Below are 144,179 nucleotides of genomic sequence, written 5' to 3'. Positions count from 1 at the left end.
TGGTAAAGAATCCACCTGCAATGCAGGAGATGTGGTTTTGATCCTTGGCTTGGAAAGATTCCCTGGAGGAAGAAATGGCAACCCACTCCAGTATTCTTTCCTCAGAAATCCCATGAACAGAGGATCCTGGTGGGCTTGCAAACAGTCCATGGGGTTGCAAAGAGTCAGACATGACTTAGCAACTAAAACACCACCAAATTTTCAGTTAAATAACCTTCAGTGCTCACCAGCATTCTATCCTTGCGAGATCTTTTCCCCAATTTCAAATGTGGTAAATGACCATAAATCTTTCAATCATCATAGTCTCAGTGTATAATCAATTTCAGCTTTATTTATTTTTAGTAAGGAAGTCTAAGACAAAGAGGGAATTATTATTGTTTTTTATTTGGCTAAGTTCATATCACAATAAAAGACTCTTCATACATTAAAGAGCCCTGGGCTATTTTCTGAAAATCCTTGGGCCGATCCCTGCAGCCAGCAGGCAGCCAGCCCATGTGTTTATCTCTCCATGGCATTAGTAACCCTGTAAAAGTTAAATTTGTTTTATTTATAGGTTGGAAGAGCCTTCACCCATGAGGAGTACTAAATAAATAGACTTTCACCATCATTCTCCAAAGAGGTTGGGAAGGAACCACTCATGAGGAAAGCCTGGAGGGGACAAATTGTCAGAATGAAGTATGGTCCTTTGTTCAGAATCAGAAGAGTTACCCACTCAAATCATAAAATACCAGATGAAGCTCGCTTGACTAAACAGGGGTGAGCAAATGGAAAGAAGGAAGACATGGTGACACCGAAAAGGCCCAAGATGTGATCTTTCCAGGTTAAATGAAGGCAAGTTCATTTGGGATCTCAGAGGTCATACTTTTGCTAAAGCTTGCTTTGTGTTAGCACAGAAAAGAGTTAAAGCCTCTTTCTTTTTATTTTTTTTTCCTCTCTCTCTCTCCCCCTCTCACCCTTTCTTTTTTTCTCTCTCTCTCCTTCCTTCCTTCAATAGAATGAGATCGTTGAGCAATGCAGAATAAACTGCCTGTGTTTATGTCTAGTTATTTGGACCTGAGTGTAAGAAGAACAAATCAAAGTAATTTAATTAAGGGAGTGCAAAGACCAACCCAATATCATTAGATATATTATGAATTGCATAAATATGAATTGATAATCGTGGTATATCTTAAGTCTGCTCTCTCTTTGGAGAGGAATGAAATAGTTATGATCTTTGATAAGCCCCCAAAGGCTGTGCTGTCCTTATAAAAGGAGCCTGCCGCTGATTCACCATGAGCTTTGAGATCTTTTCCAAGAGAAAGAATGAGTTTTTGTTGCACAGTCCACATGAACTTGCCTGGTGCCCCTGCTGATTAATGGCATTTATTCCCCCAGAGAGCTGCCTGAGGCTGAAAGCAGAGATACGACATTGAGACAGCACTAACCTAACTGGCTCTCATGGGGATTGATCGCATGCCTGATCTTTCACTACAGTGTTCTAAGCATTTGCGTTAACTGGGTGTGCCTTCCTTACAAATAAGTCTCAGCCATTCCATAAGGGGGAAGGAAGATGACAGTCTCAGATATCAGGTTTCGGGGACTGTACCTTTAAGATGAGTTGAGATTTCCTTTCAAAGCTGGGTGTGAGACCTTCTAAAAGAGAAGCCCTGCATGGTCATAAACTATTCATGTAAGTTATCATGTTCCTAGCACCAGCGACTTTCTAGTTCCCTCCCCTTGTCTCATCACCACCTGTCTCTTCTTGACAACTCTGATCTCAGATCTACCTTCAGTTTATTTTTATTACATTCACTGTCTCATCCTGGATATATTGATCTGATACCAGACCTTGATTTATCCTGACTCCACGTTCCCTACTTGTACCAGAGGTGGCTGTTGGCAGCAGACACATTTGTCAGTATCTCTTCTTGATTCCATCCCTCAACCCATTTTTGGCTTTGCTCTTTTTGTGAAAATATTAGTAACTCCCAGAGGTCTCACTCATGGGTGCAAAGCCAAAGGCAGGACGGGGGACTGAAAAGGCTCCCACAGGTGAAGTCTGAGGTGTTCTAAGCCTGAGGGAATATATTCCATCATCCTGGGCACCCAAGCCACAGAGGAGTAGTGCAGTCTCCTGTGTCCCAGAGAACTCTTAGCTGAAGAGGTGGTTGCACCCATTTCAGGCTGTACCTCAACTGTGTCTGTCTTGACAGAAACCAGCTGTGTTACCCAATGTGATACGATAAAGTATCAAGTGTTTTGGAGTCAGGCAGACTTGGATTTGACTCTTGATTCTATCCCTTGCTAACTGTGTCATCTCAATTAAGCATCTTAACTTATCTAAGCCTTGGTTTTTTCATCTATAAAATGGGAATACCTACTTCATACCATCATTGTAAGAAATAGAAGAGGTAATATACATAAAATACAGAACATTGCCTATGGTGTTTTAATAAGTAAGGTTTAATATTTCTTACTATTATTATTGCCATGATAAAATCTTAAGGCTTAAATTCTGGCCAGAATGGAGTAACTTTCAAATTTTCAGGCAGCTCATTTCTTGAGAGATGGGCTACAGGTTTCTTCCTGTACTAGGCTGGTTGATCAGTGTTGTAAGTCACCACTTGGCTTCCTGCCTGAACTTTTAATCTTGTCCCCATCTCAGTTTAAAGAGGGTGAGAAAGCAGAGACATCAATCGTTTCCTTGTCAAGGACAACAGCCCCTTCCTTCTTCCTTAGTTCTCTCCTGGGGCCCCATCCTCCCGGTGCCAAGGGAGGGGGCTGAGGCTGAATACAAATCACCACGTGGTGGGGAGGCTTTGTGCTTCCATGGGAGCCTGGAGCAGTTTCACTGTCTGTGTGTAAAGCTGTGATGAGTCCAGTCCAGTCCTCCCACTCCTCCCAGGGTTCAGCACTCCACCGTGTTCCACAGTCTCCCTGGGTGGTGATGTAACCATGAGCATGGCAGTTACCCAAGGTACTGGGACACAGACTTTATTGATTTGTTCTTCTAATGCATTAGGAGGAAACAGGAAACCTCAGGAAGGTCACAAACGACAATTGTGCATTGACTGGCACAGACATTGACTTCATTCAGGAAAGCACAACTCAAGTGGCCTATCAGAGAGGAAAGGAGACCATAGATGCACGACGCAGAAATGAAGACGATATGCATGGGCTCGATCCAAAGGAATCAGAAAGCACTGGGCACCAAATACTCAAGCTCAAACTTGAGGGAGAGTCTTTTGTTCAGTTATTGGCAAGGCCGAATGCTCAGTCAGTGTTGCTAAACAATGGGATGAAGAAATAAAACCAGGCAAGAGTGAGCCTCTTAGATCTGTGCTCTGTTGAGTCTCAAAGCAGCTCTCTAGCAGTCTCCTACTTGATCCTTTGGTTCCACGTCCTTCCATCCTACCTTCATGACCTTTAAAGCTGAGCACTTCTGACATCTTCCCATGAACCCTCACTCTTCTCCATAGCTTTATCCCCTTCACGATCTACCTTGGAATTGTTGATCATTACAAACTCACAACGTGCTTGAATTTGCCCTAGGCTTCCCATAGCCTCTTTCTTTCCAGACCTATGTTCTGAGTATTTGAGGTCTGCCTTGTCTTCCCTGACAAGAAATGACAGAGGATGTCATTTCAGAGGATGTCATTTCGACAGAGGATGAGATGGTTGGATGGCATCACCAACTTGACGGACATGAGTTTGAGTAAGATCCAGGAGTTGGTGATGGACAGAGAAGCCTGGTGTGCTGCAGTCCATGGGGTCGCAAAGAGTCGGACACGACTGAGTGACTGAACTAAACAGAACTGTCTTCTCTGATGGGTTGTTGTTGTTCAGTCGCCAAGTTGTGTCTGACTCTTTGCAACTCCATGGACTGCAGTACTCCAGCTTCCCTGTCCTTCACTATGTCCTGGAGGTTTCTCAAACCACATCCATTGAATCAGTGATGCCATCCAAACATCTCAACCTCTATTGCCCGCTTCTTCTCCTACCATCAATCTTTGCCAGCATCAGGGTCTTTTCCAATAAGTCGGCTCTTTGCATCAGGAGGACAAAGTATTGAAGTTTCAGCTTCAGCATCAGTTCTTCCAAAGACTATACAGGATTGATTTTCTTTAGGATTGACTGGTTTGATGTCCTTGCTGTCCAAGGGACCCTCAAGAGTCTTCTCCAGCACCTCAATTCAAAAGTATCAATTCTTTGGTGCTCAGCCTTCCTTATGGTCCAGTTCTCACACCCATACATGACTACTGGAAAAACCATAGCTTTGACTACATGGACTTTTGTCAGCAAAGCAATGTCTCTGCTTTTTAGTACACTGTCTATGTTTGTCATAGCTTTTCTTCCAAGGAGAAAGTGTCTTTTAATTTCATGGTTACAGTCATCATGTGAAGTGATTTTGGAGACCAAGAAAATCAAGTCTGTCATTGATGTCTAACCCTGATGTTATAAGAGATGAAATCATCCTTTGAGAGTTCTGATAATCCCAACCTTATCAACCAATTCTTGTTTTCTGGTGAGAAGTTTTTCCACAGCATCATCTCCTTGTGTTAGTCCATTATCTTCAAAGAGATAAAATCTTCTATAAAATCAAGCCTTCCCAAGTATTTGACCTTTAATCATTTCAGAAGATTCTGGATAGAATGCTAAGGTCCTGTATAACCCCATAAGTCTATTTAATTAAAGCTAAATCTTTAGGACTCAATGGAATATTTACTACTTTTCTAGAAACATTTCCATATTGATTATTTGAAACTGAAAAATTACAGAGTACCAAAGTGAGATGGGCCTTCATAATGTACTTTTGTTTAGGCTTTTGTGGGCTATACAAGCACATTTGGAGAAGGGATGGCAACCTACTCCAGTATTCTTGCCTGGAGAATCCCATGGACAGAAGAGCGTGGCAGGCTACAGTCTGTAGGGTCACACAGAGTCAAACATGACTGAAGCAACTGAGCATGGCATATATGCACATTTAGTCTCTAATCCTGGTTTGAGCAGTCATTTGCATACCACCTTGGCAGTGGGAGGAGCAACAGAGGAGTGGTATTTGTTACAGAAGCCCTCATGCTGGAGTTTGCTCCTAATCAGTATAGAGACAGCAAGGCCAGCCCATTGCCTCTGTGGAGCTCAGATTCTAGCAAAGGGACATTGGTTGTCCCAGCACTCTCTCTGTAGTTTAGGCACAAGACGTAAATTCCATGGGCCTCAGGAGAGTCGTGTTTCAAAGGGATTACTAATAAACTAATTTGGAGTTGCTCTGAAGATTAAATGAGACTATGGGTTTTAAATAGCTTAGCACATAGTAAATGCTCAACGAACATGTGTTTTCTCCCTAAGGGTCCATAAGATGTCTAGTCACTGGAATGCAGTTTGACCCTGAGGATAAAAGAGCTAACATTTATCAAGCACTAACCATGGGTAATGTGACAAGCCACTTAAAAGTAATATTTTATTTATCTAGATACAAATTTTATATTTATTTTTAGCGAAGGACAGTCAGGCTCATAGGGATTAAGTAACTTTCCTTACATTATACAACTAATCACTAACAAAACCAAGATTCCTATCTTGGACTTTCTCACTCACTTTGTTGTAAGGGCGTTTTAGAATGAGAAATCAGTGGTATGACTTTAATAAGCTAAAAGAGAAAAAAAATCCAGTGAACTATAGAGTCCCTGTGGGCGGGGGGTGGGGGATAGGAACTGGAGAAGAGAGGTGGAAATGCACTAAAATAATAGATTCCAATATTGATCTAGTGAGCCAGGCTGAGGAGAAGATTAGTAGGATTTGTAAAGTTGTTATTAGTATTTGCCAAAGATGTTTGCCATCTCCCATGTTCTTCTTGGGAATGTTGCCTTCTGAATATATTTCTGGAAAACAAGATCACAAAAGAAACCCATCCTTCTTTCCTTCTTATTAAATATTTTCAGCATCAGGTACCACCTTGTTGTTGCTTTCAGTTGCTAAGTGGTGTCCGACTCTCTGTGACTCTGGGACTAGAGTGCACCAGACTTCCCTGCCCTTCACCATCTCCTAGAGTTTGCTCAAACTCATGTCCACTGTGTTGATGATGCCATCCAACCATCTCATCCTCTGTTTCCCCCTTCTCTTCTTGTCCTCAGTCTTTCCCAGCATCAGGATCTTTTCCAATAAGTCAATTTTTCGCATCAGGTGGCCAAAGTATTAGAGCTTCAGCTTCAGTATCATCCTTCCAATTCAGGATTAATTTCCTTCAGGATTGACTGATTTGATCTCCTTGCTCCAAGAGACTCCAGGACCACAATTCAAAAGCATTAATTCTTTGGTGCTCAGCCTTCTTTATGGTCCAGTTCTCACATCTATACATGACTACTGGGTGTCATCTTAGGTACAGAGAATACAGAAATATGGAAAATGGGGCAAGATTTTCTATTTGGTATGTTTGAATTATAGGTGCAATTGGATATGGCAAGACAATCGGGGGCAAGATTTGAATGGGGAGTTTTGACTTGGGCAACATCCTCACATGTGGAGTTATTTAGGAGGGAAATGCTGTATGTGTTGCAATTTCTAAAACTCAGTTTGGGCCAGTGATGATGCTAAAGTTTGTCACTTGGTGACACCAAGAGGTTCATAGATGTGATGAGATGAGTACCCTAGACTTTAAACTGAAAGTTGTGTCTTATGTCCATAAGAATTTGTTTTCTAAAGAGAGTGTCCATAGCTTTATTCTCAAAGGGTCAGTGACACAAAATGATTAAGACCAAATACCATTTTAGTTGTCTCAGAAGGAAGAGAAATTGGAGGAAAATACATGAAAGTCGATGTATAAGACAGTCAAGAGATGAGGAGGAGCTGAAGTAGTGGCCATGGGGATGGAGTGGGCAGGAATAATGGCTGTTTAGGAGCTAGAAATGGTAACTGGAATTGACAATCAATCAGGTGGAAGATGAGAGAGAGGAAAGATGAAACTTCAATGTCTCTTGATTTTCTAGCCTAGGAGCTGAGTTGAGTGAGGCTATAAGCTTCCAGGGAGGGGTGGGATTTGGGGAGTAATACATTTAGTATCGACAGAGGATGAGATGGTTGGATGGCATCACCGACTCAATGCACTTGAGTTTAAGTAAATTCCGGGAGTTGGTGACGGACAGGGAAGCCTGGCGTGCTGCAGTCCATGGGGTTGCAAAGAGTCCAACATGACTAAGCTAGTGAACTGAACTGAACTAAACTGACATTTAGTATCAGCACTGGTACTGATTACTCTTTGATTTGCATTATCGTGTTGCCATTTCTCTACGAAGCTTAGAACTTGTATCAGGAAGTGTAGTTTAACTCATTGACATCCCAGGCAACTCAGGGAGAGCATGCTGATTTGAGATTTATATTTCAAACACAAAAAGGATTGTTTTCCATAAAGCTTGGATATATATCTAAAATTGAGGGGCATGACTTCATCACCTATTTCCAGCCCTTCCACCCCTCCACAGTCTCAGAGACAAAGACAGGAATGCATAACGATCTAGGGTATGTTTACACAATTCTAGATGTTTTGATAAACTTGTAAGTATTGGTGTAACCCAGATCTCTTCTGAAATGAGTATGGGAACCCTCTAGTTATAGCCTGAATTTCCCCTTTTCATAGAGATATTTGGCATTGTATAGGTACAGTTAAAGTAATAGAAGTGAATATATATCACCAATAAAACTTGGCTATAGAAAGGGTGAAACCTTAGAAAATTTTGAGCAAATGATCATGTACCAGAGCTATATCTCATTGAAAATATGAACCATGTAACAGCATATCTGTATGGCATCAACCCTATGAGATATTACCTAATTTGTTTCACAAATGAAGAAAATGACAGTGAGAAACTAAGAAACTTTGCCACATTTGTCAAAGCGGGAAGTGGTGGAACCCTCCTAACCCCCACTCCAAACGTTATCTGATCACATGTGAACCCTGTGCCCCCATTCTCTCCCAGCGTCCCCATCTCCTGGGCGCTTTCCTTTGATTCTGCACTCAGCTTAGATTCCAGAGTCTGCAGCTCTAACCATTTTCTTGCAAACTGAAGCTTCCTAGACCCTCATGCCTTCCATAATCCCCAACCAGCACAACACAGCCCTCAAGTCCCACCCTGCCCACTTTGTTCTTATACCGGAGTCACTGACGGTGGGCTGGAGAAAAATTCTCGCCTGTGCTGACTGCTCTTACCTCCAGTGTCACTTTGCCTGGCAGTCTCGCCAGGTTTAGTCCATCACTTTTTCATTTATTCAAGACAACTCTGGTCTCAAGTCTCCTCATTCCTCAAATCTCCTACTCTTGCCTCCTTTTCTGTACTTTCCGCTGAAGGCTTTGCTTCTAATTTCACTGAAGAAGCAGTCACAGTCTGAAGGTGAATACACCCGTTCTTGTGACCAAGTTTACCAATCTATTTGCATCTTAACATATAGACTCTGCTTTCCTCCTGTTTATGTATTTACTTATAAGAATTGTTCACACTCCTACCAAGAGCAACACTTCCACTCGCACTGGCCTCCATCCCTTTCCTTTTCTAGGACCTTGTTCTCTCAGTGGTCTTCCCTTTGTCCTCATGACAGTTTTCCCCTCTCACTACTGATCATTGCCATCAGCAGGCAAACATGCTCCACTATCACCCATCTTAGGAAAACAAAACTCGCTCTCAACCAACATTCCCTCCCAGCTCTCACCACGTGATTTCCACTCTCTCCTAAAGCGAAACTCCTGAGAAGAACTGTCTGTCCACACTTGCTCTCTCTACTTCCTCACCTCTCATTCTCTTTTTAACCTGTGCTAATCAGCCTTTGGTCCCCAGTCCTTCAAAAGCTATTTTGAAAAACCACATGTCAATGTCACCAAAGAGCGACATGTTGTCAAATTCAATGATGGATTCTCAGCACTACTTTTAAATGCATAGTAGCTCTGACAAAGCCGTTTGCTTCTTCCTTCTTCAAACGCTCTGCTCTCTTGGTTTCTGGGGTAGCGTCTTCTGGATTGTCTTTTCCTTCACTGGTCACCCCTTAGTACTTTTTGTTGGCCTTTGCTGTAATTTCTAACCCAAAAGTTTTGTCTGCTGCTCTGTTTCCTCTTCTCCACCTGAATTTACTTCAGAAAAATCTCTTGCAATCTTATAAATCCAAAATTTCGATCTCTTGTCTTAACCTTTCTGTGAGGTCTGAGATATCAAATTATCCACTGAATAGAGTGTCTAAGACAATCTTGTCCTGCATACCCTGCCAAAACAAAACTCTTGATTCTTTCTTTCCCCCTTGAAATACTCTGATCCTTCTGTTATTTATCAAAACTTAGAAATCATCCTTGATTTCTCTTTTCTTCTCATATCCTACATCCAAAACATTAGCAGATTTTGCTGACTTTACCTTAATATTATCACTTCCCTTCAATGCCGCCTACATGTCTAGCCTAAGCTACTATTACCTCTTGCTTGGACTTCAAAAGCCTACAAATTGATCTCATTGAGTCTCCTCTTCTCTCCACCCAGGTCTGTTCTCTCCCCAGCAGTCAATGTTCTTGTATAAAATCAATTGTGTTCTGTCCTCCTAAAACTACTTCAATTACTTTTCATTTTACTGAGAATAAATTCAGACTACTTAATGACCTTCTCATCATTACTTGATCTAGCCACTGCTTACCTTTCTGAACTTATTTTTCACCACTGTTTCCATTGATCAATAGTCCTGTATCTACACTGGCTTTCTTTTACACAATAAACTCATTACTGCCCCAGGTCCTTTGCACTTCTTTATCCCTGAAATCAGAATGCTCTTAGTCCAGATATTTGTAGAATTCCTGCCATTGAGAAGTATACAGTATCTTAAAACCACAGAACATCAAAGTTAGGAGAGTCTTGGGGATCTTCAGAACCCATCACTGCATTTTATAGCTGAAAAAAATGAAGCCTAGAAAGACTGAAAGCTGTTCAAATCCATAGAGGAAGTGACCAAGCTGAGACTGACTCCTTTGACCAATTCTTTTCTTCACGTTTTGTTAGATGAGCTAATTACTCTGTGTATGGCATTCTCATTTTTTTGGGCTCCAAATCAGTTGTGATTAGTTTTAAACCACAACGCAGTTTGTCCATCTGAGTTACATGCTTCTGAATTCTTTTGACGTATTCTTTCTCAGGGCAGTTGGCTCCAGTGGGTGAGCTGGGGGAGAGAGAAGAGAATGGGACTGCAGGGGTGATGATACTTTAATTAGTAGAAGTGTTTGGCCTTTCTCTTGTGAGATCAAAGTGCCTCACCCAGGTGTTAATTCAATTCTGCCAGTCTTCTGAAGTAACTGACGGAAACCAGTACACAGATGAGAAAACTGCGTGTGTTTCTCCTGTGTATGTTATTCACACCAGAGTGACTTTTCTAAAATGTAAAACTGCCTGTTTCATCCATCTGCTTAAAATCCTTGCAGGGCCCCCTTTGCCCTCAGGGTAAATTCCAGTCTCTGTAACCTGCTCCCCAACCCTTCACAGCCCATGCTTTCATCATTCACCTCCTCCCCTTCCACTGCCTTTCATAGACCCACTGCTGTCTCCCGTGGCTTTGCATGCTTCAGCCACATAAGTCGTATTCACTCTGTTTCACCTCTCTGGGCCTTGGCTCACGCCATTTCTGCACTGAGCATCCTTACATATCTGCTCTTTGTAAAAGGTAGCAGGAGTTGCCTCTTCTGAATATCCTGTGAGGCCTTTCTTAGTCATTTCCTTCTTCAGGTTCTTGAGCATCATATGCTTGACCCTACCATTTATCAGCATGGAGAGAGGTTTCGTTTGTGTTTTGCTTGTCTCACTAACCTGCTAGACTGTGAACTCTTAACAGGGAAGAACTCCGTCTATTCTTTTTGGTCTTCACAGAATCTAGCTCAGGAGTGGACAAGGATAGTAACTGAGAATGTGTTGGATGAATGAGTGAACGAGTCAAAGTGACTAGCAAGCTGGCAGCGAGTGAGAACAGCCTCCCCAAAGAATATTTTAATGGATTCTCATCTGCCGCCTCCTTGACCACGCCTCTTTCAATCCCACTTATATTTCACAGACTTTACAATAATCTCTCCCTAGGGTTTGAGAGACCAATTACTCTTTCAAGGCTCCTCCTGGCAGGCATTGCCCCTGGCTCTCAAAAGGGCCTCTTGAGCTGTCTATGAGGTCCCAAACGAGACACATGCTATGGGGTTTCACATTCATTTGTAGATTGCAGGGCACTCACCACTACTGGTGTGCAAGATGATTTCTAGGTGGTCTGTGAATGCTGTGAATTTATTTATATATGACTTAGGAGGAACTCCTTTTACATTTCTGATAGCAAATTACACTTTCTATTTAAAAAATTATTTAAGTTTAAAAAGTGAATCAATTTAATGAGAACTATTGAATGTATATAACACAGATATATGGAAAAAATAATGAAATGGTGCCTGAATGACTATTCATTTCAGCCTTCTTCCAGGCATTCAGACCTCGGATGTTAATGGCACATCATACGCCAGGCCCTGTCCTATGTGAGGGGGTGTATAGATAGTAAGCAGTTTCAGTCTTGCTCCTTGTGTGCTTTAAATGTTAGACACTTCCTGGGGCCTCTGTCCATTCCCCGCTGGGATGCTGAGAACAATTTGTTAACATTCACATTGATGTGGGGTGACTGGGTTGGGCGGAAATGGGAAGAGGAAAAGAAAAGCACATATACCTATAAATATACACAAATGTGTGTGAGTGTGGGCTAGACTTATTGTTTTGTTTCTAATCAGTAGGATATGACTGGGGTCTATGAAAACACTCTCACTATATACAACCCCTCCAATACTAAAACTGGAAAGCTATACTGCATGGGAAAATAACTTGCCAGAGTGGAGTTGAAGAGTGGAGCGTGAGCGATGGGAAGAGAATAGACATTGGCATCAGATCATAATTAAAACTTCACCTCTCTGAGCTTCGGTTTTCCCTTTGTAAAATGAGAGGATTGGACTGGATCGGTAACAGAAAGTACATTTTCCTGACAGAGCATATGTTACTGAAGGGCGGTAGTGAGAAGGCTTCTGAGGGCAGATCCTGCTTGAGTGGGAGTGTGTGCTTGAGCAATGAGTGATGTCTACCATGGAAATGTGGCAGGAGGAGGATGACTAGTTATGGTGACATGGGTGTGAGAGGGCAGAATGGAGACAGCAGACCACACAGCCCTGAATTTTTGAACTGGAATACTTTGAAGAGAACTTCAAGGTCTGACTTTTTAAGGTTCTGCAAAGTAGGTAGCCATTCCATTCTCCAGGGGATCTTCCCCATCCAAGGACTGAACCTGGGATCCTGTATTGCAGGTGGATTCTTTACCATCTGTGCCACCAAAGTTCTGCAAAAGCCAACTCCATATTTTTCCTAAGAGTAAGTGTGCATTTTTCCTAACAGTGAGTGAGTGTGCATGGCAAAAATGATGGTGATGGTGATGCTGGTAACAGTGTGGTACCACTTCAATTTGTCTCTGTGGTAGGCAGCCTCCAAGAGGGCACCCAGCCTCCAAGATGGCATCCAGTGATCCCCACTTCTGGTGGATCATTCCCTCTCCTTGGTTGTGGATTAGACTTGTTTTACTTCCAACAAATAGAGTAGAAGTAGTATGATGCCTTTTCTGGGATTAAATTATAAGAAGACTGTTCTCTGTTGGGTCATTCTCTCTTGTCAGAAACCAGCTGCTATGTTGTGAGCCACTCAAAAGAGAAGACCAAGGGGCAGGCAACTAATGTCTCCAGCGAATAGCCAGTTCAGTTCAGTTCAGTTCAGTAGCTCAGTCGTGTCTGACTCTTTGCAACCCCATGAATCGCAGCCTGCCAGGCCTCTTTGCCCATCACCAACTCCCAGAGTTCACTCAAACTCATGTCCATTGAGTTGGTGATGCCATCCAGCCATCTCATCCTCTGTCGTCCTCTTCTCCACTTGCCCTCAATCCCTCCGAGCATCAGAGTCTTTTCCAATGAGTCAACTCTTTGCATAAGGTGGCCAAAGTATTGGAGTTTCAGCTTTAGCATCAGTCCTTCCAATGAACACCCAAGACTGATCTCCTTTGGACTGGCTGGATCTCCTTGCAGTCCCAGGGACTCTCAAGAGTCTTCTCCAACACCACAGTTCAAAAGCATCAATTCTTTGGCACTCAACTTTCTTCACAGTCCAACTCTCTCATCTATACATGACCACTGGAAAAACCATAGCCTTGACTAGATGGACCTTTGTTGGCAAAGCAATGTCTCGGCTTTTGAATATGCTATCTAGGTTGGTCATAACTTTCCTTCTAAGGAGTAAGTGTCTTTTAATTTCATGGCTGCAGTCACCATCTGCAGTGATTTTGGAGCCCTAAAAAATAAAGTCTGACACTGTTTCCACTGTTTCCCCATCTATTTCCCATGAAGTGATGGGACCAGATGCCATGATCATAGTTTTCTGAATGTTGAGCTTTAAGCCAACTTTTTCACTCTCCTCTTAGTTCCTCTTCACTTTCTGCCATAAGGGTGGTGTCATCTTCATATCTGAGGTTATTGATAGTTTTCCCGGCAATCTTGATTCCAGGCTTGTGCTTCTTCCAGCCCAGCATTTCTCATGATGTACTCTGCATAGAAGTTAAATAAGCAGGGTGACAATATACAGCCTCGACAAACTCCTTTTCCTATTTGGAACGAGTCTGTTGTTCCATGTCCAGTTCTAACTGTTGCTTCCTGACCTGCATATAGGTTTCTCAAGAGGCAGGTCAGGTGGTCTGGTATTTCCATCTCTTTCAGAATTTTCCACAGTTTATTGTGATCTACACAGTCAAAGGCTTTGGCATAGTCAATCAAGCAGAAATAGATGTTTTTCTGGAACTCTCTTGCTTTTTCCATGATCCAGTGGATGTTGGCAATTTGATCTCTCGTTCCTCTGCCTTTTCTAAAACCACCTTGAACATCTGGAAGTTCATGGTTCACGTATTGCTAAAGCCTGGCTTGGAGAATTTTGAGCATTACTAGCATGTGAGATGAGTGCAATTGTGCAGTAGTTTGAGCATTCTTTGGCATTGTCTTTCTTTGGGATTGGAATGAAAACTGACCTTTTCCAGTCCTGCGGCCACTGCTGAGTTTTCCAAATTTGCTGGCATATTGAGTGCAGTACTTGCACAGCGTCATCTTTCAGGATTTGAAATAGCTCAACTGGAATTCCATCACCTCCACTAGCTTTGTTTGTAGTGATGCTTTCTAAGGTCCACTTGACTTCACATTCCAGGATGTCTGGCTCTAGGTGAGTGATCACACCATCATGATTATCTGGGTCATGAAGATCTTTTTTGTACAGTTCTTCTGTGTATTCTTGCCATCTCTTCTTCATATCTTCTGCTTCTGTTATGTCCCTACCATTTCTGTCCTTTATCGAGCCCATCTTTGCATGAAATGTTCCCTTGGTATCTCTAATTTTCTTGAAGAGATCTCTAGCCTTTCCCATTCTGTTGTTTTCCTCTTTTTCTTTGCATTGATCGCTGAGGAAGGCTTTCTTAGCTCTCCTTGCTATTCTTTGGAACTCTACATTCAGATGCTTGTATCTTTCCTTATCTCCTTTGCTTTTCACTTCTCTTCTTTTCACAGCTATTTGTAAGGCCTCCGGAGACAGCCATTTTGCTTTTTTGCATCTCTTTCCCATGGGAAAGAGATGCAAAAAAAAGCAAACAGCCAAGGGGGACCTAAATCTGCCAACTTCAATACAAGTGAGTTTGGAAATGGATCCTTCCTGAGATGAGTCATGAGATGATGGCAGCTTCAGCAGATACCCTGATTGTAACATTTTGGGAGCTTGTGAGGCAAAGACACCTGGATAAGCTGAACCTGGATTCCTCGCCCACAGAAACTTGTGCGATAATAACTGTTGCTTTACCCTGCAAAGTTTTGGGGCAATATATTATGTCACAATAGATAACTAATGTGCTAAGTCACTTCAGTTGTGTCTGACTCTTTGCCACCCATGGACAGTAGCCCGCCAGGCTCCTCTCTCCATGGGATTCGCTAGGCAAGAATACTAGAGTGGGTTGCCATTTCCTTTTCTGGGAGATAACTAATATAGAAGTCCACCACTGGCAATCACAAAGGTCTGCCTTGACAAGTTGTATGGAGGCCCAAGTTCCTTATTCTATACACTAAGACCCACCCTAGACTCAGATTTCAATATGGCCACAAAAACATCCTCCATGCATACAGTATAGGCCGTTGGGGAACAGGATCAGGTGTTATCCTAGCTCCAAACCTGTATTCTAGCTTTCTGCTGGATATTGTACCACTGGCACCTCTCACATAACATCTCTGAAGTTCTCCTCTACTGTTCTCTATTTGATGTTCAAGCCCTAAATTTTCACGTCACCAGTGACAACCCCTTTGCCCTGACTCTCTGTGTCTTATCTCTAGATTTCCCCAGCTGCACGGTCAAAGTTCACCACTAGGATCTCACATCTGATGGGCAAAAGCCTATTATTAACACCTACAGATATTCCTTGCCTTACAAAAGTTTACACCACTTCACTTTTACTGATGACTTACATTAGTACCTGTTTTCATTAACCAAAGGAAATCCAAAGATTTTTGCTTTCATGAAAACAGGACAAGGTGGGAAGTTGCAGTGTTTGCTTTGCAGTGCGCCTCTACAGAGGCTCATGGCCGAGCAGCAAGGGTGGTGCTGCCAAGTGCTTTTCCTGGGAGCTACACTCAACATCTCAGCATCCATCCGTCGCAGCTGTGAACTGTGTCAACATCTGTGCTTCATCGGGATTTATTTAGTGCATCTGTGAGCAAGATACGTCCCAAGGTAATTGTTTCTTTGCTTTACACCATTTCAGCTTACGAATGGCTTCATAGGAACACCTTAATTTCAGATAGCGGGGAAAGGCTGTATCTTCTGCCTGTATCAGACTTCCTTTTGTGCTGCTACCATTATAAAGCCTTGTCTTTTTATCCTTGAATGATTAATATTTAGTGTAGAAAGGAGCATGTGAAAATAAAACTATCCCTTATCCCCTCATAAAACCTGACAATTTTTGTATGCATGCCTAACCTCTGTCCATATGCAAGAATGCATTTCACTTGAGGGTAATGATAATTTATATATTATTTTTGTGTTTGATTTTCAGCACTTCATTAAATGGTAAGTATTTTCCTAATTTACTACATTATCTTTGACATTATCTCTTCTATTGGTGCATATTATTCCATGGAGGAGATATAACTTAAGATACTTAACTATTTCTCTCATGGATATTAGAGTTGTTTCTAATATTTGTCATTATACATAACACTGGATTAATCTTTCTTGGTAAAATTGTTTGCTTTTCTTCAATTAATTCACTGTAGGGAATTTTTAGGAAGAGAATTCCTTGGTCAACTATTCTGAAGAATTTTTTTTTTACAAGATAAATGTCCCTGATGTCTTTCTAGAAGGTTGAATCTAGGTGACAAGAGGGTAAAATGACATCATTTTAGTTAAAAAATTATTTTTAATGTACTAACACAAATTTTTAAAAGTCCATGTGGTAGGTAACTCATCTGAGAACACCAGAACTTTTACCTTCCCTCTATTTATTGACTTCTAGGAAGAATTGATGCTTTTGAACTGTGGTGTTGGAGAAGACTCTTGAGAGTCCCTTGGACTGCAAGGAGATCCAACCAGTCCATTCTGAAGGAGATCAGCCCTGGGATTTCTTTGGAAGGAATGATGCTAAAGCTGAAACTCCAGTACTTTGTCCACCTCATGCGAAGAGTTGACTCATTGGAAAAGACTCTGATGCTGGGAGGGATTGGGGGCAGGAGGAGAAGGGGACGACAGAGGATGAGATGGCTGGATGGCATCACTGACTCGATGGACGTGAGTCTGTGTGAAGTCCGGGAGTTGGTGATGGACAGGAGGGCCTGGCATGCTGTGATTCATGGGGTTGCAAAGAGTCAGACACGACTGAGCGACTGAACTGAACTGAACTGAGCAATATAAGAGCCTACTAATTTTTAAAATACATAAATTTTTGGCTGTGCTGAATCTTTGTTGCTATGCTCAGGCTTTCTCTAGTTGCAGCAGGCAGGGGCTACTCTTTGTTGTGTTGCCTGGGCTCTAGGCACGTGGGTTTCAGTAGCTGCAGCATGTGGCTCAGTAGTTGTGGCTCTCAGGCTTAGCTGCTCTGTGGCATGTGGAATCTTCCTGGATTAGGGATTGAGCCTGTGTTCCTTGCAATGTCAGGTGGATCCTTGCCCACTCAACACCAGGAAAGTCCCCCTATTAATTTCATACCAATTTTGTAAACTTGTGTTCCACTGTTTGTTACTTTTGTTTAGTTGCTCAGTCGTGCCTGACTCTTTGCGATCCCATGGACTGTAGCCCGCCAGGCTCCTCCATCTATGGGATTCTCCAGGCAAAAATACAGGAGTGGATTGCCATTTCTTTCTCCCAGGGATCTTTCCAACCCAGGGATTGAACCTGCCTCTCCTGCATTGCAGGCAGATTCTTTACTGCTAATTTGCCCCACAATAGTCCTGTGCTTTTCCCTAGAAGGTAGCTCAGCAGTTAAAGCATCTGCCTGCAGTGCGGGAGGCCCGGGTTTGATCCCTGGGTTGGGAAGATCCCCTGGAGAAGGAAATGGCAACCCACTCCAGTATTCTTGCCTGGAGAATCCCATGGACGTAGGAGCCTGGTGGGCTACAGTCCACGGGGTTGCAAAGAGTTGGACATGACTGAGCGACTTCACCTTCAGTACCATGCTTTTCCCTAGAAGGTAAGGAATCTGCTGACCCTGGAGCCCACAGCCCTCCCCTGGATCATGCTTGAGGCATCTGGGCTGCCAGAATCCCTGCCAGAATGACCGTGGGCCTGATGTTCACTATCATAAAGGACAATGCATTTTTTTTTTTAAAGCATCTTCTGCCTTCTTTTTTTCCTTTTCCATGTATTGCTCTTCTTCCTCCTCTTTCTTTTATTAACAAGCTTTTTACACTGAGGAGGCATTAGTATAGAAGTCAGGAGGAGGGTGTGTGTAATTACACTGCCTGGGCTTATAGTTCAGCTTTTACACAGTTGAAAGTAAAAATGTTAGTCGCTCAGTCCTGTCTGACTCTTTGAGACCCCATGGAGAGTAGCCTTCCAGGCTCCTCTGTCCATGGAATTCTCTAGGCAAGAATACTGGAGTGTGTAGCCAGTCCCTTCTCCAGGGCATCTTATTGGCCCAGTGATTGAACCCGGGTTTCCTACATTGCAGGCAGATTCTTTACCATCTGAGCTACCAGGGAAGCCCTTACACACTCGGCATGTACATGAACACAATTACCTATCTGTTCCTTGATTTCCTCATCTGCAAAATGAAGATATTATTAATCTGTCCTCATGGAGTTCTGGTGGTGGTTAAATAACTCAATATACAGGCAACAATTAGAACAGTGTTGGCACATAGTGAATACTGGATAAACCACCAGCCTCCATGACCAAATTCTTCCAGATTATTTCCTTAGGATAAACTGTCAGAAATAGAATTCCAGAGACACAGGAAAGAACACTCCTTATTCTCTTTCTACATATAACAGCCCGCAAATAGTTGCACTGATTTCCACTGGATGGAGGTGATAATTCCGAGGCCTCTGCCTCACTGAGAGCTGATGATGAAGGCATGGAGGATAAATGATTCACTGTGGTCCTGATCCTGCCTCAGCCCTGGGCAGCCAGGCTTGCATCTGAGGAAAACGCAGCCAGCCTCACCAGCGTTATGAAATTGGCTACGCAGGGGTGTCGGACAACAAGCTGATACTGGAAAGGAGTCAAGGAGAAATATGATTGCCTCAGGACAGGGACTGCTCTTGTCAGGAAAATTCCTAGGAACATGAAGAGAGATGTGCTTAAACGCCTCTGTGAGTCATATCCAGGAATTTGTAGAACAAAAGGGCGATCACGCCATGGCCCAGCAGAGCTCCTGACAGAGCGCTTTTATGGAAGAACCAAGGAGGGCCTGAGAACACAGAACAGACCAAGTCATTACCACCCTGGTGATTCCTGACCCACATTCACAGGAGCTGGTTCCCCTTTCTTCTTCTTCTTCTTCTAAGAGGGACATTAATAGTTCAGTTCTTTTCAGTAGACGGAGTGGTTCTGGGTATCTGAGGGGCTTGAGAATGACTGACAGAGAGGTCTACGAGAAGCTCGGCGCATGCTGACAAGACCTGACTTCCCAAAATAACTTACTCACCAAGTTCCTTGTTGCCAGTAATTGAGCAGCAGTTGGGGTGTTTTTATGGTTGCCTTGAAAGTCAGGGCCCTGGTGGATGCTATTGTTAGTGACAACGATGAAAAAAAGGTGAGGGTGTGATGATGACGGTCGTGATAATAATGAAAGAGGAACGAATATTGACTGCGTGCCCTGGTGCCGGCTGCTTTCACACGCTTTCGTTCATCTATTCTTATGACTCTCCCCCACCCCTAACCTCAAGCGCTTGCAATAATTATTCCCACTGCACAGGTGTGCTGCACAGGGGTTAAGTTCCTTGCCCATGGTCACAGCGCTGCTCAGCGGCCACCAGGGGGTTAAATTCCTGTCCTCACTTCAAGTCCTGGGCTCTTTCCTCTACATTTCATGGGTGCATGCATGCTAAGTTGCTTCAGTCATGTCCAACTCTGTGTGACTGAATGGACTGTAGCCTGCAAGGTTCCTCTGTCCATAGAGTTGTCCAGGCAAGAATATTGGGGTGGATTGTCATACCCTCCTCCAGGGGATCTTCCTGACCCAGGGATCAAACCTGCATTTCTTATGTCTCCTGCATTGGCAGGTAGGTCTTTACCACCAGTACCACCTGGGAAGCCGGTAGATGAAAATACCACCCACCCATACACACAACTTACCTTAGAAAAAGACCCCTATTAACCATTCCAAAAGGCACTGGAATTTTTGTAACTATAACACTTAACTTTGTTAACCATCCTGTACTGTGTCTTCTGTTATAACAAATACAATCAGACATGTTCTAATTGCCAGGGCTTTAGAATAGAAACTCAGTTCTAGGTTTGAGATTCAGGGACTAGAGCAGACTGATCACAGTGGGTTAGACCATAGGACCAGCCAGCAGCCTTCAGCCAGTGATCCTAGTGGCTTAGATCCCCAAGTGGGGCAGCTGCTGGATTTCTCAGCAGACCAGTTTTCCCAGCTGATTATCTTTTCTGAGCAGCCAGAGAGCCCTTTTGGTTTCACCCACTGGGAGCAAACCCGAGGCTGCCCAGCTTGTCAGAGTGCCCAGCAAGTTTATTGACCCGATTAACCTATGATAATTATCTTCTGAAGCTACACGGTGGGCAGAAGGGACTAGACAGACAGCCCTGTTGGCTCGGCTTTCACGGTTCATCTCCACAGGGCTTTCCATTTTGGGTCTCTGGACATGAACTAAGTTCATCTCCACATATTTCTTTCCTTTTTCATCTTGTCCTCGCCCCTGCCCTCTGTCACACATGTGCCAGGATCACCTATATTTCCTAGTATAAAAAGGTGCAGAGTGGGCAAGGGAAAGAAAGGTGGATTGCTCAACTCCAGAACCAACTAAGCAGTGTAATGTGTATTTCATATGAATGTCTCTTAAGCATCAAGGAGTTTTTCAGGGAAAATAGAGAAGGGAATTTCCCAAAATGCATGTTCAATGCCAGCTTTTCTCTGAACAGCCTGGAGGAGTGTTGGTGTGTGCTTGGTTTGTATAGTTTCTAACCGGGTTTGAATCTTGGTCTTGCACTTTCTTTGACCTCTGAACTTGAGCTGACTTATAAACTTTTCTGAGCTTCAGTTTCCTTATCTTTCAGGTGGGAATCATAATACCTAGTTCTAGGGTTGTTATAAGGGTGAAATGAGAAAATGTGGATAAGAATCTTAACGTGGTGTCTGTCACAGAGAAACACCCTGTAATTGGAAGCTAGGACCATGTTGTGTGCTGTTACCTGGGGTGTCAAAGCCAAGGGAAAGTTCAAGAGATATACAGGCATACAGGCCTGGTACCCTGAAATAAGAGGCAGGGGGAGCCCAGGAGGCAGGGCAGGAAGGGATTTCTGAGGGGAGCCTCTTAAGAAGTCTGGGTGATGCCTCTTCTGCCCCAAGGGAAATGGAGTGGGTCTTGCATTCAGGAGATGGTATACGGCAGGGTGGTTTGCAATAGTTCTAAGAGACTGGGAACCCTTTGGCCTCGTTCTTTTCTAACGGCTCAAAGAGTAGCTATCAAATGATACCCATCCGCTTGATGACCCTGATCTGCCACAGCATTGTTGCAGGCAGGGGAAGGTCACATAGCTTTCTAGACCAGTGTTATTGAGGTCTGCTTTTCTGCTTTTTCATAATGATTCTCTCTTTTGCTCCTGCAAGGTTACTTACTGCCATGTCCTGAAAATTACCTGTTACTTACATTTTTTAAAAGGGATAAATATAATGATACTAAATAAGATTTGGAAAAAGAAAACAAATCATGATCATTACAGAGTTTTAAAATGTTTGCTACTTCCACCTACAATTATATCATGTTTTTTTGGCATCTTCCTCCAACCTTCATGGCCATCACTGTAGACTGTTCCACAGTATTCCTGCCTCCTTCTTTTGAACAGTTAGGTTGTTTCACATTTTTTTCTCATTCAGGCCAATGCTGTGAAGAGTAGTATCCTCTATCCGTGCATTTTATTCTTTAAGTGATTTTGGGGGGATAACTTCCTACCTAGTTTAGAATGATTCATAATTCTTTTTTTTAATTAATTTTTAAATTGAGGTATAGTTGGTGTACAATATTATATGTTTCCACATATACAGCTTACTGATTCACAACTTTTAGGTTATTAATAAATTCTATGTATAGGTATTATAATGTGTTGGCTACATTCTCTATGTTGCACAATATAGCCTGTAGCTTGTTTATTTTATACATAGTAATTTATTCTTAATCCCTACTTGCCCCTCTTCCTTTCCCTCTCCCCACTGGAAACCGCTCGTTTGTTCTCTAGATCTGTGAATTTGTTTCTTTTTTTTTGGTTATATTTTCTAGTTTGTTTTATTTTTTTTAGATTGCTCATCTAAAAAACAAAAATCAGCATAATTCTTGATGTGTGCATGCTCAGTCACTCAGTTGTGTCCGACTCTGTGCAACCCCATGGACTGCAGTCTGCCAGGCTCCTCTGTCTATGGGGTTTTCCTGGAAAGAATTCTGGAGTGAGTTGCCATTTCCTCCTCCAATAATTCTTGATATATATTACCAAATTTCTCTCCAGAACATACAGTTACAGACTTGGTTGTGCTTGTTGTTCAGTCGTATCAGACTCTTTGTGACCCCATGAACTGTAGCCCACCAGGCTCCTCAGTCCATGGGATTTCTGAGGCAAGCATACTGGAGTGGGCTGCCAGTTCCTCCTCCAAGGGTTCTTCCCGACCCAGGGATTGAACCCACATCTCCTGCATTGGCAGTGGATTCTTTACCATTGAACCACAGTGTGATTTATTTATTTTTAATTTGCTAATTCTTTGCCTGATGACTTGTGCACGTAGCCATGGGGCCAAGGCTTCTTAACTCTTCACGCTTCCTCTCAAATGGCCTGTTTTTACAGTCAAACCGAAGTTTGGTGTCCTGAGTATATGACTGTGACAAGTCAGCACTGGATGCTCTGGGAAGTCTTATTTCTCATTCCTCCCTGGCCCTGGCAATCGGAGTGTCTTGTGCCGGTGTCCTGCTCTAGTCCACTTTCCAACCACTATGCTGGGCACTGAGAGAAGAAGGTGCAAGCAGGGTAGGTCGGTGGGAAAGATCCACACGGGACACAGGATGGGGCAGGGGAGTTCCTAGGACCCGGGTGAGGAACTCAGGGGTTGCTTCTCTGACATTGGAAGGATGAATAAGAGGGTATGAGGTCAACAGAAAGGAAAAAGTCACCCCCTCTACCATTATCACCATGGTCCCTCCGCCTCTGCACCTTCTCCCAATCCTTGAGTAACACTGAGCTGCTCACACTCTCATGCACAGACTGCTCCCTGACTTGGAAGCTCTTTGGCATCCTTACCTGTTTGCTCAGCTCGTACTTAGCCTTCAAAGCCCAGGTGGAATTCACTTCTCTCTGGCTTCCCTGTCCCAGTCTGGAGGGGGAGGTAACCCCAAAGGAGGCTTCCTCTCGCTCCGTGTAACCCCACAGCACTTAGCATACATGGCAGCCGCTGCTTTCATCACATTTTTTGCCTCCTCCACCGAACCGTGAACTTGGACTCTGTATGACTCCTCTCAGTGTCGGCTTGCTGAGCTCAGGGCCTGACTCAGTGGGTGCTGGGTAACCGCTGAGCCATGCTAAACTCATCGAAAGATCACCCCTTGAAATGCAATCCCTAAGCCCCATTGCTGGAACTCCGTAGCTTCTCAATAAATACACACTGAAGACATTGAAATAGTCCCATTTCGTTTCCACGAGGTTTCCCTTCAGGAAATCACTATTTTTTTTCCAGTAGTCTTTGCGGGGACACCCACCTCCTATTCCGTGTGGTTTTCTCTGCCTTCGGAGTAACCGGAGCCTTCCTGAAGATCATAGTCGACTTCACCAGCCCCACCCACCAGCGGGCAGGCCAAAGCCTGTCTCCTGAGTAACACAGAGCCCTTTTTTTCTCCTTGTGAGAAAACCAAACCTCCTCTGCTATCTGAGATGAATAACCCCTGCTAAAATAGAACCCACTGAGTCTTCCAGCCAAGGAGGAGGCTGGCTGGCAGAGTTGGGGAGGTGAGCACATTTTGAAGCATACAATTTCCCAGGATTAGAGCATTTCATTAGGAGACTTCTGGATGTGTTTTTCCCTCTAAAGCCTCCAATGAAAGTCCAGAGAATTTACCAACTACAGTGAGACATTCTTTACCACCAGGAGCTCTGTTGCCCATTAATTGTAAACAAGTTTGTGCGTTGATCTAACAAATGCCTATTTATTATTTTTTTCGGTTCACCCTCTTTCACTTTTAATTAAAATCGTTGCATTGATTTGTTTTTAAAGTAATAGTGAAGACTCTGACTTTGTAGGTTGAGAAATAAATTATCATTGGAAGGATTAGAGAGGTTCTTCTTTTGATTTTAATAAAGATTAGAAGGAGCAAAAGAAGCACAAAGGAATGAATGCAGCTCCCCCAATATAATGAGTTAGACAGCTCCCTCCCCCCACCTTGATCAAACAAAAGAACAAATGTATTAAACAAAGAGTATAGATTTGACAAACCATCTCTGCTCCCGCGAAGGATTTTCGAGGGGATTTGGAAAGTTGTAGCTTGCCCATGTTCTGTTATTTCTGAGTATATTAAAGCCAGAATGCTGTTAGCTTAGGTATTGTTTTTTGTGTGTGCTTTGCTTCCTGGCAATCGAGTCTTTCTTTAAGGAAAGCAATTGGGAGATACCCTGGTCCTGGTTAATCTGTTCCCCTTTTCACACATAAACCATTGTATGTGCTTCCCAAGAGGCACAGGCATTATGTCCCAGGCCCCCTCTCCCAAGTCGGCAGGCTGGACAAAGGGAACAGCACATCTTGGGAAGAGCCTGCTGGATTTCCATTCGACGCTGGAGCTGTTTTGCTTTGTGCAAACCTCAGTGCAAAATGTGCCGATTCCCAAGGAAAAACAAAAAAACAAAGGGAGGCAAATGTGGTGAGTTGTCAGTTTTCCACCCAGACCCTCTACCTCAAAGGGGAAGCGTTGGGGAAATTCCTGCTGTCTTCATGGGTAACTGCAGGGCTCCAAGGGCTCAATAGAAGATTCATTCCTGTGGGGGTGCTGAAGGTCTGGTTGCATCTTTAGAATAGGAACTTCTGGAACTGCCCCTTTGTCCCTGTATGACATTCCACCCAGATGCAGAGACAGGCCAGCTTATCTGTACTCTGATCAGTTAACTCTGAGGACACACCCCGGGAGTTTCAACCAGGCTTCCATGGTGGTTGCCCTTTTCCTATGGATATTTAATTACTACCTCTTCATTGTTTGTTTGAGGTTATAAACATGGCCTCAGTGCCACACACACACACACACACACACACACACAGTCCTCTGGATAACTCTGGATGTCCCTCTCCATCTCCTGCCCTCTCTTTCTCCTAAGTTTCTTAAGACTGCTCTCTCCATGCCCTCTCTCCACCCCACCTCTCACTTAACTCCTCAAGTCACACAGTGTGAGTGCTGCTTTTCACCCCTATCTGTGATACCATTCAAGCTGAGGTCATTAGCCCTGACCATGCTATTAAGGTCTTGTTAGTTTTTCTACTGTCTCTTCTTCCAAACCATGAGAACTTTCAGGATTGTGGGAGGGGGGTTAGACTTTATATCCCTCTTTGTGTTTGTAGCATCACGGTGCTCAGGACCTATTTGACTCAAGGGGCTTATTCCAGAACTATCACATTGTCAGAGCTTCTCTTCTCAAGCTGTGGAAAGAAGCAACATGTCCTGAGCTTTCTGTCTTGCTCTGGGCATGATGCTAGAAATGGCCACATACATCTTCTTAGTCATCTTTATTCCAAAAAGGCATTTTTGCAGCTGACACAATTCAGGCTCTCAGAAGCTAGATCACACAGCTAGTAATTAGGAGATGGCAGATCTAGGGGCTGTGTCTTAGAAGCATTTCTGTTCTATGGGCTGGTTCGGATAGAATGTTACAGGCATTTAGAGTGCTTCAGACAAACGGAAGACTCACCCAAGGTAAATGTGGGCTCCCCCCAAAACTTAGGAAGTGGGGAGCAATCTTCAAGCTGCTCTCCTGGCTGGAGAAATGGATGCTCTTCTTGGGAAGTTCATGAGTCTCATGATTGGAGAAGTAACAACAGCAAATAATAAATAGTGATATTTACACTCTGCTATGGTAATGACTTGTGTTAAATTTATTTTATCAACCCAATCTTCAAAACAGTCCAATGTGGATGATACTATTATATGTCTGATTTTATTGATGAGAACACTGAGACACAGAGAGGCTAGGTAATTTACTCAAGGCCATATAACTGGTTAGTAGTAGAATTAAAATTTAAATCCAGAAACAGGTATCGTCACAGTCTATTATTGTATCCCAGAGGTATTTCTCTTCTTTCTAAAATCCTGGAGTTTCCACATTTGCCTGTGGGTGAGAATATCTTGAATTCTTATCATAGATTCTCTAAATTAAACATGTTGAGGTTTTCATTATTTGACATGCTACCATCATTCTGACAGTTTACCATCTTATTTGCTCTTTAGAGAACATCCTCCACTTCATCCATCTTCCTCTTACAGCAGGAAACCCCAAACAGAGTAAGCTGTCCAAGGAGTTGTTTGATGCAGCATAAACCCCTAACAGTTCAGTTTTGTGACCATGTCACGTATATTAATTTATGCTATGTATGCTATTCTTTCTACTAAACACCTCCTGAATCTTCTTGTCAATGAACTGCTGGTACACTCTCCTTTACTTCTTTGATGGATAATTTGGCCATATGTTCAGCCAGTTCCTTACATTTATCCATGATCAATTTTACTGTATAAGATTAACTTAAACCATTTTCTGCAAGTGCTTTCTTCAAGTCAGCTACCACTTTGGCACCGAGATTTGGCAAGGGTGTAGGTTTTAGAATCAGAGAACCTTGAAGTCAGGGATTGGCCTGTCACTTATGAGTTATTTGACCTTGGCTAATTCCCATGAACTTCTCTTGCCTCAGTTTTCCTTTCTGTAAATTAGAGCTAATGGCATTAATTCTAGAGGATTGGTGAACTCGAGACAAGGACTTTTAAAGCCAGAGTCCTATTAGCATTATGATCGTAAATATTTCTGTTACTGACTGGGTCCTTGGACCCTTTAATCAATGGAAATTGACAAGAGGCCAGATGAGAAATTCAGGCAAGGCTTTATTGGGACTTGGCGCTGCAGCGCAAGGGAAGCAAGAACAAGAAACTGGTGCCCTTGCTTGCTCTCCAAGGAGGGTGGGGCTGGTTCCTTAAATAGGGTGAGGGTAAGGGCTGATTGGTGAGTGAGGCGGAGGGTGGCTTAGGTGGTCTGCCCATCCCCGTGGCGGTGCTGTGTGCAGGAATCCGGCAGCAGTGCCCTGCTTTTGCTCCTGTCCACTTTTATCCTGGAGACTCCCTTTGGGTCATCTTTTCAGGACCCCCGCAATGGTCCTCTGTTTTGTGTTTCCAACTCCAGGTGGCAGAAGGGCCATTTGAGAGAGGAGTTGGGCTGGACCAAGTGCCCTGGGAGACCACCGCACAGTAAGACCGTCTCTTTGTTTCTCATTTGTGACTTTAAGTTTCTGTAGTTGGTACATGTTGAGTCTCGGTCAGTGAATTTAAAAGGATTTATGTTTTATGTGATTTTTGTCTATCCAGTCCCTCCCGCGAGTCTCTACAGCAATTGTGGGCACAGGTTGAGCACTTATGCCTTGAAATGCAAACAGCCCACACTGCCTGAGACTCCAGCCTTGGGTTACTTAGTAGGACTTTAAAGAGCGAGAGAAAAAGAAGAGCTAGCATCTCTCTCCCCATGTCTTTAAAATGTAACTGTTCTGCCTGGGCTCTCGGGAACTTATCTGATCATCTGTAGTCCCTGCAGCTGAGGAATAAAAAAAAGAGGAGGCCTTTTAAAACTCTAGCAGGAAAACTATGAGATCTCTGGCTCAGTCTTTATGTAAAAAGTAATTTGTAAATGAACTCTGTTTTACTGACTTAAAGGCAATTAAGTGCTTATATGAATTCTCAGAAATATAGAAGAAATTGGCCAGAATAAATTTATTAATCTCTGTATTGAAGCCAGTTTAAACTTGTGGGCTTGATTACTATGATTACTATAGATATGTCTCTAGATTTGTCAGTATTAGATATCATTTATTGTATCTAGGGTTACTGAAAGCTAATAAGTGCATATTGTTTCTGTTATAACATTTATCAACAAGGAAAATAACTTGACATGATGAAATTTTAAAGCAAATGTAACTGAGATAAGGAGCTTTTAGGTAAACTCTAGGAGTAAATTATGCTTGGAGAATGTCGATCAAAGTCTCTCTGGATTTTGGTTGCTTGAAACTTTTAATTTTGCTAAATTAAATGAAATGAGAGGGATTTATTTAATATCTAGGTCATTTCAAAGAAGATAAAACACTGGAACATTAATTGCCAAACAGTTTTAAGTTGGTTTAAGTTCATCTACTTTTGTTGTCTTATGAGAAACTTAATGATGTTAGGGTTTATTAGACACACATCTTCCACACATTGAGGAAATTTAAACAACTTTCGGACGGGCATTTCAGGAGAAATTTCTAATCTCGGGTCATTCCTGTGCTGATGAATAATCGAGGTCTGGACCGCTTGCCATCCCCTCAACGTCTGCTAATGGCACTTGTGTTTCTGGGGGGCTTTTCCAGTGCTGGAACCTGAATTCCCCATAAACTGCACCCCAAGCCTGGGGTACGCTAAATTAAACTGCACAAACAGCACTTGCTTCACGTGCCCCGGGATCTCCCCCTCCCCCTCTCCGAGGTATAACTACCCCAGATACTCCACCTCTTAAATAGCAAAGTATGTTTCAACCCAGGTGCTTGGACCCTTTAATCAATAGAAATTGATGAGGCCAGACAAGAAATTCAGGCAAGGTTATTTTGGGACCCATGCTGCAATACCAGGGAGCAAGAGCAAGAAACAGGTACCCTTGCTTGCTCCTGGAGGAAGGGAGGGGCTGGTTCCTTAAATGGAAGGAGGGTAAGGGTGCATTGGGTGGGTTGGTGGGCCTAGCTGGAGGGAAGGTTTGGGTGGTCTGATTACCCCCTTGACTGTGCTACATGCAGGGATCATGAGCAGTCCTTACTCTTGCACCCAAAACCTCCAAAATGGCAGTTTGTAGCCCTTTTGTATCTTGTTCATAAATGCCCCAACTGCTCATTCCTGTAGTTATTTTTGGTGTCTCCTGGTTTCTTTGTGTCTGTTGCTCCAGGAGAGGTCTGTCCAGGTGCAAGCACTCCGTAGAGTCCCACGCCCCAGCCTATCTCATTTCAAGCCTTGCTAACGATCCAGGAGCCTATCTAAAAGTCGGAGAAAACAAATTATGAACAGCTACATTTTCTTGGCTTTGACTTTTGTTCATGTGTCTTACATTTATGTTACTAATGTGACCACTTTCTGCAAGATCTCTAGCAATTTGCTTTTATTTCTTAGAAATGTTTAGTAGTTATTTACACAGCTGAGAAACTAGCTGTGGAATCTAAAATACCTATTCCTAGAAATGCGTTGTGAGCTTTGGTATTTGCATAAAACTTCAGTAATAAGGTCACCTGTGCAGTGTTAATAAGGGGTCATCACCTTCTGGAGATAAAGCCTGGGCTGGGGCATACTGGGCAAGGTATCTGATTTTATAGGTCTCTGTTTCCTACATAGTCAGAGGCAAGGGTGGTTGCTACTTATCAGGCTTCCTCTGGAGACTCAGCTTCTAGCCCTCAGTTGGAAATGGGAGAGAATAAGACAACAGCAAAAAGATAACTTTTATTCCTGATCCAGGTCAGAATTGCACATTGATCATACGGATCTTGGTAATCATCTGAACTACCACATTTTGGAGCCTTTTGCTAGCCTTGACTTTCAGAGTCATCCCAGTCCTCTAGCATTTTACTGACTTCTCAGACCCGTCCCTGACAGATTCTGATCACTTTTTATCTGCCTGAGCCTTTCAGACTTGGAGGACTTCTGAACTTGCCCTTTGCCTGTGCTGACACCGGATGCCTGCCTCATCCTCAAGTCTTCCACAATCCCCCGGCCTGCAGTTTGAGCTGTAAATCAAATTCTGCAGCTATCAGTAAGGAGAGAGCTGTGAACTATGTTCTTGAAAGCCTCTATTAGGTCTTTAAGAGAAAGAAAGTTCATAATACAATATATTTTTTTTCCTATGCGTGGGCAATGGAAGCCTACACAGCTGATTCAAATTGAACTGGAAACTAATAGAGCAGGCAATAAAGCTTCCTTTTTAGGACAATGAACTTTGGAGTGAGAGGGACCTAGGTTTGAATCCCAGCTCTTTCAATTATTGGCAGCATGTGGGGGCAAGATGTTTTCTTCCTAAGTCTCCATTTTATCACCTGTAAAAATGGAGAGAATAATTCCTACCCCATGTTTAGTTCAGTTGCTCAGTCATGTCCGACTCTTTGTGACCCCATGGATTGCAGCACGCCAGGTTCCCTGTCCATCACCAACTCCCAGAGTTTACTCAAACTCATGTCCATTGAGTCGGTGATGTCATCCAACCATCTCATCCTCTGTTGCCCCCTTCTCCTCCCACCTTCAATCTTTGCCAGCATCAGGGTCTTTTCAAATGAGTTAGTTCTTCATATCAGGTGGCCAGAGTATTGGAGTTTCAGCTTCAACATCAGTCCTTCCAATGAATATTAAGGATTGGTTTCCTTTAGGATGGACTGGTTGGATCTCTTTGCAGTCCAAGGGACTCTTAGAGTCTTCTCCAACACCACAGTTCAAAAGCGTCAATTTTTCGGCGTTCAGCTTCCTTTATAGTCTAACTCTCACATCCATACATGACTACTGGAAAAACCATAGCTTTGACTAGACAGACCTTTGTTGGCAAAGTAATGTCTCTGCTTTTTAATATGCTGTCTAGGTTGGTCACAGCATTTCTTCCAAGGAGTAAGTGTCTTTCAATTTCATGGCTGCAGTCACCATCTGCAATGATTTTGGAGCCTCCCAAAATAAAGTCTGTCACTGTTTCCATTGTTTCCCTGTCTATTTGCCATGAAATGATGGGACCAGATGCCATGATATTAGTTTTCTGAATGTTGAGCTTTAAGCCAACTTTTTCACCCTCCACTTTCACTTTCATTAAGAGGCTCTTTAGTTCTTTTTCACTTTCTGCCATAAGGGTGGTGTCATCTGCATATCTGAGGTTATTGATATTTCTCCCAACAATCTTGATTCCAGCTTGTGCTTCCTCCAGCCCAGCGTTTCTCATGATGTATTCTGCATATGTTAAATAATCAGGGTGACAATATACAGCCTTGAAGTACTTGTTTTCCTATTTGGGACCAGTCTGTTATTCCATGTCCAGTTCAAGCTGTTGCTTCCTGACCTGCATACAGGTTTCTCAAGAGGCAGGTCAGGTGGTATGTTATTCCCTTCTCTTCCAGAATTTTCCACAGTTTCTTGTGATCCACACAGTCAAAGGCTTTGGCGTAGTCCTACCTCCTATGTATTTCATGAAATAACATATAATGTGTTTATCATATGCCTTGTACATAATCAGCACTTCATAAGTACTAGTTGCTATTTTTTAGGTTTATGTGTCTCCTTTTCTGCAAAATTCAGCCCAGCCTATCCGACCCCAATATCCATTCTCTTTCTGTTGTGTCAGGTCGCTTCAGTTTCTGACCTCAGATCTATCAGTTGGTTCACAAGATATCTCTTCATTTATAGACTGCTTCCTGTTTTTTCTATTTCAATGACTATATTTTTCATTTCTAGAAGTTTCACTGAATTCTTTTAAAAGTAGCTTTTTTTTTTTTTTGAGTGTCTAATTTTGGAGGGAGCTCTTTTGTATGCCCCTTAAGCTGTTTAACATACTTGTCTTAAGTGCGTGTGTGCATATGTGTCTGACTCTTTGTGACCCTTTGGACAGTAGCCCCCTAGGCACCCTTCTCTGTCCATAGGATAGTATCAATGAAATGGATTATCTGATTTCTTTAGGGCTTAATTCTACCCTTTGTGTTTCTGCTGACACAATAGATCAGTTTTTGGATATGTTTTTAGTCTTGGATGTACAGTTCATCTGGAGAGGGTCGTTATCTGTGGAAATCATGTTCATTTTTTATTGTGGATGTTTGCCTATAAGAATGGTGGTATTTTCTTCTTATAGGTGCTTCAGGAGTATCTGAAGTCTGGAACCTGTTTTGTGTAATATTCCAGCTTGGAGGTTTCAGGATTATATGAATGAAACCAATTAGAGCTTCAGATATACATGTGGTACAAGTTGGTGTTTACAAACTTTTCCTAACTGCAAACTGTTTGAGGAAGACAAGGTTGGCATCTGTCTTTGGAGATAGGTAGATTATTTCCAGCTTATCCTTTTATTGTATGGTTATTCTTCATAGATTCTGTTGTTTGCCAAGTGACTAAGTTCTGACTCTCCCCCTCTTGCATAAGCACAAGACCTCGTGTCTTATTACAGCATGGGCATTCAGACTAAAGCCCCAGGATTACTGAAAGTAACCATGTCTGCCCCTGGTCACTTCAGGGCAACTACAATATCAGCACACATGCCTACAACCTTGTTTTTGAGTTTTTTTATTCATTTCTGACCTCTGAGGATTTCTTTCTTATGATCTCAAGCCATGCATCTAAATGAAAGTTTGTTACATTTTATCTAGCATTTATAAACATTTGCAGAAGGAATTTTTTTTTTCCAGAATGTCTACTGTGCATAATGTTGGAACCACAAGTCTGCAATGGGAGAGTTCTCCCACTGCTCAAGACAGCCCATCCTTAAAGCTTTCTTTACCATGAATGTCTTCAAGGCTTTTGCTCATGGGAGCTGCCTGGCCCTGGGATTTTTTTTTTTTTTTAAACAACTTGAGGGGTTTCTTTTAAGCCTTTGTGGATTAACTGTTTCCTGCCCATTAGACACAGGTAATCTTTAAAGTGGTCTTTGTCATTTCGACTGAAACTATAAAGTATTAAGCAATATCCTAGATGATTTCCATTCCTCTCAATTTGTATGTTTCTGCTTCTGGCAGCAGTTTCCCCAAGAAAATAAGAGAAGTATCTGATTATATATGCATGAATTTCCTCTGAGACCTTAACAGTATTGAAGTCTGAAGAGCAGAGAGAGATGTGCATTTCCTGGGCCCCATGAACCATGGAAGGGAGACCCATTCTTACTGCTTTGGGTAGTGACAGTTAATTTTCCTTTAAGAAGTGATTGGTCATCTCCATCACCCAAGCCCACTGGGCCTTACCTCACTAAAAGCAAAAAGCTAAAATGATTTGTCAGAGTGGAAACGGAACACATATCAGTTAAAGTGTACACACCACTTTCCTCCACCACTTTTTATACCAAAATGAGCTTCAGATCTTCTCAATAAAAGTCATCAGGTCTGTGCAATCCAGACAGGCTCTCTTTGGCCTGGGAGAAGTGTCTGTTTTGTTTCATATCACCTCATTCTGCAGTAAATTGTGACTTCTGGGGCACAGGGGCAGTGCAATTACTGAGCTACTCTTTAAAGAGCTTAGGCTTCAAGAGTGAAGGAGCAAAATGTTTGCTGATTGGCAAGAAGCCATGGGATTATTTTATTTTAACTAAAGATATATGAGGCATGGAGGAAAGCACATCCACTTCGGAATCAGTTAGAAATGAATTCCAGTCCCAGTTCTGTAACTCATGAGCAGTGTGATACTTGGCAAGCTACTAAGCCTCAAATATATGAGTTAGAATCAATTTGCAAGGCATAGGTAGCTCATGTGGTGAAAGGCCTGACTTGGGGGCAGCATGGTACCATAGAGACGATCTTAGAACTATCTGGATGTAGCTTCGAATTTGGGTTCTTCCATTTTCTTTTGTCTAACATGGTGGCAGCGATACCTTCTACACAAAGTTGTTGTAAGGATTAAAGTCAATGAGGAAAATCTTGATTAGGCAGTTGGTCCACAATGTGAGGGACTTCCCAGTGGCTCAGATAGTAAAGAATCTGCCCGCCAAGTGGGAGACTTGGGTTTGATTCCTGGGTTGGGAAGATTCCCCTGGAGAAGGGCAAGGCTACCCCCTATTCTTGCCTGGGAAATCCCATGGACAGAGGAGTGGAGGGTTACAGTCAATAGGGTCAGAAAAAGTTGGACACCACTGAGAGACTTTCACTTTCTTCCATGATGTGAGCTCCTTCTCTCTCTCATTAGACAGGTGTTAGCTCAGTACACACCAGTTCTGGGCCCTTGCTCTTTGAGGCACTCAGCAATTCTACCCTTTGAGTGCCCCCTGTGCAGGAAAAGATATTTGCTCAGTTTTTCGCTCCAGTTAAGGTGCCCCTTTCATTCCCCTTCCTTCAATTTTTTTTCTCCCCCTGGACAGAGGGTTATTGGAAGCTGGGAATGACTCCAGGCCAGCAGGCCACTTCCTGCCGACCACCTGGCCCTCCCACGGAGCTTTCCGTCTTACAGCCTGTGGGGTCGTGACAGCAGGGCCCGGGCGAGAGGCCGCTGGCTGAGGCCTGGCCTTGGATTCCTGAGAGGCCTCTGGAATTTTCTGGAGACAGACTGGGCTGTGTGAGCAGCCTGCAGCCTGGAACAGAGTGAACAGGGGTGTATGGCAGGCTGTTCCTTTGAGCCCTCTCCCTTCCCGAGGCTTGTGGTTTTAAAGCTTTAATCGCTGAGATCAGAGCCACTCTGTTTGAATGCAGTGCCAGCAAGGGCCAGCCCAGCCCAGCGCAGGTGATGGCGGCTCCTTCCAGAGGCCCTCAGCCTGGCCTCGAGAAGAGGTGGCTTCAGGGCCCCGGACCTCCTGTGGGGCTTGTGTTTCCCTTCCTGTTAAATCCTCCCTGAGCTCAGAAGGCCGCTCCACTTTCCCATTTCTCCAGCTCTGCCTCTGGTGTCTTTAAAGGCTTCAGTGTTTCCTCAAATTAAGAGACCCAGCTGCTCGAGGCCCTTTGTTCAGTGTCTCTAGGATGACCTTTCAGATAATTCGTCCCCACTTGCAGGGGCTGAGCCTTGCTGGTATTTAGACTCCAAGCTTCCTTGGCGAATCGGAATTTATTATCCTCTTTGTGAGGGGACTATGAGGTGCTTTCTCTCCATGGAGGGCGGTCTTCTGGGTGAGTGACACATAGGCTGGCCTTGGCGCCCTAATCCTGGCAAGCCCTGTTTCCAGGTTGTGTCTCCATGGGCCCCAGACACTCTGTGTGTGTGCCTGTGTGTGTCAGCACGCGCAAGGGCACACTCACTTGGCCATGGAAAATAAAGACTTTTAGATCGCAGGATTGTTCTGGGATAAAGGAATCAGATTGGAGTTAAAGGAACATGGAGTCTTCTTGGCTTCACTTTAACAGCTTTGCTAGAGCTGTTTAAGGATTCTTGCAGATCTCATTGTCTTGTTGACTGGACTCTCATCGTAGTGAAACACACATAAAATACATCGTTTTAGTCATTTTAAGTGGACAGTTTGGTGTCTCTAAGTACCTTCACATAGTTGTGCAACTCGCACCACCATCCATCTCCAGAATTTTTTCATCTTCCCGAACTGAAACTCTGTGCCCATTAAATACTAACTCTCCATTCCCCACTCCTCCCAGCCCTAGAAAATCACCACCCTACTTTCTGTCCTATCCATTCATCTACTCAGGTTATCTCATGTATGTCAAACCACACAGTACTTGTTGAACAATATTACATTGTATAGATAGGAACATATTCTTTATCCATTCATCTTTTGATGGACTTTTGGGTTGTTTCCAACTTTTGGCTGTTGTGAATAATGTTGCTAAGAACATTTGTGTACAAATATCTGTTCAGGTCCACTACTTTCAGTTCTTTTGGGAATATACCTGGAAGTGGAGTTGCTAGAGCATGGAGTAATTTTATGTTTAATCTTTCGAGGCATTACCAGGTGGTGTTCCATGGCAGCTGCACCATTACTTCCTGTCTTGTTTTGTTTTTTCAAATAGCCATCCGAATGGCTGTGTGTGATTGAATTTTGAGGTTGATAAAAATGAGAACAACTGCTATGCTGATCATTTATTAAATTCATACTAAGTACTAAATATTTAACACAAATTATTTCATTGAATCTTCAAGATAATCCTACATGGTTTGTTGTTATTTCTAACTTACAGAAGGGCAAACTGAAACTTAGAAAAGTTACATAACTTGCTCAAAATCAAAGAACTGAAAATGAGCATAACAGAGTCCAGTGCAGGGCTCAGAGTCCCATGTCCATGCTCTTTCCACTAGACAGCTTGTCGTCTTCTTTTTTTTAAAGACATATTTTTTTAAACATTTACTTATTTTTGGCTGCACTGGCTCTTTGTTGCTATGTGAGGGTTTTCTCTAGTTGCGGCGAGTGGGGGCTACTCTTTGTCATGATGCACGGCTTCTCATTGCCATGGACCATGGGCTCTAGGGTGCATGGGGTTCAGTAGTTATGTCATGAAGGCTCAGTAGTTGTGCTGCATGGACTTAGTTGCTTCGCAGCAGGTGGGATCTTCCTGGACCAGGGATCAAACCTGTGTCCCCTGCATTGGCAGGTGGACTCCCAACCACTTTGACTACCAGGGAAGCCTGACAGCTTGTCTTCTAACCACATAGTTGTGCTTAGATGAAAACTTATTTCCCTCACCACCAGTGGACAGCAAATTACAAAAGGCTTCAAGATGTAAAGTCAAAGACTTTCCATACTTGTAGGGAGCTGGATGGTTGGGAAGTTTCCTGGGAAAATGTTTCTCCCTGACTTGCACTGAAAATATAGGCACCCAGGAAACATTCCAAGCCTTCCTTGAGCCCTTAATAGATGTGATATTGCTGTTCTAGATTCTAAGGCTCTTCCCTCAGGGATCACACCATCTAGTTGGGAGAACACCTCCTGGGGTGATCATGGTACATGGTGCTGTGGATGAGGGCAGAGGAAGTAACTATAGTACAGTATGCAGAATGCTATGACCAAGGAATAGAGAAAGGGTCTTAGGAGCACAGATGATGAGAATAATCAACTCCTTTCAGCATGGGGACCAGGAAAGAATTCACATCAGAATCATTGCCTAAATGTTGAAGGCTGAGCTACAACATGATGGTTGGAGGAATGGTGGGAGCAGAATGTTCCTATCTGTGCACAGGGACAAAGGCTCAGAGGATGGAGGGGACATGGTCTACGTGAAGGGGTGCAAGTATTTCAGTACATCTGTAGCATAAGGGGGCATGTTCAGGAGTGGCAGAAACAGGATAGGAAATATAAATACAGGCTATTTCATGAAGAGCCTTTTCTGTTCTGCAGAATGTTTCTATTGGTCTTGTAGTTGATGGAGAATCGTGGAAAACCTGTCTTAAGAACGACAGTGATTTGGTCAAATTGGTGTTTCAGAAAATCACTTTTATACAACCTATGGTGGATGGATTAATGCAGAGGTGAGCTGGAAGTTGACATCTGAGACTAGCAGTAGGGAGATTAAAGTATAATTATAGCTTACACAAATTAACTGCTTGCTATGTGGCTGGACTGTATCAAAATCATATACATTACTCATTCGATTTCCATAACAACTCTGAAAAGATGGAGAAACTGAGGTTAAGTAACTTCCATAAGGTCGCATTGCACTAGGGTGTGGCTAACATTCTAATCAGGGCTATCTTAGCTCACAGCCCAAGGAAGAAATGGCAGCTGAAATTAGCATAGCCATTTAGGAAGAAAAAGCTGATACACAGGGTATTTAGAAGGTGGAAATAACTGAAAATGATATGAAAGGAGGGAGAAAGAGGTATCAGTGAAGTCTGCTGGTGTCTGGTTTGGAGGACTATATGTTTTTTGTTTCTATTTCTTATCCCCTCCCTCCACCTCCCCCAGGACTGTGTTTGGTCATGACTTTTACTGAGAGGAGAGGCATAGGAGGGTGAAAGGAAAAGATGGTGGGCTCTGTTCAAGATAGGTTGTAAAGCCTCTAGAAACCAAGTGTTGATCAAAGACATGTTTTAAAATAAGAATTTATATCGACTATCTTCTCTTGGAAATGCCAGCCAGTGACAGTTGCACAATTATGTAATGTATAAATAAAGTAGTAATATATAGTCATTCACTTCAGTTCAGTCACTCAGTCGTGTCCGACTCTTTGCGACCCCATGAATTGCAGCATGCCAGGCCTCCCTGTCCATCACCAACTCCGAGAGTTCACTCAAACTCACGTCCATTGAGTCAGTGATGCCATCCAGCCATCTCATCCTCTGTCGTCCCCTTCTCCTCCTGCCCCAAATCCTTCCCAGCATCAGGGTCTTTTCCAATGAGTCAACTCTTCACATGAGGTGGCCAAAGTACTGGAGTTTCAGCTTCAGCATCAGTCCTTCCAGAGAACACGTGGACTGATCTCCTTTAGAATGGACTGGTTAGATCTCCTTGCAGTTCCAGGGACTCTCAAGAGTCTTCTCCAGCGCCACAGTTCAAAAGCATCAATTCTTCGGTGCTCAGCTTTCTTCACAGTCCAACTCTCACATCCATACATGACCACTGGGAAAACCATAGTCTTGACTAGATGGACCTTTGTTGGCAAAGTAATGTCTCTGTTTTGAATATGCTATCTAGGTTGGTCATAACTTTCCTTCCAAGGAGTAAGCGTCTTTTAATTTCATGGCTGCAATCACCATCTGCAGTGATTTTGGAGCCCAAAAAAATAAAGTCTGACATTGTTTCCACTGTTTCCCCATCTATTTGCCTTGAAGTGTTGAGACCAGATGCCATGATCTTAGTTTTCTGAATGTTGAGCTTTAAGCCAACTTTTTCACTCTCCTCTTTCACCTTTATCAAGAAGCTTTTGAGTTCCTCTTCACTTTCTGCCATAAGGGTGGTGTCATCTGCGTATCTGAGGTTATTGAGATTTCTCCCAGCAATCTTGATTCCAGCCTGTGCTTCTTCCAACCCAGTGTTTCTCATGATGTACTCTGCATATAAGTTAAATAAGCAGGGTGACAATATACAGCCTTAATGTACTCCTTTTCCTATTTGGAACCAGTCTGTTGTTCCATGTCCAGTTCTAACTGTTGCTTCCTGACCTGCATATAGGTTTCTGAAGAGGCGGGTCAGATGGTCTGGTATTCCCATCTCTTTCAGAATTTTCCACAATTTATTGTGATCCACACAGTCAAAGGCTTTGGCATAGTCAATCAAGCAGAAATAGATGTTTTTCTGGAACTCTCTTGCTTTTTCCATGATCCAGCGGATGTTGGCAATTTGATCTCTCGTTCCTCTGCCTTTTCTAAAACCACCTTGAATATCTAGAAGTTCATGGTTCACTTATTGCTGAAGCCTGGCTTGGAGAATTTTGAGCATTACTTTACTAGCGTGTGAGATGAGTGCAATTGTGCAGTAGTTTGAGCATTCTTTGGCGGTGCCTTTCTTCGGGATTGGAATGAAAACTGACCTTTTACAGTCCTGTGGCCACTGCTGAGTTTTCCAAATTTGCTGTCATATTGAGTGCAGCACTTTCATAGCATCATCTTTCAGGATTTGAAATACCTCCACTGGAATTCTTTTTTTTTTTTTTTTAATTTTATTTTATTTTTAAACTTTACATAACTGTATTAGTTTTGCCAAATATCAAAATGAATCCACCACAGGTATACATGTGTTCCCCATCCTGAACCCTCCTCCCTCCTCCCTCCCCATTCCTTCCCTCTGGGTCGTCCCAGTGTACCAGCCCCAAGCATCCAGTATCGTGCATCGAACCTGGACTGGCAACTCGTTTCATACATGATATTTTACATGTTTCAATGCCATTCTCCCAAATCTTCCCACCCTCTCCCTCTCCCACAGAGTCCATAAGACTGTTCTATACATCAGTGTCTCTTTTGCTGTCTCGTACACAGGGTTATTGTTACCATCTTTCTAAATTCCATATATATGCGTTAGTATACTGTATTGGTGTTTTTCTTTCTGGCTTACTTCACTCTGTATAATAGGCTCCAGTTTCATCCACCTCATTAGAACTGATTCAAATGTATTCTTTTTAATGGCTGAATAATACTCCATTGTGTATATGTACCACAGCTTTCTTATCCATTCATCTGCTGATGGACATCTAGGTTGCTTCCATGTCCTGGCTATTATAAACAGTGCTGCGATGAACATTGGGGTACACGTGTCTCTTTCCCTTCTGGTTTCCTCAGTGTGTATGCCCAGCAGTGGGATTGCTGGATCATAAGGCAGGTCTATTTCCAGTTTCTTAAGGAATCTCCACACTGTTCTCCATAGTGGCTGTACTAGTTTGCATTCCCACCAACAGTGTAAGAGGGTTCCCTTTTCTCCACACCCTCTCCAGCATTTATTACTTGTAGACTTTTGGATCGCAGCCATTCTGACTGGTGTGAAATGGTACCTCATAGTGGTTTTGATTTGCATTTCTCTGATAATGAGTGATGTTGAGCATCTTTTCATGTGTTTGTTAGCCATCTGTATGTCTTCTTTGGAGAAATGTCTATTTAGTTCTTTGGCCCATTTTTTGATTGGGTCATTTATTTTTCTGGAGTTGAGCTGTAGGAGTTGCTTGTATAGTCTCGAGATTAGTTGTTTGTCAGTTGCTTCATTTGCTATTATCTTCTCCCATTCTGAAGGCTGTGTTTTCACCTTGCTAATAGTTTCCTTTGATGTGCAGAAGCTTTTAAGGTTAATTAGGTCCCATTTGTTTATTTTTGCTTTTATTTCCAATATTCTGGGAGGTGGGTCATAGAGGATCCTGCTGTGATGTATGTCAGAGAGTGTTTTGCCTATGTTCTCCTCTAGGAGTTTTATAGTTTCTGGTCTTACATTGAGATCTTTAATCCATTTTGAGTTTATTTTTGTGTATGGTGTTAGAAAGTGTTCTAGTTTCATTCTTTTACAAGTGGTTGACCAGATTTCCCAGCACCACTTGTTAAAGAGATTGTCTTTAATCCATTGTATATTCTTGCCTCCTTTGTCAAAGATAAGGTGTCCATATGTGCGTGGATTTATCTCTGGGATTTCTATTTTGTTCCATTGATCTATATTTCTGTCTTTGTGCCAGTACCATACTGTCTTGATAACTGTGGCTTTGTAGTAGAGCCTGAAGTCAGGTATGTTGATTCCTCCAGTTCCATTCTTCTTTCTCAAGATCGCTTTGGCTATTCGAGGTTTTTTGTATTTCCATACAAATTGTGAGATTATTTGTTCTAGCTCTGTGAAGAATGCTGTTGGTAGCTTGATAGGGATTGCATTGAATCTATAAATTGCTTTGGGTAGTATACTCATTTTCACTATATTGATTCTTCCAATCCATGAACATGGTATATTTCTCCATCTGTTAGTGTCCTCTTTAATTTCTTTCACCAGTGTTTTATAGTTTTCTATATATAGGTCTTTAGTTTCTTTAGGTAGATATATTCCTAAGTATTTTATTCTTTCCATTGCAATGGTGAATGGAATTGTTTCCTTAATTTCTCTTTCTGTTTTCTCATTATTAGTGTATAGGAATGCAAGGGATTTCTGTGTGTTGATTTTATATCCTGCAACTTTACTATAGTCATTGATTAGTTCTAGTAATTTTCTGGTGGAGTCTTTAGGGTTTTCTATGTAGAGGATCATGTCATCTGCAAACAGAGAGAGCTTTACTTCTTCTTTTCCAATTTGGATTCCTTTTATTTCTTCCTCCACTGGAATTCTATCACCTCCACTAGCTTTGTTTGTAGTGATGCTTTCTAAGCCCCACTTGACTTCACATTCCAGGATGTCTGGCTCTAGATGAGTGATCACACCATCGTGATTATCTTGGTCATGAAGATCTTTTTGTACAGTTCTCTGTATTCTTGCCACCTCTTCTTCATATCTTCTGCTTCTGTTAGGTCCATACCATTTCTGTCCTTTATCGAGCCCATCTTTGCATGAAATGTTCCTTTAGTATATCTAATTTTCTTGAAGAGATCTCTAGTCTTTATCATTCTGTTGTTTGAAGGTACTCAATTTTCTTTTTTACTAATATAGATCAATGATCAAAAAAGTTTGGAAGTTGGGAATAAGGAATTAAGAGATGCACACTACCATATGGATAAACAAGGTTTTACTGTATAGCACAGGGAACTATATTCAGTATCTTCTAATAACTATGATGGAAAAGAATTAAAAAAAGATACATATATATATACACATGTGTAACCAAATCACTTTGCTGTATAAATGAAACTAATACAACATTGGAAATCAACTATACTTCAATTAAAAAAAGAAAAACCTAAAAAACTGTTTGGGAACTACTAATCTTATAATAGATTCATAGAAAGCAAGATTAAAAGTATATTCGGTGACAAAGCATTGCCTAAAACATAGAGACAACATTTCATGCTATATGGTCTTCTTGACCACTTGGTCCCATTTACACACAGTCTGTGTTCTGTTACTGGTTGGTATATTTATTAGTTACAAATACTCAGCACTGGTGAATCTATTCCATGCTCTTGATCATCACTCCTTATATGTTGTTTGAATCCCTGGTCACATTTGATTAATTTTAACCTACTTTCTTTTAGAATTAACCCTGCAAATCTATTCTCTATAGAGTCTCAGATCTATAAAGATTTTTTAAAAATAGAATTTGTCCATTTCATTTCATTGTTTTAAAATCTTTCAATGGCTCCATATTGCCCATATGGCACTCAAAAGCTTGGTCACCTGTGTCTTCCTTTTCTCTCACTGTCAGCTACAATGGGACATTCACAGCGATATAAGCACACACTGCCACTTTCCAGTACTGTTTTTCATGCCCAATGCCAACATTATTTCTTATTGATCTAGAAACCACTAATGTATCCATCCAAACCTTGATTTTTTTTTTCTTCTCTAAGAACTTCCCTCCAGCAGAGATGTTATTTTCCATGTCTCAGTTCAGTTCAGTTCAGTCGCTCAGTCGTGTCCAACTCTTTGCGACCCCATGAATTGCAGCACGCCAGGCCTCCCTGTCCATCACCAACTCCCGGAGTTCACCCAGACTCACGTCCATCGAGTCAGTGATGCCATCCAGCCATCTCATCCTCTGTCATCCCCTTCTCCTCCTGCCTCCAATCCTTCCCAGCATCAGAATCTTTTCCAATGAGTCAACTCTTCGCATGAGGTGGCCAAAGTACTGGAGTTTCAGCTTCAGCATCATTCCTTCCAAAGAAATCCCAGGGCTGATCTCCTTCAGAATGGACTGGTTGGATCTCCTTGCAGTCCAAGAGACTCTCAAGAGTCTTCTCCAACACCACAGTTCAAAAGCATCAATTCTTCGGCGCTCAGCTTTCTTCACAGTCCAACTCTCGCATCCATACATGACCACTGGAAAAACCATAGCCTTGACTAGACGGACCTTTGTTGGCAAAGTAATGTCTCTGCTTTTCAATAAAATATGTTAAATACATACCTGTTTAATACTGTACTAAAAATACATTTGATGTGCCTGTTTCATGCCATAGACTGTGAGCTCCTTAAGGGTTAAGGACTCTAGTCTCTCACAGTCCATTATATATCAAATACAAGAAAGGTTTTAACAGATGTTGGTGAGCTAAATGATTATTTATTATAAAATTGTATAAGTTAATATATGTAAAGCCCTTAATGACGGCCCAACCCCTAATAGGTTATAATAGCTGTTTGTAGTATTTACTGCTACTATTTTTCCCTGCATAATTTCTTTGAATTTGTCATCCAAGTAGATCAAAGGAAAGAATGATGTCATCACATTCATTCATAAAACCTATTCTAAGTGCTTAGTCAATTTCTTCCCATATTCACCAAGCATTTGTGATCTCCACAGTCCCAATTTGTACTGATTTTCTTCTAACCATGTGGAGTGGAGCCCTCTGAGTACATTCTGACACCCCTCTGTAGCATGAGTATGTTTCCTTCCTTTTCCTCACCAATCCTTAAGACTTCTCTGGCTTTTTCAATGGTGTCTTACATTTCTCTTGAGTCTCAGATATTCTTTGCAATATTAATCTTTACTGCAAAAGATTACCACCTGTTTTTGTTATGGATTTATCTTTGCAGATTTCACCCAAATAAAACTGAACACCATACTTCTGCAACTGAACATGGTAGTTTGTTTTTCTTCTGTGAGGTTGAACATTTATTGATGACTCCGTAATATACTGACAGCAACTTTTCAATAATTTCATGGCTTGCCTAGCACTTGGTAATAGTGCATGCACATGGGCAGGGAGAACTGTGCAAATATCAATAATAATTATGCTCGGTGTATGCAAATTCCACCAGGTATTTTCAGAAATTAATCTTCCAAATTACTTTTGCACAATTCAGGAAAATTGAAATGTGTGTTTAAATAATTGTAGAAAAATTTCAAGCCATCTCCTGTCATTTAAATCATCCAGTTAAGGTGCTATTACAAACAGAAGGATTGTAGATATGTCAGACCCAGCCCCCATACTGTCAAAACAGAATTATAGAGATCATGAGAGTTATGCTTTGTTTGTAGACAATTTACCAGGGATGACATTGTTTGGATTATTTTGTTTGGTTTAACAACTTATTACTAATATTCCTCAAAAGTCATTGCTAAAAAGAAGCATTACTGTTTCAGTTGTTCATGTACTCATTTATCTATTCTTCATGTGTGAAGATCTCCATTTATCAGCCCATCAACCCATCAAGTGCATGTTTATTAACACAGTATTGACCAGAGACATATTACCACCATAGGCATTAGTTTCTGCAAAAACCCCCCAATCATTAATGTGTTAAGCATGGCTGTGTGTTGGGATGCTGAGCTAGACTAAATTAGAGGAATAGAAAAACTTTTTGACTTGGGTCTCCAGCCTAATGTGGGCCACAAATTTATTGGTTTGAAGTCCTTAAATTTCCTTCTTGAGTTTAATATCAACTGTAACTTTTTAAGAAACCTAGGTTTTAAGAGTGGGGGTGGACAATAATTAGTGCATTGAAAATGTTAATCGCTCAGTTGTGTCTGACTCTTTGCAACCCCATGGACTGTAGCTTGCCAGGCTCCTCTACGAAATTCTCCAGACAAGAATACTACAGTTAGTAGCCATTCCCTTCACCAGAGGATCTTCTCAACCCAGGGATCAAACCACGGGTCTCCTGCATTGCAGGCAGATTCTTTACCATCTGAGCCACCAGGGAAACCCAATTAGTACATACAAAGATAAAATACTTTAGTGTCTTCTTTTGCTTTCCTGTAGTTTTAATTAATCAAATTATGACCAGGGATTTAAATGCTAAAGGTGACCCTAGATTTCTGTCTTCCTTGAATACTTGAAACAAGGTTCTCAGAGGAAATATCACTGGATTAGTGGGTAAAGCATAGAAAGATATGCTAGTCCTGCCACTTTGTCCCTCCTACACCTGAGGGACAAAGAATGATAAGCCTGTGGTCTTAACCCCTGTGGTCTCAGAGCACTGTAACCACAAACCAGGGACATTTTTGAAGAGAGAGACATCTACATTCAGGGATTATCAAGATGCTTCCAGGAGGTTCTGAAAATGGGTTGTGGAAATGGGTTTTACAAATAAGGTGGTGAAGACAGCTTTGAAAGAAGGATGTTCTAGAGCTTTTCACCAGGTCTTAACGATTCACCTCATCTGTAAGATGGGGTTGGGGACACCAACCTCAAAGATTTGGGGGAGGATTTAGCTGTGTTTGCCAGAGCTATATTAAGTTATATTATATTATATATATAATATAAATTATATATATAATATATATTATATATATATAAGTTATTATATATTAAGTTATGTTAAACAGGAATCCTAGTAGATGAGATGGTCTGGGGCAAAGAAGGCCCAGAAGGAGGAGGAAGAAAGACATATTTGAAGACTGGTGATGAGGCCAGCCTGCCTAAATCTTGGGGTTCTTCTATAGAAAATGAGAAGTGGTAACCACAAATTTGCTGTTTGTCTACTTGGTGACCTTGAATTTGTGACTTCGGTCAGTTGAGTTGAGTTGCTGAGTCAGGTCCGACTCTTTGAGACCCGTTGGACTGCAGCACGCCAGGCTTCCCTGTCCCTCACCAATCCCCAGAGCCTGCTCAAACTCATGTCCATCAAGTCAGTGATGCCATCCTACCATCTCATCCTCTGTTTGTGAATTTGTGACTTAGGCAATTACAATCCAAACAGCTATCTTTAACATGAGTCAAGAAAATATGCTGCCTCCTGAGGTGGGAGGGAAGATGCAGAAATGTCTGCCAGGAAGGCCTTCGTGGTACTTTGCTGACTGATGTTCTCTGTTCATTTGACTGTTTCTTACCAGTTTTCTTCCCAGGGATGACTTCCTGGTAGAGATACATATCTCTTTGGCTACATGTCCTAAGTCAGCTAAGTTATTCTTCATAATGAACACGCTTGTGATCTAGAACATGTGTTCAAAATATCCTCATTGTTTCTATTGTGATGTAATAAGCCAGTATAGCATTCTAGGTTTGTTTTTTTTTTTTTTGAAGAGAAACATTGAAACTATTCCTTCAAATAAATTGGCAATATTATCATTATTGACTCACTTGTTGCTGTTCAGTCCCTCAGTTGACTCTTTGCAACCCCATGGAGTGCAGCACGCTAGGCTTCCCTATCCTTCACTATCTCCCAGAGTTTGCTCAAACTTATGTCCATTAAGTTGATGATGCCATCCAGCCATCTCATCCTCTGTCGCCCTCTTCTCCTTCCGCCCTCAATCTGGATGGGTTGTCATTCCGTCCTCCAGGGGACCTTCCTGACTCGGGAATCAAACGTGTGTCTCTTATGTCTCCTGCATTGGCAGACAGGTTCTTAACCTCTAGCACCATTTTGGAAGCCCTGACCCACTTGGTGGAAATGATTCGTATCCTAGTCAGTAATAACTAGGTTCTCAGTCAATCTATTGCTGTGTTTTCCTCCATTTTCAAGCGCAGGTTGGCTTTTCTCCCTGGTCTTCCATGACTACATCCATGACCTTACAAATGGCAGACTGATGACAGCAGTCAAAGCCGGTGGAACCGTAGAGACGCCTTATAAAAGGCACAGGAAGGCAGGGCGGTGTCGTCTCATCTTTCAGTTCTTCACTCAACAATCATCTTTTTAAACTCATTCAACAACGACCAAGTACCTGCTTGGTGGCTGGCGCTGTGTAGAACCCAAAAGAAAGCTCAAAGAGATATCATCTGTACCTTCAAGGGACAGTTGTGGGGAGGCTGGTTAATAATACTCATAGCCAGTGTTTTAATGAAGATATTCAGGTGTCACAGAAGCTTTTGGGAGGGAATGACCAACTCAGCCTGGGAGAGCTGGGAAATCCTCATAGGAGGTGATGTTACGCTGACCTACAAAGAGGAGAAAGGAAAGAGATGAAGGGCATTCCAAGCAGAGGGAATTATTACTTCAGACAAAGATCAGGCCATAGAAAGGTATACAGCTCTAATGGGTTCAGAGAAGGGAAATATAACATTTTATAAAGGGGATAAAAGAGACTCTTCAAGGAGGAAGCAGTATTTAAAGTGAGCCATGGCATTTCAGAAGGCATGGAGGGTGCTACTGAGAGCATTTCAGATGGAGGGAATAGCGTGAACAATGGTATTGAGGTGGGAAATTTCAAGAGGGCATTTGGGAACATGGAGGGCTCAGGTATGCTTAGAACGTAGGCTTGTGTAGTTAAGACTGGAAAGGTCAGGTGCAATTGGATGGTGGAGGACACCCAATGTCAATGAGAAGGCTCGGGACCTAATTCTATTACATGGTAGGAGTCACCAACATTTTAATTTGGGGAAATGCAAGTCCACTCAATTTAATCCTACCAATATTTTCTAAGCCTTTGTTCTGACCCAGATACTGTGATAGTATCTAAGGATACAACATGAATCGGCATATTTCCTGACCTCTTGAATCTCGCATTAAACTGTATCTGTATATATCTACATCTACTCTTACATCTGTGACTATACCTCCATCCACGTCTCCATCCCTCTCAGTCTGCCTCTATAGCTATGGAGAGATTAACCCGGGTAGTGATGCGTGGGATTCTTTGAAGCAGAAGAGGTGAGATGGGGGTGGCAAGTAAGTATTAGACATTCAAGTGAGAAGGCCCTGCACCAATCCAGCTGGGAAGGTGTGAACAAGAGGATCTTGCAGTGTAGCAAGATCTCTGTCTTCAGAGCCCAAGGAATTTGGATTTGAATCCAGGCTCTGTGGTGAATTCTCACTCAGAATTTCTTCAAGTAACTTCCTCAGCCTTATTCCCCTCAACTGTAAAGCAGGATAATTATATTTCTCTTTGAGGATGGATGAGCAGATTAAAGATGATGCACGTGGCCCTGGCTGGCATCAGGGGTTTGCAATGTTGGAGCATCACTCTTGTTCAAAAAGAAGTGGATATGTTAGCCCAGGAAGATAGGTAGGTTTGGTGCTTCAGCAGGGAATAAGGATGTGGGTTTGATTCAGCCCACCCTTGGACCTTTCTGTTCACTTTCTCAGGTAAGAAGCACAGATATTCTTTGTTTGGCTGGCAGCGCCAGGCTCAGCTTGGGAGGCCCTTTCATGGGCCATTCTTCCCATGTCACCAGTGAACCTACTGCCTCGGAGCCTCTGCACGGCTCTGGCAGGGAATGGGGCTGCAGCCGCAACCGGGCCAGGCTGCTCCATCTCCAGCAAACATTTACAATGGCTCCGTGCCTGTTGCTCCTGCTCTGACACACAGGAAGCTGAGAGCCGGGCCAGAGAGTGGCAGCCAAGCAGATGCTGCCAACATGGCAGACAGCAGCCAGGGGAGGCCCTGAGCAGGAGTGAGGGTTGCTTCTGACTGTGGGGAATCTCCTCTGCAGTCAGCCTCACAGCTGTGGCTGCAGCCTCTCCCAGGACCTCAGCTGAAGTCTTGAAGCAGAAGGACTGTCTCTCGGGCCCTGGCTCTTCCTGGCTGATGTCAGGTGGCTTCCAGAGGTGACGGTGCCACCGTGAACCAGGGGAAGCTGGGGCGGAGAGTGGGAACATGGTGGAATGATTCCAAAGGCAGATTGTGCTGGGGGTTCTTGTGCGTCCAGTCTTGAGACTCACCTCTGTGATCATTAGCATTTGTTAGCAGTTGGGTGCTATGGAAGTTGAAGTGTCCAGCTTTTTAGAGGTGGAAAGGAGAGAGGAAGGAAGGAATGGGGTGGGGGGAGAAGGAGGGAGGGAGAGAGAGGAAGAAAGAAAAGGAAATACCTTTTCGACAGTATAAAACCTCCCATGACAGAAAATGCTAAGGTAACATCAGGATCTCACTGAATGTTAAGTTGAAAAAAGATGGGCGGTAGTTCATCATTATGCAGTTATTTTCACCATTGATATATGAGATACAAATAACCTCAAAAGCAGAGATAAATAGTAAAAGTAAAATAATCAGGAAGTAAGGAATTTTAAGTACTTACTATCTCTGTTCTTAATTTCAGTATAATTTTATATGATTTAATTTTTAAGAATGGCTCAGTTTAACAACGGGCTCTCAAAATTCCTGACTTTTCAGAGCTTCTCTGTTTTACCTCCTCTGGAGAATAAATCTCCAGTCTTTTGATTTCATTTAAGAAGGAAATTTGCCTGGCTGGTATATTGTAGAGGATCTGAGGATCTGATTTTTAATTAATGAGGTGAAATTCACATAACATAACATGAACCATTCTAATTCAGTGGTGTTTAGTACATTCACAAGCTTGTGCAACCACCACCTTCAACTGCTTCCAAAACATTTCAACCATGCCAAAATAAAACTTTCATATTTGTTTCCTAAGGCTGCCAAGTATTAAAAGTCTGGGTGGCTTAAACAACAGAAATTCACTTTCTCTTGGTTCTGGAGGTTAGAAGTCTGGGATCCAGGTGTCAGAAGGATTGGTTACTGCTGAAGGCTCTAAGGGAAGGGTCTGCTGCAGGCCTGGCTCCTTAATGTGTAGATGACCATCTTCTCCCTGTGTCTTCATGTGAACCTTCCATCCATATGTATCTGTGTTAAAATTTCCTCCTCCCATAAAAATACCAGGCATATTGGTTAGGGCCCACCTTAAAAGCCTTGCTTTAACTTGATAAACTCCTTATAGACCCGCTGTTAAATCCAGTTACATTCTGCAGTACAGGAGGTCTGGACCTCAATATATGAACTTGAGGGGGGCAGTCACGATTCAGCCCGATACAACTGTATGTCCTCTGTACTCCACCCCAGGCTCTGATAACCAATAATCTGTGTTCTGTCTCTACAAGCTTAACCTATTCTGAATATTTCATGTACATGAAATCATACAATACGTGACCTTTTGTGTCTGGCTTCTCTCACTCAGTGTAATGTTCTCATTTCTATGGGAGTGTGCAGCTCACAGGAATATCATTACTCATACATGTTGTGGTTGAAAAAAATGAGAACCAGTGGTCTAAAAAGCTACCAAGAACAACTGCTCCAGAGTTAAGGGATTCTCTTGGGGGCCACAAAACTGACCAATATTTGGCAGAAAATCTTGCCCCCTCTTGCCTGGAAAATCCCATGGATGGAGGAGCCTGGTGGGCTACAGTCCATGGGGTCACTAAGAGTCGGACATGACTGAGCGACTTCACTTTCACTTTTCACTTTGACGCATTGGAGAAAGAAATGGCAACCCACTCCAGTGTTCTTGCCCAGAGAATCCCAGGGACGGGGGAGCCTGGTGGGCTGCCGTCTGTGGGGTCTCACAGAGTTGGACATGACTGAAGCAACTTAGCAGCAGTAGCAACAGCAGCATTTACTAAACTAAAGGCAAGAAGACTAGTCAAGAGATGACTGAAATAGTTGAGGCAAGATGGTTTTAAGCCATGGACTGGTGCAAATGAAGAGGAGAAGATTTATCAAAGGATCAGAAAATGTAAATCACTCCCTGAAGCTTAAGTATTGCATATTTGAAAGCATATGGAAGTATAAAGACAATTAAATATCACTTGCTGGTTCCAAATAGGAAAAGGAGTTCGTCAAGGCTGTATATTGTCACCCTGTTTATTTAACTTATATGCAGAGTACATCACGAGAAACGCTGGACTGGAAGAAACACAAACTAAATCAAGATTGCCGGGAGAAATATCAATAACCTCAGATATGCAGATGACACCACCCTTATGGTAGAAAGTGAAGAGGAACTCAAAAGCCTCTTGATGAAAGTGAAAGTGGAGAGTGAAAAAGTTGGCTTAAAGTTCAACATTCAGAAAACGAAGATCATGGCATCCGGTCCCATCACTTCATGGGAAATAGATGGGGAAACAGTGGAAACAGTGTCAGACTTTATTTTTCTGGGCTCCAAAATCACTGCAGATGGTGACTGCAGCCATGAAATTAAAAGACGCTTGCTCCTTGGAAGGAAAGTTATGACCAACTTAGATAGCATATTCAAAAGCAGACATTACTTTGCCAACAAAGGTCCGTCTAGTCAAGGCTATGGTTTTTCCTGTGGTCATGTGTGGATGTGAGAGTTGGACTGTGAAGAAGGCTGAGCGCCGAAGAATTGATGCTTTTGAATTGTGGTGTTGGAGAAGACTCTTGAGAGTCCCTTGGACTGCAAGGAGATCCAACCAGTCCATTCTGAAGGAAATCAGCCCTGGGATTTCTTTGGAAGGAATGATGCTAAAGCTGAAACTCCAGTACTTTGGCCACCTCATGTGAAGAGTTGACTCATTGGAAAAGACTCTGATGCTGGGAGGGATTGGGGGCAGGAGGAGAAGGGAACAACAGAGGATGACATGGCTGGATGGCATCACTGACTCGATGGACGTGAGTCTCAGTGAACTCCAGGAGTTGGTGATGGACAGGGAGGCCTGGTGTGCTGCGATCCATGGGGTCGCAAAGAGTCGGACACGACTGAGCGACTGATCTGATCTGTTATACTAGAATTCAGTGATAAATACTGTAAGCCTTTTGACATAACCTGTGTTTCTATCAAAGAATTACATAAGCAAAGAAAAGTGTACAGATGGTATAATTTTATAAAATTATTAATAAAATACCTTATGTATCTAGAGCATGATGTAAGATTACCAGTACCCAAGAAGTCTCTCTCATGCCTTGCCTACCAAAGGTTATAATTACTAGATGTGGCCTATTTTTGAGCTTTCTATAAAGAAGATCACATTATGTTGTTTTTCCTTCTTGGCATTTTCCGCCTTATCTTCTGTGAAATTGATCTATGTAGTTATGTGAAATAGCTGTGCTTTCATTTTCCTCCTATTCTATTTTATGAATATGTGTCAAGTGTTCGTCACTCAGTCATGTTGGACTCTATGCAACCCCATGAACTGTAGCCTGCCAGGCTTCTCTGTCCATGGGATCCTCCAGGCAAGAATACTGCAGTGGGTAGCCATTTCCTCCTCTAGGGGATCTTCCCAATCCAGGGACTGAACCTGGCTCTCCTGCATTTCAGGTGGATTCTTTACCATCTGAGCCCCCAGGGAAGTATGAATACACCAAAAATCATTAATAGATCTTATGATTGACAGGCATTTGGGTTATTATAGCATTGTTGGCATAAACATTCTTGTTGTTTTTTATTATTATTTTATTTTTAAAACATTTAAAAATTTTATCATTGGAGTATAATGGCTTTACAATGTTGTATTTAGTTTCTGCTTAACAACAAAGTGAATCAGCTATATGTGTATTTATCCCCTCTCTCCTGAGTCTCCCTCCCACCCCACTCCTCTAGGTCACCACAGGGCAACAAGCTGAGCTCCCTGTGCTATACAGCATCTTCCCACTAGCTATACGTTTACACACAGTAGTATGTATATGTCAGTGCTACTTTCGCAATTCATCCCGCCCTCTCCTTCCTTCCCCTACATGTGTGCGTCCACATGTCTGTTCAAATTCTTGTTCTTTTGTGCTCATGTGTACACCACATACTGACACATCCACATCTGGTGGGTTTATCCTTGTGTTGAGTACACATATAGGAGTGGCCTTAGAGTACTTATTCACAAAGATCTTAGAGTACAATCCCAAAGAAAGGCAATGCCAAAGAATGCTCAAACTACTGCACAATTGCACTCATCTCACACACTAGTAATGTTTAAAATTCTCCAAGCCAGGCTTCAACAGTACGTGAACCGTGAACTTCCAGATGTTCAAGCTGGATTTAGAAAAGGCAGAGGAACCAGAGATCAAATTGCCAACATCTGTTGGATCACTGAAAAAGCAAGAGAGTTCCAGGAAAACATCTATTTCTGCTTTGTTGACTATGCCAAAGCCTTTGACTGTGTGGATCACCACAAACTGGAAAATTCTTCAAGAGATGGGAATACCAGACCACCTGACCTACCTCCTGAGAAATCTGTATGCAAGTCAGGAAGCAACAGTTAGAACTGGACATGGAACAACAGACTGGTTCCAAATCAGGAAAGGAGTATTTCAAGGCTGTATATTGTCACCCTGCTTATTTAACTTCTATGCAGAGTACGTCATGAGAAACGCTGGGCTGGATGAAGCACAAGCTGGTATCAAGATGGCTGGGAGAAATATCAATAACCTCAGATATGCAGATGACACCACCCTTATGGCAGAAAGTGAAGAGGAACTAAAGAGCCTCTTGATGAAAGTGAAAGAGGAGAGTGAAAAAGTTGGCTTAAAATTCAACATTCAGAAAACTAAGATCATGGTATCTGCTCCCATCACTTCATGACAAATAGATGGGGAAACAGTGAAAACAATGACAGACTTTATTTTGGGGGCTCCAAAATCACTGCAGATGGTGACTGCAGCCATGAAATTAAAAGATGCTTGCTCCTTGGAAGAAAAGTTATGACCAACCTAGACAGCAAGTTAAAAAGCAGAGACATTACTTTCCCACAAAAGTCCATGTAGTCAAAGCTATGGTTTTTCCAGTAGTCATGTATGGATGTGAGAGTTGGACTGTAAAGAAAGCTGAGCGCCGAATAATTGATGCTTTTGAACTTTGGTGTTGAAGAGTCCCTTGGACTGCAAGGAGATCCAACCAGTCCATCCTAAAGGGGATCAGTCCTGAATATTTGTTGGAAGGATTGATGCTGAAGCTGAAACTCCGATACTTTGGCCACCTGATGGGAAGAGCTGACTCATTTGAAAATACCCTGATGCTGGGAAAGATTGAGGGTGGGAGGAGACGGGGACAACAGAGGATGAGATGGTTGGATGGCATCACCGACTCGATGGACATGAGTTTGAGTAGGCTCTGGGAGTTGGTGATGGACAGGGAGGCGTGGTGTGCTGCAGTCCGTGGGGTTGCAAAGAGTCGGACATGACTGAGCGACTGAACTAAATTAGAACTGAATTAGAGTACTTATGTTCAGGTCTGGGAAACCCCTGTCAAAGAATTTTCCACAGCTATTCTACCACTTTATACTCTTCCTGATGGTATATGAGCGTTCAGGTTTTTCCACAGTCTCACCAATACTTGGTTAATGTCACCATAGAGATTGATTAGTGGTACAAAATTGGGCTTTTAGTTTCCTTTTCCCTCTGATTTATGATGGTGAGCTTTTCACATGTTTATTTGCCATTCAGAAATTTCTTTTGAGAAGTTCCTGATTGTCTTTTCTCCAGGTTTTTTTTTTTTCTTAAAGATCTTTCCTTTTCTTATTATTTGGTAAAATTTTTTTTATATATTCTAGATATAAGTTCTTTATCATAGGTATATTATATGATTTATGTATCATATATATTGTATGTATCTTATGTATCTTATGTATCTTTCTCATTCTGAAGCTTGTCTTTTCATGAGCAGAGTTACAAATTATACTATAGTTCAATTTATTGATTTTTTTCTTCCATGTGTCCAGTTTTAAAAATATTTACCTATCCTTTGGAGATAATCTACATTATTGTCTAAAAGTTTTATTGCTTCAACTTTCATGTAAAGCCTATGATCTGTCTAGAATTAATCTTTATGGTACAAGATAGAAGTCAAGTTTCTTGATCCTTATGAATGTCCAATTAATCCAACACCATTTATTTATTGAGCAGACCATATTTTTTCTTGGCTATGGTACCTTTGTCATAAATCAAGAGATGGTATGTGTGTGGCATCATTTCTAAACTTTTTACTCTATTCCCTTCATCTATCTTTCTGTTGTCTTAATATAGCTCTTTAAAGAAGAGCTTTATATCTTGATATCTAGTAGAATAAGTTCTTTAAAGTTTTTCTTTAAGATTATTTTTGCTAGTTTCAGCTATTTCCATTTCCAACAGAACTTTAGATTGATTTTGTCAGTTTGCTCAAGACTTGCTGGGACTTTATTAGAAACTAGTTTTGTGTGTGTGTGTGTGTGTGTGTGTGTGTGTGTGTGTGTGTGTGTGAAAACGCATGGGCAGGTTCTGAATTTTAGCAACTGTTTCTTCTGCACTGAGATAATGATATGGCTATTCTCCTGATAGGGAACTGTACATATTGGTGGTTGAAACTTATACCAACCTTCCATTCCTGAAACAAACCCAATTTGATTATGATGCACTATTCTTTTTATATAAACTTGTTAATCTTTTGTTTGGTATTTTTCATGTATGGTCATAAGAGAAATTGCCCTGAATTTCACTTTCTGAAAATTTTTTTTATCAGATTTTGTATCAAAATTATGCTGGACTCATCATGATTTGGAAGTATTTCCTCTTTTTATAGTCTAAGATTTAAAAAAAATAAGATTGTTATTCCTTAAATATTTATAAGAATACACAGATGAGAATCACTTGGATCTGGAGAATTTCCTATAGGAAGGACTCTTTTTCACACATAGGCTGTTCAGTTTTAAAACTTCTTCTTGAGTCATTTTGATAAATTGTGTTCTAAATGTTTGTCAGTTTCATCTGATTTTATTGACCAAGTCTTTCCGAATAATCTCATTATCTCTTAAGGTTCACGGAGTCTTTAATTAAATCCTTTTTAAATTACGATTTTGGTAATAGTTTATTTCTCTCGTTTTAGTTAACTAATCTTGTAAGAACTTTGTAAACAGTATTTTCCCCAAGTAATCAGCATTTCTTGTTTTTCTATTACTTATTTTCTTTTATTAATTTTCATTCTTCAAAATTTATTTCATCTTTGGTTTTAGCTTTTTTTTAAAGTCTTGGGATGTGTACTTAAGTGATCGTTTACAGCCTTTCTTTTTTCCTATTATATGAATGTCATGCAACAAATTTTCTTACAAGGATAGCTTAAGCTGTATCCCATAAGTTCTGCTATATATTGTTTTCAGTATCACATAGTTCAAAATATTTAATTTTCACTGACATCTCTAGTGACTTATGGATTCTTTTTCTAGCTTTTTTTTTTTTTTTCTCCCTTTACTGTGCCCTTAGGACTGCAGGGTCTTGGTTCCTGACCAAGGATCAAACCTGAGCACCCTCTAACGGAAGCACAGAATCTTAACCACTGGTCTGCAGGGAAGTCTCTCTAGCTTTTTGAGTTAAATAAAGAGTTTATTTCGATTCTTTCATGAACAATGATAAGAGCACGGAAAGTCATAACTTCTCTTCATAGAACTTTGGATCCTGTGACCTTTTATATGTAATGCTTTTATTTGAGGTATTTAACAAAATACTTAATGTCTTAAATTTCAAAAAGTTAATTTTTTCTCTTAGGATTAAATTATTTACAAGAGTATTTTTATTTTTCCAAATGATTGAGTTTTAGTGATATTTCCTTGTTACTGACTACCAGTTTTATTGCACACTTAAGATAGAATTGGCCTGTAAAATCTCTCCAATTAATTAAGTTCTTCTTGGAGGATTATACCTAACATTTGTAAATATCTCAAAACTATGAAAAGAGTTACAATTTCTCTTTATAGACTTAAATTTCAAAATGTGGCTAAAAGGAAAACTTTAATCTCATAAATTTAAATTTATATCCTATTTAAAATTTTCTATTTATTCTTAAATTTTAGTGCTTTATGCTTCTTCTTACTGGCTTGTATATTTTAATATTTTTATTATCAAACTCATAAGACTCATAGTTTTTATACATTACCTTTGCTTATGTACTTTATCAATATAAATTTTTTTCATCTTTGTAATGGTTTGGGCTTTGATTTCTATTTTTTCATTTTTTTCCTTAGGGATCTTTTTCATTTGCATTTGTCTGATATTGAATTTCCTCTAAATTTAAATCTATAAAAAAGACTTAATAATTTTTTTAAAAAATTGAGTATAATTGACTTAGTGTTGTGTTAATTTCAGGTGTAAAGTATATCAGTTATACATATATCTACTTTTTTTTAGATTCTCTTCCCATATATGCCATTACAGAGTATTAAGTAGAGTTGCCTGTGCTATACAGTAGGCCCTTATTAGTTATTTTGTTATCTATTTTATCTATAGTAGTGTATATGCGTCAATTCCATTCTCCCAGTTTATCCCTCCTCTCTTTCCCCCCAAGTTAACAAAAGCTTTTCTTTATGCATGCCCAACAGTTTTAGTTGGAATTGGGTTTCTTACCCATGCTGTTTTCTCCTGCTAAGGACATTAACTCAATTATAGTTATTTTCATAACTGTCCTGTTTGTCTTACTTCTGTCATCTTGACTTACATTATATATTCTAATAATTGTTTTCTACATTATGCATATATGTAGAATATCTTTTATTTGAGTTTTGTCTAACTTAGAAGTTTTAGAGCAAAATTCACCTGACACTTCTGAAATTTCTGTCTGGGAGTGGGCTGTTCTGGGTTATGTTCACAGATTCCTGGGGTGCGAGTTCACTTTTCTCTAATGTTAAACATATTTATGGAGAAACACTTGAACACCTGTGTCCATTTTTAAAATTGCTTTTGATTACTGAACCTATGTTATCTAATTTTCAAGCCAAAAATAAAACAATATTTCTTAAATTTCCACTCTATCAAATAAGGAAATTAACTTCCCCCTACCCTCTGCCATGTTTTTAAACTTTTTATTTTGTATTGGAGTATAGCTGATTAACAATGTTGGATAGATTCAGGTCACAACAAAGTGATTCAGTTACGCGTTTTCCCATTTAGGCTGTAACATAAATATTGAGCAGAGTTCCCTGTGCTATACAGTAGGTCTTTGTTATCTATTTTAAATATAGCAGTGTGTACATGTCCATCCCAAATATTTTTTAATTTAGTTGATATAATCTAGAATTTTGGACCCAGATTACCATTCTAGTTCAGATATGATTTTTAACAATTATTCAAGGTTTTTAATTCTTATTTACTAAACAAACACTTTATATTAATGGTACATTTGTGGTTAAAGTTATATAATACAGATAAATATCCTCAACCTTCTATTTAAAAATACAAAGAAGGGGCAATAATTTTGTCTTACTGGTGCAAGATAGGAATCAAATTTAAACATTTTTCCATTTGTTTAGTTTATATAACTAATTTGTTACCACCTTTCATTGTATATATTTTATGTGTGTTCCTTTGCCTAAATATTATATTATACTATATCACAATAAAACTAACTAAATAATACTAAATTATAATGAAACTAAAATAATGAACTAAATACTAATACACTATACTAGACAGTGCTAAGATTTGTTTCTGGATTTTCATTTCCTTGATTAGTTCTTCAGTTACTCTTTCAGTATCACTGTGATATGTGCATATACAAGCATATATATGGGGCTTCCCTGGTAGCTCAGATGGTAAAGAATCTGCCTGCAGTGCAGGAGACCTGGGTTCAATCCCTGGTTCGGGAAGATCCTCTGGAGAAGGGAATGGCAACCTCTCCAGTATTCTTGCTGGAGAATTCGCTGGACAGAGGAGCCTGGCATAATTGGACATGACTGAGTGACTAACACACACATACACATACACCTGTGTGCATGTATATCTATATGTGTGGGTGAATATGTACATATACACACACAAAGTTGATTCTTGTTTTTCATGGCAGTTATGTTCTATAAAGTCCCTGGAAACACTGAACTAGCAAATACTGGAACCATTGCTTCTAGGAGAAATACAAGATTAAGTTCCTGTGAGCCTCCAGTTCATTTTCATCAACTGATCAATACATAACCTTATTTTATGTGTATTTTTGTTTAAAGACATACACACCTCACACACACACACACACACACACACACACACACACACACACACACACAATAACTCACATTGTGCTTAGAAACACCAGACAGCACCTCAACACTACACTTGGGGGCATTTTAAACAGTGAAATCACGAATAAAAAGCACACAAAAAAGCAAAAATGTGGCACTAAATGTGTTGCAGAAAGAAATGATCACACATTAACTTCTCCCTACCCCCTGCCATTTTTTTTTAACTTTTAATTTTGTATTGGAGTATAGCTGTTTAACAATGTTGTGATAGTTTCAGGTCACAGCAAAGTGACTCAGTTATACGTTTTCCCATTTAGGCTGTAAACGAGCCTGGGAACTGTATGAGAACTGAAAAAAGGCAGAACATTGCCTTGTTTGACCTTAGTTGGGGACAGGCAAGTCAGATTACTCAAATTTTTGCCACCCTCTATGAATGACTGTGAAAAATGCTATGAGTATTAATTTAGGGGTTGCTATTCATTTTACCGAGCAGGGGAATTTGTAAATAGAGGATCTGCAAATAACGAGGTTGACCCTGTGTGTGTGTTGTGTACACATAATATTAGAAGGCTGATCTTGTCACATTAAAATAAGTCTTGGCTTTTTTTGAGGGTTTATTTTTAGAAGTATTCTTTCTCTGACTCGTCTTATTTTTTTTTATTCCTCAGTGTTTTTTTTAATGTTTCTCTTCTTTCATTTTATGTATACACATAGACTAATCAGCTCACTCTAGTTTGTGTCTCTTTCCCAAGGTGTATATTTACTTTTCTCAGTAAATGTGGAATGGATGGGTTTATAAATCAGGGATAATGGCTTGCCTTTGATGCCCTTTCTGCCTTTTGGTGGTGGGCACAGTCCTTCCCCATATCTATCACTGGTGGGCAACTTAATGGGCACACGCCCTGGTCTACTTCTCAGTTACTAGTGGATTTTTTTTACCTATTGCGGTGATTCCCAATGTTAGCTTGAGATGACGTGTTCACTGGCCTACCATAAGTGAAGAAAAATGGCCAGCACTGCATTGAGAATAAATTTGTTTAATTGAGATCATTTTTTATTTGAGATTATTTTTATATGTTTTTGGAATTCCTTTTGTTCTTATTTTCTTGATGGTTTGACTTGTAAAACAAAGCCAATTGCAACCCAATATGATTCCCAAAATTTTATTTGAAATTTTATTACTGTATGAAATCCAGAAGTCCAGACACAGTATACTCTGTTCTAACAGTGTTATATCTTTTCCTTCCCCAAATATCTTTCTTCTTGCAGATATATAGGATAGTAATAATAATAACTATATGCCAGGACCTGTCCAAACACTCATATGAACTCCTTTAATCTCTGCAATAACTCAGCTAAGTAGGTCGGTACTGATATTATCCCTATTTTATAGATGGAAGAATTAAGGCACAGAGAGACCCTCAAGTTCCCCAGGTGGTTTGTGGCAGCTTCAAGATTAGAACATGGGCAGTTTAGGTTGAATCCACTCTCCTGAGCAGCCAGCTGAGTTCTCTTTCTACCTAGACCACCTGCGTTCCTGGGCTCTTCCTGTCCTCCTTCTGTCTTGAGTGCTTTCCCTGTAGGTAATGACATTTCCCAGCATGCAGTGCTGCTACCACTCCTACCCACTTTTCCATTCCTGCCCTGTTCCTAACACATTCCTGCTTTCCCGGATGGACAAAGATGGCCAAGACTGAAGGTCAAAGGTACACAGGAAGGAATATAATGTTGCTTGACTCTTAATACAGTGCAAAGGAGAGAGAGCCCATTTCCTGTTTGCTGGAGATGCTGAGTCTCTCACTCCAAATAAGACTATGGAGAAGACATGACCAATATTCCATTTTTAGACTTTCTTTTCTTTTTAATGCTAGAAGCAATCTGACCTGTGCCATGCACTTAAACCTGGATGTGTTTCCCTTAATCCATCTCTTTGTGTCTTACACATTTAATATCTTTTGTATTTTAAGACATTATTCCTCAGTTTCAGCTTTTAAGGCTGTTTGGAGTTTTGTTTTTGTTTTTTTTTTTGTCTTTATGAGTATATTGGCAAAAGCTATGTTAGTCAACGTTTCAAATTCCAAGCAGGTTCTCCCTAATTTTTTTCCCTGTTTGCTTTAGTAACATATTTCCCAAAATAAGCTCTTCTCCTGAAACTTGAGTGATATGTTTTCCTTCTTTTATTTTGCAGCATCTTTTCACTGCTTCCATTTTGGTTCTCTCTGTTCAGTCAAGTAGAAAGAGAACACATTGTACACAAGACTGATGTTTTCTTATAAACAGGATGGGTGTATCCTTCTTGGTTCCTCTCTCATCTCTTTTTCCCTTCCTTCCTTGGCTTTTAGAAACCTTGTCTCAGATCCTTAACTAGAGGGATGACTATTTTTCTAGCTCTCTGCTATGACTCCCTGAGCCAGGGATGTAGGCATGTTGGCCTGGACATCCACTGTGGGACTTGTCCCTGTGTTTCCTCCTGCCACACCCACAGCTCTTTCTCTCTCTCATCCACTGAAGGCACATGTGCTCAGCCTGCCTCCTGGTTTGTGCCATTGCCGGTGACCATGGGGGTGACTGTTCTCCTTGGTAGCAAGCACCTCTGCAAACCTACTTTGGAATGCAGTCAGTCTGTAGCTTTAGATGGGCCAGGGGTGCAGGGGGGACCTGTTTCCTCCCTGTGTTGTAATGTTGCCTGACTGTGTCCTCAGTCCTTCTTTTTCTAATCAAGAGAGCTTCTGCCAAGGTTTCCCACTGTGCTTGGTAACTTCCCTTGTTCTGGTTCAACTAACACTCTTCCTTGAGAAATCTCTAAAAGCTTGAAGAACATAGCCAACAACTTTCCTGAGTTTTCAATAGCAGTGCAGAATTGTTGGTATTTTTATTTTCCTTTGGCTTGGTCCCTGGGTCGGGAAGATCCCATGGAGGAGGGCATGGCAACCCATGCCAGTATTCTTGCCTAGAGAATCCCCAAAGACAGAGGAGACTGATAGTCCATAGGGTTTGCAACTCCTATAGTCCATAGGGTTGCAAAGGATCGGATATGACTGAAGAAACTTAGCATGCACAGCCATATTTATGGGCTTCCCAGGTGGCTCAGATGGTAAAGAATCTGTCTGTAATGCAAGAGACCAGGGTTTGATCCCTGGACTGGGAAGATTCCTTGAAGAAGGGCATGGCAAGGCAACCCACTCCAGTATTCTTGCCTGGAGAACTCCATGGACAGAGGAGACTGGCAGGCTATACAGTCCATGGGGTCGCAAAGAATCGGACAAGACTGAGCCACTAACACTTTCACTGTCACTTTTGGTCATATCAGTGGGATTTGAAGAGGGCCTTTCAGAGACCTGTGCTCAAGCCATCATCTTCCACTGACATCTTTAACTCATATATATTTTGGCAGCAGATGGGGGGAATTGTGCTGGGCATGTTCACTTGTGTGGTCTTACTTAATCCACCAAACATCCCTTTAAGGTGTTTTATCATCATTCCCATTTTTCAGGCAAGTAAACTGAGGTTCAAAGAACATGTTTAAGTCTGTACAGCTAGTTAGAAGTGAACCCAGTAGGAAGCAGATCCCAATTTTTCTAATAAAGTATGCTGCTTTTCTACCACCCTGCCTGGCTTCTGTCTAAATTATCATGCTGGGCAGAGGCACAAGTCAAGTCCAGTCTTTGATGATATGTGATCTTGTCACTTTCTTGCTGTGTGACCTTGGGCCAGTTATTCAGTTTCTTCTTCGGTAAAATGGGAATAATAATATATGTGCTTTTAGAATTTGGAGAGAGAGTACATGTCAGGGCTTTCAAACTCAGATGCCTTTAGGAACTTGGCAGGTGGCATAAATATGTGAGGTGGCCTCATGTAAGATTATCTGGAGTGACGGGAACTATGAACTCTGCAGAGGGCCTGCTCTGAAGACATCAAAATCTATTTGTTAAAAGTCACTAGACTGACTGTATGCCCACCAGAGGGGCTAAATGAAAAAAAAAATGTCAAAGATGGGGTGAAATTGGAATTTTCATAGATGGCTGGTGGGAATGTAAATTGTATTGTATAACATCTTTGGAAAGGCATTTTGGAAAACACACACATTCTGACCCAGCGTTTCAACTCTTGAGTGAACACAGAAACCAAAGGAATACAGATGCCCACCAAAAGTTCTATATGTTCAAGAATGTGCAAAATAGCAGCACTAATAATAGCCCCAAGCAGGAAACTACCATCACCTGACAATAGATGAATACTTTGTGGAATGTTAACACAATGGAATAATACAGAGCAATGAGAACGAAGAAACAATTACAGGCAGCAATAGGGACACGTGGCCATGAGGTTGAGCAACAGAAGCTACAGAAGGAAGAACATAACATTGTACGATTTCACAGGCTGAAAAGTAGGATAAACGAACCCATGCTGTGGATAGAAGTTAGTGGAAGGGAGTTTGAGAAGGGCTTCTGGGGGTGTTTCTGCTGTTCACTTTATGAAAATCACCAAGCTCCACACTTTAGATATGTTGGTTGTGTGAAGCTACATATTCTTTAAGCCACTTTTATTCTTGAAACAAGCTTTACTGATATAAGATCAGTTGAAGAGTTTCAATCAAAAGGTGGATGTGACCAAGTAAAGGTATAATGCAGGAATGAGATGCAGAAGACGGGGAGACCAGTAAGGAAGCTTATAATAGAGTAACAGAGAGCTGAACCCACACGTTGAAAACCTACTATGTATAAAACAGTCATCTGAAAATATCAATTACTCTCCTATCATCTGTAACATCTTTATCCAATACAGTTTTCTTTAAACAACTTATTTTTCAAATAAAAGGAATTGTCCATAATAATTTTTATGTACTAGCTATTTTTTCAAATATACAATAAATAAAGGATTGTTTCCACTTTAGATTATGACAAACTAGCCTTTATGAATGAATTCTTCTGTGGAAAATGACTAGTAGCCTGGATAAAAAGTATTTCAAAATTGGCCCTTGAGGGTTCAGGATCCTAAAGAAAATAGGAACACAGAGACATTCTGTGATGATTTTCCCCTTGAGGGACTTAGCGATTCATGGGTGGCAGGTGTGAGTGTTAAGAAGCCAATAAGAACTTTTGGTAGCCTCTCAGGCTGAGGAAACCGACAATCTGAGTTTGAGGCCTTGCAAACAACCTGAATTTTCAGCTGGGACTGCTGAAGGGCCCGAGGCATAAGAGGAAAACAGAAATCAATCTACCCTCTCAATGACTGAAACCAGCATTGAATCAGCCTAATGTTTGATCCCGATAAAGTGCATTCCCAGTAGCCTACTTAATATTAGTTCAGAGACTTATTTCTTTCCTTGGATCCTGTAAGTTTGCTCTCTCCAGAGGCAGATGAGTGGTGAGGAAATAACCACAATCCCCACTGTTTATTAAACATTTGTTACGTGTCAGATTCTTTCTACTACACTAAAACAGATTACATTGTAATCCCAATTCTCTGCTAAGAAAACTGAATCTCAGAGTTAAATAACTTGCCCAAGATTACAAAACTTGTAAATGTTAGAAATCAGACGGGCTCATCTGTGGCTTCACAGTTGGTGTGCGTTCACTGTACCAGCAATCTGGACTCAGTTTGTAGCTGGCCTTATGTATACCTCATTGACCGTACAGTGGCACCTACATCTCATGGACACTGCATGTTTCCAACTGGCAGGTCCAAGCGCTTCCTCTTTTAGGCAACAAGATGTAAAGGTAAGTTCTTGGGACTAGGTCATAATTCTAAGCTCCCCTACCCCCTGACTCTCGGTTCTTTCTGAAGTTTCCTGGTACCTGTGGCTTTACCTCATCCCATTTCATCAGTTGTCTTCTCCTACTACGGGACTAGGCTGCCAGCAATCTTTTACATCTGACCTGACCTTTCCCTGCTTTTCAGTAGACCATTATCTTTCCTGAGTCTATCCTGTTAATTTTTCTGACTTTTATTTCAATAAAACTCAGTTCATTTGGCTCCAACATATAGACTAAGTGCTAGTCTGTTTTCACTTCTGATGTCATCTGCAATCAATTGATAGTGGCTTCCTGGAGCCCCGTGGCAGAAGGACAGTGAGGCACATTCACATTGAGAGCTAGTGCGTGCCTGGTTTGATGAATGATGTCTGATGTGAGCGTTGGTTGGGAGGGAGGGGGAATGGTAGCTTCACACCACACATTCGTCTCTACTAGTCTATGCTCTGGCCACTGTTCACCTTCCCAACTACCCCTATTTTGTTTCTAGAAGAATGAGATGAGTTTTTGGTGTGAAATTCCCTTCAGGTGCAGTTCCATAAGGAGGGATGCCCCCATGGGTCATGTTGGGGTCCTTTTAAACTCCCTTCAGGTGATGTTTATAGAGGTTCAGCTACTTAGTAGGAAATATCAGAGCAGAGACATAAACCTTGGCTCCTAGGAGCAAATTCTCCTCTCTTTGCTGTATTAAGTCTCTATCTAGGTCTTTCTACAGCTGATTACGGTTTATGAACCAAGAATTTATACACTTGACCTGATAAGTTTTTTTTTTTCTGAGCTGTGACTATTTTTACATGAGAGGCCTAGCCAGGTTATAAAAAAGGAATCACATGACGTTATACATTTAATGAATCACCTTCTTTATTGAAAAGAATCAGGTTACATGAAATTGGGATGGTCCCTGAACACCAAGAACATATCTTTTGCATAAAAAAGTGTGAAAGTGGAGAACTGACTTACGTCACTCACGGGACAGTGGTTGTGGGCACCTTGGAACAGGTTTTCCTCTTTTTTTGCCTTAGAGGTGCTTCTATGCCTGTCTCTCTTTCTGCCTTCAAGCTCTTTTCTAACTCCCTTATCCCTTCAGTTTTGCTTTCTCTGCAACGTCTATTATTCCTTGTCTCTCAGTGAGGAGTTTCAGTCAAATTAACCACTTCTAGTCCCAGAACTTCCAGAAAAATAGCTTCACGTCTATAAACTGACTTCTTTCTGCCTTTCAGCCAGGAAATGGAAATTGTTCACTGACCTATATACCATGTGGTATTCTACATGTTAATCCATGGGGAAAGGGTTTTGCAGAGAGGGTATTATAAGCTAGCTGAAAATGCTGAAACCTTGGAAAGGTGGAACTTGAAAGAAACCACAGAGGTTATTTAACCTACCCACTCTTGAAATGAGAGGGCAGAGGGGCCCAGAATGTTTAATAATCTCCCAATGTCATGGGCTGGACTGTGTCCTCCAACAATTCATGTGTTCATGGACTAACAGCAAGACATTATTTCCAAATAGAGCCAGAATATGGTTATGACTGAATGACAACAACGATGGTTATATCTGGAGATAATGTCTTTCAAGAGGTACTTAAAGGAAAATGCAATCTTGAGGATGGCCACTAATCCAATCTGACTGGTCCTTATGGAGGAAGTGAAAAGAAAGTGAAGGTGAAGTCTCTCAGTCGTGTCCGACTCTTTGCAACCCTGTGAACTGTAGCCCACCAGGCTCCTACGTCCATGGGATTCTCCAGGCAAGAATACTGGAGTGGGTTGCCATTTCCTTCTCCAGGGGATCTTCCCAACCCAGGGATCAAACCCGGGTCTCCTGCACTGCGGGTAGACGCTTTAATCGCTGAGCTATCAGGAAAGCCCACCTCAAATAGAGACTTCCAGAGAAACCAAACCAGTTGGCACTTTGACTTTGGACTCTAGCCTCCAGAACTGTGGGGAAATATATTTCTGTTGTTTGTCACCTAGTCTGTGGTATTTTGTTATGGCAACCCTAGTAAATGAATACACTCAGCTAGGAGGAATGGATTGAAACCCAGGTCCCTGAATCAAAATGTAGGTGCTTTTCTCTTTCTGTTCCATTTATAATGATCCCTAACACTGTTTGTGACAGGATATACAACACAAATCTGCCTTTCCTTTAAGATTTATGGATTGAAGACTGCCATCAAAATTAGGCTGAACTATGAGTAACAAAATAAGAAGAGAGAAGGACAAGAACACAAAACTGTCATTACTTGAATATGTGAGTAGAAAAGACAAGGAATCTACATATGAAATTTTATAACTAATAAAAGATTTAGCAAATATATCTGGATAAAAGATCAATATAAAAAATTTCATTCTGATCCACAGAAATCATCAAATATAAAAAATAATTTAAAATAATAATTAGATATCAAGGAAACATTTATATTGTTGAATTCTAATTACTAATATTTTTGGAAGATTTTAAAATTTACATTCATGAGGGATATTGGTTTGCAGTTTTGTTTTTGGTGTGATTTTTGTTTGATTTTTGTATCAGGGTAATTCTATCAGGCTATCAGGTAATTATCAGAGTAAACTGGACTAGGAAGCATTCCTTCTATTTTTTTGGAAGAAATTGTGTAATGTGTTGGTGCTAAGTTGCTTCAGTCATGTCCTTCTTTTCCTGACCCTCTGGACCATAGCCCACCAGGCTCCTCTGTCCATGGGATTCTCCAGGCAAGAATACTAGAGTGGGTTGCCACGCCCTCCTCCAGGGGATCTTCCTGACCCAAGGATCAAACCCGCATCTCCTGCAGCTCTTGCATTGCAGGCGGATCCTTTTACTGCTGAGCCACCCGGGAAACCCATAAAACTGGTAGAGTTCCCCAGTGAAACCAGCTGTACTTAAACATTTTTTTTTTTAACTTAAATGGTTTTGAGGGGAGAGTTTTTAAATTCCAAATTCAATATTTTTGATAGAGAGCGATTCCAATTATTCATTTCATATTGAGTGAGTTAGGGTAGTTTATGTATTTTGAGGAATTGGTCCATTACATCTAAGATGTCAAATATATAAATGTAGACTTGTTCCTGGAAGTCCTTATTCTTTGGACAGGTGCAGGGCTTATTGTGATGTACACTGTTTCATTTCCTGTACTGGTAGTTTGTGTCTTCTTTTTCCCTGTGTTTAGTCTTGCTAGAGGTTTGTCAATTTTACTGCTCTTAAAAAAAAATTTGTTCTCTGTTTTCCTGGTTTTTCTAGTTTTGTGTTTTCTATTTTCATTCACATCTGCTCTTTTATTATTCTCTTCCTTCTGCTTGCTCTATTTATTTTGCTCTTTTCCTTGGTTTTTGAAGTAGGAGTAGAAATAACTTATTTAAGACATTTTTTTCTTTTCTAATGTAAGTGTTTAGTGCTATAAATTTTCCTCTCAGCACTGCTTTAGCTGTGTTACCCAAATGTTAACATGCCACAGTTTCACTTTCATGCATTACAGTGTATTTCTTTTATTTTCCTTGAGACTTCCTCTTTGACCCATGGGTTATTTAAAAGTGTGTTGTTTAGTTTTCAAGTGCTTAGATATTTTCCTCTCAATTTTTTTTTATTGATTTCTTATTTCGTTGCAATGAATTCAGAGGACTGTATAATTTCAGTTCTTTTAAGTCCGTTGAGGTTTGTTTTTTGCCCCAGGACATGATCTATCTTGGTGAATGTTCCATGTGTGCTTGAAGAAAATATGTTCTGTACTGTTGTCAGCTGAATGTATTACATATGTCAGTTAGACCCTTGGTCAACTGTGTTGTTTAGTACTATATCCTTGGTGCCTTACTGTTAGTTCTATCCATTTCTGAGAGTGGGGTTGAAATCTCCAACTTTAATTATGGATTTGTTCTTGGCTCCATCAGTTTTTGCTTCATGTATTTGAGGCTTGGTTGCTTGGTGCACACATGTTTAGCATTGTTTTCTTCCCTAGTGAATTGACTCTTCTATCACTATTTAATGTCCCTATTTGTCTCAAGTGATGTTTTTTTTCTGACTATAGTCAGTCTGAATTTAATATGGCACCTCAGGTGTTTTTTGAAATTGTTTGCATGATATAACATTTTCTGTCCTTCTATTTTCAGCCAACTCACACCATTTTTTTGAAGTGAGTTTCTTCTAGAAGTAAAATGGTCAGATCATTGTTTTCTTTCTTTTTTTGATTTTTGTTTAATTCTTGGTATTTTAATTTGTGTGTTTATACCATTTATATTTAAGGTAAAGTGAAAGTCGTTCAGTCATGTTCGACTCTTTGCGACTACATGGACTATACAGTCCATGGAATTCTCCAGGCCAGAATACTGGAGTGGGTAGCCTTTCCCTTCTCCAGGGGATCTTCCCAACCCAGGGATCAAACCCAGCTCTCCTACATTGCAGGCGGATTCTTTACCAGCTAAGCCACTAGGGAAGCCCATATTTAAAGTAACTATTGGCTTCAGTTCAGTTCAGTCGCTCAGTTGTGTCCAACTCTTTGGGACCCCATGAATCGCAGCACGCCAGGCCTCCTTGTCCATCACCAACTCCTGGAGTTCACTCAGACTCATGTCCATCAAGTCAGTGATGCCATCCAGCCATCTCATCCTCTGTCGTCCCCTTCTCCTCCTGCCCCCAATCCCTCCCAGCATCAGAGTCTTTTCCAGTGAGTCAACTCTTTGCATGAGGTGGCCAAAGTACTGGAATTTCAGCTTTAGCATCATTCCTTCCAAAGAAATCCCAGGGCTGATCTCCTTCAGAATGGACTGGTTGGATCTCCTTGCAGTCCAAGGGACTCTCAAGAGTCTTCTCCAACACTACAGTTCAAAAGCATCAATTCTTTGGCACTCAGCCGTCTTCACAATCCAACTCTCACATCCATACATGACCACAGGAAAAATCATAGCCTTGACTAGATGGACCTTTGTTGGCAGAGTAATGTCTCTGCTTTTGAATATGCTATCTAGGTTGGTCATAACTTTCCTTCCAAGGAGTAAGCATCTTTTAATTTCATGGCTGCAGTCACCATCTGCAGTGATTTTGGAGCCCCCCAAAATTAAGTCTGACACTGTTTCCACTGTTTCTCCATCTATTTCCCATGAAGTGATGGGACCGGATGCCATGATCTTCGTTTTCTGAATGTTGAGCTTTAAGCCAACTTTTTCACTCTCCACTTTCACTTTCATCAAGAGGCTTTTTAGTTCCTCTTCACTTTCTGCCATAAGGGTGGTGTCATCTGCGTATCTGAGGTTATTGATATTTCTCCTGGCAATCTTGATTCCAACTATTGGCTTATTAGGGCTTAAGTGTGCCACTTTATTTATTTTCCATTGTTCTCTTTCTGGTTCTCTTGTTTCTGTGGATTACTTAAGGATTTTTATGATTCCACCTTGATTTAGTCATATAATTTTGCATATATCCTTTTTGTCAAGTTTTCTGATATATGTTAAGGTTGGAATTTACACACATATGTTATCAAAAGCTGCTGGTATCAGTTTATCACTTTGAGTGAAGTGTAGAAAACTTATTTTCATTTGTAATACTCTTTATACCTCAAAGATATGTGCTAAGTCGCTTCAGTTCTGTCTGATTCTTCGTGACACTGTGGACTGCAGCCTGCCAGGCTCCTTTGTCCATGGGATTCTCCAGGCAAGAATAGTGGAGTGGGTTGCCATGCTCTCCTCCAGGGGATCTTCCCAACCCAGGGATCAAACCTACATCTCTTATGTTTCCTGCATTAGCAGGTGGGTTCTTTACCACTAGTGCCACTAGTTGCTAAACAGATGGAATTTATGTTTCAAACATTGTGAGATTGTGAGTTTGATTTGAGGTTGTATATACAGAAAAATTTTTAAGTTTTTTGGTATAACTTCTCTTTTTCGATGGTTTTTCTGGTTGTTAAATGATGAAATTACCCCCTTATTAACTCTCTGTTACATATGTCCCTAAGTTTAGAATTTTCTAGTCTGTCTTGATACATAAAACACACACACATACATATATACATGTCATCTTCAGGATTTTGAGAAGGGTGGTATTAACCTTATAACTTAATGTGAAGGATTAAAGTCTTAATAATATTTGGAAACATATACCCTTCTCCCCTTGCAGCCATGAGATTAAAAGACGCTTACTCCTTGGAAGGAAAGTTATGACCAACCTAGATAGCATATTCAAAAGCAGAGACATTACTTGGCCAACAAAAGTCCGTCTAGTCAAGGCTATGGTTTTTCCTGTGGTCATGTATGGATGTGAGAGTTGGACTGTGAAGAAGGCTGAGTGCCGAAGAATTGATGCTTTTGAACTGTGGTGTTGGAGAAGACTCTTGAGAGTCCCTTGGACTGCAAGGAGATCCAACCAGTCCATTCTGAAGGAGATCAGCCCTGGGAGTTCTTTGGAGGGAATGATGGTGAAGCTGAAACTCCAGTACTTTGGCCACCTCATGCAAAGAGTTGGCTCACTGGAAAAGACTCTGATGCTGGGAGGGATTGGGGGCAGGAGGAGAAGGGGACGACAGAGGATGAGATGGCTGGATGGCATCACTGACTCGATGGACATGAGTCTGAGTGAACTCTGGGACTTGGTGATGGACAGGGAGGCTTGGCGTGCTGCGATTCATGGGGTCGCAAAGAGTCGGACACGACTGAGCGACTGAACTGAACTGAACTGAACTGAACCCTTCTCCCCTGGATAGATAAGAAATATAGATGATATTGATATAGATGTTACATTTTGGTAACATTTTTGTCATTTTCATTGTAGAGAACCTACAAATTTCTCATTAAGATAATTTATAAGCATTTAATGATAATTTAACATAATTTATAATGTATGCTGTTCTTATGCATATTATCATTTTATCTATTATAACTTTTCACTAGCTTTCAAGAAAAAAAGCAGTTGATTTTTAATAATAATCTTGATTCTAAACTCTCTTTTCCACTTATTTAGGAAACGTTCTTGAGGCTTTTAGGTTTGTAATTTGATACATTCTTAATAGTATAGAAATAGTTTAACTACAACTAGTTTATGAATTTGCTTTCAAAGAGAAGCAGCATATAAAAGAAGGAACATAGATTTTTAAATTCATGCAGATCCTGATCCAAATTGCTTTTCTGCCATGACTGTCTTTATGGCACTTAACTTCACTGAACTTATCAGTGTCCTTAGCTGTTAAAAATAGTTTGCACTCGTTTGCATCATAGCCTAGTTGTGACAGTTAAATGAGGTAATGAATATAAAGTACCTAACACAGTATTGATAAAGAGTGAATATGCAATAAACACATTATTTCTCTATTTAATACTTACCTTCATACCTTTTGCTTGTGTTCTATGATAGAGAATCTTGGAATTGAAAAGTAGGGACATTGTGTATTTGTCTCTTTTGCTGGACCATATGATCCTAGAAGGCGTGGAGTGGCAGAATAATATCACCTGACACAGAAACTCTGACTGATTATAATTTTCTGCTTAGGGATCAAGGTTGAGAAGGATGAGTATTGGATTGATTGATCATGTCTGCCACTAGTGTGTACTGGGATGGTGATAGAACATGTACGATATACATCATGGCTCTATACTTTGCTGATTCACCTCTAGCAAATGAAAAGCACAGAGACAGTCCCTAAGAATGAATGAATGAATCTCCTACGTTTTGGCATGAAACAAATAAAGTAAACTCATATGTGAAGTCGCTTAGTGGTGTCCGACTCTTTGTGACCCCATGGACTGTAGCCTACCAGGCTCCTCCGTCTATGGGATTTTCCAGGCAAGAATACTGGAGTGGGTTGCCATTTCCTTCTCCAGAGGATCTTCAAACTTACATGATCAATGTTAAATTGAGAGGTTAACCTTCAGATTGATCAAATTTATCATATTTTCACATAAGGATTTTATGAAAAACAATATGTTAAAAAGAAGGTGAATTCTGGTATCAAACAAATTTGGATTCAAACTAAACCTTCCCTGCTTTCTAGCCGTGTGTCCTTCAGACAAAATCTCTTTGAATTTCAGTTTCTTTTTATTAAAAGACATAATAATGTTTGAATTCCCTTAGTTTTCCTCTTTCAGAGAATGTCTTGATTTCTCTTCATTCCTGGACTATACTTTCTTTGGATATAGGATCCTGGTTTGAAAGTCCCTATTTCTCTGTACTTAGAAGAGGTACCATTTCCTCTGGTCACTATGATTTCTGATCATAAATCTGCCCTCATACAATCCTTTTTTTAAAAAAATGTAAAGGTAAGGTGCTATTTTCCTCTTGTTACATGAAAGATTTTTTTCTTTGACTTCAGTTTTCAGAAGTTTGATGTTGATGATGAATGTTGAAGTGAATTTCTTTAGTTTTATCTTATTTGGGGCTCACTTATCTTGGGACTTTAGGTTTTTGACAGAATTTTAAAGCTCTCTCTCTTCAATCCCTTAATCCCTTTTGCTAATCTCTACTTTTTCAGCTTCTTGATTGTTCTGTCTGCTAGTTCCAAGTAATCGCGAAGAGTTTATTTCGGTCCCTTCCTGTTCCTTCCACTTCCCTTTTGGTTAGTTCTTGAGACTGATGAGTTGCTGCTTGAAAAGACACAACAGCTACCTTTAGATTGTTGAAATTGTGTTTATGTTTGCTGTCCATATATAGACAAAGACATTTGTGGGTCTGTGCTAGTATAAAGGCTCTGGATAGATTCTTAGCCTATACAGAAATTCTTTGGGGAGCTGCCACGCATGGTGTGCAGAATTCATCATAGCCTGTAGTTGCAGTGCTTCTTAACAGCTTGCACAGACCCTTTTCTCTACAGAAATCTGGTATTTCTGGCTGCTACAGTGTGATACAGTTGGACTGTTGAATGCCAAGCTCCAAGGCTGCATCAAGGACTGAGATTCAAAGAAGGGTCTTCTGCTTGCCGTTCATCCATTCCACTTTACTTGCCAATCAGTGCAGAAATCATCTCCATATTCTATACTCATGAGCTGTTAGAGGAATCTCTGTATCTAAGTCACCATCTCATTTCACATAGGAGGATAATGAGCCTCAAATGAGGGGAGGAGATATATTTCAGGTATCCCTTTATGACAGTAGAAGGGGACAGCACCCTGGGCTCCAAACGCTACCTTTAGAACTCTTCCTTGCAGCATGACATGTATTATCTGTCAAGTACATCTTACTTTGACAAAGTGCTCATCACAGAAATGCGATACATATATGACAAAGCTAAGCTGCCCCAAGGTGGAGGTTGGCAGATCTGGGTCGGTGGTAGCTAAGACCATGGAGAAGGCAATGGCAACCCACTCCAGTGTTCTTGCCTGGAGAATCCCAGGGACGGGGAGCCTGGTGGGCTGCCGTCTCTGGGGTCGCACGGAGTCGGACACGACTGAAGTGACACAGCAGCAGCAGCTAAGACCAACCAGCACAGAACTGGTGACTATTTCACTTGTATGGGCCATATCATAGCCACCCTGGCCAACAAATGAGAACCAGCCACATCCCTTGGGCACCATCCAGTGGAGAGGACCTAGGGAAGTGCCATCCATTACGTCACACGCTTGACAGAGTGTGATGACAATTAACATATGCAGTACAGTTGCATCAGGAGTTGAAATCTCCCCAGAACTGAGGCCCCAGAGTCCTGAGTTTTCATCTCAACTCTGCTACTTACATGCTTTGAAGCCTCTGACAACAATACACTTCTCTTTTCAGGTTCTTAGATTCAACATCTGATATAGGCAGAATAATGCCCCCCTTACCTGCCTGGTATCCACATCCCAATCACTAGAATCTGTTAAGTTATCTTGCCCAACAAAAGAGATTTTGCTGATGTAATTAAGAGATTGGAGATATCCAGCTGGACCCAATATAAACACATGGGCCCCTGAAAGTAACCTTCAGAATGGTGATCATCAAAAAGTCTACAAATAATAAATGTTGGAGAAGGGTGTAGAGGAAAGGGAACTCTCCTACACTGTTGGTGGGAATGTAAATTGGTGCAGCCACTATGGAAAACAGTATGGAGTTTTCTTAAACTAAAAATAGAGGTACCATATGCTCTAGAAATTCTGAAAGTGAAAGTCACTCAGTCGTGTCTGGCTCTTTGCAACCACATACAGTCCATGGAATTCTCCAGGCCAGAATACTGGAGTGGATAGCCTTTCCCTTCTCCAGGGGATCTTCCCAACCCAGGGATCGAACTCAGGTCACTTGCACTGCAGGTGGATTCTTTACCAGCTGAGTCACAAGGGAAGCCCAAGAATACTGGAGTGGGTAGCCTATCCCTTCTCTAACAGATATTTCTGACTCAGGAATTGAACCAGAGTCTCCTGCATTACAGGTGGATTCTTTACCAACTGAGCTATCAGGAAAGCCCTCCCTGGGCATATATCTGGAAAAGATGAAAACTAATTCAAAAAGATACATGCACCCCATTGGCAGCACTGTTTACAGTATCTAAGACATAGAAACAACTCAAGCGCCCATCAACAGATAATTGGCTTAAGAATATGTGATATGTATGTACAATGGAATATTATTCAGCCATAACAATGAATGAAATAATGTAATTTTCAGCAACATGAATGGACCTAGAAATTATCACACCAAGTGAAATAAGTCAGAGAAAGACAAATATCATGATACCACTTATATGTGGAATCTAAAAAATAATACAAAGAATTTTATATAAGACAGAAATAGACTCACAGATATAGAAAACAACCTTATGGTTACCAAAGGGAAATGAGAGGAGGGGTAAATTAGGAGTATGGGATTAACAGATTAAAACTACATAAAATGAATAAACAACAAGGATTTACTCTATACCACAGGGAACTACCTTCAATATTTTGTAATAACCAATAATGGAAAATAATCTGAAAAATATATACTCTGAATCACTGTGTTGTGTACCTGAAACTAACACAGTTTTGTAAATCCACTATAATTAAAAAATAAGCCAATATAAAAAGCTCAAACATCAGAGAACCTTTCCTGGCTATGGTCAGTGGGATCTGTGACAACGGAAGAAGGGTCAAACAGATTCAGTATTGCTGGCTTTGAAGGAGAAAACAGCCACAAGCCAAGGAAGGTAAACAGTCTCTAGAAGCTGGAAAACACAGTAAATAATTCTCTACAGCCTCTGGAAAGGAATGCAGCCCTAACAACATCTTTATCTTAGCCCAATTACATGCCTGTTGGACTTCTGAATAAATGTGAATTGTTTTAAATCACTAAGTTTGGGATAATTTGTTACAACCGCAATAGAAAACTCATGTACGATCTTCAAGTCTGGAAGTCATAATGAATCAGCTATTTTAAAAGCTAATTCCTTTAGGGACCTGTTCTCCAACCCACTGGCACAGTCCTTGTTGAGGCTTTCCTCTCTCTCTCCTGGGCTATCGTAGGACTTACCTCTCCGCCTGTTTCCTGCCATTAGCTGAACTCCTGTGTGCACTGTCCACACGAGTACCAAAAAGATCAGCCTTGAACATGTTTCTGGTCTCATCACAGCCTTCTTAAAATCCTTCCCTAATTTATCATCTTCTGGACTGCTGGTTTTTTAATATTGTCTGTATTTAGGGAGGGCATCCTGTCAGTGATGGCACAGAAGAATATGTAAATATGAAGATACCCATCTTAGCAACATTTGTATATGCACGCGTGCTAAGTCACTTCAGTCATGTCTGACTCTTTGCGACCGCATGGACTGTAGCCCACCAGGTTCCTCTGTCCGTGGGAGTCTCCAGGCAAGAATACTGGAGTGGGTTGCCATACCCTCCTCCAGCGGATCTTCCTGACCCAGGGATCAAACCCGTGTCTCTTAGATCTCTTCCTTGTGTATGCATAGACACACAAAAACTTACATGTAAATGAACAGATTTGTGCATGTCTTGAAGCTCACTCATGCCTTCCAGGGTAAGGCATTCTGGTCACAAAGGGACGTATAAATTTCTTCCTATGAGATAAGGACTTTCCTACCTCTTCATCATATCCTTCTTAACACACGTCATGCCCTCTGGTACATTAAACTCCTTTTAGTTGCCCAAATATGCCAAGCCAGTTTTGACCACCATGTTCATCTGCTAGAATAATTTTTCCCCTCCATATTCATAACCTGACAGGCAAGCAAACAGCTTTTCATTTTGAATACTCTTCTTAAAAGTCTTCTCTTTTCCTGACCAACTTTTTACTCTTTCTCCACCCACCCCACAGGTATAATCAGCCACATCTTCCTCTGTGTCCTTCACAGCCTTCTAGATGCAATCTATCAGCCATTCCATAACTGTGCTGTGCTCTTCTGTTCAAGCATCTCACCTCTTCTCCATCAGATGGTGCACCCTGGGTTGGGAAGGGCAGAGGATAGGAACCCTTCGTGACTCTCTGAGCAGTCTACCACCAAGCAGGGTTCGCAGTAAGAACCAGGAGCATGACTGTCGAATCAATGATTGGTTATGGAATTGACAGCTACGTCAGAGTGTTTCTTTAATGAACTCAGCCCTTTCTCTTTGCAATGCTGTGCTTTACAGGTCACCCAGCTTTGCTAAGTTTCCAAGTGTTGATCTTGCTGAACAAATCCATTTTAATTTCCGTATGGGCCTGGGGCACATGGGAATCCATTTGTTGCTATTTGTGTTTGATTCATTCAAAATAACTCATCACCACTTTGACCAATACTGTGCAGTTTTGTTCTCAATTCATGGTTCCTTCTCACCAAGGATTATCTCTCCATTGACCAGGGTGTCTGTTTTCTGCCAGGAACAGATCTGTTATCTGGAACGCCACACTGCACTCCAGATGATAAACTCATCCTGTGTTAACTGTGTCAATTTCGAGGATCTGAAAATGTGGCATAAAGAACACTGAACTGGAGGTCAAAAGATCTGGATTCTGATTCACATGGCCACCCACATCCCCGCAGACACATCACACATACATTTTTTCTCAGACTTAATCTTACCTGTACAATGGAAAAATTTGGAGTCAAAACACTACAGGGATTCTCTGGGTTGAAATTAATCATGTGTAAAGTCAATATCTAACCCTCACTGTATGTTTACATACAGCAATGTGTCATCTAATGTGTTTCCTACTAGTGATTAGGAAAACCAGAGTTCTGAAAGTGATGTGATTTTTTCCAAAATTATTCAGAACATCAGGGGGAATAAAATTTATATATTCTCACACCATTCATTCATACAGTCAATCTGTGTGTATTTTGAGGGTGTCTGTCTGTTATATGTCTGGCACCATTGCAGGGGCAGATAATCTGAAAATGGAGGTGACCCTTGCCTTCTAGGGCCTTCCTGGTGGCTCAGCTGGTAAAGAATCTGCCTGCAATGCAGGAGACCTGAGTTCAATCCCCAGGTTGGGAAGATCCCCTGGAGAGGGAATGGCTACCCACTCCAGTGTTCTGGCCTGGAGAATTCCATGGACTGTGTAGTCCATGGAGTCGCAAAGAGTCAGACATGACTGAGCGACTTTCACTTGCCTTCTAGTGACTGACAGTATAATGTGGGAATCAGTCATATGAACGAATATCCTGCAGTGTGATAAGTGCCATATTAGAGGGAATCAGCAAGTGCTTTGGGAAGGGAGAAGGAGGGACTGGCTGAGTGAGAAGCAGGTGGAGTCCACTGTTGTACAAAACCATTTCTCATATATCATCTCTTGATCAGGAAGAGAAGAGGGTTTTTGTTTGCTTGTTTTGTTTTTAGTTTTCTCTCAAGTTTCTCTGCACATGAAAAGTAAAGTGACTTCAATAACTTCCTGAAGTCTGTGAGGGTGGTAAGGAGCAGATTCAAGGAAGGCAGAAGGGCTCTTTGGCTGCCTGGTGTGGTTGTACTGAAAACTGCCTCTTTTTGGTCAACAGCCCCAATTCTTAGACAAACTGTGATACAACATAAAGTCATCTAGATATTCATGCCTTGAGAGAGGGGAACCAGGTCTTATTTATCTTTGCATTGTGGAATTCTAGTGGGACCCCAGTGGTCTCTACCAGAAGAATTTGGGTGGGTCAAGGCATTTGTAATGGGCTGGTGACAATTTGCACAAGCACTTTGAAGAAAGGACAGATAAAAATAAGTGTGGGTGAGAAGGGAAATTAGGAGAGCGTATGTTTTGTCTCAGAGGTTGACCCTTCAACACATCTCTATGGACAATTGCCAGAGCCTGGCACAAAGAGAAGGTGAAGGAGCTGTTTGCCATTAGAACTTCATGGGACTTCTGTGGGTCCTAGGTTGCAAGGTATGGCCAAAGTTGACTGTGATATGGGGGTCTTGTCCTCACTTTCATGTGGAAAGCAGTGGCTTTGACATGCTGAAGCTGCAGAGAACACTGGCCCCTTACATAATTCAAGAGACATCACAGAGGAGATGGTGCTGTTCAGCGTGGCTATGTCCAAATCTTGTGGGGTCACTCAGTGGTTGGCACCAGAAGAAAAGATACTTCTCTTACAAGGGAGCTGGTTGAGGAAGACTTGTCTAGGCATTTCACTGATCTGGGCCAAAATAAGACATATTCATGAGCCCCTGGGAGATGCTGTCTGAGTTGTTCAGAAGAAATCATGGCAGAAATTTTGGCAACTAGAGGTGGGTGAAACATGGGTTTCATTTGCAACCTCAGCACCTATCATCGACCTGCCCCATAGCAGGAACTCAGTGTCTGCCCATCTGAATGGAGCATCCTTTCAACATGACTCCTCCCCTTACTCCATCAATAGGCACCCACTCTAGTCTTCCAGGGGCCTTGCCCTTTCATAGGTGGTTCTGAACTTCCTCTTCTCCTTTATCATCTTATCTCCTCTCCTTTATCAGGTATCTGGACTCCCATCTCTCTTTACATTTCAGTTTAGAACTTTGAATTCTGAAGGCATTGGAGGCTCAGTAGCTAAATTTGAGTATAGTAAATGGATGAGAGGGCTGGATGGCATCACTGACTCAATGGACATGAGTTTGGGTAAACTCCGGGAGTTGGTGATGGACAGGGAGGCCTGGCGTGCTGCATTCCATGGGGTCACAAGAAGTCAGACATGACTGAGTGACTGAACTGGACTGAAATGCATACTGCTGAGTCAGTCCAACTTACTACAAAGTTGAAATATCCTGGGTGCCACTGGCACAAACTTACTTTATCATGTGCATGCCTTCAACATTTTTCTTTGTTTCCTAAATCAGCAAACATAGAAAATGTGTTCAGTTTTCTGTAGCAGAAGCCCTTTGAGCTTTTGAACAATCACCTAGCAAAGGTCACTGAACAGAAGAGTACACCAGGAACTTGATGACTTAGTTTCATTCAACAAGCATTTATCAAGCCTCAGTAGAACCTCTGCTGCTGGGAGTTCTTCAGGGGCTTTGTACCTGAAATGCCTCAGTAGGTACATTAGTAGCTGCTTAGGTTCCTGACTTTCCTTATTCACAAGTGGCCAAGTTTCTGGAAAATTCTTAAGATCTTTTTGGAATTCTAAACTTTCCCTTTGTACTAGATATGTCCGTACCATGAGTAACCTTTAAATTAGACATTGACCTTCAGAAAGTATTTCAGTTCCACTTTTGAGTTTGGTTCAAGAATTGTTTTTGCTTTTCCTCTCTCTCATTTGAGGTTATAGGGATTAAAGTGGAAAGACTGGCCACTCAAAGAAAGTTGGACTTTTTCCAATCAACCAACTATTCCTAGTTGGTTGTTACCTAATAAATCTAACATCTCATATAAATAATTATTGATTAAATTGGTCCTGAGACATGACTATGAGAGAGACCATGACTCAAGACAAAGGCATCAAAATCTGGAGCCAGTAAGCCTGAATTTGAATTCTGGTTCTTTTTTATTATTATTGTTTTATATTGAAGTGTAGCCAGTTAACAAAGCTGTGGTAGTTCCAGGTGCAGAGCAGAGTGACTCACATACATATACATGTATCCATTCACCCCCAAGGAGATCAAACCAGTCAGTCCTAAAGGAAATCAACCCTGAATGTTCATTGGAAGGACTGATGCTGAAGCTCTGATACTTGGGTCACCTGATGTGAAGAGCCAACTCATTGGAAAAGACCCCGATGCTAGGAAAGATTGAGGGCAGGAGGAGAAGGGGACGACAGAGGATGAGATGGTTGGCTGGCGTCACCAACTCAATGGACATAAGCTTGAGCAAACTGGGAGATAGTGAAGGACAGGGAAGCCTGGCATGCTGCAGTTCACAGGGTCATAAAGAATAGGATGCAACTTAGTGACTGAACAACATTCTCGCCCAAACTACCCACCCATCCAGGCTGCCATATAACATTGAGCAGAGTTCCCTGTGCTATACAATAGGACCATGCTGGTTATCCATTTTAAATATAGCAGTGTGTACATGTCTATTCCAAACTCCCTAATAATCCCTTCCCCTTATCCATCTCCCCTGCAATCATGTAGATTTCATTCTCTAAATCTGTGAGTCTGTTCCTGTTTTGTATATAGGTTCATTTGTATCATTTCTTTTTAGATTCTGCATATAAAGGATATCATATGATAATTTTCTTTCTGTATCTGACTTCACTCAGCATGTCAATCTCTAGGTCCACGCATGTTGCTGCAAACGACATTATTTCATTCTTTTTCATGGCTAAGTAGTATTCCATTGTATATATGTACCACATCTTTATCCATTCATCTGTCAATGGACACTGGAGTTGCTAGATTTGAGTTCTTGTTCTGCCACTTAACCGTTATGTGACTTTGAGCCATCTGCGTAAACTCTTGTTGCCTTGTTTTCAACTGAAAAATGAAGGAGATAAAATATTGATGTATTTCTCATCAGAAGGTTTGAGATTTGAGTTCATACATGGAAAATTATTAGTAAAATACCTGAATGGTAGTAACTCCTATATTTGCAAATTATAGCAGTATAATGATTACTAGTAACAGAAGATGTGTGAGTGAAAGTAAGATACAGTTGCATGCTAATACAGAAAAATTTCTATGGCTTATATCAGATACAAACTAAACTTTTCTGCCTAAGAGAATTCACTAGTAAGTGGCAATTTCTCCAGAGATAAAAATATCAAAATTAACCATCTCCCTTCTCTGTGTCTATATACTCCAAACTATCTTCTGAGGACTAATTCAACTTTCCAGGTATCTTAATATTAGGAGAGTGGTATTGACATGATGGACAACAGGAGGAAAGTGGTAAATTGCATTTAAAAATCAATCTTGTGCGAAATTAGTATCAGCATGCCACTGAAAATCTCTCCTTTTTAGGTGTTCTGATAAGATCATTTTCTGGACTTCTAAGGCCCTAGACCATGGTGGATTTGTGAAAACAGTGCTCTTCTGGGGGTTCATTACCAGCCTTGCATGGGACCATTGCTTGTGTTTCGTCATGTGCTATGCACTCTCATTGCATTTAGATTTCAGTGGGTCACACTTTAATTTTAATGGAATCTCTAAGCTCTCCAGTCCTTAATGAAATAATACTTTTCTGTGGTAGGCATGCTTCAGAAGGCAGAACTGGAAGCTCCAGAAGATTAGAGGCTGTGAATGTCTTATCGACCTTGCAGAATGTCAGGCGTGTAGTGGGCACTCACATTTGTCACATAATTTCATGTATTCTCAATGATTTTAACATAGCCTCCCAGGAAGAACTGGCCTATATCCTCCTTTTATAACCAATATGAACAAAATGTAATTAAACAATCTGCATGTTCTAATACACTGCACACAGCTCTATTCTGAAAACCCACTTAAACTCCCAGGATGCTTTCAAAAGAGGGGGTACTTCTTTCCCATATTCCATTTGTCACACGTTCAAATCACTTTAATCTACCACTAGTGGTGGAGAAGGTCGTGAAATATCTCATTCCACAAAGGCAATTTAAACGAAAGAAAAGCCAGATAGTATATTTCGAATGAGAGAGATTCTGATGTCTATTTTGAGGAGAGGGTCATCTCAAGGTCAGAAGACAATCTACAGAATTGCCAAAAATGAGAGAGAACACTTCCAGATTATGGTCAAAGTGTGTCCTGTTTGAGATGCCCTTAGAAGTCTGGGCCCTCCGGTTGAGTTGATCAAGGGCAGAGTTCATTTAAAATGTGCCATTTTTTCCAACATGAAACCATAAAATTACCCAGATTCCTTTGAGTCTCAGAATCCACTTGAGAAAACCGACAACTACCAGGGGCATTAAAATAATTTTTTTTCCCCTCTGCACTTTATATAAACAAAGTGAACATCTTTGTTTCTTTCAGTGATTTTTACCTTAAGTTTTATTTTATATAATATTAACACAGTTACTTGCTTTATGTTTGTTAGCCTTCTTGAAGCAAGTATTTTCTGCTGCTTTATTTTCAGGGGAAATTTTGTTTTGTATGTTTCCTAAAAATGACAAGTGGCTGGATTTTTCAAATACAATGTAAGGGTATCTCTTAAAAGTGAGTTCAACACGTTCATATCCATGGTGTTTATTAAGTTGGGATTTGTTTGTTTCATATGTTTTGCTTTCATTTCACTATTAATTCTAGTTGCTTTCCCCTCTGTTCTGTTCTTGCCTTCCTTTGTCTTTATCAAGTCTTGTTTACCCCTGTATTTTAAAATATATGTTCTACTTGTTTGAATAAGTCCATTTACTTGCCTTCTAGTAGTTAACATTAGATTCTTAATATCATTATTAATAAATAATTTACACACCCTAAATTTTATCCATTTAATGTGTACAACTCAAAGGTTTTTCTATATTTTTAAAGTTAATGCCACCATCATCCCCCATGATCTAATTGTCAATATTTTTTACCACCACACACACAAAAACACTTTGATCCCCACAGCAATCTATCTCTCCCCTTTCCTAGCCCTAGGCAACCAACTGATCTACCTTTTTCTCTGTATATTTGCCTATTCTGAATATTGAATATAGTAAATATCCAGTATAATGTTGAATAGAAATGGAAAGAGTGGCCATCCTTGTCTCATTCCTGATCTTAGGGATAAAGGAATGAATCTCTTGCCATTAAGTATGATGATCAGATCAGATCAGTTGCTTAGTCATGTCCGACTCTTTGAGACCCCATGAATCACAGCACGCCAGGCCTCCCTGTCTAACACCAACTCCCGGAGTTCACTGAGACTCACGTCCATCGAGTCAGTGATGCCATCCAGCCATCTCATCCTCTGTTGTCCCCTTCTCCTCCTGCCCCCAATCCTTCCAAGCATCAGAGTCTTTTCCAATGAGTCAACTCTTCGAATGAGGTGGACAAAGTACTGGAGTTTCAGCTTTAGCATCATTCCTTCCAAAGAAATCCCAGGGCTGATCTCCTTCAGAACGGACTGGTTGGATCTCCTTGCAGTCCAAGGGACTCTCAAGAGTCTTCTCCAACACCACAGTTCAAAAGCATCAATTCTTTGGCGCTCAGCCTTCTTCACAGTCCAACTCTCACATCCATACAAGACCACAGGAAAAACCACAGCCTTGACTAATGATAGCTGCTGGCTTTTCATAGATACTCTTTCAGATTAAGGAGGTTCTTTTCTATTCTTAGTTTTTAAAGCATTTTTATCATAAAAGAGTGTTAGATTTTTTTCAAGTGCTTTTCCCCTGCATTTTTGAATATTATTACAAAATCTTTGCCCTTTATTTTATTAATGTAGTGTATTCCATTGACTAATTTGGGGATGTTAAACCAGCCTTTCATTGTTGGGATAAATCTCACTTGGTGAAACTGTATGATCCTTTTAAAATGGTGTTATATTAAGAGTGCTACTGTGTGTATGTATATGCATATAGATAGATAGATAAAAAGAGAGGGAGCGAGAGAATTTTTGCCTCTCTTGTGTCTCCTTTGGGCTTCCCTGATAGCTTAGTTGGGAATGGATGTGAGAGTTGGACTATAAAGAAGGCTAAGTGCCAAAGAATTGATGCTTTTGAACTGTGGTGTTGAAGAAGACTCTTGAGAGTCCCTTGAACTACAAGAAGATCCAACCAGTCCATCCTAAAGGAAATCAGTCTGGAATATTCATTGGAAGGAATGATGCTGAAGCTGAAACTCCAATACTTTGGCCACCTGATGTGAAGAACTAACTTATTGGAAAAGACCCTGATGCTGGGAAAGATTGAAGGTGGGAGGAGAAGGGGATGACAGAGAATGAGATGGTTGGATGGCATCATTGACATGATGGACATGAGTTTGAGCAAGCTCTGGGAGATAGTGATGGACAGGGAAGCCTGGTGAGCTGCAATCCATGGGATTGCAAAGAGTTGGACACAACTGAGCAACTGAACTGATTGACTATGTCTCCTTCATTGGCAGGCAGATTCTTTACCATGAGCTACCTGGGATGCCCACATATACAGATATCCCCTCCCTTTTGGACTTCAGTAAAACCCAAATGAGCATTTTGGTCAACCCAATACAATCTAAACTGAAACAACTAACACATTTGGTTTAGCAGGGGGGTTTATTTCTTTTACTCATCATTGCTTCATGCACCTCTTCTCTCCCTCCTGAATTAGTTTTTCTCCTTCCTATAAGACGGCCTTTAGTAACTTTTTTTTTTTTTTTTTTTTACCATAAGTTTTTCTGAGTCCATATATCAGTGCAAATATCATTTTGCCTTGACTCTAGAATCAAATTTTGGCTGGCCACAGAATTCTAGATTTGAAGTAATTTTCAGTGAGAACTTCTAACTTTTGTTTTAATATTAGCTACATTCAAATATACAATACCTGATTGTTAACTAGTCACCATGCTGTAAATAACATCCTCAGAACTTATCTTATAGCCAGAAGTAAATACCTTTTGATCACCTTCACCCATTTCCCCCACCTTTTACCCCCTGCTCTGGCAATCACCAATCTGCTCTTTGTTTCTAGTTCCACATACCGATGAGATCACGCAGCATTTGTCTTTCTTGGTCTGACTTATTTCACTTCCTTATTCTTTTTTTGCTGCATTCTAAGAGAATTCCTGGGTTCAGTCTTCCAGCTCACTAGTTCCCTTTTTGATTGTGTCCCTTCTACCATTCAAGTGATCTACTGCTTTTTTTTTGTTGTTCATTATCTAACTTTCCAATTTTTATGATCTCTAGCTGGTATTTTATGGATATAAGTCCTTTTATCTCTGACTCTGTGATTTCAATTTTCCTTATTCTACAGTCCTATTTTGCTCATTCCCATCCCTCTGAATTGCTGGCCATAGGCTCTCAATTTAAGTTTATTTATTTATTTATTTTAATTGAAGTATAGTTGATTTATAGTGTTGTACCAACCTCTGCCGTACAACAAAGTGATTCAGTTATATACACATATACATTCTTTTTAAATGTTTTCCATTATGGTTTCTTACAGGATATTGGATATAGTTTCCTGTGCTATTATGCAGTAGGGCCTTGTTTATCCATTCTAAATGTAACAGTTCGCATCTATGAACCCCAAACTCCCAGTCCAGCCCTCCCCCTCCCCTCCCCCTTGGCACCCACAGTCTACTCTCTGTGTCTGTGAGTCTGTTTCTGTTTGGCAGGTGGGCTCATTTGTGCCATATTTTAGATTTCACATATAAGTGGTACTGTGCAGTGTTTGTCTTTGTCTGACTTACTTCACTTAGTTGAGAATCTCTAGCTGCATCAATGTGGCTACAAATGGCATTACTTTGTTCTTTTTCATGGTTGAGTAGTATTCTACTGTATATAGTATCGCATCTGCTTTATCCATTCATCTGTCCATGAACATTTAGCCTGTTTACACATCTTGGCTACTGTGAATAGTGCTGCTCTGAACACAGGGGTGTACGGATCTTTTTCAATTATAGTTTTATCTGGGTATATTCCCAGGAGTGGGATCACTGGATCATATGTGATCCCACACAATAGAAATATAATTCTAGTTTTGGTTTACTGAGGAGCCTCCCTACGGTTTTCCACAGTGGTTATACCCACCACAAGTTTGCTGTTTTTCCATCATGGTGCTGACATCTCTCAGTTATTGGTAAGAGTGAATTGTGCATCCCTCTTCACAGCTGAGTTTCTCTGCTTGGCTGTGCTCTATATGCTCACATAGCTTGTCTGCGAGGAGGAGTGCGACACACTTCCTGAATTAATCTTGCTCTTTGCAGTGAGGTTTGGAGAGTGGCGAGAGCTGTCTGTGGATCTCTTTGTGTGATTGTCTTCTGGGTGTGGAAGCTCTCCTTCCTCCCCAGGTGCAATCAGCCTCTTGTGGTCCTGCCTAATTTTCCAATCCCTTTTCCCCACAACAGCTCTTCTTTCTGGAGGCAAATACCCCAGTACTGACCAGCTGCCCTGGGGGAGGGAGCAGAAGTCAGACTGATGTGCCAGACAGACCAGGTCCATCACTCCAGGTCTTCTCCTCTTCTCTCTTTCTACCCCTTCTGGGCAAGTAGGAAATTTTAAATAGAACTTCCTCTGTGCCTCTTGGATTGTAGTTTCCATTTTTCTACCAGTTCCACCTCCTTCCTGCTTTCAAAGGATTTTTCACTCTTCCTGGACCCACTGAGGGCTTCACTACTTGGTCTGGGGCCTCATTTGAAATTGATTTTTTTTTCTTTTATATTTTTCTATAATTTTAAGGGATTCATTATGGGAGAGGAGGTGGTAGCCAAGTTAAGACTGTCATCTGGTAACCAAAATGAATGGCACTTTATTAGAACACAGACTTCTGTGGCCATCACCATCTTCCTTGTTCAGTTGAATTCTCCGATTGAGAGAAAGAGATGAAGGGGGAGAGAGCGAGCGAGCAAGAAAGATAAGTTGGAGAGCTGTTTGAGACTCATTTGAGGAAGGGGCATCTCTTAAGGAGCTCAGGGCTGTTTATCCTATTTCCACGTCCTGTAATGACAGGTGCCACCTGCAGCAAAGGAACAAAGAGGGTATTCTTCAGAAGGATGGGATAGAATCAGAAGCTCAGCTATAGACAAACCCCAGCTGGCTTCTTTTTACCCTGTCAATAAAGCCCTGTGCTTGCACTGTGGCTCCATTATCCCTCCAGCATCAAAGCCAGGACAGGCCCCTCCTATCTTGGATGCTGACTGCAGCTCTTCAGCTGAGCTCTGCTTCCTGGTGCAAACGCAGCTGCACACACTCCACATGTTCTTTGAGTGTCTTCTTATTCTTTCTTCGGGCTCACCAAGGGCAGCAAGACATTTCTTCCAAATGCGTCGTCTCAGAGCTGACATGATACCGGAATTTCCAGCTTGCCCCAAGATTATTCTTTTCCTCTAATCTCTGTCTTGATTTTTAATTTTTCTTTCTTCAATATGCCAAAATAGCCATGGGTAAACATTCATTGAGGAGATGTTATGTACAAGTCCTCCTGGGTAAAGAGGTCAGGAAATCCCGAGCATTCCTAGAGAGTCACCACGGTCTCCCTAGAGGATGGAAATCCACAAATGAAGTGGGGTCTACAGTGTTATATGTTGAAAAGCCTCTCTCCATCTTCTGGTTACAGAAACCCTCCTCCCTCTGGAGAAGTGCTCCTCCCTTACTCCAGGTGATTTTGAAGAGATGAGCAACCCTAAGTTTTGCCATGGTTATGCAACTCAGGCTTGCTCAAATATATCCTCCACACTGGGACCAGGGGTTAGCCCTGGAGGTGGTTGCATGACTCATATCAGTCCATTTGGGTTCTTCTTGGGGATTAGCATACAACACAGCAGTGAGGAAGGAGCTCTGTTTTCCTAGTTTAAGTTCCATCAGCTGGGATGATGGAACCTTGAAGCTACCTCAATACACATAACCTTCCTCCCCATCACTTTACATGAAAGATGCTCCTTCACATTAAAAAAAAAAAAAATGTGGCCAGTGTCAGGGAAGAGGCTTCCCAGTTAAAGAATCTGTCTGTCAATGCAAGAGATGCAGAAGACACATGTTCAGTCCCTGGGTTGGGAAGATCCCCTGGAGAAGGGAACGGCTACCCACTCTGGTATTCTTGCCTGGAAAATCCCATGGACTGTAGCCCACCGGGCTCCTCTGTCTATGGGATCTCAAAGAGTTGGACGTGACTTAGTGACTGAGCAAGCATGTCAGGGGAGAAGAGATGAGGGGGGCGCTAGACAGGGATGGAAAGAGAGAAGGGGAGAAAGAGAGGTGTGGAGACACTATGTGAGGTCTTACATCCACTCAGGTCTCTTCCTTGCCTTCCCACCTGCTCTCTAATTATACTTTGCTTCCCAAACCTTCAGCATTTGCCTTCTGTGAGTCTGCTCCACATGGTTTATACCATGGGGAAAGCTTTTGCAGTCCCTTCTCTTCTTTTGTTCCTGGGAAATATCAAAGCCCAAATATCCCCAATTCCCCCTCATACAGTTGGTCTCTGGCCCCCTTCCCTCACCCCTGAGCACTCTGAACAGATTACTAGAATACCGTGTAATTCTTTGTCATAATTATGTGTTTTACATCTTTTTCCACCACCAGACTGTGAGTTATTTGCGGGTAGGAATTGTGTCCAGTCATCTCTAAGTTCCCGGAACCACAAAGAGTCTGGGCAGAGAGCAGAGTGCCTTGGTCACTGAATGCCCCTGGAACTGACTTTCCCTTGGGAGGAATGGGTGTGTGTGTAGATTAGGAAGGAAGGTGGTTCTTCTAGAAAGAGGGGTCCCTCCTGCTTGAAAACCATCCATCTTTGTCTCCTGGATCTTTTCTTTGTCAGAAGTTCTCTGACTCACAGGAGCAGTGAAAACAGAACCCCTATTCTAGGGGAAATGGCTGCCTTTGGGCATCAGGAAGGGGTTTAGAGAGGCCTCTTATGCCATCTAGGAACAGGGGGCCGCTAAAGGACTTTAATCAAGGGTATGTAAATTACAGTCAGGTAATCTAGAAAGACCATCAGATGGCCATGTGGGGACCAGGCTGAGGCTGAAGGCAGCAAAGCCAGTAAGGAACCAGTGGAGAGGCTTGGGTCCAGGAGAGGGCTGGTGAGGGCTTGGACGGGCTCCGTGGGCACTGTGGGGCTAGAAAGGAGGGGCCCAAGGCCATCCTATTCATTCCTTCTCTCCTGATCCCCTCAGCTAAGCAGCTGAGACTTCCTCCCTGGTGGCCTTCATCCCTGGCATCTCATTCTTCTCTGTCTTGTCTGAGAGCCCCAGAACGCCTCTAAATCAGGAGAGAACGATGCTGTCTCCTTGCCCCATATAATCCTTGGGAGTTACATCTTTGTCAGCACTTCTGCTTCCAGCTCCCATCGGATCGGTTAATGTTTCTTTTATGAAGCGAGGACACCTGATTTCTGTCAGTGCAGGGCTTAAGACTGCCTCGTCAGCACTGTCTTCCTGGCTGGCCATATCAAATAGACAGAGGAAGAAAGCAACTGAACCGGTGATCAGATTCCAAGGCGATGATGCCAGGCCTACATGCTGCTTGTGAGAGCGGAGCTCAACAGAACTAAGGGGTCCCATGGAGGGAAGATGATAAGTTACAGCTGGTTGGGGCTGCCTGTTCAGCTGGTGTGGAGAAGGGGAGGGCAAGATGCTGGTTACTTGGCCATTGAGACAAGCCCCTTCCTTGGTCTGGTCTCAGTTTCTCATCTGTAAGGAGTCAGTGATTATGGAATCCAGGCTCTTCTAAGTCTGGACTAAGGGATGCAAGGGGTCTCTTCATTGTTACAATCTATGACAGCCCCAAGAGCTAATGCAATCCTCATTCTGCCTGGAAATTCCTCCCTCTCGCTCTTCTTTTCTCTCTCTCTTTTATTTACCAAATAAATCATTCATTTAGCAAGTATCCTCTAAGCCCCTACCCTGTGCCAGGCCCTGTGTTCACAGCTATGGATACAAAGATGAGTAAGAGATGTTTTGACTTTTAAGGAGATTATATCTAGAGAGAGATTTAGAAACAGAAGCAGATAATCACCATCAAGGGACAAAGTCAGGAGCAAGGTGAAGAGGGTTACAAAGACCAGCGTTATTACCAAAGGATTCTGTTTCATTCATCCTTCAGGTATCTGGCATTTTTCCCGGAATACAGATTAGGTCCTCAATAAATGAATGAAGTGACATGTTAGCTGGACCTGTAGGATGAGTCAGTGTTTCCCAGGTAGAGAAGGTAAGGGGAGAGCACTCCAAATACAGAGAACTGTATGGGTCAAGACCTGAATGCATGAAAGAGATTGGCTGAACCTTAAAGTAGGCAGTTCTACATCCCTGACCTGCAGCGCCCTGTAGAGACCTCTCAGGAGAAGAGATTGGAGAAGTAGATAGAAGGAGCACTGTAGACAATCTTTAGTGCCATAGCAGAGAACTTGGGCTTGGTCTGTGGTGGTGAGGAACCATTAGAGGTGCATGATAACAACTTTTGAAATTCTTCTGGGCTTGCTGAGGGTGGACTGGGGCAGAAAGTGCCCCAGGTAGAGAGGCTGGTGAGAAGACTTTCTCCATGCTGATGCTACTCTTGGCTCAAAGCCCACAGGATGAACATGGCAGCTTTAAATCCGGATTCTTCTCCATCTTAACAGACTAGGTTGAATCACTGACTTATGGAGATCCTGATGAGGGAGAAGCAAATCATTTTGGGGACACTTTGACCTAATATCCCTGCAGACTGAATACGGTAGGAACTCAGTTGACATCTGGTCAGAGACCAGAGAAAACACAAAAGCACTAACCATTTGAAATTCCCTGACTCATCCTTCCCCAACCTCTCTTAACCTAGACCTGACTGATGAACAAGAAGCATATCCTCTCCTTCACTGACATGGAAAATGTAAAAATTCATGTAGCATTTTGGCTACAGACAAATTGAAGCGATCAGATTCTGCCAACCTCATAGAGCATCACTGACTTGCTTTTAATCTCTGAGGTGGTTGGTGTGCTGAGGACCTGACAGAGGGGATGATCTGGCTGAGGTTCCTCAGCCAGTCAGTACCTGAAGAGAGATCTGAACCTGGGCCTTCCGGCTGGCAGGCAAATGGTTTCCCCAGAGTGACACAAGACCTCTGCCTGCATCACCAAAGAAGAGTTGAATCAATTGTGTCTGCTTTGAATCAATTGTGTCTTCCTAAGCAGATATGGTCAGGCTTTTAGAGACAATGAAGCCTACATTTCCCTAGAGGTTCAGCCTCCCAAGGCTTCACCATTAGGCCGACTCATTTCCTATAAGTAGGGTCACTTCCCTGTTTAAAAACCTTGGTTGTCCACAGGGGAAGCTCCAACTACTTAGAGGCATCCGAGGCCTTTCATCTTTGCATCTTTCTTTCTCTCCAGCTTCATCTCTCACTTTATCTCAGATGCACTCCGAGCAAGACCGCAGGGGTCCTCAACCCAGGCAACATTTTATCACGTGGGGAGCTTTTTACAAAAAAGACTGGTTCAGACCATAGCTCTAGGAATGTGAGGAGTGGATCCAAGACATTTGTATGGTTTCTATTAACCTATGAACAACCAGAATGAGAGCTACTGTTCACCCAAGCTGACTACTGTCTGTGATCCAAATCTGTCTCACCCTCTCTGGGGCTTTGGGCAAGGATTCCTTACTCTGCATGGCTCCACTTCTCTACCTGGCTCTCCTTCCAAACCACCGTGAATCTCTCCTTTTGCCATGAACCTCTGCACACACTTCACACATCACCACAACATTTACATTCCTTTTGTGTCTTTTGTGCACCCTAAGGATACTGTGGACTCTATGAGGAAGATGCTATTCTATTTATCTGTTTGTTTCTCGTCAAAATTACAGGACCGGGCATATAGTAGGTGTTTAGTAAACCACTGTGGTCTGAATAAGATTTTCTGAGCCCCAGAATGACCTCCGTTTAGAAAGCCACTCAGTTCCTAGGATGTTGAGTCTCATGGGATAGAGCTTCATTCTGAATGATCCCCAGCGTGCTGTGTCCTAGCAATTGGTCCTTTACATCTTCTGTCTCCAAGGAAGGGAAATAATCAAAGAACTTCTACTCACTTCCTACTGAAAATGGAAGGGTATTTCATCTTTATGTGACTGAAAAAAAAAAAAAGACATGAGATTATTTAGACACAGACCTTGGTTGGAGATGTATTCCACTTACTAAGTGTATGACAAAGTTCAGAAAGTGTCTAAACCTCTATGAAATAATATATAAAGAGCTCAGTACATTACCTTCTATTTTAGGGTTCTCTAGAGAAACAGAAGATTGACTGATAGATTGATAGGTATAGGTAGGTTTATTATGAAAAATTGGCTCATGTGATTACAGAGGCGGAGAAGTCCCAAGATCTGCAGTTGCCAAGCTGGACACCCAGGAAGGCCAATGGTGTGTGTTCTAGCCTGAAAGCAAGCAGGTTTGAGACTCAGAAAGTACTGATGTTTTGGTTTAAGTCCAAAGGTAGGAAAAGAACGATGTCCCAGCCCACACAATCAGGCAGGAGATCCTACTTACTCAACCTTTTTTTATTTAAAAAAAATTTTATTGGAGTAGAGTGATTTACAATGTTGCATTAGTTTCAGGTGTACAGCACAGTGAATGTGATACATGTACTTATATTCCCTCTTTGTTATATTCTTTTCCCACATAGGCCACTACTGGGTACTGAGTAGAGCTCTCTGTGCTGTCTTTTTGTTCTGTTCAGGCCTCCAGCTGATTGGATGTGGCCCACCCACATTAGGGAGCACAATCTGCTTTACTCAGTCTTTGACTCAAATGTTAATCTCATTCACCCTCATCGACACAGAAGAGTTTGAGTGAATGTCTAGGCATCTTGTGGCCCAGTCCAGTTGACACATAAAATTAACCATCATACCTGTCATGGTGTAAATTTTCCATGTGTGTGAATTCCTTTTTTTTTCCCCCAGAAAATACAGTTTCAGATATGTTGCTCTCTCCTGTCCCCTCTTGAGTACAGTCTCTGCTATCTTTTCTCACTGTCCCTCCCATCTTCCCTCTCTCTTTCCCTCCCTCTTTGTCTCTCCCCTGACCTTTTGCCTTTTTTCTATCTCCTTCTGACTTTCTTCCTCTGACTCCAGGCTGGTTTGCTCAGGATTTAACCCAGGAAAAAGAGTGAATTCCTCTGGCACTCGTTCCACCTGTGTCTTTTGGGAACTCAAGGAGCACGCCCAGCAGGATTAAAGCAGGTTGGGAGAAGAGTCTGCTCCCTACTTTGGCCAGAGTCTAGCACCCTAGCAGCAAGGGCCGGGTCTCTCTGTGCTGGGGAGAAAGGCAGGGAAGGAGAGAAGTGAGGCCTCTGACATAAATACTGTGCAGTGTGTTTTTATTACCGCATAATCCATGCTTGTGCCACTTGTTCGCATACCGCCAGTTAATGGAAACCTCATGTTCTCCCGCTCTGGCCCATCTTGTGGTTAACTCTTGCAGGGCTGGGGTATGCACCCAGGCCAAAGGAAATCCTTTCCAGAAGGAAGCCGGGTTATCAGACAGGCAGGCGCTGCCTCACATGTTGAAGGAAGTCACCATGGAGTGCGGTTAATGATAAAGGCAGGAATGTGGCAGGCAGGCACTCGTCTGGACCTGCCTGTGGAGCTGCTGGTGAAATTCCACAGGACGTTTGGTGTGCTCATCACTGGGAACCTAGGCTACCTTGGGATTCATGCAACTGGCTGCTCCTGGCGTGCTGCTCACTCTCTTGGAGCTTTGATTCATGTGGGAGAAAGGTCTGAGAAGTCTGCACACACAAGGCACAAAACAAATGCATGGGAGGAGGGTTGTGTGTTGCAACACAGCATGTGCTGTGAGTTTGTGCAAAGGCTGTGGTGTCTCTCTTTCCAAGGAGAAAGCCTCTAACTCCGCCTAGGTTGCCAGGAACAGCGTCCAGAGAAGGGGATATTTGATCCTGAAGGTCTTGATGAACAAAAGAGATGTTTTTAAAATCAGGCAAGTAAGGAGAGAGGCCAATTCTGTGCCTCCGATGCCAAGAAAGCAATGTGTGCAGGGTCTAGAGATCTCTCCTTATGCAGAGGAGGAGGCAGGGCTTGTGACGTGGTTAAAGGCGCCATACTGCCTTCAGATCCCAACTTTCTTGATAGCTTGTGACCCAGTTTCATAACCTCTGCTTTTGTTTCCTCTCGGTAAACTGGGGGCCAAAATAGTGCCTTCTCAGAGACTGCTCTGAAGTGTATCCGATGAAATGCTTCCAGCACTTAGCCCAGTCCCTGGCATGTTAAAAGCCTGGACTCACGTTGGCTATCATTAGCATCAGGGAACAAAGGACAGTTTGGAACGGTCGGAACACATGTTGTTGGGGACGATGGATAGACCCAAGGTTAGTCTGGGACCAGATGGTGGAGGAACTGAAGGCTGTACTAAGGATCTGGACTTGATCTGGTGTGTCATGGGAAATCACTGAAGGCTAATTCAAATACTGTCCTCCAGTTGGTTTCCCTTCCTGGAAGGTCCTTTCCAGGAAGTCTTTTTTTTACTTTCTCATCAGGGATCCAAATAGTCCTGGGTCACTAATACCCATCATCTGCCATAAAGAAGCATCAGCCACCATAGCTCAGACCACACTTGCCACACTGTGTCCTCAGACCTTGTTCTGACACTTTAGCTCCAGGGCATCAGATTCAAGAGACCTCATCTGAGTTTTCCTTCTCATCATTGCTGCTGAATGTCCACGATTTGCAAAACAAGGACAAAGAACTGGGTCTGACTGTCTCCAAAGTTCTAGGCCCCAAAGGAAAGTTTGTAAAACAATGTCTCCTTTGTCCTAGTTAGGATGAGTTGCTTGGCAGGTGAAAAACCCTGGAAATTTGCCACGAAGTGGCCATGTGACCTGCAAGTAACACTGATGGGATTTGAGCAGCAGTTCACCAATGGCGGCTGCTGGCCTGTTTGTGGGGTTATCAGGGTAATGGATCCTGGCATTCTGCTTGCACCATCTTTACAAACGTCACTTTCACTTTATTGTACATTAACCCCAATCTCTTCACAAGCTCCAAAATAAAACTTCTTTGCAAACAACTGAAGTCCATCTGCTGCACTATTAAAAATACCCTAGTATGAAAATACTTAAGCATTAGAGAAATCCATGATCAGAGATATTAGTGGATCCACTTGAACATGCCTGCCTTTGATTGGGAGAAATCAGTCTTTCTTTCTCCCTTAGGTGGGAGATTTATTACCACCCCCACTCCTAAGGTAACAAAAGAACCCCAAATTCCCAAGAGTGATCAAATTTCAAATATTGCATGGTATTATCCAGGGTGGCCCAGACAGTAAAAAATCTGTCTGCAATTCAGGACCTGGGTTGACTCCCTGGGTCAGGAAGATCCCCTGGAGAAGGCAATGGCTACCCACTCCCATATTCTTGCTTGGAGAATTCCATAGACAGAAGAGATGAGGGGCTACAGTCCATGGGGTGGCAAAGAGAGGGACATGACTGAGCAACTAACAAAAGTGTCCTTATGAGCCCATATATGAATGGAACTCAGCTTATCAGCTGCTGATATGTTGATTCTCTTGTTGGGAATGAATGAATGACCCAATGAGTGATTAGCAGATAAATGTTCTATATCCCCATTTAGTGCATATGGATTTTATTCATCTCTATTTCTATTCCTTGATCAATTACCCTCCTTTGAGAGAGAGAACATTTTCCCGCGTTATTGCTAACCGTCTCTAGGTTGGGTCTCACTTCCTTCTCTAAAAGAGCAACCCCCGGCAGCGAGTATTTAAATTAACCCACCTCTGCTGCCATTCGGCGCAGCCCATCTATCACAGCAATTTGTGCAAATGCCACTCTAGTATCCAGCTCTATGTATCATGTATTTTGAGATTGCACAGTTCCTGAGGCCTTTGTAAAGCAAACCTTTCATGAATAAATCAGGAAATACCCTGATGCATGCTTTATGTAGAGGAAGATATTCTATTTAGGTCACGCAGGGAAGTTCTGCCAAGTTTGCTAAAATGAACAAATCCCCTGAGTGCAGTCTACCTCTACACAATTCTGAAACACAAGCAAGTCTCTCCCAGGCCCCCGCGGCCATGCTCTGTCAACACTGAGGACTCCAGGTCTATAAAGTATTAGTTTGATCACCTGAGGCTCCAAACACTTTCAAGTCAGGAGCCAGGCTAGGGGTTCTGCTAGTCCATGGGAAGAACTTTGCAAATAGAAAATTTGTCCACTGTGGTGCCTGGGGCAATGGGACTTCTGCAAACGAAGGAGGAAGGAACTAGAAAAATTACAGTGAGCTTGTTGTCTCGACTTGTTTTTTGAATCCACTTAAGAAAGTCCCTGACTTTGAGTCCAAAGCATTTCAGTGGACCCTTTTGAGCCTCCCAGAACAGAGGATGTGGCCTAGTGAGCCCTCCCCTTTAGCAATGGAAATGCTCCTGATAAGAATAAGGATTTCCAGATTTCCAGCCAACCTTGAATTAGAGAGGGTTATCTGGGGTAGAAGAATGCAGAACAAAATGTTGAAAGATTCCCTTTCCTTTGAACAAGGGCAGCCAGGCCCCACCCCCTTTTGTCCAGAAAAAGCTGTATGAGATTAGAAGACCTAGTCTGAAGAAACAGACAGAACATTGACTTGGATTCTGGGTGGTGAGAATGTGGAGAAGTCACAATGTCATTAAGAAGGTGGGCAAGATGTCTGGACAGAGTCTAAGCTCACAGCACCTTATTTGGATGAGGTCTGATGTTTGCTTTCTGGGTTCCCAAATTTATCTTGGACAGGGCAATTTACACCAGTCAGCCACTTAGGGACTGATTCCTTCTAACAAAAGTCAAAGGAAACAAACTCAGAACAAGTTAACATTGTGGTTAGCAGCATATCAGCCCATACCCTGATATATTGTAAAGTCAAAAGATAATCCAAAGGTTACTGTGAGTGGATTCAGGACAAAGAGACTTAGTTCTTATTGATGTCCCTAATTTGAGAAGTTGCCTTTTCTGCAGCTTTGCCCCTTTGATTATGTTGAATATTGAAAGACCATATCCTCTCTCTTTCCAGTACTCTCTTCCAAACATCTGTCTTTGGTTGAAGCTTTTTTCCTGAGATTTGATGACGCCAGCTTTAGACAGTTGGACTATGCTGAGGGCATGCTTTAAGGATCTCAAATCTCTTTAGCTTCCATTGCCATTCATTGCCAAGGTCAAAAATGTACATTTAGTTGGTCACAGTCATTTACAGCTTGATGTACTAATATTTACCTTCTGAAAGTGTCACTGATTTCCAAGTCCTTAGAAATAGTATTAAATATTTTCATCAATTAAATACTTTCATCCTGTTAAACCACTCAAATGATTGATTGCCAAGTTTGAGTCCAACCTCATTCCTAACGGGCTGAGTGAACTCAATCACGTTTGTTCACAAAATGTTGACTGAAATAGATGTTCCCTTATCTTGGGAGAAGGACCATTTGAAAGAATTTGTATCAAAGCACAATGTGAACTGTAAGTTGCAATACAAATAGGAAGTGATTTTGCTGAAGTGTTTTCAAAGAGTGAGTCTGGGTTCTCCTTTGGTTTCTTACCGCTTTCTGCGGTGTCTGGCATATAGTTGGAAATCAGTAAGTTTGTTTGTTGCTTGTTGATTGCCTTATAAACAGGAGCCTAAGTATGGGGACCAATTCTCTATGGAAGAGGAAACAGGAAAGGGCTTAGGAGAATGAACTTGCTTTACTTGTTACAAAAGTCATGTAAGCGCAAAAGGTAAAATTTAGAAGATACAAGAAAATAGCAAGAAGAAAATTAGGCTACTTCGTATTTTCAAGCTGTTAGCATTTTGCTGGGCCTGAAGACTTTGTCTCTCTCTCTCTGACTTCTACTTGCACTTATGTGTTCTCAAATAACAATACTGTCCCTTTAAGTGCCAACTACTTAGAGCTGGAAATATATTTTCTCAGCAGGCAAAGGAACAGGAGATTAGTTCCCCAGCAAATCTATTAGTTCATTAATTAATAGAAACTGAGAAATGTCAGTGAGGGCCTCTGCTTTTACTCTTTAAGGTAATAAAAGTAATAATAGCTAATATTTATTCAATGCTTACTATATGCCAAGCATTGGTCTGAGCCCTTTATATACATTAACTTATTTTATCTTCATGACTACCCTAAATGGCAGATGTTATAGGTCCATAATCCCTTACCTATAATTTCACAGTCCAAAAAGCACTGGAAAAGGGTTTTTGGACAAGTTCGATACAAACTCCTTTGGTAGCAAAACCTTATTGAATCTAACATGAGTCTTTTCATGATCTTTATTAATCCCACTTATGAACAGTCAAGTTTCACTGAAAAAATAGAGGAGTGTGTTTGATAGTGTTCTAGAGCCTTCTGAAGGTTTCATGAATGAGACAGTACACACATTTTATTACTATTGTAAAATATGAAAAATTCTGTATTCCAAATCGTAATCCAAAGACTTCAAGTCTATGATTATGAATGCCATTATTATCTTCATGTTACAGATGAAAAAACTGAATCATAGAGGCATTAAGGAACTTGCCCAAGCTTCATCAGGATTCCAACCCAGATGACTGGCTTTAAGAGTCTGCACTAAAACTTCACATCTGTTTAGTTTTCTAAAGCTTTACAGTCTTTTCAGCACAATAACTTTATAAGTTATACTTAAGAGATCTTATTCTATTTTATAATCAAGACAAGTGTGATTTAGGGAAGTTATGTGACTTGCCCAAGGTCCCATCACTAACGCAGTAGAGTCAGGACTCAAGTGCAAGTCTCCTGCTTATAATCCTAGCGCTCTCATCGCTGCCCTGGGATTGCCTGAAGACTCACCAAACTCCAGCCATAACACAGCCTTGCTTTCTCGCTTAACACCAGCATGACTACTCAGGCAGGCTGCACAAAATCCCTTCTACCTTTTTCAAGCCACCTATCATCAGAAAATGTGCGAGAAAGCTCAGAACTATCAATAGTAATTATCCACAAGTCACCCCCAAGTCAGAAGCCTGAGTTGCTCCCCTGGACCCTATGGGCTTCTGGAAGCCAGAGTTCACTCTCTGCTCCTGACTTCTGGTGGTCCATCCCATGCACAGCATTGGGCCAGAGTGCATGCCCGTACAGCTGGCCGGGCCTCTGTGAGGCACCTGCACTCTGACTGATTATGGTGGGATGGAGGAAACCTCAAACACTGGCAATTGCATGATAGTGGTGTGAGCCAAACTCCTTATAGACATGTCTGGATTGAGGGGTTTGCCACGGGGCACCCAGGTGTTTCCCATTCTAGGACTCCCCTATTGCCCCACAGATCTTCCAAGATCCCCCCAGATCTGGCTTCCTTTGAAAAGTGAGGTCTCAGCCACAGCATCTCTAGCCAGATTCCACTGTTCTCTGAGCCTCCCCTTTACTCAGCACATCACAGCCCATCTTCTCTCTGCTCCTCCATCAGGATCCACACTTACTCGCCCTACACACCCAAAGTCTCAGGGTGCACCCTGTGGGCTCCAGCTGTACCCTGTTTGCCCTCATGGGAAACTCCACATCCCACCCACAGGGACCAAGCACTCCAGAAATCTGAGTGGATTCTCAAGCTAACAGGCCATCTCTCTAGAACAAGGTTAGCATAGTAATGAAGAGGGCACACGAACTTAAGGCCAGAGATCTGAGATGTAGTTCTGGCTTTGTGGCTTTGGACAAGTACCTGATCTCTCTGGGGACATGTACCTGTCATACAAATTACACATGAATATCGTTTGGATCCAGAAGTTGAATGTAAAAAAGTCCAGATTTACAATGGTATTGCCTCATGCTCTAAGACAGAGAGAAAGCTGATCAGGTCCAGATCCTTGATTGTGACATATCCTGACGTTCTATTGACACCTTGATAGTAAGTCTTAGGCCGAGGTCATGCTCTTCCTTCTGCTTGGGTTGCTCTACTCAGGTAGGGCAGAGACAAATAACCCCTCTGTATGAGCTTAGGACATTGCAGTCTGCCTTTTGGCAAAAGTTTTTTGTGTCTGTTTGGCTCCTAGCACCTGGCTCCATTTCTCCTTGGTCTTGGCTCCTAACTTCGGCTTCATCTCTACCCTAGGCCGTATTTGCGGCCAGTGAGGGGTGCAGCACCTCTGATCTTGATCTCTATGCTCTCTTTTTGTGCCATGGCTTCCTCTCACTCTCTGTCTATTAATTTGTGTTTGGATTATCAAGGTAATGAAAGGCATTTTTGCCGTGGGCTACAGAACTCAACCCAGGAGCTGCCCACTTGGCTGAAGCCCCCCAGAGCCAGGAGGGAGTAACTGTTTCAAAGGGTTTACCTATACGCCCCCCAGCACTTCAGAAGTTTATCTCCTTCGTCCCATCTCAATATCCCCAGCGGGGTGAGGCCCTGCATCCCTGGGGACTCCTGGTGGGATCCTAGAAAGAGACTCAGGCTCATTACCAGCTGCGCTCCTTCTGTCGAACATCTGGGATATCTCCCCCTCTGAGGTTCCAATGGCTGTCTACAAACTCACCGTGGGCAGGATTCACAGGGCCAGGGTAAGAGAGGAGATGAGGATGTGGAGGGAGCTATTAGCAGTGCCTTACAGATGTCTACAACTACTGTCTCTCTCTCCCAATACTAACAACATTGAACCCCAGTCTTTTGCTTTCATGCTTCCTCCTTTCAGTAGACTTTGAACACCTCGAAGGTCAGCACTGCTCCTCTGAGTTACCTGCTCTTGTTTGTATCCCAGGGGGCTTGCTGATTGAAAGAATGCCAGCTAAATGAACGAGTGAGGGAATGGATGAGCCATTCAAGAGTTATGCATGGAAATAAATGGTATATCCGATACATTCAACCAAGACCTGCTGGAAAAGGTTGATAGAATTATCAGAGCAATTTCATGAAGTTGTTGTTCTGTCCCTAAATTAGATAGTAAATGGCTTAGTTTGAGTAAAAGCGGGGACACATGAGCTATGTGAAGATATAAAACTGGATTTGCACTACAGCACTGCCTGAAGTCAGGAGTTCCCTGGTTGCACATGGCACCACCTGGGGCTTTTGAAGACAATTACTGGACCCCACTTCAGATTGAGTCTAAACCTGGGCTAGGGTTCAGGCACTGGCATTTTTAAAAGCTCCAGAGGTCATTCTCCTGGGTAATCATGGTTAAGAACCACAGTCTGGGGGACAGCTAAGCACTGGGATGATGTCTAAAATCCAATTCACTCCCTGCCAGCTGTGTACCTCAACTTCCTCATCTGCAAAAGAGGATCATGATATCTACCTTCAGAAGTTTTAATGAAGATAAAATAATATAGGCCTTTGTGATAAGATAAACCCTCTGTGTACTAGCGCTTGCTACTATTTCCCTTAGCATTTTTATTTTTATTATTCGCTGTCAATGCCTTAGAATGCCTAAGTAGAAAATCTATTTAGTTATTTAGGGCTTCTCAGGTGGCTCAGACAGTAGAGAATCTGCCTGCAATGTGGGAGACCCCAGTTTGATCCCTGGGTCTAAAAGATCCCCTGGAGAAGGGAATAGCGACCCACTGCAGTATTCTTGCCTGGAGAATCCCATGGACGATTCAGCTCATGTCCAAAACGGGTTAAGAATTGTACAAAGTACAACCCAAAAAGGAAATGGACCAGATTCTGAGCTAAGGATGCCCTATGTACCTAAATACCTACTGTGTTTGGAGTTCTTGACATATATTATCTCGTTAAATACTACCATTCGTCAAGTGGCTCAGATGGTAAAGTGTCTGCCTGCAATGCAGAAGACCTGGGTTTGATCCCTGGGTCAGGAAGATGCCCTAGAGAAGGAAATGGCAACCCATTCCAGTACTCTTGCCTGGAAAATTCCATGGACGGAGCAGCCTGGTAGGCTACAGTCCATGGGGTTGCAAAGAGTCAGACACAACTGAGCGACTTCACTTTTACTTTCTTTCATCTCATGAAGGGGTTATTACATGTCTACAGATGAGAAAATGGAGGCTTGCGTAGGTTATCTCTAAAGTCTTCCCGCTCCAGTGCAGGAGAGCCTGGTTTGGACTGGGGGCCCCCTGCTTCCAGGTCTGTGCTCCTCTACTCTGGTATCATTGAGCACCTAGTATGTACATTTTGGGCATAGCCTCCCTTCTCTCAAACAATTTACAGGTTAGAGGAAGAACTGATTTGTGCTGAGTGGGGAAAAATCAGAGAAAGATTTTTGAAGGGAGCAAAAATTCATTTGAGACTGGGAAGATAAAAAGGATTTCGCCAGGTAGGAAATGAGAGCCTAAGGACATTCCTGGTGGGGAAGCCAATAGGAGTAAAATCAAAAGGATGAGGGCACACGCGGACGATTGGGGGGTGGTTGCAAGTTATACACTTGGCTGCATTAGCTTTATTCCTCACCTCTCACGTGACTTTCTTAGGAGGGACTTCCTTTTTCTGCAGGATTCCTGGAGGGACTGGAAAGTAGTCTTAGTAACATTTTCCTGTCCAAGTGTCTTCTTATCAACAGCAAAATATCTCTTATGCATTCTGAGCTACTGTTCTGATGTCTGTGGGAGCTTCACATGTCAGTCAAATGCCAAATATGCACAGGGAGTTCCAGCATGAACAAGGGCACTGGGTCTCTCCCATGCATGTCAGACACAGCATGTGTGCATGTCTTTGTGCATGCAAAACATGAGTGCATGTGCACACCCACAGCAGTGAGCAGGGAGACTGAAAAATTCTGTTGAGCCCAGTTCTTGCTCTTCAGACACTACTGAGGATGCTTGGTTCATTTTTCTTTGCTAACCAGACTCCAAGTCCCATCCGCTTCTTGCAAAGCATCAAGGTCAATGCCAATTTCCCCTCTATCATCCATGTCTGTGACTGAGCTGTCTGTGTGGAAGAAATGAATGTTCTCCATAGCTCCCAGCTCTGGGCTGGCCACTTCCATCCTGCTGACAAAATGCAATTGTGCTATATCACAGCCAAGCGAAATATACGCTGCTGGTGTTAGTGCCCTTTGTGTGGCAAGGCCACAGAAGGGGAGAGCCTCCTTAGGAGGAGGCTGTTCCATCATCCAAGGTCTGCCTGAGCCTGTTGAGAACTGATGCTTGGGAAGAAAAAAAGCCTAATACATGTAATATGAACTCTGTGGTTTCCTCTTGTTCCTGGCATAGCTGAGGCCGTCACATTTCAGGTCTCCGGCTCTACAGAAACAAAAGGACCATGTGTGTTAAAAGCACGCAGTTCCAGAGATTAGATCAAAACTCTGATTGGAGAACAAGGTTAATCATGGGTTCATCACTTGATGACCTCTGCAGGCAGGGCTGCAACCCAATGAGTTTCTAGTAAGCAGAGACCAAATGCAGAAGGCGCCCTATAGGCTCAGAATGCCTGGATTCCAAGGGGAGGGGGCTCCAACCTCCAAGCTGATGCCTGCAAGAGAATGGGGGTGGGGTGGGGAATGTTACAGGAAGTGAGGTTTATAAGCTCCGTCTCAGTCTCCGTAGAACGTCTGGTCAGTCCCATTTAGCAATGAGAAGGAGAAAGGAGCTCTTAGCAAGCTGGCTTGGGGGCTTGCTATTGCAGGAAAGAAACCTGGTGTCTCCTTTTTGGCTGAAAGGCTCCAGCTCCACTCAGAAGGGCACAGAGAAACACAACCTTGGAATGCAGGGTTAAGAGGCTCACCATCAAGGATCAAGGTAGAAAAATACTTCCGGAAGCTGGCCTGGTGGAGGTGAAAATGAACTCTGCTGCTTTGTTTACAATTATCCAAGGGTCACATGACTCTCATTAAATACCAGAGCACAGCCCAAGTTTAACCCAGTCCTTTCTGGAGCATCAGCATCTGTAATTCTAGAACTAGGTATGAATCCCAGGCTGTAGTAAGTTTTGTGATCTTGGGCTAGTAATTTAAACTCACATGACCTGTTTCTTCATCTGTAAAAGGAGCTAAAAGCCAATGGGACCATATTTTGTGACACAACGCTGGGAAAAGCCTGTTACATAGTAAATACTCATGTGTAAACTAGTAGTATTTTTCCCAACTTCTTAGCCAAACTCTCCCATCTTCTCCTGCCCCATCTACCTCTCTTGGTCTTCCTTTCTTCCGGAACCATACAGAACTGCTTAGGGTCTCCTGCCACCCTCTGCTCCATTCTCTGGCCAACATATACAGCGACACAGAAGATGGTGGTCCATGACTGGAGGAGTTCTGCCTTCACATGCATTATTTCCTCTGCCTGGCAAGCCCTCTCCTATTCCAGGATGCCTCTGAAACACCAGAACACCCCACATGCTTCCTCCCCTATGAGCTTTCCTTGAGACAAACACTACCTTTCCCCAGCACAGCAGAGTCCACCGGTCCTGTTATGGGCTCTTCTCTCTGGACAGTGACGGTGCTAGTCTCTTACTGCAGGAACCACGCCCTGTGTACTTGCCTGCCTATGTGTCTGTCTCTCCTTTGAGAAGCCTGAAGGCAGGGTCTGTATCTGTTTGGTATCCCAGGTTCTTTGCACTGTCTGAAACAGAAAAAGTAAGAAGTACTTATGGAACATTTATTAAATTGAAGCAAATTTAGCTCATTGGAGCAACTGAAAAGAGAATGGTTTTGAGGAAAGGATACTTTCAGCTAAACAAAAGCTTCTTTATCAATTGTTTCATTTAATTCTCACAACAAGCCTCTGAGATCAGGAAGACTTGAGGTATTATTGTCATTTTGGGACCGAGGTTCCTGGTGCAAAAGCTGTGTGCATGGTCAAACCACTAGTAAATTGCACAGGAAGGACTAGAATTAAGGTCTATTTCTAGGGTGTTTTCCTCCACGGAAATCTGCTGACTCGAATAGTGACTAGGGCACACTACTGCCTTTCCACAGTGCTCGGTCTCGTCCTCTATCTGCACCACACTGTACAACTTCATGTTTCTCCCCAAGCAGGCCATCAGTTCTTAACCTGCGGGATCCCATGATAAGCAGGAAAGGTGAAGTTCACGTTGATAGGTAAGGATGAGATGGGACATATGCACAAACTAAGCTGTGGACTATGCACAGTTCTCCTGGAACTAGGCAAAATTTCACCTATTTTACTCCATTTAAAAAATTCTAAGGGAATTCCCTGGTGGTCCAGTGGTTAGGACTCCACTCTTTCACGGCCAAGGGCCCAGGTTCAATCCCAGGTTAGGGAACTAACTAAGCTGCATGACAGGCCAAAAAAATAAATAAATAGTAAACTAAAATGAAAATTATAAATGAATACAACCCAAGGTAATATTGTTATAATGATACATTTAGTTCCTCTTAATTTAAACGAAAAGCCATATAAATAAAATACTGATTTAAATTTGTTAACAAGAATGATTTGTCACTCATCTTACAATTACTCACATCAGTGTAGCATCGAATTGAAGCTGAGAACTGCTGAGCCCAGAGCTGTCGAGATGGCTGGGGACAAGTGTTGAGATGGACAATGGTTTCTGTTGCTGTGGAGGCTGCAAACAAAAACCAAGTTTACCTATTAATAAATAATTGCAACTGCATAAATAATTATAAGTAGATAATTTATACAAGAATATGTATACATTTCATAGTAATTATAAAGGAAGCATATGGGACAGAGGTTTTGGGACCTGATTTACGTAGGGGGTCATGGAAGGTACTTAAAGGAGGTGATAAGTAAGTAGTGGTCTCTAGTGTGGGGATCACAGCCAAAATGCTGTGCCACAGGGAGCTCAGCTCAGTGCTCCGTGATGACCTAGAAGGGAGGGATGGGAAGTAGGTGGGAGGGGATATATGCATACTTATAGCTGACTCTCATTGCTGTACAGCAGAAACTAACACAACATTGTAAAGCAATTATACTCCAATAAAAAAAAAAACACCAAAATACTGGGCCAGAGATCTACTCAGATACAGAAAAAAAAAATAATAAAACTTCTATTGATATTTTTAAATCTAAAAATAAGACATATTTATTTATATCTACTGGTAATCTCCCTCTCCTCACCTTCTTCACCTGGAGAAGGGAATCTTCCCAACCCAGGGACTGAACCCAAGTCTCCCACATTGCAGGCAGATTCTTTACCAGCTGAGCCACAGGGAAGCCCAAGAATACTGGAGTGGGTAGCCTATCCCTTCTCTAGGGGATCTTCCTGACCCGGGATTCAAACTGGGGTCTCCTGCATTGCAGGCAGATTCTTTACCAACTGAGGTATGAGGGAAGCCCAATTGATATTTTTTTTTAAATCTAAAATTAAGACATTATATTTATTTATATATAAATGGTAATCTCTCCCTCTCCATCCCCCCACCTTCTCTCTGGGCTCCCCCTACCCTCCAGTTTGTCAGATGAACACATATCACACACAATAAGTTAGATTTCTTGAGAGGGAAAAATGGAATTCTACAATGTTGAGGGGCAGACAGTGGCACCTCACCTGCTCTTTCCCTTCTCACGGATAGTAATGCATTACAGTCCGTGAGTGCTTGCTTAAGTGGATTTTCAGGTTATATTATCTAGTTTTAAATAAATGAACACTGACACAATTGACAAGTGGCTGTAGAAGCTTCCTCCAGAGAAACCATGGATAGAAAATAATAGTAATAAAGTAAAGGCAAGCAACATTAGGAAAACAGCAACTGACCCATCTATTCATTCTGCAAACCTTTGCTTCCTTATGGAGTTAAATATACTCATAATAAAGAAACATAACAAAAATTCTCCCCCAAATGGAAATTATTAGGATGACTTGAAACATAGATTTATATCAATTACCTTTAAAAATGCACTATTCAGTGCTTGGGAGGTAGGAAAAATGGGCCAATACTGGTCACAGGATACAGCATGGTGATTATAGATAATAATACTGTGTTGTATATTTGAATGTTGCCAAGTTGGTAAACATTCTCACCACAAAAAAAAGAAATGGTAATTATGTGATGGGATGGAGGTGTTATCTAATGCTGTAGTTGTAATCATTTTGCAATATATAAGTGTATCAAATCAATGTTTTACTTCTTAAACTTATGTAATGACAATTATATCTCAATAAAGCTGGGGGTGGGGAGAAAATGCTATATTCATAAAGTATATAGTTATTTATGTAAAATATCTTTTATCTTTAGCATTTCTCTTGTAGATCTATATATATATTTCATAATGTACAATATATAGAATAAATTATATGCAAGTATATATAGTAGAAGTATGACTTATATAATTTATAAATAAATAAATATGCATATATTGAGAGTTTAGGTTTCTGATACTCTATCATTTGCCCATGATAGAATATCAGAAACATTTGAATACCATGGATATAAGGGAATAGCAAGTAATTAGCCATGTGACAAGCAGGGCAATAAACAATTCAGGCAGCTTGAGTAGTACTTGCAAAGACGTGTTTGGAGAACTGAGGAAAGGCTGGTGCAGCTAGAGGGTAAAGAATGGAGAGAGGAGGCAAGGGCAAGGTCATGAAGGACCCTGGAGACCATGGTAAAGGGTTCACATTTTATTCTAGTGAAATTACCATGACCTGTAAGTGTTTAAAGCTGTGGAATGATGAAATATAAGTTTTAAGAAAATTGCTTTAGCTGTTTTGGGATGATGGAATCATGCTGAGCAGGCACAGAAGTGAAGCAATGAGTTAGGAGGCTCTCATAGTAACATAAGCAGGAGCTGATGGTGGCATGAACTAATGTGGTAATGTACAGATGAAGAGAGGTAAACAGATTTTAAAAGCATATTGGTTATAAACCCAATGGTACTTCAGATGGATGGAATAAAAGATATGTGAGTGGGATAGAAAAGTCAAGAACAATTTCCAGTGTCCTTACTTGAGCAACATGGTGAAATTTGGTGGCACTTGTTAGATGGGTAGTGGGTTGGATGATGGAATCAAGATATGTTTTAAGTACATAAAATTTGATATTTCAGTGAGAAATCCAAGAGAAGATGTTGATCAGGTGGTTAGATAGTTATGCATTTAGAGCTTGCAAGAAAAATATCATTGATTGTCCTTCAGTTCTGCTTAGTTGCTCAGTCGTGTCCGACTCTTCAACCCTGTGGACTGCAGCATGCCAGGCTTTCCTGTCCATCACCAACTCCCAGAGCTTGCTCAAACTCATGTCCATTGGTGATGCCCTCCAACCATCTCATCCTCTGTTGTCCCCTTCTCCTCCTGCCTTCAGTCTTTCCCAGCATCAAGGTCTTTCCCTGATGAGTCAGTTCTTTGCATCAGGTGGCCAAAGTCTTTGAGCAATATTGACTCCATTTGATTTTCTAGTCACATTTCCACCTTTTGTTCAAGGTCTTTTGGGCAAAAGCATTGTTGACCAACTGCTTGTTTACTTGTCATTAGCACTGACTTCTTTGGTGCTGGGAAGACTTCTTACCAGAAATCATGTCTTATGAAGGCAGAAAAGAGATGGCCGTGCAGGAGATATGCTTTTAGAGAGTTTGTGGACACATCTGAGGAGGCTTCTAGGAAGTGAGCCTTAGGTAGCACAGACTATAGGAGAAATTCATGGATCTTCATTAGGAGGAGGAGTAAATCAATCACCTCTATAAGTCAGCTATCATTATTCCTTTGGAGGCTGTCATAGTACAGCAATGGAAGTCACAAAGCATATAAAGTTTAAAAATGACAAACAGAGGACAAATTAGAAAAATGATTAGTATGACTGGTTGCAATTTTGATAATAATAAGGCACCAAATCTAGAAGGGAGCCAGTTGAAGAAGATTTCTAGATGTCAAGGGGTTGAAGCCTCTTTTTACAGTTTGAAATGTCTCTGATGATGGCATTGGGTGTTTATATAAACTTTCTGAATCACTCATATAGGAACTGACATAAAGATTATCTATACATGAGGTATTATAGTAATTTCCCTGAGGTTTATATCAAGTTGTCCAATTTTAGCTTTTATGGCTTCAGAAAAAGGGCAATTTTAGTTCTCAGTGATTCCAAGTCAATATGATTAGAGGAAAAACTAGAAACAGTAGGTTGGAGAGTCAGAGCCCGATATTGGAGGAAACTAGAATTCAGGATCTAGTTCAGTTTACAGGTAAATACCAGAACCTCAAAGACAGTTAACAGCACTGGAATCTATTATCCACAGAGGCACATTACTGAAACATAATTTTTCTCTCTAAAATAATACTCATTCTACCAATATTGCCAAATTAAGATTAATTTTTCATTAAAATAAGTTTGGTATCAACAAACTTGTCCTGATTATTTATCTAAGTGTCAGTTCAGTTGAGTCACTCAGTCGTGTCTACTCTTTGAGACCCTATGGACTGCAGCACACCAGGCTTCCCTGTCCACCACCAACTCCTGGAACTTACTGAAACTCATGTCCATTAAGTTGGTGAATGCCATCCAACCATCTCATCCTCTGTCATCCACTTCTCCTCCCGCCTTCAATCTTTCCCAGCATCAGCGTCTTTTCCAATGAGTCAGTTCTTCACATCAGGTGGCCAAAGTATTAGAACTTCAGCTTCATCATCAGTCCTTCCAATGAATATTCAGTATTGATTTCCTTTAGGATGGACTGGTTGGATCTCCTTGCAGACCAAGGGACTCTCAAGAGTCTTCTCCAACATAACAGTTCAAAATCATCAATTCTTCAGCTCTCAGCTTTCTTTATAGTCCAACTCTCACATCTATACATGACTACTGGAAAAACCATAGCTTTGACTACATGGACCTTTGTTGGCAAAGTAATGTCTCTGCTTTTTAATATGCTGTCTAGGTTGGTCATAGCTTTTATTCCAAGGAATAAGTATCTTTTAATTTCATGGCTGCAGCACTGTTTATAATAGCCAGGACATGGAAGTAAGCTAGATGTCCATCAGCAGCTGTGGTACATATACACAATGGAATATTATTCAGCCAGTAAAAGAATACATTTGAATCAGTTCTAATGAGGTGGATGAAACTGGAGCCTATTATACAGAGTGAAGTAAGTCAGAAAGAAAAACACCAATACAGTATACTAATGCATATATATGGAATTTAGAAACATAGTAACAGTAACCCTATATGCGAGACAGCAAAAGAGACACAGATGTATAGAACAGTCTTTTGGACTCTGTGGGAGAAGGTGAGGGTGGGATGATCTGAGAGAATAGCATTGAAACATGAATATTATCATATGTGAAACAGATTGCCAGTCCAGGTTCAATGCATGAGACAGGGTGCTCAGGGCTGGTGCACTGGGATGACCCAGAGGGATGGGATGGGGAGGGAGGTGCGAGGGGGGTTCAGGATGGGAAACACATGTACACCCATGGCTTATTCATGTTAATGTATGGCAAAACCCACTACACCATTGTAAAGTAATCAGCCTCCAATTAAAATAAATAAATTTTAAAAAAGAAATTAAAAAAAAATTTCATGGCTGCAGTCACCATTTGCAGTGATTTTGGAGCCCAGAAAAATAAAGTCTGTCACTGTTTCCAATATTTCCCCATCTATTTGCAATGAAGTGATGGGACCAGATGCCAGGATCTTAGTTTTCTGAATGTTGAGTTTTAAGCCAACTTTTTCACTCTTCTCTTTCACTTTCATCAAGAGGCTCTTTAGTCGTTCTTCACTTTCTGCCATATGGGTGGTGTCATCTGTGTATCTGAGGTTACTGATATTTCTCCCAGCAACCTTGATTCCAGCTTGTGCTTCATCCAGCCTGGCATTTTGCATGATGTACTCTGCATATAATTTAAATAAGCAGGGTGACAATATACAGCCTTGATGTACTCCTTTCCCAATTTGGAATCAGTCTGTTGTTCCATGTGCAGTCCTAACTGTTGATTCTTGACCTGCATACAGATTTCTCAGGAGGCAGGTAAGGTGGTCTGGTATTCCAGTCTCTCTAAGAATTTTCCACAGTTTGCTGTGATCTACACAGTCAACAGCTTTGGCTTGGTCAATAAAGCAGAAGTAGATGCTTTTCTGGAACTCTCTTGCTTTTTCGATGATTCAATGGATGTTGGCAATTTGATCTCTGGTTCCTCTGCCTTTTCTAAATCTAGTTTGAACATTGGAAGTTCACAGTTCATGTACTGTTGAAGCCTGGCTTGGAGAATTTTGAGCATTACCTTGCTAGTGTGTGAAATGAGTGCAGTTTGCGGTAGTCTGAACATTCTTTGGCATTGCCTTTCTTTGGGATTGGAATGAAAACTGACCTTTTCCAGTCCTGTGGCCACTGCTGATTTTTCCAAATTTGCTGGCATATTGAGTGCAGCCCTTTCACAGCATCATCTTTTAGGATTTGAAATAGCTCAACTGGAATTCCATCACCTCCAGTGGTTTTGTTCATAGTGATGCTTCCTAAGGCCCACTTGACTTCAGATTCCAGGATGTCTGGCTCTAGGTGAGTGATCACACCATCATGGTTATCTGGGTCATGAAGATCTTTTCTGTAGAGTTCTTCTGTGTATTCTTGCCACCTCTTCTTAATATCTTCTACTTGGGTTAGGTCCATACCATTCTGTTCTTTATTGAGCCCATCTTTGCATGAAAAGTTCCCCTGGTATCTCTAATTTTCTTGAAGAGATCTCTAGTCTTTCCCATTCTATTGTTTTCCTCTGTTTCTTTGCATTGATCACTGAGGATGGCTTTCTTATCTCTCCTTGCTGTTCTTTGGAACTCTGCATTCAGATGGATATATCTTTCCTTTTCTCCTTTGCCTTTTGCTTCTCTTCTTTTCCCAGCTGTTTGTAAGGCCTCCTCAGAGAACCATTTTTCCTTTTTGCATTTCTTTTTCTTGGGGGTGGTCTTGATCACTGCCTCCTGTACAGTGTCAGGAACCTCCATCCATAGTTCTTAAGGCACTCTGTCTATCAGCTCCAATCCCTTGAATCTATTTGTCACTTCCACTGTATAATCATAAGGGATTTGATTTAGGTCATACCTGAATGGTCTAGTGGTTTTCCCTACTTTCTTCATTGTAAGTTGAATTTGGCAATAAGGAGTTCATGATCTGAACCAGAGTCAGCTCCTGATCTTGTTTTTGCTGACTGTATAGAGCTTCTCCATCTTTGGCTGCAAAGAATATAATCAATCTGATTTTGGTATTGACCATCCAGTGATGTTCATGTGTAGAGTCTTCTCTTTTGTTCATGAAAGAGGGTTTTTGCTATGACCAGTGCATTCTCTTGGGAAAGCTGTGTTACCCTTTGCCCTGCTCTTTTTGTACTCCTAGGCCAAATTTGCCTGTTACTCCAGGTATCTCTTGAATTTCTACTTTTGCATTCCAGTCCCCTCTAATAAAAAGGACTTTTTTTTTTTGTCAGTTGTCCTTAGAGATTAGTATCTTCCATGAAGGATCCACCATCGATAAAGCCCTGGGATTTGCTCCATTATAAGGACGGGGCTTAGTAAATGTCTTTTATGCCTAGAAGCTTAGAAGAAAGGGAGACAATAGAAGAGGACTTGACTAGAATCTGTCAGTCAGGGAAGCAGCCAGAGTCCTAGCACACTCTAGCCCTCCATGGATTATTGTCCAGTCATTCTCAATTGACAAAGCCCAATAAGGCAGGTGAGGTTCAACAGTAGGAAAAAAAAAAAAAAAGGAGCTGGGCCAGCTCTGATGACTACAGATAAAAGTGCACCTCCACCTTGGCCAAGATATTTTGTGGAAACTCTAAGTGATGAAATATTACATGAAACAGAACAATGAGGGAGGGAACTTACTTTTTATTTCTGCTACAATCAGAGCATTAACTGGAAAAATTTAAGATCTGTTGGAAAGGATAACAAAGTTCCTGAATAGGAGATTTTTTAAATGCAATTGCATCAGTTATAAATATAAATACAAAAAGTACTCAATTCATCATAAGCCAAAACAAAAAAGGAATGATTAGAAATGTTTTCGATAAAAAGAGGAAAACTATAAAATTATTGTGAGCAATGCAAGTTAAGATTTAAATAAACGGGAAGGCAGATTGTGCCCCTCTATGAGAAAGTCAAGTATTTAAAGACTATAAATTCTTCTAAATTAGTGCATAGGAGTAAGACGATGCCAATCAGAATTCCAATGGCTATTTCTTTTGGAACTTGATGAAATCATTAAAAAATTTATTTTGAAGAATATATGTGTGAACACAGCAAAGAAACCATTATTTAAATGAAAAGACAACCTACTGAATGGAAAAAAAATTTCTAATGACATGACTGATAAGGGGTTAATATCCAAAACACATAAACAGTTCATGCAGTTCAACATCAAAAACAACTTGATTTAAAAAACAGACAGAAGACCGTTTCCAAAAAGGATGCTCACAGGCAGATGAAAAGATGCTTAACATCACTAAGCATGAGGGAAATGCAAATCAAATCAAAACTACAATGAGGTTACTACCTCACACCTGTCAGAATGGCTATCATCAAAAAGAACAAAAATAACAAAGGTTGGCAAGAATGTGGAGAAAAGGGAACCCTTGTACACTTGGTAGAAATGTAAATTGGTGTAGCCACTATAGAAAACGTAGTTTCTCAAAAAGCTAAAACCAACAAGACCCAGCAATTCCACTCCTGGGTATATATCTGAAAAACAAAACAAAAACAAAAACACGAATTCAAAAAGATACATGTAGCCTAAGGCTCCTAATGGCATGATTCACAGTTACCAAGATATGGAAGCAAGCTAAGTGTCCATTAACAGATGAATGGATAAAGATGTGGTACATTATACAGCGGAATGTTTTTGCTGTCGTTCAGCCTCTAAGTTGTGCTTGACTCTTTGCAACCTCAGGGACAGCAGCAAGCCAGGCTCATCTGTTCTCTTCTCCCTCCCTGTGACTGCTCAAATTCATGTCCACTGAGCCAGTGATGCTATCTAACCATGTCATCCTCTGCCACACCCTTCTCCTTTTGCCTTCAATCTTTCCCAGCATCCGTCTTTTCCAATAAGTCGGCTCTTCACATCAGTGGCCAAAATATCGGAGCTTCAGCATCAGTCCTTCCAATGAATATTCAGCGTTTATTTCCTTCAGTATTGACTGGTTTGATCTCCTTGCTGTCCAAAGGACTCTCAAGAGCCTTTTCCAGCACCACAATTCTAAAGCATCAATTTTTCTGCACTCAGCCATCTTTATGGTCCAACTTTCACATCTGTATGTGACTGCTGGAAAAACCATAGTTATGACTATATGGACCTTTGTCAACAAAATAATGCCTCTGCTTTTGAGTATGCTGTCTATAAGCATATTAAATCCAATATTTAATAAGCTTTCCTTCCAATAAGCAAGTGTCTTTTAATTTCATGGTTGAAGAATGTTCCAACTACCATACAATTGGCTCATTTCACATACTAGCAAGGTTATGCTCAAATTCCTTCAAGCTAGGCTTCAGCAATATGTGAACTGAGAACTTCCAGATGTACATGCTGGGTTTAGAAAAGGCAGAGGAACCAGAGATCAAATTGCCAACATTCACTGGATCATGGAGAAAGCAAGGGAATTCCAGAAAAACATCTACAACTGTTTCAACTATGCTTCATTGACTAAGCCTTTTAGCATAATGTGGATCACAACAAACTGTGGAAAATTCTTAAAGAGATCGAAGATCCAGAGCAGCATACTTGTTCCCTGAGAAATCTGTATGTGGGTCATGCAGTTAGACACGGACACGGAACAACTGACTGGTTCAAAATTGGGAAAGGAATACAACAAAGCTGTATATTGTCACCCTGCTTATTTAACTTATATGCAGAGTACATCATGTGAAATGCCAAGCTGTATGAATCAAAAGCTGGAATCACAATTGCCAAGAGAATGTCAACAACATCAGATAGGCAGATGAGGTTGGCAGAAAGTGAAGAGGAACTAAAGGGCCTCTTAATATAGGTAGAAGAGGAGAGTGAAAAAGCTGTCTTAAAACTCAACATTCAAAAAACTAAGATCATGGCATCTGCTCCCATCGCTTCATGGCAAAAAGAAGGGGAAAAAGTGGAAGCATTGACAGATTTTATTTCCAACATCACTGTGGATACTGACTGCAGCCATGCAATGGAATGCTACTCAGCCATTTAAAAAAAAAAAAAATGAAATTTTGCTATTTGCAACAACATGGATGGACTTGAAAGGTATATGTTAAATGAAATAAGTCAGACAAAGACAAATATTGTATGATATCACTTTTATGTGGAATTTTTAAAATACAGCAAACTAGTGAATATAACAATAACAACAACAAAACAGATTCACAAATATACAGGACAAACTAGTGGTTACCAGTGGGGAGAGGGTAGTGGGGAGGGGCTACATAAGGGTAGGGGATTAAGAGGTACAAAATATTATGTACAAAATAAGGTAGAAGCATATATTTGAGAATAACTAGTAACGACTGAAGTGACTTAGCAGCAGCAGCAGTAACTGGGTAAGAAAGGCTAAGAGGGTAGAGCCGAGTCTGTAGCCCAAGGTGAACTCAGAGGGATTAGTATAAGATAAGCTCTTTACACAACACCGTAACTACTTTCTCTGCTGGTGCTCAATACTGCCCAACAATCTTGGTCAGTACCCAAGGCCAATTCCAGAACTTCCATTTAATTGTACCAACACACTCTCTATTATAATGGAATGTTTCATTCCAGTACCTTTTCCATTATTTTTACAATTGCTTTTTTTTTTTAATGACTGATTCCTTCACTAGATTGTTATGTTTATTTTCCTACTATCTAACATATAATCTAATTAATATATTTTTATATTATATAAAATTTGACAATACTTTTGTTAACAAATATATATTGAGATGCTAGAGGATGAAATGGCTGGATGGCATTACTGACTCGAGTCTGAGTGAACTCCGGGAGTTGGTGATGGGCAGGGAGGCCTGGCATGCTGCGATTCATGGGGTCACAAAGAGTTGGACACGACTGAGCAACTGAACTGAATGCCTTTCTGCTCTATCATCAGATGAGAATTTTATTCAGTCAGTATTTATTATGCACTGACTAATTCTGTGGTGAAGAGTTGACTCATTGGAAAAGACTCTGATGCTGGGAGGGATTGGGGGCAGGAGGAGAGGGGATGACAGAGGATGAGATGGCTGGATGGCATCACTGACTCAATGGATGTGAGTCTGAGTGAACTCCGGGAGTTGGTGACGGACAGGGAGGCCTGGCATGCTGCAATTCATGGGGTCGCAGAGTCGAACATGACTGAGCAACTGAACTGAATCCTGTGGCAGTTACTTGAGAAGCCAGCAACCGTTCTGTTGATAAGAATTATCAAGTCTACTAGGAGGATAGTTTCTACTACCTCTTGGTATAGATTATCCATTTCTCCAAACACCTGAGTACCTGTTTCTCAAACTTCTGATGTTTTACGGAGGCCACTTACGAACAGCCACACGTGGTGTCCACCTTGATCTTTCTGGAGATCAGAGACACTCATGCTTAGTGTCCTGCTGCTGCTAAGACGCTTCATTCGTGTCCGACTCTGTGCGACCCCACAGACGGCAGCCCACCAGGTTCCCCCGTCCCTGGGATTCTCCAGGCAAGAACACTGGAGTGGGTTGCCATTTCCTTCTCCAATGCATGAAAGTGAGACATGACAAAACTTAAAGTACACTTTCAAGTTTGCTCTCTCATGTTTTCCAGATTTAAAGCAAAAATGCTTCTTTGTTTTAGTTCATAAAAGTACTGAATGTCATGAGGGCTTGAAAATTTGAAATAACAAAAAATGTTCCAATATTTCTTCTTGGCTACAAATTGGATTAGGGTTTTACCACCAACCCTAGTCTTCTTGCTTTGACACAAGGATGAAGAAACGAGTTGCTGGGTATTGCAGTTGATTCCCTAGGCAGTCAATTTTAACGCCATAATGGATGAATATTGATTGATGCTCTTTTTCAAAATCACTTGAAAATCCTGACATTGCACTGTCTACCTGTGAACTCAAAATGCTTTTGAACGAACCTCAATTAACTGTAAAAGTAGTTTGTCTCTGCCTTATGCTATACTTAACTGGTGAATTAATAATTCAAGAGCAGACATTTTGAGATATCCCCAAATCCAAATGTTCAGTTTTTTTTAAAAGTAACAATCATAATTAATTGTTCACAACTATATACCAGACAGTGTCAAGTATAGGGGATTTAAGATACAGAAGACTGCAGTAGCCCTTGTTTCTACACTATCCCCTATTGACTACCTCCATATAAAAGCCACAATGAATGTTATGTTTGAATGAAAAATATAATCACATGTCCCCCAGATCAAACTCTCCAATGGTTTCCCATCAATCATGGTCAGACTGGCCCTACTTGAATTGGCCCTTGCCTAACTCTGTGTCTTCACTACTGGCATTCTCAATCATTCCTTTCCCATCACACTGACTTTGTACATGCTTCAGAACCCACTGAACTCCTTCAATCTAGACATCTGTACTAATGTTTTCTCTATCTGGAAATCTTTCCCCCACATTTCCAAATGGCCTGCCTTCTCATTTCAGACATCTGAGCGCAAAGTTACCTACTTATAGAGAATTTTCCTGCAAGCATTTCAAATTAATAGCATCACAACCATATCTTTGGAACTTTTATCCTTCTTCACTTTTCTTTACAGCACTAGTAACTACCTAAAGTTAAGTTACTTATTTACTTATTTTCAGCCTCAACCCGTATGCAATGTAAACTTCATGTGACCATAGATTTGACTTGTCAACAGCTGTATCCCCAATGCTTCATGTTTATATAAATGCTCAAAAAATAATTTTTGAATTAGTGAATAAATGAGTTTCTGAACCTTGCTCTTAAAGGGAGCTTCATACATAGATAATTATTTCTTTTAAAAAATTTCTACTCTGTCTAGAGGATATTACTATGTCTTTAAAACATGAGGAAACAGCCTCAGGAAGGCTAAATAAATTTTCCCAGGGTTATCAGCTAGTAAATTGATAAAACTCAGATTTAAACCCATACTGTTTCATTCATGGTGAATTCACTAATCTGTTCTTGAATAATATATTAATCTTTCACACAAGATCATATAAAATTTGCTTTTCTCACATATCCTTCCTATTTATTTGCTTGTCGCAAAATTTTTGGTAGCTGCTCATGTATCACAGCGTAGCACATACCAGAAGCAATCTTATGCGCAGAAAACGTAAACAGCATGTCTAGGGAAACATATCAAAAGCCTCCCAAGTAATAACCTGAAGTAGTGAAAAACTGGAAGTAGCCTGAAGGCACGTAATATCAGAGAACTGGTGTAGTCAGCACTGATACACTCATTATAGTAGCATATCCTGTAGCCCCGGAAAGTTATATTTTAAAAATTTTCAATAACATAGAAAAATGTTCCTGACACATAATTTGGTGGTTAGTGTATATTATAAAATTAAATATAAGATTTGTTCTTCTGGCTATGAAGGAGTAGCTAGTATCAGACTAACCCTCCAGTGCTGAACAACTACAAAAGCTATATAATATACAAAAGGCAGCTGTTTGAAGAAGAGCAACTAAAGAACCCAGGGCTTGAGAGACAAGGGTTCCGAAGAGAAAGGGAAAGAATTGAGGTAAACTATATGTACATTGTCACTGGTTTTCACCCTTGGACCCTTTGCCAGCTTGCAGTGAGGACATAGCATTAAATAAGAAACTGGAAGAATAAATATGGCAGTATTAATGAGTTGGAGAAATAAAACTGAAGTTCAAGTCTACCAATGCAGTCAGCAGTTGATGAGACATGATTCTAGTGGAAAGAGAAAACTGAATACAATCCTCTGAGCACAATTTCTTCTAGAGGTATTTGCCAATGCCAAAGTAGTGTATACATGTTTAAAATAGCTTCTAAGGAGATAGAAAGCTAGGTGGAGATTTTCTTAGTTGCACGATGCTGGTGAAATAAAAATTCTAGAAAAGATCTTGGTAGACCATCTACATCCTCAAATCATCATATTCCCTGATTGGACTGAGATAATCTGTCAATGGTCAAAGAAGAAAATAATTTCTAGAGGAAACTAAATTCATCCAATGCCTCCTTAATAAAAATGGCCAACATTCAATTCAAAATTCTGAGGTGGGCCAGGAAACAGAACCAAATACTCAAAGGAAAAAAAATTGACAGCTGTAAGGAACCTACAGGTAATCTAGCTGTAGATTAGATTATAACTGACTTTTCAGTAGAAATGATGGAAAACAGAAGGCAGTGGAACAAAAATAACTTTAAAAAACTTTATGTCCAATAAAAATATCTCTCAAAAATTAAGGTGAAATAAAGATGGTTCCAGACAAAAATATTGGAAGAGTTGATAACCAGCCAAACTGTACTAAAAGAAATACTAAAAAGAGTTCCTCAGGAAGAAAAAATTTTATTCCAGATAGAAGCAGGTAACTCAGGAAAAATGAAAATAATCATAAATATGAGTATATCACGAAGATCAGAAGGGGATAAATGAAGCCAAAGTTTTGTACAATCTTTCCATTGTTTGGGAACCTATAAAAGTAAATCAATAATGCATATTGAAATCTGCAGGATAACCTGTAAAAATGAATAAATGAAAGTGTCTAAGTATATATATATGCAAAGAGAAGATAAACAAATTTTAAAATAATTAGTACATAGGACATCTTTTAAAGGAAAATAAAGGAACACAAAGTAAATGGGACAAATAGAAGACAGTATATTTAGGCTCAAATATATCAGTAGTTATATTACATATAAGTATATTAAATGCCATAATTAAACATCAGAATTGGTCATACTATCAATAGAGAAAATAAAAATCAACTAGAGGCACATTATGAGACAAGTCTTAAATATAAAGATAGAAATTTAATATACTATACTAACAGCAAATAAAGTACTTTTGAAAGCAAGAAGTATTACTAGAGATAAAGTGGGATATTTCACTAAAATGTTTTCATTCAAGTGGAAAAATACTAATTTTAAATTTATATAGATTTAATAACATTAGGTCAAAAAATATAAACTGACAACTAACATACTTCTTAGTTACTGATAGGAAAAAAAAATAGAAAAACAGAGGAAAAATCTCTAGGTCCACATGGCTTTCCACATGAATTTTTCTAATCCATTAAGTAAAAATAACACAAAATTATAAAGTCTTCCAGAGAACAGAAAAAGAAACTTATTAAATTAGCATATTCTTAATACCAAAACCTGACATGTACCTTACAATAAAATAAAACTACTGGCCACTTTCTCCCATGAGCATAATTTTAAAATTCTTAACTAAAATATTTGTAAATCTAACTCAGTGATATATGAAAAAGGTAATACATCGCAACCAAACTGAGTTCATTTCAGGAATTAAAGATTGATTTAACATTTTGAAAAAAATTAGTAATTTCATTAGTTGCATGAATAAGGAAAAATTATTCAATTTAAGAGATTTATAAGAAGCATGTAATAAAATTCAATACAATTTCATGGTAAGCAATTGATTTGTATCCATAAACATAAGGAAATCTCACAAATCAATTAGAAAAAAGAGTCCAATTTTTTAAATGATCCAATGTTTGAAATGAGTACTCCACAAAAGGAGATATGTGAATGGTCAATAATTAAAGCATGGATTATTCTAGATAATTACTGCTAAGAATTAAATTGTGTCTTTCAAAGAAGTATGTTTGAAGTCATAAACCTGGGAACCTGTGAATGAGACCTTATTTGAAAACAAGGTGTTAGTGAAATAGAGCTTTTTTCCCTCAAAGTTTACTCTATTGAGATAGGCTGGATATTGCAACAGGGCTCTGTCAAGAACCTGGAGCCACTCAGAAGTAGCCAGATTTGTGCTTCTTCTATCTGAGGGTTATTTGTCCATGCTGCCCTAACTTCTAAAACAGTCGTCTGTCTCACTCACAGGGCATACTGCTAGGACTTGACCCATATGCTTAGGATAAGATGTCTCTGCCCTTACTACCAACTGTGATATAAAGAAAAGGCACAGCTTTGGAGTGAATCACATTTGAGTTTAACTATGAGACTGATAACTCAGCAGCTATGCAACCCTGGGCTTCCTCCAAGCCCCTCTTGACCTTCTGTCCATTCAGTTCAACTTAATTTAATCCATTAAACACTAACTGAGGATCTGGAGTGTATTTTTAAAAAGTGTGCTTAATTCTGGAGATAAAAAGTATGAAAAAAAGTCTCAATCCTCATGGTACTATAAAATGGAAATACCACACTCTCCTCAGAGTGATTTGTTTTTGTTTCGAGAATTCATGGGATACTATTTAAACAAATAGAGCGCAGTTTGTCCATGTGATAAGAGTCAATATTATTTTCCTTTTCCTATTTCTTCTATACTGCCAATATTTCCTTGGTTGTGTGCTTTGAACCAGTTATCTTACCTCATTGCACTTCTGTTTCTCCACTTAAGAAATGGGAAAACAATAAGATGTTTAGTGCATCCATTAGGATGTATAACTTGTTCTGGCAATAGCAAAACTTGAATGGAGTTGTTCCAATTAGAGATTGCTTTGTGATAAACCCCTCCACCCCGCCAAAACCAAAAAACTTAGTGGTTTAAAACAACTACATTAATTTTGCTGACAAATCTGTACTTTGGGCAGAGCTTAGTGGAAACGGCCTATGTCTGCTCCCGTCCTCATTAGAGAGCAGATAGAAAACGGGGGGCTGGATCATAACAAGGGTTATGCATTCATGTGTCTGGTGGTTCAGGCTGGCTATTTGTTGGGACCTCGGCTGGAAGTGTGGCCTTTCCTGCTGTCTGCTTGGTTTCCTCATAGCATAGAGCCTGTATTCCATGGGTGAGTGTCTCAAAAGGAATAGACAAAAGTTGTAGTCCAATTTATGACTTCAGACATTATATGGTGTCATTTCTGCCGTGTTTGCAGGCTGACCCTGGTTGAGGGTAACACAGACCATTCTTTTTGGTAGAAGGGTGTCAATATCACAATGTAAGAAGAGCATGAGTAATGAAGGTTTGATGTTGTCATGTTTAGAACAATCTGCCTCAGATTTTAAACAACAGAAGTTGAATTTTTACCCTACTGAAGATCAGTGTGGGAGCTCTGGTCACCCGAGTCACTTGGGGATTCAGTTTCATAGAGGTTTCATATGTTACCATAATTGGTGAGATAGGAAAAAAAGAATGTAGTTTTCTCCTAAAGCATCTATCCCAAAGTAACACCTGTCAATTCATCTCACATTTTATTGACAAAAATGTCGCAAGGCTGAGCTTCAACTTCAAAGAGGATAAGGAAGGGCGATCCTACCACATGGCTGGAAGGAAAAAACTGGATTATTTACAAACAGTCCTCATGACTAACACACCCAACTGCATAGGGTTTCTGTGAGGATTAAGTGGGATAAAGAACATGAGGTACTCAGTACAACTTAAATTATTGAACATGTTCAATAAATCGTACCTATAATACTTATAAATACATAGTTTGTGTAGTGGCAAGGCATTTTCCTGGCTATTTCCAATACTGCACATGAGTTCTTGAGGTTCCTACTATCCTCCCCTAGGGAGTCTGAAGTCAGAGGCTTAGACTGTAGGATTATTAGCTTTCTCAAGCTTGGGTACCATTTAGAAAGCTCTGTCATCTCACTGAGACTCAGAAAATGCACAATGGAGATTGATTCCTGGCATGGAAAGCTGGAGAAAATAGGCCAGGCACAGCTTTTATAGAGACCTAGAATTTAAATCTTTATTTTTCATTTTGGACACTGACTTAGCATTATCACAGGGAGACAATTGGGTACCAGGGATTAGCTATTTAAACGAAATAACTGACAGACTTACCGGAAGTTGACTTAGCCTTGAGAGCGAAAGAGAGAGTGAAACTTCAAAAGATGCCCACATGCAAATAATGATGTTCCTGTGACTGTCTCTCCAGAGCTATCTGGTCTTCTCACAGAATAATGTTTCTGCATTAGTGACTTCTTCCCAATCTGTCCTTTACCCTACTTTGGTGACTTGTTGACCTTCTGAAAAGGTTAGGGTAGGCAAGTGTCTTTTCAACATCAACTCCACCATTAAATACTGTTGTGATCTTTGAGCAAGTTACCTGAAGTGTTAGGGCCTAAGTTCTCGCCTGAGCTGGAGTGGACACAAATGTTACTCCCTTCTTGCTCTGGCCAGCTGCCTAGGTTCACTTAGAAGAATTTAACAATCATGTCCCTTCACGTCTTGTTTCTCTCTTCTCTTTTTTTCTCATTATGTTCATTCTTAATGTCAGTGGTCTATGAGTCCTAAAGAGAGGATGGATTGGGATCTAGGTTTTATTCATCTCACTTTTTCATGTAAAAGAGTTAACTCTTAAGCTAGCTATTATGTTAATGAGTATTTCAAATTTTAAACCAACCATACTTAGAGAAGGTAAATTATTCTCATTTCTTAAATTTATTCTTTGTTCTAGAAACATTGACATGAAATGAGAATTGTCATCTTTGCAAAAAATCAAAGAATTCATCAAACTTCTTGTAGTTGTGGAGATAATTTTGTTATTTAGTAAACTTTTCAAGCTCTATCTTGGTTTTTATTGCTTAATTCACCTTTTTTCTTTTTTAACTAGTTCAGTATTTTCCTCTAAATCCTCCCATTTCACTGATAATGTTGAATTTTATCCGAGTAGAATATATTCATATATTTTTTTAAAACCAAAATTTCTACCATGGGGAATTTAATAGGATCTTTCTTATTTCTAATATTAATTATCTTGTTTTTCTCTATTTACTGGTTAGATTTTAAAAGACTTCTTTATTTAAATGTTTTTCAAAAAATAGGGCTTTAATTTATATAATTTTAAATAGTTCATAGAATCAATGTTTTCTGCTTTTATTATTTCCTTCAGTTCTCCTTTAGTATTTATTAATTCTTTAATATTTATGAAAAATCATTTAGTACTTGACATTTCTTTTTGAGAATATCTTTGTACTTTAAATTTTTTGTTTGGATAATCTCATTTTAAACACTTTAAAAGGAGTTTATAGTTTGTCAAATTTATCTTTCTCCTAATAGTAATTTGGAACAATGTTACTTAAATTTTCAATCTTGAGAAACACTTAAAATTCACATTTGTAACAGCATTTCTAGTTATTTGGCAACATGGACAAATATGTGACCTTAGCAATGTCTGGGTATTGGATTATTCATTTATATACATGTGTTCATAGCCTATTTAAAAATCATATTTCTCTAATTACTCCACTGGGCACTCAAAGTATCTTGATAGGTACCACTTTGATGTATTTATGAACTGTATAAATAACGATATCCATCTGAACCATTAGGGAAGCCTCTATATATATATATATATATATATATATATATATATATATAATTAATCTTAATACTTACTTAAATTATCACTGTTTGACATGTTCAAGCAGGAGATGGCAAGATTGAGCACCAATATCTTAACAATCAGTGAACTTAAATGGACAGGAATGAAGCGCCTTCTTAGCGCAGCGGGCAGCACATCAGTCTCATAAAATGGACAAGAATGGGTGTATTTAATTCAGATAACCGTTATACCTACTACTGTGGGCAAGAATCCCTTAGAAGAAATGGAGTAGCCCTCATAATCAACAAAAGAGTCTGAAATGCAGTACTTGGGTGTAACCTCAAAAATGACAAAATGATCTTCGTTCCTTTCCAAGGAACATGGATTCAACAACTTAGTAATTCAGTACTATGCCCCATCATGGATCCTGAAGAAGTTGAAGTTGGTCAGTGCTATGAAGATCTACAACACCTAGAACTAACATCAAAAAAGATGTCCTTTTTATCGTAGGGGATTGGAATGCAAAAGTGGAAAATTCTTAGAAGAGACAGGAGTACCAGATCACCATACCTGCCTCCTGAGAGACCTGTATATGGGTCAAGAAGCAACAATTAGAACCGGACATGGTACCATTGACTGGTTCAAAATTGGAAAGAGTATATGACAAGGCTGTATATTATCATGTTACTTATCTAACTTCTATGCAGAGTACAGCTTCCCTCATGGCTCAGCAGGTAAAGAATCCACCTGCAATGCAGGAGACCTGGGTTCAATCCCTGGGTTGGGAAGATCCCCTGGAGAAGGGAACAACTACCCACTCCAGTATTCTGGCCTAGAGAATTCCATAGGGTCGCAAAGAGTCAGACACGACTGAGGGACTTTCACATATGCAGAGTACATCATGTGAAATGCCAGGCTGGATGAATTACAAGCTGGAACCAAGATTGCTGGGAGAAATATCAATAACCTCAGATACACAGATGATACCACTCTAATGGCAGAAAGTGAAGTGAAACTAAAGAGCCTCTTGATAAAGATGAAAGAGGAGAGAGAAAAAGCTGGCTTAAATAAAATCAACATTCAAAACCATGATCATGGCCTCCAATCCCATCACTTCATGGTAGATAGAAAGGGGAGAAGTGTAAAAGAGTAAGAGATTTTTATTTTCTTGTGCTCCAAAATCATTGTGGACAGTGACTGCAGCCACAAAATTAAAAGACACTGGCTCCGTGGAAGAAAAGCTATGACAAACCTAGACAGTGTATTAAAAAGCAGAGATATCACTTTGCTAACAAAGATCCATGTAGTCAAATCTATGGTTTTTCCAGCAGTCATGTATGGATCTGAGAGTTGGACCATAAAGAAGGCTGAGATCTGAAGAATTGATGCTTTCAAATTGTGGTGCTAGAGAAAGCTCTTTGAGTTTCCTAAGGGAAATTAAGCCTGAGTATTCAGTGGAAGGACTGGTTCTGAAGCTGAAGCTCTAATACTTTGGCCACCTGATGTGACAAGCCAACCCATTGGAAAAATAAAACAAAACTAATGCTGGGAAAGACTGAAGGCAAAATGAGAAGGGCAGCAGAGGATGAGATGGTTAGAGAGCATCACTGATTCAATGAACATGAATTTGGGCAAACTCTGAGAGATCACAGAGGATAGAGGAGTCTGGATGCTGCAGTCCACAAAGAGTTGGACATGACTTAGTAACTGAACAACAGTAACACTCTTTTTTTCTTCCATGACAAATTTATGACTGAAAGATGGGTTAAAATATCCTAAAACAATTTCCATTTATCTTCTTCCTTACATAAGGTGCTCTAAGAAATTTGAATTCTATATTGTTGGAAATTATCACTAGCTCTGCTCTTTTTATTTTATATTTTCTTGCTATATCTTCACCACCCAATGATTTTATTCTTATTTTCATACTTTTTAAGTTGGGATGGAAAAGACATTGATGCTGGGAAAGATTGAAGGCAAAAGGAGACGAGGATGGCAGAGGATGAGATGGTTAGATAGCATTCCCAACTCAATGGACATGAATTTGAGCAAACTCAGGGAGATAGTAAGGACAGAGGAGCCTAGCATGCTGCAGTCCATGGGGTTGCAAAGAGTCGGACTCATCTTAGTGACTCAACAACAACAAAGTTGTCCCTTGGCATTATGTAGGCTTACTTTAGGAGTGTTTGACTTAAATGAAGCAGCTTAATCTACAGATGCAGAATGTCATGATTGAAATATATACTCATTCTTCAATCATCCTCATTTATGCTTTCTATTTTTCATTCTTTGAGGTTTATGTCTTCTGCTGTTTGAACTGTGTTTTACTTGTTTTATATTTTCTATTAATTTCTCAACAAACATGATCTTCTTCCCATGTGGCAGGCACTTTGCCAGACTTCAGGCACAGAAATAAAGGGGAAAAAAACCAAAACCACAGGTCCCTGATGGGGTGAGCCAGCAGTGGGCAAAATAGATAGAAAAATTGCATTAATTAACAGATGCAAATAATTACATTACAAATCATGATTATATACTGATAAATCCCCCAAAACAAAGAAATGCAGTTGTATGAAATTCCATGACAAAGAGAGTTGACGAAGTAGCATGAAGTTCTTAGGAAATTCCTCAAGAAACTGAATGTGACCTAAAACGTGAAGAATGTGTAGAAGGTTAGCTCGTTAAAGGAAAAAATGGTGATCAAGGTGGAGACCTTCCATCCAGAAGGAATGGTAGATGAAAAGGACTAATGGGATAAGGAAGCCTTTAAAAAAAAATCCTTTAAAAAAAATAATAACCCAACAGTAATATTAAAAAAAAAAAACAACAACAATTACCCTGTAGCTCAAGCTTAGAGAGCTATCAAGATCTTGGTGTGAGATGAGGTTTATAGGAATTTGATCATGGCTGGAGTTGACCAGCATTCATCACCCCCTATCTTTTTAAATCTCAAAGTTAGAAATGAAACTATACATTCTGATTCCTCTACAGCCAAGCAGTTTAGATGAGAAATCAAGTGAGAGTTTTTCTTCCCACTTAACACTTCTCAGTCTTAAAATATAATTTTGGATTAGGCACACCAGACTGTGTTTATTAAATTATGCTTTTGTGTATCATATCTCTTCCATGTCCAGAATTTTAATTGACATTTGCATTCAGTTTTGAACAATATTTTCCCCAGTCATTTTTGGTTAAACGCCAAGACTCTATGTTTACCTGTTTTCCTACTCATCATTAGCCCCCTTTAGCCACAAATTCCCCATAAGCTTTTAATTTTGATTAATCTTTCTGGTCATTTACAATAGGGATGTGTCTTCCACTGATTCTTTGAAGAAGGGCGTGTGGTGGCATTTATTTTCTGAAACTGCTCCTTCATGGAATGCCTTTGACTCAACATATGAGCAGCAACCAGGCTGGTTATAAAATTCTTGGCCCATAGCCAGCCTTCCTCAAACCTCACTAAGATGCTTTCATTGTCTTTGGCATTTAGCATGACAGAAGAGAGGTCTCAGGTTAGCTTGATTACTGCTCCTCCAAAAGAAACTTCTTTTGTTCTGCTTTGTTTTGTTTTCAGGTTAAATGCTTGTAAAGTCTTTTTTAGTGTATTAAAATATTTGTCTATTCAAATATTTTCAGGAAATTTTTTGGGTGTGGCTGTCTTTTCATTGATGTGGCTTCGGTGTAATCAAGTCTAAAAATTTACATCAACCAATTCTGAGGGGTTCTTTCTCTGGCTACATACCATGTGGCTTTGGGATTAAGAGCATTTGCTATAGAGGAAGGATGGCTGGGTTCAAATGCCAGCTTTGTCTTTCACTAGACCTTTAGTTTTGAACAAAATTAAAAGAAAGCCCCAAATTAAAAACCTCTGTTTCAGTTTCCCTATTTGTCTTGGTTTGACCAAAAACTGTTTTTGAGTCTTTTCCACAGGTTGTCAAGGAAAACCCCAAAACATCTTCTTGGCTAACCTAAAAAAATGGGGGCTGATATAGGAATACCTACTTCAGAGAGTGGTTGTGAGGGTAGCCTGGCCCCTAAGACCCTGGTATCTCTGTAAGAAAAGGGCATGAGGCCCAGACAAAGGCAGACAGAGGAATGATCCAGCTACAAGCCAGGGAATAGAAAGGATTGCCAGCAACCACCAGAGCTAGGAAGAAGCGAGGGAAAATCCTCCCCTAGAGCCTTCAGAGGGACCAGAGCTCTGCCAGCACCTTGATTGTGAATTTCCAGTCTCTCTAACTGTGAGACAATAAATTGCCATTCTTTCAAGTAAACAAAGTTAACATTGGCAAAGCATCTAGAAGGACTTTTACCCCATCCTGAGTGTTTTGCAAGTACCTCCTAGGCCATTATCTTTTCTCTCTCTCAGTTTTTAAGCTTCAGAAAATTTTCTTTTTTGGGGGTAGGGAGAATGTCGATTTATGTTTTATTAGATATTTCAAGTTGCTGGACTGAAAAGTATAACAATAAAAATTTTAACCAATTCTGTTGTCAGTTAATAATACTGACACCAAAGGTTTACCTTAACGTGGTTATATAAATTCACAAGGTGTCTGGGAATTAATTTAGATAATATATATAAAACATTAAAAGTTTCTGATATTCCAGTGATTTCTATCATCGATTATCTGTTATGTGCATGTGTATTAGATTTTTAAACTTTGTTGAAGTATAATTCACAAATAAAATTTAATATAATTAAAATATTCTATGGGATGATTTTATTTATATATATATATATGCATGCTGCTGCTGCTAAATCGCTATATATATAAAAGGAGTCCCATCATCAAGTTACTTAAAACATAACCATCACCTCACATATTTATCTTTCTTGTGTAAAAACATTTAAGTTATTCTCTCCTAGCTAATTTTATTTATGTACCTTTATCAATTATAATCACCACATTATACACTATATCTTCAGGCCTTGTTGATCTTATAACTGAAAGTGTGTACATTTTTTACCAACCTCTCCCTATTTCCCTGACAGCCACCATTCTACTAAGAGTTTGACTTGGCTTTATCAGATTCCACATATAGGTGATAACATACACAGTACTGATCTTTCTCTGTCTGGCATCGTAATTTGTCATAATTCTCTCCAGGTTCATCTACATTGTTGAAATGGCAGGATTTTTTTTTAAGGCCGAACAGTATTCCATGATGTGTATATATAAATATATACACACACACACACTGCATTGTCTTTATCCATTCATCAGTTGACAGACCCTGATGTTTCAATACCTTGACTATTGTGAATATTGCTGCAATCTGCATGGAAGTACAGATATTTCTTTGAAATAACACTTTCATACTGAATAATATGTCAATTCTAATTTTATTTTCTTGAGGAATCTCCATGCTGTTTTCTGCAGTGGTTGCATCAATTTATACTCTTACTGATGGTGCGCAAATGTTCTGTTTACATCCTTACCATCATTTGTTATTTCTTGTCTTTCTAATAATAGCCATCCTAACAAGTGTTAGGTGATATCTCACTGTGGCTTTGATTTGCATTTCTCTGAACTGTGGTGTTGGAGAAGACTCTTGAGAGTCCCTTGGACTGCAAGAAGATCCAACCAGTCCATCCTAAAGGAGATCAGTCCTGGGTGTTCATTGCAAGGACTGATGTTGAAGCTGAAACTCCAATACTTTGGCTACCTGATGTGAAGAGCTGACTCATTTGAAAAGACTCTGATGCTGGGAAGCATTGAGGGCAGGTGGAGAAGGGGACGACAGAGGATGAGAAGCTTGGATGGCATCACTGACTCAATGGACATGCAGCTAAGTCACTTCAGTCGTGTCCAACTCTGTGCGACCCCATAGACGGCAGCCCACCAGGCTCCCCCGTCCCTGGGATTCTCCAGGCAAGAACACTGGAGTGGGTTGCCATTTCCTTCTCCAATGCATGAAAGTGAAAAGTGAAAGTGAAGTCGCTCAGTCGTGTCCGACCCTCAGCGACCCCATGGACTGCAGCCCACCAGGCTCCTCCATCCATGGGATTTTCCAGGCAAGAGTACTGGAGTGGGGTGCCATTGAGTTTGGGTAAAAAAATAACTCTGGGAGTTGGTGATGGACAGGGAGGCCTGGCGTGCTGTGGTTCATGGGGTCACAGAGTCGGACACAACTGAGCAACTGAACTGAACTGATGATTAGTGATGTTGAACACCTTATCAGATACCTGTTGATCATTTAAATATCTTCTTTGGAAAATAAAATCTATTCAGGTCCTTTGCACATTTTAAATTGGATTTTTGAAGTTTGCTTTTGAGTTAGTTCAGTTCCTTATATAGTTTTAGATATTAATCCTATATCAGATATGTGGTTTATAATTGTCTTCTCTTATTCCATAGATTGCCTTTTCATTTTATTGATTGTTTCCTCTGTATTCAGAATTTTTTGTTTGATGTAGTCTCATTTGGTTATTTTTGCTTTTGTTGCTTTTGCTTTGGGTGTCAAATCCAAAAAATTATTACCAAGGGAATTCCCTGGCAGTTCCATGGTTAGGACTCCGTGCATTGACTGCAGGGAGTCTGGGTTCAGTTCCTAGTCAGGGAGCTAAGATCCCACAAGCTGTACGGCATGGCAAAAAACAAAACAAAACAACCCCAAACCCCCCTAATTATTACCAAGACCAATGTAATGTCAAGGAGCTTTTCCCCTGTTTTTTCCCTATGAGTTTCAGATTTTATGTTCAAGTCTTAAATTCATTTTGAGTTGATTTTTGTGTATGACGTAAGATACAGTGTCCGGTTTCATCCTGTTTTGCATGTGGATATCCAGTTTTCCCAACACCATTTATTGAAGAGATTCATCTTCCCCCACAGTATATTACTGGCTCCTTTGCCAAAAACCAATTGGCCATGTATGCATTGGCTTATTTTTAGGGTATCTACTCTGTTCCATTGATATATGTGTCTATTTTTATATCATGAAAAAGACCTGTTTTTTCCCCCTCTTTAACTCTGAAATATATAGTTTAAAATCAGGGAGTGTAACACTTTTAGCTATGTTCTTCTTTTTAAGATTGCTTTGCCTATTTGAAACCTTTTGTTATCTTAATAAAGTTTAGGATTTTTTTTTCTATTTCTGTGAAAAATACCACTGCAGTTTTGATAAGTATTGCATTGAATATGTGGATTGCTTTGTGTAGTATGGACATTTTAATGTTAGTTCTTCCAATCCATGAACATGGAATATCTTTCAATTTATTTGTGTCTTCCTTGCTTTCTTTCATCAGGTTTTTAAAATAGTTTTCTATGTACTGATCTTCAACTTCTTTGTATAAATTTATTTCTAAGTATTATATTCATTTTTAATGCAGCTGTAACTAGGATTATTAATTTGTCTTTCTGATAGTTCATTAATTTGCAGAAACACAACACTGACTTTTGTATACTGATTTTATATTTTGTAACTTGACTGAATTTGTTTATTCTAATAGCTTTAGGGTGAAGTCTTTCGTGTTCTCAACATGTAATAAATATCATATCAACTACAAACAGAAAATTTTACTTCTTCCCATCCAATTTGTATGCCTCATTTTTTTTTTTTTTTTGGTTGCCTAGTTGTTCAGGCTAGGACTTTATATACTATGTTGAATAAAAGTGGTGAGAGTGGGCATCATTGTCTTGTTCCTGAATTTAGAGAGAAAGCTTTCAAACTTTCACCACTTAGAATGAGATGAGCTGTGGCATTTATTATTCAGTTTGTTGTGTTGAGGTACATTGTAGCCTAATTTGTTGAGAGTTTTATCATGAAAAAGTGTTGAATTTTGTAAAATGTTTTTTCCTGCATCTTTTGGCATGATAATATGATATTTATTCATTTTGTTAATGTGGTGTATCACGGGTATTGATTTGCATGTGTTGAACCATCTTTGTGTCCCAGGGATAAACCCCACTTGTTTATGGTATTTAATCCTTTTGAATGTCCTATTGAATGGTTTACTAATATTTTGTTGAGGACATTTGCATCTGTATCCATCAGGGATAATTGTCTATAATTATCTTGTAGTGTCCTTGTCTGACTTTGGTATCAGGGTAATGATGGCCTCATAAAATGAGTTTGTAAGTGTTTACTCCTCTTCTGTTGTTTGGAAAAGTTTGAGAAGAGTTGGTATTAATTCTTCTTTAAATGTTCGATAAAATTCATCTGTGAAGCTGTGTAATCCTGGGCTCTTCCTTGTTTGGAGATTTTTGATCGCTGATTCAGTCTCCTTACTAGTATTTGGTCCGTTCAGATTTTCTGTTATTTATGATTCAGCCTTGGAAGGTTATCTAGTTTGTTGGCATATCAGTGTTCACAGTAGTTTCCTATGATCCTTAGCTTTTCTGTTTTTAGCTGTAATGCCTCATTTTTCATTTCTGATTATATTTGATCTTTTTTTTATAGTTGGTCTAGCTAAACGTTTGCCAATTTTGCTTATCTTTTACAAAAAGATGTGTTTTCTTTATAGTGTCTGTTTTATTTCCAGTATGATCTTTATTTCCTTTCCTCTACTAAATCTGGGATTAATTTCTTCTTATTTTTTTAGGTCCTTAAGGTTTAAAGTTAGGTCATTTATTCGAGATCTTTCTTTTTTTCTTAATGTAGACATTTATTGCTACACACTTTTCTTTTAGGACTGCTTTTGCTGCATCTCTTAAGTTGTGGTAGGCTGTATTTCCATTTTCATTTCTCAGGATATTTTTTTGATTTCCCTTTTGATTTCTTTTTTTTTTTTACTCATTTGTTATGCAGATATGTGTGGTTTGGTCTCAATATATTTGTGAATTTTGAAGTTTTCTTTTATAGTTGATATCTAGTCTCATACCACTGTATTCAGAAAAGATGCTTGATATGATTTCAGTCTTCTTAAATTTGTTAAGACTTGCTTTGGGGTCTATATATGATCTATCCTGGAGAATATTCCATATGTGCTTGAGAAGAATGTGCATTCTGTTTCTGTCGCATGACATTTTCTGGATATGTCTGTCAGTTCCATCTAGTCTAACATGTCATTTAAGTCCAATATTTTCTTATGATCGTGGGGGATTGACGTCCCCTACAATTATTGCGTTGTTGTCTATTTCTTCCTTCAGATCTGTTAGTATTTGCTTTATATATTTAGGTGCTCTAATGTTGCTTGCATAAATACTGACAATTGTTATATTTCCTTGATGAATTGACCCCATTATCATGATACAGTAACCTTCTTGTATCATTACCTGCTGTGTTTCTTGTTACAGTTTTTGGCTTTAAGTCTGTTTTGTCTGCTATAAATCTGTACTTTCTTTTGGTTGCAATTTGCAGGGAATATATTCTTCACCCCTTCACTTCTAATTGTTAGTGAAGTCGCTCAGTCATGTCCGACTCTTTGTGACCCCACAGACTGTAGCCTACCAGGCTCCATCCGTCCATGGGATTTTCCAGGCAAGAGAACTGGAGTGGGTTACCATTTCCTTGTCCAGAGGATCTTCCTGACCCAGGGATCGAACCCGAGTCTACCCGCATTGTAGGCAGACGCTTTACCGTCTGAGCCACCAGGGAAGCCTGAAGTGAGCCTCCTCTGCATGCACGCATGCTAAGGCACTTTAGTCATGTCCAACTTTTTGTGACCCCATGCACTGTAGTCCGCCCGACTCCTCTGTCCACGGGATTCTCCAGGCGAGAATACAGAAGTGGGTTGCCATGCCCTCCTCCAGGGGATCTTCCAGACCTAGGGATCGAACTTATGTCTCTTACATCTTCTGCAATGACAGGCAGGTTCTTTATTACTAGAGCCACGGGGAAGACCCAAACCTCCTGCAGCGGCATATGTTTGGTATATTTGGGTCTCATTTTTTTTTCTTTGTTAAATCCATTTAGCTACTCTGTCTTCTGACTGGAGAAGGCAGTCCATTTGTTTTGATAGGTAATTATTATTGCTAGGTGTAGATTTATTATTGCCATTTCCTTAATTGTTTTCTGTTTTGCAGTTTTTTGTTCCTTTATTTCTCTTTTCCCTCTTCCTTTGTGATTTCCTGATTTTATGTAGTGGTATGCTTTGATTTCCTTATCTTTAGTGTATCTACTATAGGATTTGCTTTGTCATTATATAAAATACATTATAACTGTCTGTTTTAAGCTGATAAATTTGAATGCATATAAAACTGCTATATTTTATACACCCCATATTTTATGTTTGTTCATGTCAAAACTTGCATCTTTGTATTGTATATCCATCAACGTGTCTTAGTGTTGGTCTCTTTGATTCATCTTACTTAGTACTTTTGGGGATTCCTGAATATGGATGTATACGTTTTCCCCCAGGTTAGGGAAGATTTTAGCCATTATTTCTTTGAATAAGCTTTATGGCCCTTTTTCTCTTTTCCTTATGGGACTCTTACAATGCACCTATTGGCCCATTTGATGATGTTCCATAAATCCCATAAAAGCTATCTTTATTCTTTGATCTTTTTGCTCCTCTAATTGGTGAATTCCACTGTCCTGCTCCCAACTTGCTGAATCTTTTATCCAACTTGATCTAGATTTTTGTTGTACTTCTCTATTAAAATTTTCAGTTACTGTATTCTTCAGTTCGATGATTAATATTTGGTGTGATTTTATATTTCTCTCTGTTAAAATTCTCTGTGCACTGGTGAGCATCTTTATGACTATTATTTTGAACTCTTGATTTGATAAACTACTTATTTACATTTCATTAAGATCAGTTTCTGGAGATTTACTTTTTTTGTTTGTTTGTTGTGAACATAGTCCCCTGTTTCCTCATTTCCTTAATTCTCTGAGTTAGTTTCCATGCACTAGATAACACAGCCACCTCTCCCAGTTTTGACACATGGGTCTCTTGTAGGAGGTCAACCTTATTAATCAGCCTGGCCCAGTTCTTGATGTTCTCTCAAACCTTTGTGATTATCCAAGCTGCTGTATTTGTTCTTAGTGGCTCCCAGTAGTTGAAGATGTGTCAAACCCCATCAGTGTTCCAAATAAGAGGATTGCAGTCAGCACCGAGTTGCAAGGTGATTAGAAACCAGACACTCAGGCAGCAGCTAAGAAAGTATGCACTCAAAACTCTTCCAGGAAGGAACTGGGAGACAGGCACTTTGGCTTGTTCTGTCTGTGGAGCCTGCATGTATCCCCATGGAGGTGAAGAGTATTCCTGAACCTATTTGAAAACTTCTATTTTGCTGTAGTCCTGTGGGATTCTGCAATTCAAGTCTCATTGGCTATCAGTTGATTTGGGGCCTGTCCCTTAGTGGGTAACCATAAAATTTTAGGTACTAGTTATTAATATTAGGCCAGCTTCTTGTAAGGAAATACAGATAATTTGGTGTTACTGTTGGAATGAGCCAGGGGAAAAGGCAGGGCAAGTGCTCACTGGCTCTTTTAGGCTTCAAAGATGATAACAGAAAGCACCTAGATGTCTGCTAATTAGAAGGCAGGCTCCCAAGAAGCATCTTGTATACAATCAAACCCCTTCAGAGAAAGCCTAGAAGACAGGCAATTTTGCCCACTTCCTTTGCACTAAGCTCTGGGGGCATAGCCTCAGCGAGTGTTTTTGTGCTCAATAACTGATTCTTTATTTACTATAGACCTATGGGATTGTGACTGAAAGTCCCAGTGCTTTCAAAGCCAGTTGATTTGGGGAACCGTCCCTTGCGTGGTAGTCATGAAATTTGGTGCACTAAATGTATGGCTCAATTCCATCACTTCTCAGGGTGAAGCTGGACATTTGGGGTTCCTTCCCAATTGTATGGCACTGTGGTGGTTGTGGGGGGAGGTAGTTTATGGTGAGAGTGTGTCTGTTTTTCTTGTTGTTCAGTCACTCAGCCGTGTCCGACTCTTTGCAACACCTTTGACTCCAGCACACCAGGCTTCCCAGTCTTTCACTATCTCCTGGAGTTTGCTCAAACTCATGTCCATTGAGTCGATTATGCCATCCAACTATCTCATGCTCTGCCACCCCCTTCTCCTCCTGTTTTTAATAGTATATTTTCTTGGTTGTCTGGTGGAGTCATCTACACATCTAGTTTCTGGATAGCTCTCAAAGGGAATTACTCCATGTAGCTGTATATGTGGTACATCCATAGAAGCAGGGAAATTCAGGAGCCTCCTGTGTGACCATCTTGATCTAGAGTTGAGAATGTTTCCTTTCAGTGTTTTCTTTTACTTGTACTTTAATTATTCTAAGTCCAGGTGGTTCAGATCTGATCTCCATTCTCTGTGTCTCATAGCTATCACTTCTTTTACTAATTTCACCTCCCTGCTCTTTCTCTGAGGATTAAGATGCTTCTCCAGTCTCAGCCCCATTTCCCAATTTGCTTTACTGTAGCATCAGTTCTGCTTCCTACTGTCCCCAAACCTTGTTTACATTTTGTTTTCACATTTTACTTTCTTTGAAATTGTGCCTCAAATACCTTTCCTATTATCTATTATATTTCACTGTATTAATATTACTTGTTAACTTCTCTCCTTTAAAATTTTCTGTTTCTCAAAAAAATGTAAGCCTTCTGTGGGATACTACACAATTTCTAAACCTTGTTACTGCCTTTTGTAGTTAATATTTTCAAAATTCTATTGCATGAATCTTCAAAATTACTTTCTTCCCTTCTCCTGCTAAATTCTTGATTGGTCCTCTATTGTTGCTGCTGTTATATTTTCTATTTATTCATTTTAAGAGGAGGAAAGACCCAGATTTGATCAGCATTTACCAAGTGTCAGGGTGTGTGCATTTCCTGTAGCTTCATTCACTCTCCATTTCATTGCAAGTCAAACCTCTTCCTAATTTACCAGATTGAAAATTTGAGATGTTAGATTTAATAAATAAAAATACAGGATGACCAGTTCAATTTGAATTTTAGATAAATAATGAAAATTTTTTACTATCAATAATTCCAAAATATTATATGGGTACACTTACAATAAAATAATTTAAAAATCATCTAATATAATTTGGCTTCTTGCTTTATCTGACAACCTTTGACTTGGCTGACAAGCATTCAGACCCAGCCCAATTTCCTCTGTGCAGCAGGTTTTTATCTGATGAAGATAAAGGTGGGGTGGGGGGGGTTCTTTTCCTATTCTGCCTGCTGGTTCTCTGCAAATGTTGCCCTGCTCCGGAAACCCTGCTGCTCCTCTTCCTCTTCTCTCTAGTGTTGGAAGGGACTCCGTATCTTAGGATCTTAATGTGTGAGTGCCCTTCTTCCTTCTGCTTCCTTTTCACTGCCCTGGGAAACTTCCTGTTCTCTGGGAGTTCAAGCTTCCAAAAGGATGGAATAAAAGTAGTTAGTGTTCGTCAAATGTTTGCTATGTTCCAGACACTGTGCTTAGTACTTTGCATGAATTAGCTCTACTAATTTAATCTTCATGGCTACTCCTTAAGGAAAGTACTATATGAACCCCACTTTGCAGATGATGAAAACAAGGCTCAGGAAAGTTAATGACTTGACCAAATACTAAGTCAACAGCATGGGGTTCAGTTCGTAGCCATTGGTCCCTCAGTACAAGCTCTGAACTTTTATCTGGTGTCCACATCTCTGGGCTAAGAGGCAGCTGTGCAGGAGACACATGTGTCTTCCTACCTTTGGTCTGTCTTTCTGTGAGATCACACATAGGCAGCCCATGATTTTTCCTCTCTTAAATCCAGATCCAAAAGCTGCTGTACAAGTGAAATTTCTACTGGTTTCTAGAAATACATTTTCTGTCATTTTTATTTTGCTCATTGTGAGTTTTTACGTTGTGAGTGTTTTTATGGGGATTTGGGGAGAATTTTGGGACAGGTTGGGATAAGACTTATAGCCAGTTTCCATATTAATTTGTAGGACAGAATTTCATTTTTGACTCTCATTTTATAGATAAGTTCTACTTTTTAAACCTTTTCAAAAGCCAATATCAAGCCTAGAGCATATGACTATATCAAGTGTCCCTAAAGAGTCACTTTTCCTAATTCGTTATCCACTTTGATACCTAAGTTTCCTTCTTTGCTCCCAAATGACTCTGATATCATCATTTCTTTTGTTTCTTCCTTGATCTTTCAGGAGATGATGTCCCAAAACAGTTAAATAATGCTCTCCTTTTAAAAAATGGAGCTTCCCAGAGAGATGAGAAATGTTGGCACCCCCCAGGCTCCCAAGTCCTGGGCCAGCTTTGCAGGTGAGACAGGAACAGTTTTATCTGTCTCACCAGGTGGTAGCTGCTAGGTCTATGGCAATATCACATCAGTCCCTCTCTCCTTTGCTCTTTCATTTTATCCCACTTTACTTTCTCAGTTACCTTACTACTCAGTCCTGTCCAGATATATTCTACTACTTCATTTCCTCTTCTATTTTTTCTGTATTTCTATTTCTTTTAAATATGCTTAACTTTCAATTGTCATTTTTCATCCTTGATACCCACTCCATCAAGTTGTACTGATACCTATGAAATTTTATTTGACGATTTTGTGCTTTATTCCTTCTCTTAATTGAGCCTCATCCTGAATGTGTTGGCATGTTCACAAGGTAGCTGTTAAGACATATTTCTGAACATATTTTTATCTGAGTGTTCCGGAGATGCTTCACACCATGTTGCTTCTTTTTCTCATAACTATTGTCCTCTGTGATATCTGCTTGTTGCAGTTTTATCTGGGATTTCCTTTCCTCTTCCTAAAAAGCAGCTACTCTGGACAAATACATTCTTTCCAATCTTTGTGAAGCTCCTCTAGGCCTGTAGGATTCCTCCTTAAGCTGACTTGAAATGGAAAGGTAGGGGTTTTTCTGAAAGGTAGACTACAAACTGCTGATTTCCTTGGCTCTCCCAGGTTGAGGTGATTTATAAAGATCTCTTATTACATGTGACCTTGATCTCACCCTGAAAACATCTACTATGTGCCTTTTAGGTAGGGAACCATTTTTTTATACACCATTCTGCTTGGGTATGGGAGGGCTAAATAGCTGAATAGGCTGAAAGTTGAAAGGAAACAAATCAAGATAAACTTGAGAAAATTTGCATTCACAACACAGTATTGGACATTTAGAATTAAGAGGGTAGATCTCATGTTAAGTGTTCTTACCACAATACAAAATAAATAACTATCAGCTTAAAAAAAGGAAGTCAAGCAATGTGGTATGGTGGTTAAGAGCACCAGCTCTTCCCTTAGCATTGAATTTCAGTACATGTTTTGTCTTTTACTACCCAGGCAACCTTAGACAAGTTACTTTACCTATCTGCATGTCAATTCCATCCTCTTTTAAATAGATACAATGATAGTAAGAATATAATAGAGATGTCATGAAAAACATTCTAAATAGTATATGAAAAGTGCTTTGTGCATGGCAGAAATAATATCTGAAATATGATCTGTTCTGTAAATGTTACCTGCAACTAAAAGAAAAATTATAAATGCAATGTCTACTTCTAAATACAACAAAAGCAGCTTTTTTATATGACCTTTTCCATTCTGCCCATATATTGACATATTAAAATAATTAAATCTAAATAACATCTTATTGTTTTCTCATATTTCCACAAAGATTTCATATATTTTAAAATGCATGCATCACATGTTCATTGAACATGTATGCCATAATTTAGTTAAACGTTACCCTATATGTTGAATATTTAAAAGAAGCTTAACATTTTTTTTTTTTTTGCATAATCCCCTTAATGAAAGTAGCTATTTTTTCTTTGGATTGGTTCCTTGGGAAGCATTTTCAGATGTGAAATGACATGGCCACTGATGTTTGTTAAGAAGTATTCTCAAATTACCTTTTTGAAAGTGTTATATAATTTTATCTTTCCATCGACAATCTGAGTCACCATCCCAATCCTTGCCAGTACCACTTAATTATATTAATGTTTTGGTAATTTGAAAAAGCGGTAGGGTATGAATTTAAACACAGTTGCTTAACCTGGTTTTTCTCCTGGCCAGAGAACTGGGAAGGAGTCTCTGACATAAACTCAGTGCCAAGACAGAATTTTTACATGCCCCTACATGTGCTAAGGCAGGTACTCACCAAGAACTGGTATGAGGATAAGTTGGTTCATTTGTCCCCGAGGGCTGCTATAGAAAATGCTTATGTCCCCCCAGAATCCGTATGTTGAAACCTAATGTGTGATGGTATTTTGAGGTAGAGATCTTTGAGGCAGTTAGGGCATGAGGGTGGAGCCCTCATGAAAGGCACGTGTGTCATTAAAAGAGAGGCCTTTGTCCCTTTCTGCCAAGTAAGGAAAGACAGCCAGTCATCTGTGGAATACAAAGTGGGCCCTCACCACACACCAAACCTGCCGGTGCCTTGATCTTCAACACCCCAGGCTCCAGAACTGTGAGAAATAAATTTGTGTTGTTTATAAGCTATAGTAATTTGTTCCATCAGTCCAAATGGTATAAGACCAGGGAAGTTTGGAAAATTGCATCAAGAACTGTAAAGATGATTTCTGCCTTTTGGTTGGGAATCGGTTTTCTAGGAATCTAATTTAATTTTTATCATATTAAAATTTTGAAGAACTCAAGTGTCCAGCAGAAAGACAATTATTAATGAGTTGTAGTACAGACATACAATAGACTACCAGAAAGTCATATGTCATGCTTAGGAAGAATATTTTAACAACATGGTAAGTGGGGGAGGGGAAAGAATAACATCATATCCTAGATGCAATATGATCTCCATTATGAAGGAAAAGAGTGCAAAGAAAACGTCTGGAAAGCGATGTGCCTAAATAGTAATAATAGGCTTCTACTGAGTGGTGAGCTTATGATTTATATTTGTCCTGTCTTTTAATGTTTTCTAAGTTATTCAAAACATGGATCTACTATGTCAACAATCAGACGTTAAAAAAAGAGACAGAGAGAAAGAGAAAGAAAAGGCTCTTGGTATGAAACAACAATGTGCTCATATAGAATCTGAGGCATGTAACCTCAGGCTCAACCTAAAGTCAGCACTGCGTCCTCCATCAGCCTCTATCCCGCTGGATTAACCACAATATAGAAAAGGCAGAGGAACCAGAGATCAAATTGCTGACATCTGTTGGATCATAGAAAAAGCAAGAGAGTTTAGGAAAAACATCTACCTCTGCTTCATTGACTATGCCAAAGCCTTTGACTGTGTGGATCACAACAAACTGGAAAATTCTTCAAGAGGTGGGAATACCAGACGACCTTATCTGCCTCCTGACAAATCTGTATGCAGGTCAGGAAGCAACAGTTAGAACTAGACATGGACCAATGGACTGGTTCAAAATTGGGAAAGGAGTATGTCAAGGCTGTATATTGTCACCCTGCTTATTTAACTTGTATGCAGAGTACATCATGCGGAATGCTGGGCTGCAGGAAGCACAAGCTGGAATCAAGGTTGCTGGGAGAAATATCAATAACCTCAGATATGCAGATGACACCACCCTTATGACAGAATGCAAAGAGGAACTAAAGAGCCTCTTGATGATAGTGAAAGAGAGTGAAAAAGTTGGCTTAAAACTCAACATTCAAAAAATGAAGATCGTGCCATCTGGTTCCATCACTCCATGGCAAATAGATGGGGAAACAATGGAAACAGTGATAGACTTTATTTTCTTGGGCTCCAAAATCACTGCAGATGGTGGCTGTAGCCATTAAATTAAAAGACGCTTGCTCCTTGGAAGAAAAGTTATGACCAACCTAGACAGCATAAAGAGGAGGGTTCAGGATGGGGAACACGTGTATACCTGTGGGGGATTCATGTTGATATATGGCAAAACCAATACAATATTGTAAAGTTAAAAAATAAAATTAAATTAAAAAAAAAAAAGCAGAGGCATTACTTTGTCAACAAAGGTCCATCTAGTCAAAGCTATGGTTTTTCCTGTAGTCATATATGGATGTGAGAGATGGACTATAAAGAAAGTTGAGCGCCAAATAATTGATGGTTTTGAACTGTGGTGTTGGAAAAGACTCTTCAGAGTCCCTTGGACTGCAAGGAGATCAAACCAGTCAAACCTAAAGGAGATCAACCGTGAATATTCATTGGAAGGACTGATGCTGAAATTCCAATACTTTGGCCACCTGATGTGAATAACTGACTCACTAGAAAAGACCCTGATGCTGGGAAAGATTGAGGGCAGGAGAAGAAGGGGATGACAGAGGATGAGATGGTTGGATGGCATCACCGAGTCAATGGACATGAGTTTGAGCAAGCTTCGGGAGTTGGTGACGGACAGGGAAGCCTGGCGTGCTGCAGTCCATGGGGTTGCAAAAAGTCGGACACAACTGAGCGACTGGACTGAACCGATTAACCACAGACATTTTCAGCTCCCCACTTGACATCAGTCTTTTTAGGAACGTGGGTGCTGTATTCCTCACTTGTAGATTCCACCCCCTACTCCATGTAGTGCCTAATACAAAAGTAGTGATTACTTTTCATTCATTTCTTCATTCAGTCGATCATTTAAGAAATAGCACAGGGTGTCCCGGGCAGTGTGCTACACTCTGGGGAAAAATATAAACAAGGTAGTATTTTTATCTTCAAGTTGCCTGAGTAAAATCTGGAGGTGTTACTAAGAATTTATAGTTTCAGGAACCAGACAGTAACAAAGGGAACTTTTTTGGCCATACCAGTAAGTTACTCGGGTTTCCACTCCCTAACCCCCATTGTTCTCTGCTATTAGAAGGTCTCCCAGACTCAGCTTTGATGACCACCCTTCCTGACGCTGTGGCCTGGCCACTCATGCGGCCACCGCTGCATCCTCTGACCATCTTCCTTTCCCATAGCCACTGCCTGGCCCACACTTTGGAGCTTAGCTTCTCCAACAAGCCAAGACTGCCGTGGCCCCATCAGATGCTGCTTCTCACTCCTGGGTCTCTGTTTGTTCTTTTCTTTTTCTCCCACAAGCTGAGAAAAACCTGAGATCCTAGAAGTTGGTGGAGGTATTCTCCCCTGCCTCTGGGGTTAGAGCCATCACCCTGAATTCCAATACCTCTTCAGAAATGCAGGATTTTTTCACAAAGTTCTACCCCACCAGCCAGCCTGGGATTTTCCCTCATTTCTTCCATCCGTCCTCTGCTGGAGCTTTTTTTTTTCCCCTCTGCCTGTCCCTTCTTCCCTCAAAACAGGCTTCCTGATGGGGTGCCCATTTCTATTTCTCCCTGTTCACATTTTACTCCCAGGAAAGTCACCTCCATTGTAGGTGGTGGAACTGATGAGGCTCGAGGGTGGAAAAGAACTGTGGCAGCACCAATCCCGTAAAGAGAAGGGTCCTCGTAGTAACTTCTTTCGATTAGCTTATTTCCATCTGCCTGTTCTCTTTGATTTGATAGATGAAATCCTCACAAATGTTGCTCGTCCGTAAATTTAGACTTTCAGTTACACCAACAGGAAAATTTAAAAAATATTGCCTCATCTGTTCCAATTTGAGTTCTTTGTCTTTCCCCTTCCTTTTTATGTTTCATAGACTCATATGATTTCTGGACAGAAAAGAGTTTCATGGTCATCCAATAAAATGCCTCATTAGATCATTAAAGTTCCTCTGCTACATCGTATCCAGTGGTTCTTCAGTCTCTGCTTGCACACCCCCAGGAATGGGGACCTCATTCCCTTACTGGGCAGCCTATTCCATCTTTATACAGCTCTGTAAGTGAAATTGTTTTAATTCCTAGTGAGGGGGGAAAGAAATGATTTTCCTGATTCTTTCTTCCTTGGCCCTAATTCAAGCTCTTGATATGAGACCAAACAAATCTAACTTATCATTCACGTGGAAAGCCTTCCACCGCTTTCACCCTTTTGATTTGTGCTAGCCTCAATTCTACTTTGAACTCTCATTAGAACATTAAAGA

The 144,179-nt window shown here is 40.7% G+C and overlaps 1 long non-coding RNA gene across 2 annotated transcripts; it reads left to right on the top strand.

Moving 5' to 3' along the window:
* Positions 1–25,954: 25,954 nt before the first annotated feature.
* On the top strand, positions 25,955–143,939 carry LOC129650598 (uncharacterized). 2 transcript variants are annotated; one of them, XR_008713859.1, is made up of 3 exons: positions 25,955–27,214; positions 138,436–138,550; positions 143,798–143,939. It is a non-coding gene; the product is annotated as an uncharacterized LOC129650598 (long non-coding RNA). The 2 variants fall into 2 exon arrangements; XR_008713858.1 differs by lacking the exons at positions 138,436–138,550; positions 143,798–143,939 and adding exons at positions 28,533–28,640; positions 28,929–30,198.
* The last annotated feature ends 240 nt before the right edge of the window (positions 143,940–144,179 follow it).

The sequence above is a fragment of the Bubalus kerabau genome, chromosome 4 (assembly GCF_029407905.1).
Source record: "Bubalus kerabau isolate K-KA32 ecotype Philippines breed swamp buffalo chromosome 4, PCC_UOA_SB_1v2, whole genome shotgun sequence".
Lineage (NCBI taxonomy): Eukaryota > Metazoa > Chordata > Mammalia > Artiodactyla > Bovidae > Bubalus > Bubalus kerabau.
The sequence above is the reverse complement of the archived record's forward strand: the minus strand, read 5'-3'. Positions and strand labels throughout refer to the sequence as shown.